The following is a 123,379-nucleotide window of genomic DNA, read 5'->3' as shown; positions in this document are numbered from 1 at the left end:
ATTGGCAAGGTTCTCCCGAGCCTCGGTGGTTCCTCCTCCAGATCTGTCTCCTGTCGGGTTGAAATGTGATTAAATAGAAAACTTGCTGTATAAAAGACTTAAGAATGTTGCCAGGCCACGAGAGAAATATTTAAAACAATTCCAAGAGAAATTTAACCAGCAGAGGATTTTTATTTTTATTTTTTTTTGGGGGTGGGATGGGATGGGATGGGAGGAGTTGGTTGTGAGGAGTTTCCTCTGCATGCTCGAGCCCTGCAATAGCAAAATACCCACTTGTACCTTCCCCAAATACTATTTATATTGTAAAAACACAACTGTGTTCCCTCTCCCCATATTCAGACACTGAGTTATGTTGAAACATGAACCTGGAACTGTGGGATGCCCTTCCTCCTCTTTTTGTTGGTTTTTAGATCCCTCCTTTTGGTTCAGGAGTGGCTCTGTGCAGGTTCAGGGTGGTGATGCCCCCTGGGCATCAGCCCATTGAAAAGGAAATAGGAAATGCACATTCCTGCCCCTCCCTCCAGTGAAATATATTTGTAAGTGTCTGATTATGTGTTATAAAAATAATGATTTTTTTTTCTTTCTTTCTTTCCTTCTCCCCCTAGATTAAGGCTGTGATGTATTTTTTGCCTATTTTTTTTTTCTCTGCCTCTAGGTTCAAAATGAATTAAAGGCTGTTGAGCATTTCAGAATGACACTTTCTGGGGGGTTGAAGTCTCTTCATTTCTAAGTTTAAAAGTTTTGTGCAGGGGGAGGTCAAACAGCATCTCCCAGAAACTTCATTTAAACCCCTTAAATTTCCCATCTTGAGCTTTTTGATAAATTCCTCTGCAGTTACTGCAGGATGAGCTGGACCTGGAGCTGCAGGAACAGAGAGGAGAAATTTCCAGGGGGAAGATTCTGAGCAGCCCCTGTGGGTCCCTGATTTCCAGGTCATCTCTTGTTCCTTGTCCCATGAACGACTGTCCTGGCACAGGCACCAAAAAAAGGCAGTTTTGGCTCAATCCTGACCTCAAACGAGCTGGAGCTGTTGACACAGAATTATTTGGCAGCTTTGACAGCAGGAGAAGAGAAGTCCTTGGGTTACTCACTCACCGACAGAAAAATCACTGGGAGTTATTTATTCTGCATGAGAGGAGCAAAACAATTAAATTTTTGGTTTTCCAAGAGGGGAAACGTAAAGGTCGCCGTGCAAACAGCGTTTGGAATTGCACGGTGAGCACAGCTCAGCCACTTTTCCTGTGGAACAAACAGGATTTGGGCTCCGATTCAGCCCAGTCCCCTTTGGCTCCCCTCTCCAGCCCAGCTTTGCCATCTCAGTGCCAGCTGCTGCTGTCCCCTGGCAAAGGAGCTGCCGCCAGCCTGTCCCTGAACACGGGAGCCAGGCCCTCCCCTGCGCCCCAGATCAGGGTTTAAAAATAAAGAAGTGGCCAGATCCACTGCTCATCTGCTCCATTTAACAGAGACATCTCTGGGAAACGCAGCAAATTGTCTTTGACTTGGAGTGAAGGGTCAGTCAGCCCCGAGCCAGGCCAAGATGCTGCTGCAGGGAGGAGCAGGGGTTCATCTGCCCGGATGGAGAGATGGGTTTGGGTTCATGGGAGGTGCAGGAGGATGGAGAGATGGGTTTGGGTTCATGGGAGGTGCAGGAGGATGGAGAGATGGGTTTGGGTTCATGGGAGGTGCAGGAGGGGCTCTGGGCAGTTTTCTCTGTGGAGGAGCCGCGAGGTGGGAGAAGGACTCTGGTGGCTCTGCTGAGGTTCCCCTCCCTTTGTTACCTGAGCCCTCAGAGCCACCTGGAGCTGTGGGGATTAATCTGGCCTTGAGCTGTGACAAGGAATTAACTCTGCAATCCGGGGGCTTTGTGGCCTGGCTTGGGTGATTAGGGCGAGGGGTTTTTGTCAGCACCAAGTGAAAAATCTGCCTGGGCAGGACCGTGTGAGGTCCCTGTGCTGGGGATGGGGCTGGTTACAGCAGCGATTCAATTCATCATCACACTCTGCACTAATTCAGCTCAGAGACAATTGGCTGCTTGTTAAATGCTGCCATTTCTCTCCTTTTCTGTGATAGTCCCAAATCAAGGGCTTGGTCCATTTTGCCCAAATAAATTTCCCTGCAGTTTTTCTCAGCAGTGAAAGGTGTCCTTGTGGGGTTTGTCCTGGCTGGGTTCAGGTGTTTGTGCTCAGACCTGAGTGGTGAAACACCTGCAGGTGCCTGATGGAGCTGATGAGCAGCAGCTGTGACAGGCCCTGGATCCCTGAATTGTCCTGGGAGCACCTGGGACAGGGGGAGGTGTCCCTGCTATGGCAGGGCTGGAGTGGGAGGAGAGACAAATCTACTGAAATTACACAATTGCCTTAATTTTTTATTAAATCTATCTCTTAAAATTTACCAAAAAAAGAGTGAACTTCATTTTTCACAGGGATTGAACTGGGAGGAAAAGAAAAGAAAATAAAACAGGGAAGGTTTTGGTGCTGGGATCCACCCCGGGTGAGGTGAGTAAATCCACCTTTGGCACAGCCAAAGGAGGAAAAGGGAACAGGGAAGAGGCACAGACAGGGCGGGGAGGATGCTCAGGATGCTCCGAGAGGGAGGAACCATCCCAGGGAGGTTTAACCCCACCAAAAACTCTGTTTTATCTCTGGGGCAGCTCCAGGGGAGGGATGAACCAGCCCAGGGCCTCCCCAGAGTCCCAGTTGTGCCTCCCCAAATGGCAGGACCAGCCCAGCCCTGAGAGCGGATCTGCTGGGAGCAGCTGTCTGCTGACAACTCCAATAAACTGTATTAATGGGCTCGTTATTATTCCCTAATTAAAAGCTAATAACTAAGAGTTAATTGCCTTTAAAAGATGAAGCGGCGCCGTGGCGGGGATTTATCTCTGTTTTCCTTTGCTCGCCTGGCTGTGCTGATATTTTCAGGCTAATTAATTGAATCAAAATCTCGCTGAAAACTAATAATCTCTCCGTTGTCGATGCAGGGAATTGAATTAAAAGGTGTTTGCCTGTGCTGGGATTCAAGGAGACCTCACCTGTTTATAAATATATAAAGAATTGTGTATAAATGTGTAAATATCTGTCTCTTGTGGGTTTTCTTGGCAGGTTGTCGCCTCAGGTCACAGGGTCATATATATATTTATTTATATATATATATATATATATTTATAAATAATATATACCCAAAAATTTATATAATTATATATAAATACAATATATATATTGTATATGTATTGTACAATATATATAAATACCCAAAACAGCCAAAAATACACCAAAACCAGCCAGAAATATATACATATATATAAAATATTATATATCTATAAATTATATATAATTACATATAAATATAAAATATATATGTATAAATTATAATTATATAAAATATTAAAATATTTGGGTGTATATAATAATTAAATATATTATATATAAAAATATAGATTTATAAAAATAACAAATATATAATTTATATAATAAATCATCATATATAATATAATTATAAATATAGATTATATTCAATAATAATATATTATATGTATAAATTATATATAATTATATAAAAATATAATATATATGTATAAATTATAAAAATATAAAAATATTTAGGTGCATATAATAATTAAATATATTATATACAAAATTATATAAATTTATAAAAATAACAAATATATAATTTATATAATAATATATAATATATAATATAATTATAAATATAGATTATATATAATAATATATTATATACATTTAATAATAATTATAAAATAGAATTATAAATATATATATATATATATAAAATATTATACTATATATATATATTTTTTTTTTCTCTGTGAGCTCCTGGCACTGGTGTGACGCCAACTGGAAGGAACCAAATGTTCTCTTTGGAAGTTCACTTTATCACTCTTCATCTTTGTGGAGTAAATTTTATTAAAGTTCCCCAAAGAGCAAACTGTAAATTCATTAGTGCCCGTTTTTGGCCCGCACCTTCCCTCATTTTGGGGGAAAAAAGGAGATTAGGAGTCAGCTGGGCTCGGTGATAATTAAAAAGAAGATGCTCAAACATAATTCTTAATTAAACAGTAATGAGATAAGAACTTGTGTAGTCTGCTCTTGGTCTGTGGGAGAGATGCCGAGGTTCCCATTGTAATTATGTGATTTATGATCTTCCACACAAAGATGTAATTAGTTTTCTTTTCTCCCCCCCTTTTTTAAAAAATTTAAACATTATTTAGATTAAAAAAAAAAAATGCGCAGCAATTTGGATCCGCTTTTCCTGAGGGAAGAGTAATTTGGTTTGATTTATCTTCAGGTTTCAACCTAAAAAATAATCTTTGTAGCTAAAAGGGGACACCCTAAAATACCACCCCTCCTGCAGCCCAAGAGCTCTGAGGGGAGGGAGGTGCATTTCTGGCTGCTTTTGGTGTATTTTTTTGCTGGTTTTGGTGTATTTTTGGCTATTTTTGGTGTTGTATTTCTGGCTAATTTTGGTGTATTTCTGGCTGGTTTTGGTGTATTTCTGGCTGGTTTTGGCATTGTATTTTTGGCTGATTTTGGTGTCATATTTCTGGTTGTTTTTGGTGTATTTCTGGCTGGTTTTGGTGTATTTCTGGCTGGTTTTGGTGTATTTCTGGCTGTTTTGGTGCATTTTTGGCCGGTTTTGGTGCATTTTTGGCTGGTTTTGGTGTATTTCTGCCTGGTTTTGGTGTATTTCTGGCTGTGTGTCTCAGCCGCCGCCCCTGGGGAAGGGTTTAGGGCTTTGTCCCTCTCCCCGAGGCAAAGGGACTCCCTGGTTGTGCAGAATTCCAGCTCTGGGGATGGAGGTGTTTGTGTTTAATCCAGCACTGCCCCATCCCTCCCCTGAGCCCAGAACCCACAGAACCCACAGTGGGATTGGGATTGGGATTGGGCTGGACAGAGCCCAAAGCTCACCCCATTCCCACCCACCTTCCCCTGTCCCAGGAGCCCCATCCAGGTGTTTGCTGTCCCAGCAAACACAAAAATCCATCCCTGGGTGGGGTTTGGGCTGTTGTTTGCTCTCAGGGGTGTCCAGGTCCATCCCCACTTCCCATCCTGCTGTTTATTCCCCCTGGGAATTGCTGAGACCTCCCAGCCCTGGGATGGGAGAGGAGGAACCTGGTCCTGATGTTCAGCAATTTCCTGGACACCTTACACGGCTCAGGGACAACTGTTGTATATTTAAAGAGGTTTTTATTTATTATTTTTTTTTTAATCATTTGGACAGGATTCTTTTCCCCAGGGGTTTCTTATCCTGGGTAAGGCCGGGATAAAGCCCTTGTGTAACCCGTTAATCCGGGGTCGCCATCTGCCCCCTGAGTGTGCCCTGAGTGTGCCCCGGGTGTGCCCTGAGTGTGCCCCGAGTGTGCCCCGAGTGTGCCCTGTGTGTGCCCTGGGTGTGCCCTGAGTGTGCCCCGAGCGTGCAGGGCTGGGCACGGCACGGATGGAGACAAACCTCTCATGGGGATTTCTCCCTCCGAGGAGCCGGGCCTGGGGTTTGGGGTTTGGGGGATAAAGGGACAGCGGCGTCAGGACCTGGGGCTTTGGTCCCTGGGCAGGTCAAAGCCCAGATTTTGCTGCAGCAGACTTAGAAATTGGGGCAACTTTCACACAAATAAGTAAAATCTTGAAGAAGCCTTTTAGTCAGTTTTCCTTTTCCTTTTCCTTTCTCGGGACAGGAAATGGGGACAGGGATGGGGACAGGGACAGCAACACAGGGAGAGGGATGGGGACAAGGGCAGGGGCAGGGATGGGGACAGGGGTGGGACAGAGATGGGACAGGAATGGGATAGGGAATGGGACAGAGACAGGGACAGAGACAGGGACAGAGACAGGGACAGGGACAGGGATGGGACAGGACAGGGATGGGACAGGACAGGGACAAGGGCAGGGACAGGGACGGGACAGGGACAGAGAATGGGACAAGGGCAGGGACACTTTCCCCTATCCCAGGCTGTTCCCAGCCCTGTCCATCCCAGCCTTGGGCACTCCAGGGCTCCAGGGGCAGCCCCAGCTGCTCGGGGCACCCTGTGCTGGGGTTGTCCCACCCTCCCGGGCAGGAACTGTCCCTTTCCCTCACTGTCCCCCTGGGGCATCTCAGGAGCCCGAGGTGATGCTGCAGTGACCAAACTGTGGTTTCCTCCCTGGGAAATCTGGGAGCAGGTTCCCTGTGCCCCCTTCCCAGAGGATGAACTTGTCAGACAATTTCCTCGGCACCTCTGAGGGTATTTACTTTTTCCATTTCACTTCCACATCTGTTCGCTCGCCGAACTTGGAATTTGCAACCATCTTATTTAGGGGAAGGAATTGATTTCTCGCTCTGTTACTGCTGCTCTCGGTGTAATTAAAGCACTTTGCAACGTGAGGAGTTTCTGCTGGCCTGGGAACTGCTTTGCCACTCGGGTAATTCTGGAAACCAAGAAAAGATTTTTCCTCTTCCTCTGGAATGTAAGTTACAGTTTTGGAGCTCCTTTAAGGCCTTTGTTCTGCTGCAGGGGATGGGGGGCTTTGGTTTGGGGTCTGGGGGCTTTTGGAAGTCAATTCCTCTGGGATTTGGGATCCAGGACACTCCAAATTCCACCTGAGGCACCAACTGGTTCTGCCCAGGTTGTGTAAATGGGAACTGGGACCAGCCTGGGGAGGGTTTTGGTGCCCTGAGCTCCCCTGGGCAGAGCTGGGGGCTCTGGGTGAGCCTGGGGCAGAGCTGGGGGTCACAGACATCAATAAAACTGAGGGGAATCCCTTCAGGGGGGCTCCAGCCTCACCCTGGGGCTCCTGGGGGTGGCACCAGCCTGGGACAGGACTGGGGGCAGCTCTGGGTCCTGCCTGGATCTGCTGCTCTGAGCCCTGGACCCTCCACAGGGACAGACAGACAGGGCAGGGACAGACAGACAGGACAGGGACACACAGACAGGACCAGGACACACAGACACGGGCAGGGACAGACAGACAGGGCCAGGGACACACAGACAGGGCCAGGGACACACAGACAGGGCCACACAGACAGGGCAAGGACAGACAGACAGGACCAGGACACACAGACAGGGCCAGGACACACAGACAGGGCAGGGACAGACAGACAGGAACAAGGACACACAGACAGGACCAGGACACACAGACACAGGCAGGGACACACAGACAGGAACAGGGACACACAGACAGGACCAGGACACACAGACAGGAACAGGGACAGACAGACAGGGCCAGGACACACAGACAGGGCCACACAGACAGGGCAAGGACAGACAGACAGGACCAGGACACACAGACAGGGCCAGGACACACAGACAGGGCCAGGGACACACAGACAGGGCAGGGACACACAGACAGGCCAGGGACAGACAGACAGGAACAAGGACACACAGACAGGAACAAGGACACACAGACAGGACCAGGGACACACAGACAGGGCCAGGGACACACAGACAGGGCAGGGACACACAGACAGGGCAGGGACACACAGACAGGACCAGGACACACAGACAGGACCAGGGACACACAGACAGGGCAGGGACACACAGACAGGAACAGGACACACAGACAGGACCAGGACACACAGACAGGAGCAGAACCCTCCTGCCGGGTCCAGCTGAGCTCATCCTCGGCTGCACCAGCCTGGTGCCTGAGCTGCACTTTGCCCCAGAGCTGCAGGATGGGCTCTGCAGCCCCGTTTGGTCCTGCAGGTGCCTGTTTCTGGCAGGGGCAGAGGGACAGACACTGTTCCCCAGCCCTGGATGGATTTGGGGGGTCCCTGCCCCTCCCACACACACAGGGGCTGCAGCACGTTCAGACAATCTTCCTTTAATACAAAGTCAATATATCTACATACACCGTGGTATGAAAACCACTTACTGTTTCAGTTTGAAATAACAGTGTGAAAGCAACAGCACTTTGCTCTCATACAAAGAAAAAAAAAAAAACCTCCTCCCCCCTCCCCGCCCCCCCCGACTTGTCCAGTAAGATTTTGCTGCAACAGACTTAGAAATTTGGGCAACTTTCACACAAAGAAGTAAAACCTCGAAGAAGCCTTTCAGTCGATTCTTTTTTTTTTTTCTTTTTCTTTTTTTTTTTTTTTTTTTCAGTTAAAGACAGGAAATGGGTTGTGTGGGCAGCACTTGATGGCCATGGTTACCCCTTCTAGAAAAATAATAATAAAAAAAAAAATAAAAAGGAGAGGGTAAGAGGTGACAGAGGTTGGGGCAGGTGGCTTTTCTCAGGAACAGCCCTGGAGGCACAACCAGCACAGGGACAGCCAGGGCTGGTCCCTGCTTTACCCTGGGATGGTGAAAGGCTCCAAAATCTCTGTTTCCAGCCAGCAAAAGCCACTGGTGGTGTTGGATGTCCCAGTTCAGGCCTGGCCCTGCCTGGCCAGAGCTGAAGGGAATTGGCACTGCCACCAGCCCTCCCCTTGCTGCTCCCCCTCCCTTCTCCAGGGATATGTCTGTGGTTTCAAACCAGAGAACACCAAAAAAAAAAAAAAAAAAAAAAAATTAAAATAATAATAATAATTAAAAAAAAAAAAAACAGAAAGGACATTTTGTTCTTACATGAGCAAGTTAAACCTTTTTAAATGGTAGAAAAAGCAATATGTAGAAGTAGCAATTTGCACTGCATTTTTATATATCACAGCCATTACACGTAACATTTCTACAGTGAAAAAATAGACTGTCTTTGAACATAATATGAACAAATAAGCAAAATTTTTTTTCTTTTTAAATTCATTGACTGATATTCTTTGTCTTCTTTTTTTTTAAAAAAAAAAAAAGGAAAAAATACACTATTTAAAAAAAAAAAAAAAAAAAGTAATGTCACTTGTTACAGTTACATCGATACTTTAAAGAAAGCCACTCACAGTATTTGTCATTTGGATGCACCTTCCTGGATCTTTCCCAGTTCTTTTACAGCTGGGGGGGAAAAGTGGGATGTGGGAGATGTGCAAGGAGAGTCCTGAGATCCCGAGAGCTGCTGAGCCCCGAGGAGAGGGGCTGGCACCAGGAACCAGCTGCTGGATTTTCTTTTGGGAATCGATTTCTGCCGGGTGTTTTCTGGGGCTCCTGGCTGGGAGATGCTGCTGGGGGTCACAGCAAAGGGGGTGTGGGGTGCACAGGGCCTGGGGAAGGGGCTGCCTTTCCTCCCGGGGGTCCCACCTGCCCCAAGGAAAGCCACAAGTGCTGGGGAGGGGCCCAGACCCAGCAAGGCAGAGACCCCCAGAGGGGTCACCCCCCACAGCCAGCTCTGGGGGTTGGTAACTCTCGCTCTTCTCTCTCTCTCTCTGTCCTTTTAAATACCCTAAAAAATAAATTTTGGAATTAGAAGAAATGAGGAATGTTCCAAGTATTCAAAATGTGAGCTATAAAACCTCTGGCGTGGCAGGGGCCTCCCGTGAGTGCTGTTTGCAAGGTGCCTGCGAGCCCAGGACCATCCCAATGCTGACACTGAGGTTATTAAGACTCCAGCTAGAAGAACTCCTGACCCTACGTTTGCCTAAGTGTGGAGATTTTAGTTCCTTTTCCTTCCACAGAACACCTTTCAATCCTGCAAGTGACTTCCTTTAAAGACTGCCAACTATATTAGTAAATAAACTGAACTCTAATGATGTAACCAAAGTCGGTTTGTTTTTTTTTTTTCCTTCCCTTCTCCAGCAGAAACGGTTCCCAAGGTGTGTTGGAGCTTTTTTTTTTTTTTGGATCAGTCCCCGTGTCCGTCTGTCCTCCCCAGCAAACACCTCCTGAGGTTCCAGGGCAGTCCTGAGCAGCCTCCCGAGCTGCCCCTGCCAGGGCCAGGTGACACCGTGGACGTCCCCAAGGGGTGTTCCTTCCAATCCTCCCCCCTGTCCAGATGAAAAGGTTCTTCTTCTGAGTCAGTTTTGTAAGTTCAAGCGCTCCTCCTGGGTCAGAAGAGGCCCTCCAGGACTGAAGTGGTTGGTAGAGTCTGCACAACGATGGCTTTTTATGTTGCATAGTGATCAAAACTTCCCAGATACTCCAGAGCTGCCTGGTAACAGAACTGGTATTCGTCCTGCCAACAGCAAACAGAGCAGGGTCAGGGCTGGGAAGGGCTCCTCAGGGTAATATATAAATATATATAAAAATATTTTATATATATATATATATAAATATAAATATACTTATATAGAAAATATATATAAATATATATAAATATATATTTATATATAAATATATAAATATATATTTATATATATTTATATATAAAATATAAATATATAAAATATATATAATATAATATAATATTACATTATATTACATTATATTACATTATATTACATTATATTACATTATATTACATTATATTACATTATATTACATTATATTACATTATATTACATTATAGTATATTATAGTACATTACATTATATTACACAATACAATATATAACATAACATAATATAATATATAAAATCAAAATATATTATATATAACACAATACAATATATAACATAATATATAAAATTTAAATATATTATATATATTGTATTGTATCATATTATAATATATTATATAACATACTATAAAATATATATAATATAAAATATAATACATATATTTATAAACATATAAATAGATAAAATTAATACATTATATTGTAACTTATATTATATTATATTATATTATATTATATTATATTATATTATATTATATTATATTATATTATATTATATTATATTATATTATATTATATTATATTATATTATATTATATTATATTATATCAACCTGGGCCAGTGAAGGGAGTGAAACGAGAGAGGCTTGAGGTACCTCCCAACCCAACTCAACCAAATCCAACCTATCCCAACCCAGCCCAGCCCAATCCAATCCAATCCAAACTAACCCAGCCCAGCCCAACCCAGCCCAGCCCATTTTATGATTCCTGGGCCAGGCCAGGCGCCCTCACCTCTGTTTGCACCATTGCAGGTCGTTGTGTTCGCAGCATCTTCACTGTCTGGAAAATATCTACAACCCCCTCGTAGCGCATCCGCTCCAGGACGATGCTCAGGGTGATGAACACCCCGGTCCTGCCCACGCCAGCACTGCAGGGAGGGGAGGAAACAACATTGTTTAATGTCCAAATGCTCCTGAAAATCCTGCCCGGGGTGGGGCAGAGCCCTGGGAGCATGTTGGAAGTGGAGAGCCTGGGTCAGCCCTCCAGAAATAGTAATAATACCCAGAAATAGCCCAAGTGCCACAGCCTGACCCAAAAAAGTATTTGAAAAAGGGAAATAATAATAATAAAAAAAGCTTTGGGTAGTGGTAAATAGCATTCAGTGGGAAAATTATTCCTAATATGTAATATTGGGGTTTTAAATAAAATATTAATATTAAATAATTTTAATATTAAATAATTTTAATATTAAATAATTTTAATCAGAATGGACCATCCTGTCCTGCCTGGGGTAAGGAGGTGCAATCCCTGCTGGCAGCAAACACAGCCCAGCACTGCTGGAGGTGTAAATTGGGCTGAGACTGGTAAAAAATACTTCTAATTCTGCAGGTCCAATATTACAGATATTCTATAGACCTGCAATACACATAACACTGTGGTTCCCATCTCCAGAGGTATTTCACACCTCTCCTCTAAATATAAAAGGTCAAAAGCCTTGTGGGCAGTGCCAGGGCTGAAGGGAGACGAGTTTGGCTGGCAGAGAATTCTCCCTGCAGGGACGGGGTGGGAAAAGGGGGAATATCTGGATTTTAATTCCTCCTGCCCTCCTGCCCCCCACCTGGATGGGGTGTGTCCTGTGCCTACCTGCAGTGGACAGAGATGGGGCCGTCCTGGCCAAACTGCTCCTTGGTCTTGTGCACCTGCCCGATGAAGTCGATGAAACCTTCTCCCGATTTTGGCACGCCTTGTTCCGGCCAGTCAGTGAACTGGAACTGACGAACAGTCCGTGACTGACCGTCCTGGGGGACAGAGCAGGAACAGTTAAACACCTGGATTTGTGACCACAGACAGCAAAGGCAAAAAAAAAAAACAAAAAAACCCCAAAAAAACCCCAAAAAAACCCCCCCAAAAAAACCCCCAAAAAAACCCAACAAAAAAACCTGCCCTATTTTTGTGGCTGGTTTGTTAAAGGGCACGAAAAGTTGAGGTGACTCAGTGCTGCAAGTGGAGTGCACACGTATTTATTTATTCTCCAGCCCCACCAGGATGGAGCTGCTTGTGCTGCAGTTGACGTTCCTGGAGTCGGGCTGTCAGCACAGATCCATATCCTGGCAGGTGCTGAAAGCTCTGACCAGGGCAGACAGCACAGATGGAGTCTTCAGCAAAGGAACGTTCAAGGTGAGGGGTTGGCCTCTAATCAATCTTCACAAAGAATTGCCACAGTGTCAGAATTACAGCTGACAGGGAGATAAATCTTGTTCTACGAGGACTGATGAGGCATCCTCCTCCTCAACCTTGCAAATTGAATTATCAGGTTCTGGGATACTTTGGCAACCTCAAAAGCTGTGCTGTGAGAGGGAGGGTTATGTTTGCCACAGGAATTTGAGAAGGTATTGAAATGTTCCCTCGGATGAGGAGGCTGACATTGAATCGAAGATTGCTGGAGTGAATTTGTCCCTTTGAGCATGAGTGACAGTGGCTCCTCTCCCAGCCACAGAAATGCTCATTTTCTGAAGGGTGCAGAGAAACCTTTGCAAGATTTTTTATCAGCTTTTGGGGGGAAATATTTTCTGCTTTCACCTCAAATAATCTGCAGCTAAACCCCAAAGCCAGGCACATCTCTGACAAAGCAACTCGAGGCAGTGAGAGAGGTTTGAAACTAATTCCAATTTGTAAGAATAAACATTCCAGTACAATCTGTGTGTGTGTGTTGTGTTCCTCATCACAGCTGAGCTCTTGGGCACACGGACTCCAAACCTCCCTGGGCAGCTCCTTCCACTACTTGGCCACATTTTCCATTTAGAAATTCCCGCTGATGCCCAACCTGAGCCTCCCCTGGCCCAGCCTGAGGCTGTTTTGTCTTGTCCTGGGAGCAAAGCCTGACCCCACCTTGTTCTGTGCAGGGGCTGAACCCGATGATCCTGGTGGGTCCAGCCAGGATATTCTGTGAACTCTCCTCCTCTGATAATCCCAAACCTCAGCCAAGCCCCCCAGAGCCCCTTCCCTGCAGCGTGAGCTGCCCCAGCCCAGCCCGGAGCAGCACCTACCCTGGCATCCGTGACCTTGAACTCCCTCAGGATGTACTGGGGCATGTTGTACTCGGCCATGGGATCCACCACAAAGTACTGGTACCGCGCCGAGCGCTCCGCGGGCCAGTACTGATGGCACTTCTCCTGCCCGGGCCAGACAGGTCCTGGTTAGTGCCTGTGCTGCAGGATCCCCCTCCAGCCCTGCAGGATCCTTATCCCAGCCCCTCCTGCCCTGCAGGATCCCCCCTCCAGCCCTCCTGTCCTGCAGGACCCCCCTCCAGCCCCTCCTCAGCCCCACTCACCCGCCCCATCTCCCGGAGCTTGGTCAGCATCACCACGATGGTGGAGTTGTTTTCCCAGAGCATCCTCCAGAAGTCCTCGGTGGTCTCTGCCAGGGGCCCCTGGGTGGCTATGTAGGCCTTCTGGTGCCTGGGGAGGTGAGGAGGGGTCAGGGGGGGACCCTGCAGGGGCAGCAGCTTTGGGAAATGCCAGGCTGGGGAGTGGGAGAGCAAATGGAAACGCTGGGCAAGGGCTGGAGCTGCACAAGGGCTGGAGGGGTTGGGATGTCTTTGGTGCCAGTGGTCAAAACAAACAAACCCTGAGCCAGTGGTGAAGCTCTGCTTAAATGTCACTTCCAAGGGGTAAATCCAACCTCCAGGCACAGAGCTGTCCCAATCCCTGTGCCACAGCCTGGCCAGCACTGCTGGCCCTGGACAGGAGGAAAACCTGTTTGTTCCCTCCAAACCCACCCATGGAGGGGCTGCAGCTCCCAGGGCTGGAGTTTCCTGGGAAAAGCTTTGGGGATTGCAATGCCCCCCAACCACAAAGGTAATAAAAAGGCCAGTCCATATTTAGAAACTTCCCAACAGCAAAATCCACCCCTGGCTGACCCTCTGTGCTCAGGAGCTGCAGCTGAGGAAGGGCTGAGCTGCTTTAGGAGATCAGGAATTTGAGACCAAAGGGGAAAAATCTTCTCAGCAGGCTGGGCTTGGTGGAGGTGGGATTTACCTCTGGCACCTGTGTGCAGGTGACAGGTTCCTGTGGCAGCCCCAGGGCACAGAGGGGGCACAGAGGGGGCCCAGGGGTGGCCCAGGAGTGGCTCAGAAGTGGCCCAGAGGTGGTGGCCCAGAGGCAGCCCAAAGGTGGTCCAGAAATTGCACACAGGTGGCCCTGAGGTGGCCCTGAGGTGGCCCAGGGGTGGCACACAGGTAGCCCAGGGGTGGCCCAGGTGTGGCGCAGGTGTCCCCGAGGTGGCCTAGGTGTCCCTGAGGTGGCCCAGGGGTGGCCCAGGTGGCCCTGAGTGACCCAGGTAGCCCAAGTGGCCATACCTGTAGCCGTCGATGAAGCTGGCGTTGATGTAGTCGGAGCCCTCGACGCCGCGGATGGGCTGCAGGCACACGCGCGTGGTCTCGTAGGGCATGATGTTCACCAGGCGGTTCTTGAACTTGTTGCAGGGCAGGTTGGCGCTGATGAAGCGTGAGGTGTGGGCCTTGGAGTTGGCGAGGCGCTGCAGGGGGGACACCATGAGGGACACCCTTCCCTCAGCTGGGGGATTCTGTGCCAGCCCCTCCACCTGTCCCACCCCTCTGTGCCCTCCCGGGTTTGGTTTTGGGGCTGGGGAACAGAGACCGAGGCTTTTTCCCTAAGCAAAACTTTCAGAAAATAGTACTACTGCTAAAAAAAGTTTAAAACTCCTCCAGTTAAGAGGGAGCAAATTCAGTCTGGGTGTGGAATGGCCACAGGAGCTGCCTGTGGTGCCAGGCAGGGAACTGCAGAGCTCAGCAGTGTCATCACCTCCCTGATGGAAGCAGCGAGGTGCCAGCAGCCTGACAAAGGCTCTGTGTGTTCACCAAGCCCTGCTGCCCCATCCCAGCCCCAGGGCTCACCTTGAACTCCAGCTCCATGCCCGTGACGTGCTCCCTGGCCTCGATCTGGGCCAGTTTCTGGATGTAGCTGTAGAGGTTCCGCGCCGGGACCTCGGTGTTGCCGCAGGCCACGGCCTCCAGCAAGGCATCGTGGATGAAGCTGTACTGGTCCTCGGTCTGCACCATGTAATTGCGCTGGGACCTCATGAGGGTGACGTGCCCGTAGATGTCCACGGTCTTCTCGTGCTTGATCCGCTCCAGCATCGCGTCGATGACGATGAAGCAGCCGGTGCGTCCCACGCCCGCGCTGGGGACGGGGACAGGGACAGGGAGTGAGGGGGTGTCCTTCCATGGGGCAGTGACCAGTGCCTGTCCACCAGTGTGTCCTGTGTCCCCTCCACATGCTCTGTTCCCCCTCCACTCTGCTGTGTCCACACTGTTCTATCCTGTGTCCCCTCCACATTGCTGTGTCCCCTCCACACTGCTGTGTCCCCTCCACACTGCCCTGTCCCCTCCACACTGCTCTGTCCCCCCTCCACACTGCTCTGTCCCCTCCACACTGCTGTGTCCCCTCTCCACACTGCTGTGTCCCCACTCCACACTGCTCTGTCCCCCCTCCACACTGCTCTGTCCCCTCCACACTGCCCTGTCCCCACTCCACACTGCCCTGTCCCCACTCCACACTGCTCTGTCCCCTCTCCACACTGCCCTGTCCCCCCTCCACACTGCCCTGTCCCCCCTCCACACTGCCCTGTCCCCCCTCCACACTGCTGTGTCCCCCCTCCACACTGCCCTGTCCCCCCTCCACACTGCTGTGTCCCCCCTCCACACTGCCCTGTCCCCCCTCCACACTGCTGTGTCCCCCCTCCACACTGCCCTGTCCCCACTCCACACTGCCCTGTCCCCTCCACACTGCCCTGTCCCCCCTCCACACTGCTGTGTCCCCTCTCCACACTGCTGTGTCCCCACTCCACACTGCCCTGTCCCCACTCCACACTGCTGTGTCCCCTCCACACTGCTCTGTCCCCCCTCCACACTGCTGTGTCCCCTCCACACTGCTCTGTCCCCACTCCACACTGCCCTGTCCCCACTCCACACTGCCCTGTCCCCACTCCACACTGCCCTGTCCCCTCGCCACACTGCTCTGTCCTCTGTCCCCCCCATACTGTTCTGTCCCCCCCATACTGTTCAATCCTTTGTCCCCACTCCACACTGCCCTGTCCCCTCTCCACCTGCTCTATCCTGTGTCCCCCCTACACTGTTCTGTCCCCCCCCCCCCCACTGCTCTATCCTGTGTCCCCTCCACCTGCTCTGCCCCACATCCCCTGCACTGTGACCCCCCTGGCCAGGCACAGCTGTGGCAGCCCGAGGCTCCAGCGAGGAGGGGCTGGCAGGATCTGAGGGCTGTTTAAATCTCTCAGATCTCAGCAGCTGAAAAGCCGCTGATGTTGTAAGGAGTAACATGCGTCACCTCTCTCTGCCCCGATGTTTTTGTGCGTGGAGGCAACAGCAGACCTGTGTGTAATGGCATTTGTGCCTCAGCAGGGCTCTGTGCTCTCTGTGCCACTGCTAATAAAGGCTTTCCTCTCACCATCCCAGTGCTGCCCCTTTTTTCACCGAGCCCCCTTGATCTCTGTTAATTAGACTGCCTAACACCTGAACCAGGCAGGTGAGTGCAGCTTTGGCGAGGATTTAGCAGCTGATCTGGGAGCGGGTTGTGAGCTGACAGCTCTTTATTCATTTTCTGAGGTGCACAATAATTGCCATCTGCAAGGGCAGCGATAAGTTGCCCACTCACAAGGACTGTGTAAATGGCATCCTGCAGCAGAGGCAGGATTAGCCTCCCCAGCAGCCTGAACAATCCAGAGCTTCCCCCAGAGCCCAGGAACCCGCAGGCTCCTCCACAGCCTCCTGAGGAACACGGGGGTTTATCTGCATTGAGGGCTCCTCACTGGGCTGTAAATTGAATTAGGGGATGTTACCTGCCTTCAGCCTGGCGTTATCAGGAGGGTGCAGCACTCGGGAACCCTCTGTCAGTCACTGTCAGCTCTGCCTCCCAAACTCCTCCAGGTCACCCCTGATCCTCCTCCTCCCTCACTGTGACCAGAGACAGCCCCACCACACAGAGCCAGACACTGCTGCAGCACCAGGCACTTCCCATTGCTTGACAAATCATCAAATCCCAGAATGGTTTGGTTTTAAAGGGCCCCTAACCCTCATCCAGCCCCACCCCTGCCATGGGCAGGGACACCTCCCACTGCCCCAGGCTGCTCCAAGCCCTGTCCAGCCTGGCCTGGAACACTCAATCCAAATGATCTGGCACCAATTACACCCCTCATCACCCCAGGAAATGCTGTGGTCAGTGGAATCCCCAGCTCTCCTTCTCAGACGCTGCCTGGGAAATCCACCTGTGCCTGAGAGCCACCCCTGTCCCCAGGTAGATCCACACCCTCCTGAGCTCCTGCCTCCCTCCCAGGCGCCAGGGGAAGGGCAGCAGTACCTGCAGTGCACCACGATGGGCCCGGCATCGGGGGGGTTGCAGGTTTTGACCCTCCTGAGGAAGGCCAGGAAGGGCGTGGGGTACTCGGGCACGCCGTGGTCGGGCCACGCCGTGAACTGGAACTGCCGCACCTCGCGCTTCTCGCTGGAGCCGTTCTGCAGGGCAGAGCTGGGGGTCAGGGGCAGCAGCAGCACCAAACTGGGCCGTGCTGGGCCGGGCTGGGCCGTGCTGGGCCGTGCTGGGCCGTGCTGGGAGTGCACACTGCCCACAGCCCATCCCCAGAGAGAACAGCAGCCACCAGAACGAGCCGGCTCACCTTGTGCAGGGAGAAGGTCCGGACGCAGAACGTGGCCAGCTCGATGGTGTCCAGCAGGATCACCTGGATCATCCCGTAGGTGTCCGAGCCTCGGCCTGGCCAGTACTGGTCACACTTGATCTGCAAGGCAGGAGGGGGGGCTCAGTGCTGGGACAGACCCTTCCCAAATGGGACAGACCCTTCCCTGCTGGGACAGACCCTTCCCTGCTGGGACAGACCCTTCCCTGCTGGGGATGCTCGTTCCCAAATTGCCTTGTTGCCTTGTTCCAGGTGAAGCTGGGCTGCTGGCAAAGGCAGGGGAGGTGCAGAAATGTCTCTGCAGAGCACCAGGACAGGGACAGACCCAGCAGAAAAAGCTCCTACTGACTAAGCACAGACTTGGATGCTCCCATCAATCCCACAGACAACAGACTGGAATGATCCTGAAGATTAGAGGGAATGTACTGGGGCTTGTTAAACGAGAGAACCGAATGTGAAACTTGCCACACGATTAACTCCAAGACAGACATGGCAGTGGGAGCCAGCAGCCTCTTCTCCTGGAGCTGCCAAGGAGGCTGCAGCTTCCCAGGGCGAACGGTTGGGTTTTTCACAAGCAATGAATGAATCGCTGAACTTTCAGGGTGCTGGCAGAGCAGGCAGAAATCCCCCCCCTGGCTGCACATCAAAGGGATTCGCTGCTCCCCCAGCTCTCCCCTCCAATCCCCCCCGGATTATGACTAACACCAGTCACGCCTCTCGTGCGTCTTACCCGTGATTTCTCCTCCAGCTTAGTCATCATGACAATGGTGGCCGAGCGCTGCTCCCACACCATCCTCCAGAAGTCCCCGAAGGTCTCGGGCAGGGGGCCCTGCGTGGCGATGTAGGCGTTCTGCTTCCGGTACCCGTCGATGTAGTTGGCATTGATGTAATCACTGCCCACAATCCCTGTGTCAAACCAGAAAAAAAAAAAAAAAAAAAAAAAAAAAAAAAAAAAAAAAAAAAAAAAAAAAAAAAAAATCAGGGGGTTGCACGGGGGTTCACGCAGCTGGGAGAACACCAGGAGGGTTTTGGAGGGATGGTGTTAGAGAAAAGCCCCCTGCAGAAACACCAAAGCCTTTGTGGTTTGGTGGGTCAGAGTCATTCAGGCTCTTGGCAAGGTTTGCCCAGCTCCAGCTCCTGCATTGCAGAGAGACAGTAACTCCTTGCTAAAGGCATTAAAGAGATTGAAAATCAGGCCTTGAAGCCGTGGTGGTTTTATTTTTTACTCATGTGCTCAACAGGAGCCAAGTCCTGGCCCAGGGCTCCTGGAGCATCCGTGTCCAGCAGGACAAACCCGAGTCCTTGTCCCAGCCCGCCCCAAGCCCAGGCAGCAAATGCACCTGGTCAATGACTGTGTGGTCCAGAGGCATCGAGCTACAGCTGGACAGAGTCAAGAATAAAGCCAGGCTTGATTTAGCCAATGAAATTACAGGCTGTGACTGGCTGTAAATTGCCCGCTGTCATTTTTTAGGAGTGTTTTTTTTCCCTACCCGCATGAGTTACAGGCTATTGAGCTCCAGCTGCTCGCCTGGGTCCCCGCACGAGGGTTTGGGATGAGCAGGAGGCGCTGCCAGAGTGAAGAGGTTGATTGGGACATGGCAGGAGGAAGCTGCTCTGGAGTTCAAACGGCTCTGGCAGGAGGAGCTGCCCAGGTTGGGCTCTGGCACACTCAGGGCTGCCTTGGCTGCTCCAGAGCACAGCGAGCGCCTGGCAGGGCTGGCAGGAGCTGAAAACCCTTGATTAGCTCAGTGCAGAGCCCTTCACTCCCGTCTGCAGGGGAGCCAGGGGTGGGCAGCAGCACCAGGGGGGTCCTGGGCTGCAGAAATCGGGGCTGGTGGTCCTGCTGGTGGTGGTGAGGGGTGAGCCCAGAGCAGCCTGCCCGTCCTCAAGGGCACTCGGGAGCTTCAGCTCCTGCAGAAATGGCTTTGGATTCCATTTCTGGAGGGTTCCCTACCCTTTCTCCCTCCCAGTCTGAAGTTTCAGGAGGGAGAGGAGGTGGCTGCAATGGCAGGAGTGTGTTCAAGGCTGAGCTCCTGGAATTAATCTCCTCTCCAGCCCCCTGGGGTCCCCTCTGTCACTTGGAACGGCGGCCACGAGCCCCTGCAAGGTTTGACTGTGTGACAGGCCCAGCTTCAGACAAGTCATAGAATTAAAGGCACTACCTTTTCCTGACCGAGCAGCCAGGGACAATCTGCAGCCTTGGCAAATCCAGATTTAAAACAAAGAGAAAGCAACTAAACCAATTCCTCCAGCTCCTTTCATCTTCCAGCCTTGAGCATGAAATAGAGCTCGGTGGGAAGGAGCACACCAGCCAAGACATGCCAGAACCTCTCAGATGATTGAAAATTCAGCCTTGGCCCATCATCCCTGCACTGCTGGTCCCTCACGGAGCCCTGGGCAGAGCTGGGAGTGCTGCCTGCACCCAGCCCCAGCTCCAAGAGCAGCCCAAGTGTCCTTCACTCCCCCACTTGTGCTCCTCTCCCTTCCCTTGGATGACAAAGCAACTTTTTAAAGCCTCTGCTTTCCTTGGCTCATCCAATATTAATCTCGGAATTAAACCAAGGCAGAACACAGCCAGCCTCACAAGGAGAAACGTTTAAAGCCCTCTAATAGCAGACCAGAGCAATCCAGATTTGTGCAGTTTTTTGGCAAATCACCGTGTTCTGCTGCTGCCTCAGCTCCCCCCCCTTCCCCGCGCCCCTCGGAGCTGCCGTGGCACAGGGAGATTATTTTAGCAATTCCCTGGTCTCAAAGGCTTTGGAATTAACCTCTCCATTCACCAGGCAGTTACCAGGACATCCCACATCCTCTCTGCTCTGATGATCAGCTCTTGGCAACGCAAGACTGGCCTTGGATGGTTTTATCCACCCGGCACAGCCACATCCTGAGCCCGTGAACCTCCAATATTATCTCGGCAGCAGCAAAGCCAAGCAGGTGCCCTGCTCAGCTCCATCTCAAGCCCCTCTTATCCTGGCGTGCACTGGAGCAGCTCCGTCAAGAGCCACGAGTTGTGAAATTTAATGTAAATTTTCTGACGGCGCCATTGCTCACATAGAGCAGCTCAGGAAACAATTTATGACCCGCCAGGCTCTCACTAACCCCTTCTTACCCCGAGCCTTTGAGGGGCCAGGGCTGCACCAGGGGCTGCATATCGAGTGATCTTGGTGCCTGTAGAACTCAGCAGCCACATCTCTGCTGCTGCTGCTGCTGCCTCTCACATTGGTACCATCAGCCCTGGGCTTCCTTCCCACCCCTCCCTGTTCTGTGTTCCCTGTTCTGCTCCCTCTAAAGCTCAGCGTGGTCTGAATTCCTCCTGTTAGTCAGGGATGCATCAAACAGGCATCTCCCAGCAAAGGGAAGGCAGTTTCTTGATGAACCAGCCCTTGATTTGAGGGATTGCAGCTCTGGTGGAACATGCCAGTCACCAGAATTTAACAAACGCCTGGTCGACAGAGGCATCTCCTGCCTGCCAAACTCCCGGGGAGACGTTCAGAGAAGGAACATCAATAGAGATGAGAGAAGTGCCTGTGGGATGTGCTCCCTGCAGGGACTGCATCCCAGCCCTGCTGGGCGAGTGGGGATTGTCCAGGGGATGTCCAGGGGATGGTCCAGGGGATGTCCAGGGGATGTCCAGGGGATGTCCAGGGGATGGTCCAGGGGATGTCCAGGGGATGTCCAGGGGATGTCCAGGGGATGGTCCAGGGGATGTCAAGGGGATGTCCAGGGGATGTCCAGGGGAAGTCCAGGGGAAGTCCAGGGGATGTCCAGGGGAGGCTCCAGGGGAAGGTCCAGGGGATGGTCCAGGGGAGGGTCCAGGGGATGGTCCAGGGGAGGGTCCAGGGGATGGTCCAGGGGATGGTCCAGGGGAAGGTCCAGGGGATGTCCAGGGGATGGTCCAGGGGATGTCCAGGGGATGTCCAGGGGATGTCCAGGGGATGTCAAGCGGATGGTCCAGGGGATGGTCCAGGGGATGGTCCAGGGGAGGATCCAGGGGAAGTCCAGGGGATGGTCCAGGGGATGTCCAGGGGATGGTCCAGGGGATGTCCAGGGGATGTCCAGGGGATGTCCAGGGGAAGGTCCAGGGGATGTCCAGGGGATGGTCCAGGGGATGTCCAGGGGATGTCCAGGGGATGTCAAGCGGATGGTCCAGGGGATGGTCCAGGGGATGGTCCAGGGGAGGGTCCAGGGGATGGTCCAGGGGAGGATCCAGGGGAAGTCCAGGGGATGGTCCAGGGGATGTCCAGGGGATGTCCAGGGGATGTCCAGGGGACGTCCAGGGGAGACTCCAGGTGATGCTCCAGGGGATGGTCCAGGATGCTCCAGGGGATGGTCCCTACCTTCGATGGGCAGCAGGATGACCCGCGAGTGGTCGTAGGCGATGACGTTGGCATAGCGGTTCTTGGGCTTGTTCACCTCCAGGTTGGAGTGTTCCCAGGTGAACTGCTGCCCCGGGTCGATGGACTGCAGGGGTTGGGACAGGAAACGGGACAGTCAGTGAGGAGAAAAGCAGCAAAAGCAGCTCTGAGCACTTGTTCCCCACAGCTGTGGGGTCTCTCTGAGGAGAGCAGCGATCACCGTCTGTATCCTGCAGGAGCCCAGCTTTGCTCCCCATGGGACAGCTGATGTCCCACCTCCCCTGGCCCCAAAGCTGTGGGGAAGGTCCAGCCCATGGGAGAGGTGATGTCCCACCTCCCCTGGCCCCAAAGCTGTGGGGAAGGTCCAGCCCATGGGACAGATGATGTCCCATCTCCCTGGCCCCAAAGCTGTGGCCCATCCCCATGGGACAGCTGATGTCCCACCTCCCTTGGTCCCAAAGCTGTGGGGAAGGTCCAGCCCCATGGGACATGTGATGTCCCACCTCCCTCAGCCCCAGGTGGAATATCTGAGCTCATTCCCCCCTGCACTCAGCACTGAGGGTTTCCCAGTGCAGATGGGGAGGAAGCCCCAGGGGAGCCTGGCAGGGACAGGAGTGAATCCCCCAGCACAAAACAGGGGAAGGACCCCGGCCCTGGGACACTCAATCCACATGGATTTTTCCTAGAAGGGATGAAGGAATAAACAATGAAATGCACTGGAGAGAAAAATCCCTTCTGCCCGTCCTGGTGATTTATGCCAGGTTTGGTGGGCAGGGTTTTTTTTTTTTGTTTTTTTTTTTTTTTTTTTTTTTTTTTTTTTTTTTTTTTTTTGTTTTTTTTTTTTTTTTTTTTTTTTTTCCCTCTTTAAAGTCCAGCTGTCCCAGATATGGAAATTAGGTTAATTACGTTTACCTCTAAATCCTCAGCCAGAGAATTAAATAAAACAAGGGCTTAATTCCTTCATCATTCTGCAGAGCCCTTGGGGTTTGCCTCAATTGGAGGCTTGGCAGGAACGTGCCCAGCTGTGTTTGGGGCTGTTCCCTCTCCCTGTGCCCGCCACCCTTTGGGGACAGGGCTGGGCTCGGGGTTATCCCAAATCCATCCCCCCGAGCCGCCCCCTGCCCCTGCCCAGCCCGGAGCTCCCCGGGCACAGCTGGCACCAAAAAAACCACCCGCCGACAGATCCGCGGCGCTCGGGCTGCGGAGAATTCCTAAACTAATGGGTATTTATACAATTGTGATGTGTCTGTTTGCTCTCCAGCCCTCTAATCACGCCTCGCCTTCACTTCATTAGCGGTGTTTGTTCAGCTCTGGCTCTCCCCCCGGAGGGGGCCGGGCTGGCGGGGGGCCAGGGGCGCTCGGGATGTGGCGTTTGATGCAGATGAGCCTCTGGAATGGGGATGGAGCGGGGAAGGAGCTGATGCTGCTGCTGCTGCCCAGACCCGGCGTGGGAGGGGAGGGACAAGGCGGGACCCCCCACCCGGGGCGAGGAGCTGCTCCCGGGGGTCTCCGGGGGTCTCCGGGGGTCTCTGGGGGTCCGGGGCAGGGGAAAAGCGTCCCCTGGTTTGGAAAACATCCCTCGCTCCCCGCCTGCAGTCTGGGCTCGTTATTGGGCTAAAAACACCGGGGCATTTGATGGCTTTGAAGGACAAAAGCAAAGAGGGGAGAGAGGCTTTTTACAGGGGCGTGGAGTGATAGGGGAAGGGGGTTTAGAGTGGAAGAGGCTTTAGATTGGATATTGGGAGGAAATTCCTGCCTGGGAGGGTGGGCAGGGCTGGCACTGGTGCCCAGAGCAGCCCCTGGACCCCTGGCAGTGCCCAAGGCCAGGCTGGACATTGGGGCTGGAGCAGCCTGGGACAGTGGGAATGTCCTGGGACAGTGGGAATGTCCCTGGGACACTGAGAGATGTCCTGGGACAGGGGGAATGTCCCTGGGCCGGTGGGAGGTGACCCTGGGGCAGTGGGAGGTGTCCCTGGGACAGTGGGGGTGTCCCTGGGGCAGTGGGGGTGTCCCTGGGGCAGTGGGAATGTCCCTGCCAGGGCAGGGCTGGCCCTGGGTGGGATTTAAGGCATCTCCAGCCCAGACCAGTCTGAGCTCGGGTAACCAAACACTACCAGGAACAGGGGAAATGTGCACAAACCCCTCAGACGTGACGAGGAAGCACAAAAACCATCCCATTTCCCATCTTTAGCCCCATGGCATCAGCTGTGGAGGGCTCCCTGCCCATCTCACCCAAGCCCAGCTGGACAAACTGGGGGTCACAGCCCTCCCCTGGGTCTCCTCTGTGTCCAGCAGCAGGAATGTCCTTGGGGCACCCTGGGGACACCCCCAGCCCCTCCAGCAGTGACCCCCATCCCCTTCTCTGGGGGAGCTCAGCCCCTGCTCTCACCACAGGAGCAGCTCATGGACCCACCTCATCTTTATGACCTAGAACTGAACCCAGCAAAGTGCTCAGCAAATTTCCAATACACAAATAGCTTTTAAATTTCAGCTAACCAGATCTTTTTTTTTTTTTTTTTTTTTTTTTAAAGAAAAAAGCTGTTCATTTGGATGAAGGGCTTGTCTGAATTCCCTAATTCCTGGCTCTGCAAACCCATGCACAGCACTCACTCTTGCTCATACCTCGTACTCTTGGGATAATTTCAGGTTATCATTAGCTTTGAGATGCTCTGTGTGTTCAGCCAGCTCGGAAACGGGGATGGGTGGGTGGCTGAGCATACCTAAAAGACAAGACAAGCAGGAAAAAGGATCTCATTTAATAACAAACTAAAATTCGCAACCGTTGCGCATTTTATAAGAAAGAGGGAACAAGAAAAAAGAAAATAAATTACAATGTAAGATCTGCAATGAAAGTAGGGAGGTTAGAAGAGAAGAATTCAGGGCTCGAAATTGTGTCCTTGGAAGTAAAAAAAAAAAAAAAAAAAATCAAGGAAATAAAATAATAAAAAAATAACAGTAAAATGAGAGTGTTCCCGTGATGGCCCCGTTTTCGATGGAAATCAGAGCAAAACAAAAAGGAAAATCCAAAGAGCAGATGCGTGTTAGCGATTCCAAAGTGGACTTGGAATGAGCAAACACTGCCAGAGGAACCCACGCAGCAAATGGCACAGCACCCGCCGGGCCCAGGACCAGCTCCAACAGAAAGGGAGGCAGGGGCAGGATCCAGCCAACCGTGGGGATGTGGGCAGGAGATGGGGATATGCAGATGGGGGGAAGCAGGGGAGGCTTTTCAGGATGGTTTTTGGGGTCTTTTCTGTTGTGTTTTGCGCAACTTCGGCTCTGGAAGTTGTCGGTGTGTTCAGGACACTGAGCTGTGAGCTGCCCCATCCCCAGGGTGCAGCCAGGCCTGGGAGCACCCGGCTGGCCCCTGTCCCCACTCCTGGCTGTGAGTGATGTTCCCTCTGCAGCACAGCCCCCCTTTCCTCCCTCCCTCCCCTGTGGGTCGGGCTGTACCAGCCCCATCCAGGCTGTGCTGGGAACTCTGTCCCCTTTTGGGATGGGCAGGGAGCAGATCCCCCTCAGGAGGGGGATTGGAACAATTTTCCCCTGAGCTGGTTCAGCTGCTGGCCCTGCAATCCCCCCCAGCACTTTGGGGAGGCAGCCAGAGCTCCAGGGAACTCACTGGAGCCACACTGGGAGATCCCACTGGGTCAGACTGGGAGATCCCGCTGGGTCACACTGGGAGATCCCCCTGGGTCAGACTGGGAGATCCCCCTGGCTCAGACTGGGAGATCCCCCTGGCTCAGACTGGGAGATCCCACTGGGTCACACTGGGAAATCCTGCTGGGTCAGACTGGGAGATCCCCTGGGTCAGACTGGGAGATCCCACTGGGTCACACTGGGAAATCCTGCTGGGTCAGACTGGGAGATCCCCTGGGTCAGACTGGGAGATCCCACTGGGTCAGACTGGGAGATCCCACTGGGTCACACTGGGAGATCCCACTGGGTCACACTGGTCCAACTGGGGCACCAACCTCAGCCACCACCACCCAGACTCAGTTCTCAGCCTGGGGTTGGCACATCCTGCTCTGGAAGGGGCAGCTGGAGCTCTGGGAAGAGCAGAGACCCTGCCCTGCCCTCAGTGGCCACACTACAACCCCCCCAGGGGGAAAAGCTCTCCGTGCTTTGCTCATCTGCATCGGATCATGTCTTTGCAGAGGCTTCCCAGTGCTGTCTGCCAGCCCCTGCAGAGGCTGCAGAGCAGCATCGCGGGAAGGCCTGGGCAGTGCCCCCGATGACAAGGACAGGAGTGGAGAGGAGATGGAAGCCAGGGAGAATTTCGAGCCCCGTGGGGTGTTGGTGGGTGACAAAGCAGCGGCGTGGCAGCAGCATGGTCAGAGTACTCTGAGAACTCAGCACAGAGATGGCAAAGCAAGCATGACATCCTCAGTTTTACAGTGGTTTGGGAGAGGGGCTGCTTCCCCCAGGCTGGGCACGGGATGACTCTGCCACACCTGGACAGGTTTCTCCTAAGCTCACCACCACACATCTATTTTCAGCCCAAGGAAATGTGGCTGAGAATAGAAGGAGAGGGGAAATACACCAAAAAAAAAAAACCCTCACAAAAATAACCCTGAACTATCCTGGGGGCTGTGCTGGCTCCATTCCAGCCTGCTGGGATCAGGGCAGGAAACCTCTCCCAGCTCGTGGAGGAAAAACTCTCATTCAGTCTCTTGTTGTCCTGGCCCGTCACAGGACAGGAGGATTATTTCTCCACCTGGATGGAGGATTATTTCTCCAGCACCTCACTGGGGTGTTGGGAGGAGCTGCTCCTCCTCAGTGTGGGATGGGGAGGCTGAGATGCTCCAGATCAGACCAAACCAGTTTAACACCACCAACACTCGATGGACATGTGGGTTAAAAGGAGAAAATAAAAGAATCTGAAACCCCAGGAATAACAAGCCAGAGAAACCTCAGATCTTCCTCGGCTCAGAAGTCTTGGAGCAACCTCTGAGCCCGTGGGCTGCCAGGGAAAGGCCCCCTGTGCCAACCTGGAGTGAGGAGACACCTTCCCCTTGAAGGAATTTCACCAGTTTCCTTCATTAAAGCTCCAGGAAAAGCCCAGAGTGTGACCAGCAGCTCTGCCCTTTCCTGGGGGTCAATCCTGCTTCCCCTCCCACCCTCCCTGCACAGAACACGGCTGGGAGCACAGGGGAACTTGTTCTGCTGCTGTTAAGGACAGAAACTCCTCCTGGCATTGATTTCTAGGGCTCTTTGGAATAAAAGAAACCTCTGCAGCAATAAACACTCCCCTGGTCAAAGTGCCAAGTGCTTGGGGTTTCCAATAGGATCCAGAGTTTGGTGTGGAACGAGGCAGGAGTGGCGCTGCCTGGGCTCAGCTGCAGCTGCTCCTCTCTCCTTTCATCCAGGAACTCATTCTGGGGCATGGAGGGCTGAGCTCAGCCAGGAAAACACCCACAACCCCTCTGGTACAAATTGTGACATATTCCACACCAAAGAGACCAGCCTTGGCATGGAACTGTCCCAGCCCTCACGTCCCCAAGCAGGAGCAGCATCTGTGACTCTTCACATTTGTCAGCTGGAGCCTCACATCCTTCCCTGCCCAGCATTAGGAAAAAAAAATAAAAAATAAAATAAAATCCGAGCCCAAACCACCCAGCAAGGCTGGGATCTTGGCTCCTAATGGGATGAAATCTTTCCGAGGCAGTCTCATCTAACATTTCAATCACTCCAATCTCTCTAATCTTATCACAAAAGACTTGATTCTCTGTGCAGCAGCCAAGTCTCCAAGGAACGTCACCCTGACATCTGCTCCGTGGGCCAGAGCCTCGTTTATTCTGCAAAACCACCGTGGCTGGAGGAGCATTTCCCCCTCCTGTGAGACCCTGGGGTGGTCTCTGTGCTCCTGGGACAACTCGGTGCCAACTGGGGCAACTTCCCCACCTGGATGATAAAAAGAGGTGCCTGGGAGGCTCTTGCAGCTGCAGTTTCTCAAACACCAAAACACAAAATCCCCCCCAGTGACAGCAGGGCACGAGCACAGGGGACACTGAGGACACTGAGCCAAACATCAGCGATGGAACATCGTCCCCAGCCCTGGGGACACCGAGGGGACACAGGGAGCTGCCCCCGGCTCCTCCTGGGGCCTCCGGAGGGAAAAAACTGTAAAACTGGAAGCGGCAATTCGGACAGACAGATGGCACAGAGGAGGGATGGGATGGGCAAACACCGCAGGAACACGGAGAGGCAGGAAAACCAAAATATAGTAACAGGAACGGAACGAGAATCGGAAAGGAAAAGTGACAGAAGAGGAAAATAATAATGGGGGGAAGGGGGAAAAATGAAACCAACAGGAACAAAAACACACAGGAACTAACTTTCCAAGTCAAACTCAGGGTCACTGAGAGGGCTGCTCAGACCAGAATCTGCAGAAAACAGTAAAAAATAAATAAATAAAAGGTACACTTTTGTAAAAAATTTCATGCTAATTAAAAAAAAAAACCAAAACAAACAAAACAAAAAACCAACATAAATCTAAAGAGGAAAAGAAAGGTATTTTTTTTTATTTTTGTGCTGATTAGGACAGGATATCTAAGGTGTGCTTTGCTTTCCCCTCTCTGAGCTGCACATTCCCAGTCCCATGTCCCTCTTGTCTCACTGCTGGGGACACGATGGAGAATCTACCTGGGGTCACCTGTCTGCAGCAGAGCCCACAGACCCTTCTGAGCCATGAGATATTGAATTTAAACATCTGTAACTCAGAGAACATCTGTGGACTCTTCCCCTGCAAACTGCACCACCACCTCTCCATCACTGCCAGCACACTCCATTTTCCATTTTCCATTTTCCATTTTCCATTTTCCACTTTCCATTTTCCATTTTCACCCAACGTCTCCCAAAATTTCTGTGGGGGGCGGGTGATCGACTCCCCCAAATCCTTTAAAAGCTTTTAGTGCCTCACAAATTATGGAGCAGAGTAACCCCAGGTAGGTCAACTCTGGCCAGGTGAACCTGGAAAGGAAAGGGCAGCACCTCCCACAGCCAGGCAGTGTCCTTTGGGATCTGCAGAGCCTTTTGGTGTCTCTGCCCTTCAGAAACCTCCCAGAGCCAGAATTCAGGGGTCCAGCATGGCCAAAGCTCTGGGGCCAACAGGAGACTGACTCCCCCTCTGTGGATCCCATTAGCTGATGGAAACACCCCCAGCTGACTCTGTGTCCTGTGGGACACTCAGGGAAACACATCAACCAGCACTTCCAGCTGTTTCATGGCACCACCACCAAGCTGGGAGGCCACAACCTTTTATTTTTAATCTCAGCACATTCCTTTCACCAGAGGGAGTGCAGCTCCTTCTCCTGGGTCTCCCACCTCCCTCCACTTGAGCACCCACAGAACCTTCCAAAGGCTCCCAGAGAGGGGAAAACTGGGTGAGCTGCAGCTGGGAGCACCCAAAGCATCTCAAACACCTTCAGGTTCTCCTGCAGGAGCAGCACCAAGAGCTGATTGAGGGACCTCCCTGTGCTGGACTGCTGTCCCTGCAGTGAACCCTGAGCTGAGCATCCTCCCTGAGCTCGGGCTGATCCCAGCAGGTGTTTCCTGACTCGTTTTGGTGAAGGCCCTCAGCTCAGCTCAGCTCAGCTCAGCTCAGCTCAGCTCAGCTCAGCTCAGCTCTGCCTTCCCCACAAACCCCTCTGGGACCCCCTGCCCGCCCCACCCTGAGGAAACTGGACAAGGCTAAGGACAGGACTGGGATGGGGAAAACAGGAGCTACAGAAACATCACCAACGAGCACAAAACAGCAAAAATAAAAAATAAAAAATACAAACAAACTGAAAACAACAGCCAGCCCCCAAAAAAAGCACAATAAATTCCCTTCCAAATCCTCAAGCACCAGGAAGTTGGAGGCGTGGACAGGCAGGGGGTCAGTGTGTGTGAGGCCGTGGTGGCTGCAGAGGTGCCATGCAGCAGCTGGGACATGCATGGACAACACGGGGACACTTGTGTGTGCAGCAGGGAGAGTGCACAGAGCCTCTGCCCCGAGCTCAGAGCTGCAGGGACAGGCTGGCCCAGCCCTGGCAGTGCCCAAAGCCAGGCTGGACAAAGCTTGGAGCAGCCTGGGCTGGTGGAAGGTGGAGCTGGGTGGGCTTTAGGGTGATCCCAACCCAATCCCAGCCTGGGATTCCATGGATTCCATGGCAGCATCAGGAGGCACGCAGCTCTTTCTGCCTGCAGGGCCCAGCAGGGCTGTTTTTTGGCAGCAGAAATCAGCAGCCCCGGGTGTGGCTGGAGCACTGGGAGCTGGGCAGGATGTCCAGGAGCTCCCAGCTGGGGGCACAGGGTGCAGCCCCTGCTGCTCTGGTGTGTCTGGCACAGCCCATAACGCACCAATCGATGTGGGAATCCAGGAAAACCCTCCTGCTGCCTTTGCCAGCGCTGGGCACAGCCTGTGCAAGGCCCTTGAGGAGCCCAGCAGAGGCTCCTCTCAGCATTCCCACTTGGCAGAGAGCAGGCTGGGGCTCCTGGGCTGTGCCCCAGGGCAGCCCAGGCTCTCCAGGCAGGGCTCAGGGAAGGGCCAGGTGCTCCACTCCTGCCCTCCCAGCTGGGACAGGCCGGCCAGCAGCTGTTACCTGGGGTCTGGAAGTTGATTCTCCTCATCTCCACGGGGTCCTTGGGGTGGTGGGGGGCGATCTCTGCGTTGTTCAGGAGGCACTTGGTCCGTGGCTCTGAGTCTTTCCTTTTGCTTCGCAGCAAACCCAGAACGACACGGAAGGGACCAGAAAGAAAAAGCAGTTTAGTTTCTTCTTGTGGTCTCAACTACTCATGTTCAGGCAGGAGCAAAGCTCCCGCAGAAAATCAAAGGTGCAGCCAAGGGTTTAAGTGCAAAAAACACATCAGAAAAAGGATGAGGTCTGGAAGGTTTGTGTTTTAGGGGTTGACAATGGCCTGGGAGCCCCTGAGCAGATTTCAGGTAAGGCTGGAAGTTCCCCCTTTCTCCATGAACAGCCCAGAGTGGCAGCCAGGAGCAGCTAAGGTGCTGTGAACTCACAGCTTGGAGCAGCCTCCACTGAACTCTGCAGAGCAAAAATGTTCCAACTCTGGCCAAGCCATTTCCAGCCCGGGAGAAGCAGAGCCAGCAGCATCGTTTGGAAAAGTACAGAACCTCCTGGCTGTGACCTTGGGTGTCAAGCTCTGATATTGCTCTTGGCTGGTCCAGGAGCTCTCAGAGCTGCCCTGCTGCAGACAGAGGAGTCAGAACTGCAGTTTTCAATCTTTTTTGAGCTGCAGAACCCTAAAAACTTGGGTTCAACAAACAGGGCAGACACTTCCTCTCCCAGCACAGCTGTGCCTGCTGAGATCCACCTCTCCCTGCCAGCAGCCAGAGCTCCAACCCGCCAGCTGAGCTGCACATGGAAGTGCTTCCTGATGGATTTTCCTCCAAATGGCTTGGGTTAGCTCAGGCAGCTGAAAAAGTCTTTGCTGACCTGGCTCGTTCTCCCCTTGATGAGAATTTAGAAGAATTTAAAAGAATTTAGAAGATTTTCCCCTTGAAGAGAATTGAGAAGCAAAGCCCTGTGCTGACCTAAAGGTGTGACAACTCCTTGCAAAGGAACAGTGATGGGAGCTGAATTCTCCAGGGAGCAGAGGACGTGGCCCCCACCCCGAGGCTGGAAAGGGGTCCCAGCCCTGCCAGAGAGGGGCTGGGGGCTCCTCACCTCTCCTGCTTTGGCTGCACAGAAACCTCCAATAATCTGCCTGCAGCAGCAATGGCAATTACTCAGGCAGAGGGGAGGTTACTCAGGACATTTTTAGCTGTCTCTTGATGTCACTAACAGCCAGGAGAAGTGGTCTGAGCCCTGCCAGCACCGCATGGGGCACGTTTTGGAATGACACCACTTTGCAGTTTGGGAGATGTTTATTTCCTGCCGCAGTTCTGAAACTGCTGTGAGCAGTTCATGGACTGAACCCAACGAGTGAAAGCTCTTCCAGTCTTGGGAATGGCTGGGAAAAGTCTCATTTCTGCAGCCATAAACACTCTGTCAGAAGCCCTTGGCTGAGGGGGCAGGAGCAGCTTCTGCCACGGGACAAGGACAGCTCAGAACCTGCCAGTGGCTCAGGGACAGCCAGATGTGAGAACCTCCAGTGGCTCAGGGACAGCCAGACGTGAGAAACCCCCTCTCACCTCTGCCTGCCACACAAATGAGCCCCTCTGCTCCATTAACCCAGCACTCTGTGAGCATTTACTGCCGCTGCTGCCCAACCTGAGAAACGGCCCTTTGGTTTAGGAAACTGGCCTTGCTTTGCTTTTCCTGCCCCAATTCAAACATAGCCTGGCATGGGGTTTCTGTGAGGACAGAGCTGGAGGTGGGAACTGCACCAAAAAAAAAAAAAATCCCAACACCACACAGCAAGCACTGGTTAGCACACTACAAGCAAGAAGCTGAATAAATGGCAAATCTGGTGCTCTTACCTGTCTGGTTTGCTGTCCAGGAGAGCGGTGGAAAGGGGAGAGAAGACAAGACAAATGTTCACGTTAGAAAGGACTTGCAGAGGGGGAAGGGGAAGCATTTGCTCAGCCCTAACCCTGGCAGGAGAGGTGGGAGCAGCAGAGATCACCCAGCCAGGGGAACACCCAGCAGAGCCCTGAGCCCCTGCCCAGAGCAGAGGCCACACTCCTGTGCAGAGGGAACACACCTGGGCAGGTCAGAGGTGGAGCAGGGCTGGGAGAGCTCCCCCCACCCTGGGATTGAGCTGTCCCAGCTAAGGACCCTCTGCCACCTTTATTTTCTTTGCTCAGCCCCTGTTTCCCCTCCCGTGCCCTTCCCTTGCCCTGTGTGTGCTCAGGGGACCCCCAGCTCTCATCCCCACACTCAGACAAAGGGAAAGGGAGACACTTCCAGGGGTTTTCCCTTCTCTCTCCTGAAGACTCACACCCTGCTCCCGTCCCCAGCTCCAGCAGAAGAGCAGCCTGAGAGCAGAGGGGGGGCCTCTGCTGCCCCAGAGCCCAGAGGGGCCTTCCCTGCCCACAGGGAGCGTGGCCAGGGGTGCCTGGGGCTGTGAGCTGGAGTCCTGACACACTCACTGCACACAGGGAGTGTCTGTAGGACGAGCACAGCTTTTCTGGGGCAGAACTTGCAGCAGCAAATCCCCCCAAGCCCCTGCTGATCCCCCTGTGCTGGGCAGACTCTCCCATCCCATTTGTCCTCTCTCCAGGGCCCGAGGAAGGATTTCCCCTCAGCTGAGCAGGACAGAAATTCCCTTTAGGGAGCCCTGGGGACACTCAGGCCCAGCCCAGGTGTGGGCAGGGAGCAGCTCTTACTTTTTGTAGAGCAGGATGGCGATGACGATGCAGATGATGAAGACCACGGCCAGCACGGGCCCGATGACCCAGATGAGCCCCTCCTCGCCATCAATGATGGGCTGGGGGTCAGGGTTGTCCAGCTGGATGGGGTCAGAGAAGGGGCTGGCAGCGTAGGTCTGCAGGACAGGGAACAGGGGGGACACGGCTCAGAGAGGGGATGAAGGATGGGAGAGCACAGGATGTTCCACAGGAGGAGCTGCTGGGCAGGAGGGGAGCCCAGATGGCAACAGGGAAAATGCCCTTTTCAGCCTAGAGAGAACCCCCTGTTCTCCCCTTCAGCCTAGAGAGAATGTCCTGTTCTCCTCTTCAGCCGAGAGAAAATTCCCTGTTCTCCCCTTCAGCCTGGAGAGAATGTCCTGTTCTCCTCCCCTTCAGCCTAGAGAGAATGTCCTGTTCTCCTCCTCCTCAGCCTAGAGAGAACCCCCTGTTCCTGAGCACCCGCATGAGGGGTATATTCCACTTCCAACACTCCAGAGAGACAGAGCATGGACAGATCACCCCCATGGGAAGCTGCAGCCTCCCCTGTGCCTCTGCCTCACCCCTTCTCATGGCCAGGAAGGAGCTTTTAGAGGTCCAGCTGCTTCTGTTCCACCCCAGCCCTGAGCCCTCAACAAACACACCAACACTTTCCCCGAGCTCTCATCTGGATTTTGATACTCAGATGGGATTACAGAGCAAGAGGGAAGGGATTAAAACAAGAATTAACACTTGGTCTGGTGAGTGAAAAAAACCCAACCCTGACAAATAAATATAAAGCAGTAAAACAATGTGTGTGTGTGTCCTCTGCTGCCTCTGCACTGAGCTGGGCTCTGGAGGAGGATCAGACCCTTCAGAGTCCTGACTAAGGATCAATTCCCATCCTACAAACTCCAGACACTGAACAGCACAGAGAACTGGCACGGCCTGGTCTGGGAGAGCAAACAGGACAAAAACAGGGGCTCTGGGTGCTTGAACTCCATCAGCTCTGGGCAGGCTGGAGAGCTGCTCCACACCCAGGAGCTGCTGTGGATCCACCGGGAGCGAGTCTGCAGCACCTTGTTCTGCAGCAGAAATTACCTCGAGCTGCAGTAATCCGATTGAGAAACCCATTCAGGAGCGTGTCAGCCTAATCCTTTAATATCAAATACACAACTAAATATTTATTGGGGGAGGGAAAAAAAAAATCCCTCTGAAAACCCTTAATTTCCAATAGCTCCCTGCTACAATTCCACAGGGGGATTTAAAAACAACAAAGTATTAGGGCTGTTTTCTCATTGTGTGTGAGGGAGGAGGCAGGTAAATATTAAAATAGTTGTTTTCACAAAGCCGAGTCCGGCCCCAGTGAAAACAGCAGAGGTGCTGAATTGGTAGAGAGAACTTGTAGTTTTCCATTAAAAAAAGGATCCCCTCTGTGCTTGGAGGGGAACTCAGCAATGCCCAGAGAGTGACCTGCCCTTGGAGCAGAATGTCTGCCGTCATCGCTCTGAGGAGTCAAAGAACAGCCTTTAAAGGGAATTATTGTTCAAAAAGGGGTTTGACCCGGGGCTCTCTGAACTCCTGTGCACTCCTGAGGGGATAATTCAGTGTTCTCCCCACTCTGGGCCCCATCCTGGAGCCACAAGTTCTGCCCACAGAGATGGGACAAGCTGCTGCTGTCCTTGGTGCTCGGAAGAGACAGATCCGGGCACAAGCACGAGGAGCTCACCAAGCACAAGAGGCACATCCAGAAGCTCCACAGGTGGAAGGAAAAACCCCCCAAAGATGCCAGGAGGGCAGTGGAAGGGATGGAAAGGGCTGGGGGCAGCCGGCAGCACTCACAGCCTCGGGCTCCTGCAGCACGGCCAGGATGAAGAGCACGTATCTCTGCCCCGGCTCCAGGGCTCTGTTCTCGAAGTTGTCGTAGTGTTTCATGTCCCCCAGGACGAAGTGTGAGGGCAGCGAGCGGAATCGGGCAGCGATGTAGGGACGGGGGAACTCCAGCTGCCGGGAGTGCCGCAGGCTCCGCCGCCGCAGCCGCGCGATGTCCTGCACCAGCTTGGGGGACAGAGGGACAGCCCTGAGAGCCTGGAGAGCCACACCTGCCCTCCCAGACTAGCCCTGAATGAGGAGCACAGCAACCCCAAATCCCCATCCCATCCCATCCCATTCCATCCCATCCCATCCCATCCCATCCCATCCCATCCCATCCCACCCCATCCCATCCCATCCATCCCATCCCATCCCATCCCATCCCATCCCATCCCATCCCATCCCATCCATCCCACCCCATCCCATCCCATCCCATCCCACCCCATCCCATCCCACCCCATCCCATCCCATCCCATCCCATCCCATCCCATCCCATCCCATCCCATCCCAGCTGTTCTCTGCCCTGAATGAGGAGCACAGCACCCCCAAATCCCGCTCCCAGCCCTCAGGTCCCCATCCCATCCCAGCTGTTCTCTCCCCCCTAAGCTGAGTCCAGTGTCAGGCACACTCACCTCCTCCAGGTCCATCTCCTCAGGGCTGCCCAGGGGGTTGAGGAATTGTCCTCCCCGGGATTTCCTCAGAGGCACCACCACAATGTAGAAAGCTCTGAGTGTTGGGGATGATAAGAGGGAACAGAAGGAATCAGACACGGAAGAGGGGAGCACACGCTGAGGTGAGTTTGCCCAAACTGCCCCACTGGCTCAAGCCCCTTATTTTTCACTCAGCACAGTTGTTGTTGCTGGAAGGAGCTGAGTTCAGTGGCAGCCCCATTTCTCCTTCACACTTTGGCTTTCCCTGTTAGTTGTGGAAGTGCCTCCAAAAGGCAACAGTCAGGAAATGCAGGGCTCACTCTCCTGGCACTGCCCCTGAGGGTCTGTGGTGGTCTCCAGCCATCAGGACTGACCCCCAAAACACAAACTGAGCCCCCCCAACCCCAGTCAAACAGGAACCTACTGGACAGGCACGGAGCTCTTCACGTCGGGGAGAATCACCACCACGTTGCCATCAGCATCGGGCTTGTGGGTCACCTCTGGCTTCTTGGACAGCAGGTCAGCAGCAGTCCAGGCTGCCACGTTCTGCTGCAGCCCTCCCATGCTGTTGCCCTGGTTCATCAGCACGAAGTTGTAGAAGGTTCGGGGCCTCAGGTGGGTGATGAGTTTCTTGGTGGTTCGTCCGTCCACGTCCACGTGCAGCCCGTTGTACTGGATCTGTGGGAGGGAGGAGGTTGGTCCCTCAGCGAGGCTGGTGCTGCTCCAGCCCCTTCCTCCCCATCCCTTTGGTTTGCAGGGAAAACCCAGCCCTGCAGAGCTGGGGCAAATACGGGAAAAAACTCCTGCACTTGCCTTGTATGGGGTAGGAGAGTTGTAATTCTCAGGGAACTCCCAGCTCAGGAGGACAGACGTCTTGGTCACCATCTTCACCTTGAAGTTTTTGGGTAAAACTGCAGAGAAAAAAGTGAGGAGGAAGGGGAGAAAGGAGAAGAAAAGGCAGCAGAGGGAAGGAAGAGCAGGAAAGAGAAGGAAGAGAATGTCAAGTGCTGGAAGAGGGGCCTGCCAGGCTGGCTCTGGCTGCGGCTGCAGGAACAGAAGGGATCTCTCCCTCCTCCACTGTGCTGGAGTTTTGCCAAGGTCCATCTCCCAGTGCTCCCTGTCCCCGTGCCTAACCCCAGCTTTGCCCCCACGCTCTGGGCCTGGGTGGCTGCTGCAGGAACGAGGTGCTGCCCTGGCTGAGCATGCTCAGGTGAGGAAAAAAAAAAAACAACCCATCCCCAGCTCACGGCTTGAGGGTTTCCTTTTTTTTTAATTATTTTTAATTTTTTTTCTCTTTTCTTTTGGCTGCTTGCAAAAAGCTGAAGGAAAAGCTCTTCCCACCTGTGCAACGACTGGCCCCCCCTTTGGGCGCCAGCGACAAGAAGGTGTCCGGACTTAACGTAGAAAAAAGCGGTAAAAGGGACTTACCTGGCCCAAGGCAGAGAGGAGCGGAGGGACTGAGTGTGACACCAGAGTGCTTTGCATTTACTCACGAGCCCGGCTGAGCCTGGCCTGACCTCTCCAGCTCTCTTGCCTCCCGGCACCAGCCCCGGACACAAGTGGGGGACAGAGAAGGAGGAGAAACCGGTAAGTCCTACCTTGGTCCAGCTGGAACGTCCGATACTGGACGGTCGGGCTGTAGGGCCCGGGCCCTTTACTGGTGTGAGCACGGATTTTAACATCATAGGCGGTGTTGGGTTTGAGCCCGTTGAGGGTGTAGGAGTTCTCTGGGGAGGGGGGCAGCTCTTTTTCCAGCAGGTTCCCGGGAGAACCGGCCTCCCGGTAGGCCACGGTGTACTTGACGATGTTCCCGTTGCGCTCGGCCAGCACGGGGGGCAGCCACCCGAACTGCACCGACACGGCCGTGACGTTGGTGGCCTCCAGGATCTGCGGGTAACCCTTGGGGATGTCCTCGGGGGTGGTGAGTTCCTGCACGGCTTCCTCTCCGAAGCCGGCCCGGCTCTTCACGGCCAGCTTGAAGACGTACGTGGCGCCCTTGTGGATGCTGGGGGCCACGTACTGCTCGTCCAGCGCCGAGAACTCCAGCGTGGCCAGAGGGTCCACGTCCTTGCGGCCAAACTGCAGCCGGTAGCCCAAGACCTGGCCCTCGGCGCCCAGAGGGGGCTCCCACTTCACCAGCAGGGTGTTCTCCTCTGTCTGGTGCACAGACAGGATGGGCTTGCCTGGGACTGGGAGAGAAGAGAGGCAGCTTCAGCCAGGGCTGGGGCAGGGGAGAGGAGGTGCAGTGTCCCAATTATGGACACAAAAAGACCACATTCACCCATTCGGTTGAAGTGAGGGAAAAGAGAGTTTATTATGGTTTAGGGTTTAAGTAGGATTGGGAACCTGGTTGAGGATTGGTAGGTGAAAGGAACACCTTTCTGACCTCAATGGTTAATTCAGAAGCGCATCACAGAGAGGAATGAAAACAATCTCCATTGTTTTGAGAGACTGCAAGGGCAGGTATGTAAACAATCATCAGAAGGCTGAGGATTAAGACAACAGTGCAGGGACTCCCCAGATGCAGCAACAGGTTCCCCAAGTCCAGCTTGGCTCCATATAACCCAAACTGCTGCCACTCTGTAGGTGGATGGGCCCTGAACAGTTTGGGGAACGAGGAGCGCTGCCAGCGTGTCAGCTGTGAGGTGCTGACACACTCATAAATTTATTTTCTTCCCTTGGTTCAGGATGGAAGGATGTGCACAGCTCCTCCTCTATCCCTGGGCCACTCACCCTCCCAGTGCTGGGAAGAGCAGACTCAGAGTCCTGACTCCAGCCTCCTGTCCCAGTTACTTCCCAGGGCAGGGAGAAACAAACCTGGAGCCCACGAAGTCCCAGCCTCCCTCCCTCTCTCCATTACACAGCCCAGCTCATGCAGAAAGAGACTGGAACAGATTGGGCCAGGCTGGGAAGTGCAGAGCAGCTGAGGGTGAAGCAGTGGAGGATGGAAGGGAGGCTGGGCAGCCCCAGGTCCTGAGCAGCAGGCACGGGGCCAGCTCCCAGGGCTGAGGAACCAGAGCCCAAAGTGTGTGTGTGAGGCAGAGGGCAGGGAGAGCTGTGCTGGCTCTGTGCTGCTCCTCTCCTCTGGAGGGAAGGAACTCCCAGGGCTGGGGCACCTCCAGCGAGCTCCTCCTCAGCTGTCAGTGAGCTCCCCCACACTGGGGGCTCTGGGGGGCTCAGCAGGGCCATGTCTGTGCCTAATGAGCCCTGGCAGTGCCTGGCTGCCAGACCAGCCCACAGCCACAGTGAACTGACACGTGCAGGCCCAGAGGCTGCACCAAGCCAGGAGAGCAGAGCATTAATTCCAGCAGCTCACGCGCCATTGACGCTCCGCTCCGCTATTACAGACCCAATTTCCTCCTCTCCGCCTCGGTGTTTCTCCTGCTTGGGCAGGAGGGGAGAAAGTGGGGCTGGGAGGGATCCCAGCCCACTCCCACAGCACCAGCCTGGCCAAGGGGTGAGGGCTGGAGGGAGCAGGGCAGGATCTGCTGTGCCAGGGAACCTGGAATTGTCACTCTGGGAAACCTCTGCCTGACACCTCACTGGGGACCAGGGGCTGCCTCTGAAATAAATTCTGAATTCCTTCCAAACTGCCAAAGAACGGCAGGGACTGTGCTGGGAGAGCCAGACTCCTCCCTTGGGAATGCCTGGGGAACACATTAAAGAGAAAAAAGAGCGCCATTACCTTTACGCCTCAGTTTTTATCACAAATGTTACTGTAATCAGCTGATCTTGAAAGTATTACATCTGCACAACAAATATTGTTTGGAATGAAGGTGAGAAGAGAGTGCAGAGAGGGGGGAAATGTTTTATTTTGTAATTGGTTTGGACAGTAAAGGAGAAAATCAGATGTATTGCTGAATTTAAATTCAGCCCCCAGCCCTGAATGATAGAGAAAGAAATCTCTCCCCTCAGAAGGTGCATTGACTCAACGCTGCAAAGAAGGTAAGAATGTTACAGAGCCATTTGAAAGAGGTTTTTTTTTAAAAAAAAACCTAGCTATTTCAAGTTGGGGGAAATTGAGTTTTGGGTAATAGCTGCTGTGCTGGAGAAAACATCCCTCTGTGACTGATCACCTGCACTGCAAATCCTAATGGGAAGAGATGAGGGAGGGTGACAAGGGAGAGTGACAACAGAGCCAGGCAGAGAGAAAGGCCAGGAGGGGAAAACAGAAAGGGTGGAGAGCCTTGGGAAGGAGGAAAGCAGAGAACCAGGGAGTCAGTGAGGAGAAACACGGCCAGAACTGGAGGGGAAGGGAAGGAAAAGGCTTTGGCTGGTGTGGGCAGGCAGAGCCCAGGGCCCAGAAATGGGAGCAGGAAAGGTCAACACTGTCAGAGTTTCTCTCTCCACCAGTCCTGGACGCAGGGGATGTGCATCCAGAGGTGGCACCAGGAGAGAGGAGTGGGCAGGACAGGCAGCACTGTCTGCCTGCAGCTCTGCAGGTCTCTGCCAGTCACCCCCCTGAGGGCAGAGCCCCTGTCCCCAGTGTGTCCCCACCCGAGTGGGGTCAGAGCAGGGAGAGCCACTTTCCTTCTGTTACACTGGGATTCACAGCCCAAGAGATCACGAGTGATAACAAATCCATCCTCTGCTGTGTCTCTGGGTGTGCCTGGGCTCTCTGGAGCACTGGACAGAGAACTGTGACATTTGGTGAGGGCTCCATGTGAGGAATGAAGGGGTTTCTGCCTTAATAAACCTAATTCTGCCTTTGGGGCAGCCTGGCTCTTGCTGCAAGTCCGTCCCTCCAGAAGGGAATGGGATGAAAGGAGGTGAGTCTGGAGCAGCCCCTTGGCTTTAGGAAAGGGGGGAAGAAAAGGCTCTCACCTGCACCCTTGGTAGTGACCACCTTGGGTTTGCTGCGAGCTCCATCCCCCTTCATGGTGTAGGCGGCCACGGTGATGGAATAGGCAGTCTCGGGCTGGAGCCCAGCAATGATCATTTCCTGTTTGCCACATCCAAAGGGAAATCGTGTCAGTGCTCAGCCCCACACCCCAGGGCAGCTCTCTCCTCCCTGCAGGAGCCTCAGCCCCTTTCCAGCATGCAGGAACCCCGAATCCAAGGGCACCAGACACTCTGGGGCTCCTGTGGGATTGCTGAGGGGGGAGAGCCCCGTTCCCCTGGCGAGGCTCCCCCAGCTCTGCAAACACAGCCTGGCTCTGCAGGGCCCCGTGCAAGGCATCCTCCTCCAGATCTGCCTCTCACACATTCCCTTTTTTTTTTGTGTCTTCACACAAACCACTTCAGCATCCAAATGCCGTCGCTCCCTTCAAAGCTTTCCTCTCCACTGTGCAGCCTCAGAGGAGCCTCAGAGGTTTCAGGGAGATTACATTTTTTTTTTTTTTTTTTTTTTTCAACATTACCCCCTTCTCTTCTCTCCTCAGAGATATTTTTAATGCCTTCACAATATTAAAGGGATTGCTTGAATGCAAAGTGCAGGGCGACGCATTCCGCTCACGCTGGTAAATCCCACTCCCTCCTTCCCCATCCTCTATCAGCCTCCCCACACCTGGCTCCCAGGAGCTTTTGTTGGAACGCTGGCCTCGAGAACAGCCCTTCCCCAGGAGGGATCCAGCCTTTCAAAGGGCTGTGTTGGCACAGGAACACCCCGTGCTCAATCAAACAGGATGACAGCACATGCAGCAGGGTTTTCCCCAAGGCTCCAGGAAAGGAGGGAGATGGGAATGTTGTGCATGTTTTATGGCTTTCCCCCCCTCTCTCCTCATCCCTTTGTGCTTTCAATATTAAAAATCTCAGGGCAGCGCTTGGGAAGAATTTGTGAGTCCTGAAGAAGCTGTTTCCCATTGATAGTGAGCTGGGAGTGGAGCAGCAGAACTCTGGAGCAGTGGGATTGTGCCCAGTGACTCTGCAGAGCTGCAGGGACAGGCCTGGCTTCTGGAAGTCAAGAAACCCGTCCTGCTCTCACACCTGCCAGAACTTTATGAAGATTTTAGGCAAGGGGCTTTGCCTCCCATGAGACTCATTCTCCATCCCCCAAAGGGAGGCCCCTCACTTGTGCAGAGCTCTTGGCAGTCCCCAGGAGACACAAACACAACCAGTTCAGCCCTGTGTTGTCTTAGGACCCCATCATTCCACGGGGAAAACGCTTTCTCCTGCTGCTGGGCAGCTGTGGGATTGTGGAGAACATTCATCATTTTAGCAGAAACAGCAAATGCCAAACAGCCAAGCTGGTTTTAAGGTACTTCAAAGGTAAAAAAGCACCAATAATGATTCAGTGCTTTGCATGAATGAGTTTCTAAGAGTCTTGGCCCTTTGAGAGCACAAAGCTTTTGCTCGTGCTCTGATAGCTCAGGACTCATGGATTCTGCATTCCCAGAGCTCCCCAGGTGTCTTTTCCAGACACAGAGGTGCTGCAAAGGAGCTCCTGGTCTGGTGGAAGGTGTCCCTGCCCGTGGCTGGGAGTGGAACAATGTGGCCTTTAAGGTCCCTTCCAATCCTATTTTGGGATTCTCATCTGTTCAAAGCAGCCCCAAATGCAATATTCCACCTGCCTCCCCACGGAGGAGCAGCAGAGCCATCCTTCCTTCGGAGCCAGAGGGAAAACCCTGTGGGGTTGCTGCGTGCTGAGGAACGACACGGTCACAGAGGGTCCCAGAGCAGTGACAGGGAGGGGACAGTGCATGGGGACACCCAAAACAGGCTCTAAAACAGGCACATGGCACCGCAAAAAAACAACAACAACAAAAAAAAGAAAAATAAAGGAAAAAGGAAAATATCACACCACAACAAGGAAGTAGGAGAAGGGAAGAGGCAGAACCAGCACGGGATGGGAGGATTTTTCATGTTTTTACTTACGTATTCAGCAGTGTCATCTGTTTCCCACTGGGCAGAGAACAAGAGAGGTTTGGCGCGTGAGAATACAAGAGGGGAAAGAAGGGAAAGACAGAGACACAGCGTGAGGAAGGAGCCCCTGAGCAAGCAGCCACACAAGGTTCAGAAGTTACCAGGCAAGCATGAGGGAAGAAGTAGAGTGGGAGGAATTAGTAGATTCCACTGCGGCCTTGGCCTGAATTAAAAGATTTCCCAGACACAGCGAGGAGGGATGGACAGGTGTTTATCTCAGTGCTGGGACTGAGTGGCAGCAGCAGCTCCTGCTCCTCCACAGATTATCTGGGAGCACAAAGGAACTGCAGAGACACATCCACATCTCCCCTTGAGCTCCTGCACAGCAACACTGCCCGGGCTGTGCCAGGACCCCCCAAAAACCCCTCCCAGCCCCTCTTGGGGGGCTCAGCCAGGTGAGGCTTTACCTGTGCATCGGCCAGCATGATGTCCTTGATGTGGGGCAGCCCCCTGGCCTCGCCGTTCTCCATGCGCACGTAGTGCACCTGGTAGCCGCGGATCTGCCCGTGCTGCCGGCTGGGCACCGGCGAGCGCCAGAACACCTGGATGGCCGTTGAGTTGAGCACCTCCACCTCCACCTTCCGGGGCGGGGCGCTGGGCACTGCGGGCACCAAGGGTTGTGTCATTGGGGGTGTCATTGGGGACAGGCACACACTGATCTGAGCCCTGGGGGGACCTGAGTGTCCCATCTTTTGTCACTGTGGGCACTGCAGGCACCAAGGGCTCTGTCATTGGGGGTGTCCTCAGGGGATGTCACACACTGATCTGAGCACCTGAGTGTCCCACCTCTTGTCATTGGGGTTGTCCTCAGTGGATGTCATACCCTGATCTGAGCCCTGGGGGAACCTGAGTGTCCCACCTCTTGTCACTGTGGGCATCAAGGGCTCTGTCACTGGGGGTGTGATTGGGGACAGGCACACACTGATCTGAGCCCTGGGGGAACCTGAGTGTCCCACCTCTTGTCACTGGGGGTGTCATCGGGGGGTGTCACACACTGATCTGAGCCCTGGGGGAACCTGAGGGTCCCATCTCTTGTCACTGGGGGTGTCCTCAGGGGATGTCACACGCTGATCTGAGCCCTGGGGACACCTGAGCATCTGAGTGTCCCATCTCCTGTCACTGTGGGCACCAAGGGTTGTGTCATTGGGGGTGTCACTGGGGGGTGTCACACACTGATCTGAGCACCTGAGTGTCCCACCTCTTGGCACTGTGGGCACTGTGGGCACCAAGGGTTGTGTCACTGGGGGTGTCATTGGGGGGTGTCACACATTGATCTGAGCCCTGGGGGGACCTGAGTGTCCCACCTCCTGTCACTGTGGGCACCAAGGGCTCTGTCACTGGGGGTGTCATCGTGGGGTGTCACACACTGGTCTGAGCCCTGGGGGGACCTGAGTGTCCCTGTCACTGCCCCCCAGAGCGCAGGGCTGGGGCTCTGTGGACCTGATCTGCATGGCCTGGGGACAGTGGTGGGAGCAGACACATCCCCTCATCCAGCCAGCCCTGCACAGGCTCCTCCCTGCCCGGTTTGCTCAGATGGAAGGAACCATTGTGGCTCCAGATCTCACTCTGTGGGCAAAGACAATTTCCAACGAGCCAGAAAAGCTCTGGGGCTGCCTGGGGGAGGTCAGGGTGCAGAGGATCAGGACAGGGCTTGTCCTTGGAGTTCCCTCATGTCTCTGCCACGACAGGGGCTGGTGGCCACAACCACTGTGGGATCTCAGGACAGAAAACAAGAGATGGTTTGGATGGAATTTGGGCTGAATCTTTGGGAATACTACTACTACTACTGCTACTACTAATCATAGAGGGAATCTACCAGGAAATCACAGTTCCTGAGCAGGGTATAACTCTGTGTCACATTTGGATGTGGGCAGAGGCTCAGGGGACACTGGAGACAAACCTGTTGCTTTTTTAAAAAATTCTTTTTATTTGGAATAGGTGAAGACCACCTGAAAAAATTTGGGATTTCTGTATGTTATTTACTTGACCTTTATTATCTGAGGTCCTACCCTCACAGTGAGGGTGCTCCTCTCCCTTCGTGCTTTTCCTTGGTTTTATTTCACTGTAGGAATTTTATTTTACTGTAGGAATACCAGGAAAATGAAAGCCTCTGAGTGGGGCCACGGAACTGTCGTCACTCAAGATTTTGAAACTTTAACAGATTCCTCCTTTCTACAACTGACAAAACCTCTGGCTCAAGGAGGAGGCACTAACAAGGAATGCAGTAACAAGGAATGTGTGGGAAGAACTCTTTAATATTTTAAAACATGTGCTCTCAGGGACAGGGTGGGATCCTTGGGGCTGCCCCAAGCAGGACCAGGACCTGGACTTGGCTGATCCATGTGGGTCCCTTCCAACTCAGGATATACAACGATTCCAAGAAACCAAATTCTGGCAGCAAAAGCTTCCTCAGAGCAAAGCTTTGGGTGCCTGGGCCGCTCCTGGCTCAGCGAGAGCATCTTTTCAGGGGGGAGTGACGCAGCTGAGACCCAGAGATATTAAGAAAACCACCATAAATCTGGGAAACGCTCTAAGGCAGGGGCAGAAATGAAATTAGGAAACGCTCTAAGTCAAGGCAGGAGAAAGAACCGCGGAGACCCCAAAGCTCAGAGGGCTCATCCCGCGACAACGACACAACTCAGACCATGGACCATTCCAGAACCACGGGAAAGACCTTAATACATCCTCCCACCCCCCTTTCAGGACCAGAAACCCCCCAGAACCCCCCAAAAGAACCATCCCACTCACCATCCTCATCCGTGCGGACGATGACCGGCGAGCTCTCCGGGCCCGGCCCCACCTCCGTGTGAGCCACCACGGTGACGCGGTACTCGGTCCACTTGTCCAGGGACTCCAGCAGGATCTGACTGGTGGTTGGGGGGATATCATTCACCTCCTTTAGCTCCGTGTCCTCCGAGTCCAGCGCTCGATAGTGGACGCTGTAGCCGGCCAGGACGCCGTTCTGGCTCTCGGCCGGAGGCGGCCGCCAACTTACCAGAATGGCGGTGGAGCGAGTGCTGACACATTTTACATCTTGAGGGGGGGCAGACGGTTCTACGAAGGGGTGGGGGGGAAAATTCAGGAGAGGGAGAAGGAGGGGGGAAAAGAGGGGGGAAAAAAAAACAACAAACAAAAGATGGGAAAGGTAAAATAAAAAAAAAAAAAAAAGGAAAAAAAAATGGTAACGGAAAAATCTAAAATAAAACGTACGAAAGTTTGGTTTAGGAAGATAAAATTAAAAGAGAGGAGAGCTTTTTTTTTTTTTTTGTCGTTGTTTGTTGTCTTTTTTTTTCTTTTTTTTTTTTTTTTTTAATGAAGAGGTTTGTTTTTAAAAAAAAAAAAAAAAAGGCAACAGAAATTAAATGGGGCATCGAAACTGAAATGGTGTAAAGCAAAAGACTAAACCAGCAAAGCGGGCCAGCCAAGAGGGGTCCTGCTGCTTCCACTGAGCTGGCACCAGCTCAACACCCAGCTGCACCCTAGAAAAGCCCTTTCCTTTGGCTCCCTGTTCTACAGCAAATCCTGCTCTGGCTGGGGAGGCACTTCTTCCCAACCTCAGTCTCTGGGATCTCGAATTTCTTTGAAGGGATCTGCGAAAATTAAGTAAGAAAAGCAAATCTTTTGCCAGGAGGCTTAAATTTAAGAGTCTGTACCTCCAGATGGAAGTGATTAGTTGTCCCCAGGCTGGAGGAGGCCAAATCCTACAGTGGGGATGCCCAGGACTCTGCCAGGGAGTGGAGTTTGAAGAGGAGGGAGGCAGGAGGAGGGAGGCAGTGGCTTTGGTGAGGTGTTCAGGTATCCAGGGGATTTTCCAAAGCAGCAGCAGCAGGTCTAAATCCCACTGCACCCTCAGCCTGAACTAGACCAGGAGAAAACCTGGGGAACTGTGGCCTTATCCAGGGACCTTCCCAGGGTGGCAGGTCCAAGGGTGACCAGGGGGTGGGGAAGTGGAACCCACAACTCTCCCTTAAAGCTCCTCTCCTTCCATCCCCTGCTCTGGGCAGGGACAGCTTTCCCCACCCGGGTGCTCCTGCCTGGCCCTGGACCCTGCCAGGGACCAGATCCCACTTCTGCCAGTCACTAGTGACAACTGCTCAGCCCAGGGAGCAGAGGGTGATACGTTTTCAAGGCAAATCGATGAATCCAACATCACCCAACTGCAATAAAGAGCTTTTAACTCTCTGCAGACGGGGCAGGAAACTGGGCTGAGCTCACCAACCCCCCCAGGTATCACCTGCAAGGGGCAGCAGATCAGTGCTGGTCACTGCTCCTCATCCCTCTGATGCTTTTTAATCAACAAAAAGCTCTTTTGGCGAGGAACGATTGTTTTCAAGCCTCTTACTCCCATCCTTGAGTCAAACCCAGATGTTCAGGCCCAGTTTGCCTTGAGGACTCTGCTGAATCCAGTCACACTTGGCCCAGTTGGCGCCAGAGTGGAGCCACACACTTTGCAGGAGCCTCCAGGAGACAGAGGGAAATGGCTTTTCCAAAAGGGCAGAGCTAATCCTTGCACTGCTGTCTGAGCCCCCTGCCCAGTGGGGCATTTTGGGGTGTTCTCCTCCTATTTCTATGCACTATTGCTGCCTTTAACCTGGCAGAGTGACTCCCTTCTCGTCCCCAGCACTCCCAGTGAGGAGGCTGACGAGCCCTGGCCATGGCTGGCCACGCCAAACAAACACAGAAGATGTCAAATGAACCGAACCAAAAAAAAAACCAAACTGGAAAAAATAAAACACAAATGAAGCCGATAATTTGAAACGAACGAAAAGAAAAAAAACAAAACAAAAAAACACCAGAAAGGAAATCATAATAATAAAATAATACTGATATAAAAAGTGACTCCTTCCAGAACATTCCCAGTCTGTTTACCTACCTTCCACGCTTCAACTGCTAAACTTATAAGACTTTCTTACAAAAGGAACAAGAGGAACTGAGCTACTGAGGCCAGACCAAGCTCCTGGTGGGTTTCTGTACATGACTGGCTTTTAAAATGCCACTCTGCTCCTGACGAGCCCCTCCCCGAGTCCTCCCCCACCAGCAGAGCCCCAGCTACTGCAGAAATGGCAATTTTGGACCCCAATCTGTTCTCTTTTGCTGAACTGTCGGCACGGGGAGCAGGACAGCACGTTCCCAGTGACAGATCTCCTTCCCTCCGGCTCTCTCCATCTGCTGTGGTTGCTGCAGCACCTCTCCAGGACAGAGGTGCTCATCCCCTGGCCCAGAACCAGCCCACGGGTGGTTTTCGGGGTGTGGAGGGACACACTCAGCCCTCTCCCATCGCTGCCACGGTGCCCTTCCCTTTTTATTTTTTATCCTCATCGGAGGCTGGGCACGTTAAAATCCACCTTTCCTGCTCAGTTCCAGCCAAAGCCAGCCCAGCTGAGAAACCCACTGCAGAGAGGGTCTGACCTGACCTACCCTTCATTCCTGCACCTCATTCTGAAAGCCCCAGGAGAGGCAGAGCTCAGCTGAGCTGGCCCTGGGCTCACTGTCTGCAGGGCCACGCTCACTCACTCACCCTCTGTGCTCCAGCACAGGGACCTACTGAGAGCCCCTTTGGGGATGGTTTTGCACTTTCTCTGCTCCAAAAGGCAGGGTGGGGGGGTGGGTGAGGAGGGGGAGAAGGTCCAGGTGCTGCCCGGCCCCCTCCCCGTCACCCCTGGAGAGCAGCAGCCGGAGGGGAACAGGCAGAGCTGCTGCCTGGCCACGCTGGACACGCCTCTGGGAGCTCATGGCACTGTTTCCTTCACAATCCAGCCCAACCTGTGTCACCCTGGGGGTGCTGGGGACAGCACCAGGAGCTGTGGCAGGAGCCCAGTGCCACCCACGCCTGGCGGGGCTGTGAGCTCAGCTCTGCTGCCAGCCCTTCCCTGGGCTGGGGGAGGCACAGGCAGAGCCCCCCGGGCAGGGGAACCCTGCCTTGGCCTGCTGGATGTTTGCAGCAGCGTTTTTGGGACCCCTCCCCACCCTCGCAGGGCTCCAGGAGTGTCTGCAGAGCCGCCAGGGGCGAGCCTGCAGCAGCCACAGGGTGGACTGTATTTGTGAAATCTGCTTGAGACCAGCCAGTACTCACCTGAGCTGCACCTTTTACATGCTTTAAAGTTGACTGTCCAAGCCACAAGAATGACCCTTACTGACCTTGCACAATGTCATGTTTTTTAACCCTTTAGGTACCACAGACTTTGGGTGTTTATTTCATTCACTGTGAGGAGGGGGGGGGACAGGAGGGAGAGCAGAGCTACGTGGAGGGGGGAAAATCCTTTCTTGGGCAGGAGCAGGGGGTGAGAAATGCCCACTGCTCCTCTCCACCTGCACATGCAGCCTCAGAGCGCCCACCCTGCCACCCCTGCCTGCTGACCACGCTTTGCCCTCGGGAATTTCCCAGTGGGAGAGTTGCCAGGGAGCCTGGGAAAGGTCCAGACCAGCTCCTCCCAGCCACGGGGGGAGCCTGTCAGATCTCTGAGCTATGTCTCTGGTACTTGAAGAGTTAAAACCCAGCCAACTCCAAGAAGAAAAAGATACTTTACCTTTAGTTTAATGGATTTTACTTTGGTTATGATGCTCAGGAGGAGCCACCCTGGCAGGGGGGTGCAGGGAGGGGCTGCCACATGCTGGGGGGTGCTGGGGAGGGGACAGCAGGAGGGAGGGGAGGACCAGGGACAGGCTCTGTCATTCCAGAGACAAGGTGCCATCAGTGGTGTGACATCGCCCAGGCAGGGACAGGGACAGGGACAGCAGGGGCCCAGCAGGTGCAGGACATGCAGGCAGGCAAGCAGAGAGAGCAGAAGAGAGAAGAAGAAAGAAGAGGCATGGAGGAGGAGCAGGGCGAGGAGGAGCTGAACGGAAAAGGAGCTGAAGGAGGGAAGACACAAAAGCCTGTCCCGAGCCAGAAGGTCTGTGAGCCGCAGGATGTCACCCGGACCAGGGAGAATTGACTCGTTCCTCCAACAGCCAGCCAGGAAAAAAATGTTTCGCCGTGTTACAGGACACTGACAGCTCCCAGCTGATGTTCTTAAGAGCGTTAAATTAATGAGGCTCTCCCTATGAGAGCTGAGCTATGGAGAGAGAAACCCGGCCGTGTTCTGGGCAGGTGCCAAGTTAGAAAAAGCCCCAAAGCCTTCCCTTCTCCCAGATCCCCTTGTCCTCACCCTTTAAGGGACAGATGTTCCCTAAGCCCTGCTGCCACCAGCTCCCACACCCCTCGTCCAGCTTGTCTGAGTGAACCAGAGAGCACAGACCCCAGACCCTCCTTGCCTCCCATCCCCACAGCTCTCAAGGAGAGGAAACCCCTTGGAAAAACAGCAGCAGAGTGTGAGTTTAACACTTTTTTTTTTTTTTTTTTTCAGGTCCTTTCGGTTCATTTCCCCCACCCCACAGAGATGCTCCCTCTGACAGCACCACACTGGGATCAGAACCAGCAGCAGAGTCAGGAAAGGATTTTTCCTATGAAAGGTAGAGAGAGTATGGAGAAAAAAAAAAGAAAAGAAGGGAAAAAAAGGGGGAGAAACATTTGAAGGAAAGAAAAACCAAAAAATAAAATCTTTTGAATGGAGTGGAGGCCTGAGAAAGCCCCAGTAAGGAACTCTGTCTGTGCAGAAACAGACTCCCCTTTCTTCCCACTCCTCAGGGGACAGAAAGAGAAGGAGACGGGGAAAGGGAGAGACAGCAGGATGTGACAATTGAACAGCCCAGCTGAGAGCCTGCTGCTCCCCCTCCTCAGGGACCCTGAGCGATGGGAGCAGGGCTGTCCCTCCTCCCACTGGTGACCAGAGCCACTCCTGAGTTAGTTCTGCTCCCGGCTACTCCAAACTGCAGCGGAGTGATTTAGTAGAGATGAGAGGAGACAGAAAACACAAAGAACAGCTGCCACAGCCACTCATGCAGTGAAAAAACACCTCATTTAAAAGCAAAGATCTGTGAAAAGCCCAGGTTGAAATATTGCCATCCAGGGTTATTGTCCCCAGGGCAACAGCGAAGGGAGACAATCCATTAAACTAAAACCAGCACGTTTTGGTTGCACAGGCTCCATCCTGGTCTCATCAATATCCCCCTCCCAGCCTCCACAGGGCTCCTCTCTCCCGCTCTGTGGAGCCCAAACGGGGCCATTTTCCAGAGCTCCAGGGCCTTCCTCCCCTTGGCTGTGGAGCTGCTCTGGGAAGGATCATGGGGACTTCTTCCCCACAGGCTGGGCTTGTGAACAATCACCTTCCCCTCTCCTCTTCTCCCATTCCCCACCATCTCCCTGCCCCACTCCCCTTCCTGCAGGTCAGTGCAGGAGGGGCTGTGGCTGCCCCCCCTGAGCATGCTCAGCACACGGGCCAGCGTGGCCACCACGGAGCCCCCAGGGCTCCCACCCCATGGGGACAGCGCTCCCCAAAGCCCAGCTCTGCTCCTGGCTCACACCTCAGCTGCCTGCACGGGGGAAAGGAGAGGGGAGCAGCTCCCAAAGGTGTCCCCCCAATTCCCTGGAGGAGGAAAACATCAACCCCCAGGTCCGTTACCCCCCGTGGGCACCATCTCTGGCTCCCTGCCTGGGGTCCCTCAGAGAAGGATGGTGGGAAAGGAGAGACACCTACTAGACTGCAAGGTGCGCTCTCGGACCTCCGGGGTGAAGGCCCCCAGCCCCAGGGCCGAGCGGGCGGCCAGCCTGAAGACATACTCAGTGTTGGGCTTCAGGCCTTCCACCGTGAACGAGGTCGTGGGCTCGAAGTTCTTCAGCACCTGGGATGGGCGAGGGGAGGGGGAAGAAGAGAAAAAATAAACCCAAACAACAGGCAGCAGAGGTGAGGTTTGCTCAGAGACACCGGCCCTGCTCCCCTCGCTCCCATGGCCAGGGAGATCCTCAGCCCCAAGCCTTGCCCTGCTCTGGGCTCACCTCCTTGCTGTGGTCTCCCTCCTTGTAGAGGAGCTCGTATTTCACGATGATCTCCTGGCGTGGGGGGCTCCAGGACAGCACGATGCTGGTCTCAGTCTTGGCTTCTGCTCGGAAGTTCATCGGCTGCCCGGGAACTGGCACGGAGAGGGAACAGACAGGGCAGGGGAGGAGAGGTGAGAAACAGGAGAAACCACGTTAACTTGGCTGATTAAGAGGCTCTCGCCCCATTTTCTTCAAAGCCTGTGTGGGAAGAGCACGTCAGCAGCAAAATGCCACACTGCAGCGTGGGCAGGTCCTGCCTCCAGAGCTGGGGAGTTTTACATCCCACTGCAGGGGTCCAGCGTGTCCTCCAGAGCTGCTGGAGATGGAAGGATCCCAGTGGATCAAATGGCTCTTTCTCAGCAGTGCAGAACACAACCCTTCCCATCAATCCCAGTATTACAAGATTCTGGAGGGAGGAAGCCCATGAGGAGCCCATTGAGGACACAGGGTTTCCTCCCATACCCCACACCAAAAATGTGCTGGTGACAGCCCATGATAAACGTCTTCTGTTTGCAGCTCAACGCATAAGGCCCATTCCCCACTCATCCATCCCAAGGCCCATTCCCCACTCATCCATCCCTGACAAAGCAGTTCCTGGCTGCTTTAGGGAGAGTTAAAGTGTCACCACTGCTTGGGCATTTTATATTGGTTAAAGACATTTAGAATGGTTTGGGTTGGAAGAGACCATAAAGCTCATCCACCTCCATGGGCATGAACATCTTCCACTGTCCCTCCAAGCCCCATCCAGCCTGGCCTTGGGCACTGCCAGGGATCCAGGGGCAGCCACATCTGCTCTGGACACCCTGTCCCAGAGCCTCCCCACCCTCTGAGTAAATAATCCCTTCCCAAAATCCCATTTAAACCTCCAGCTCCAACCAGCACCTCTCCTCCCCACAACCACATGGGTACTCACCTCCCTGCTGCGTCTTAACCTGGATGGGGTCGGACAGGGGCCCGTCCCCCACGGAGGTGAAGGCCAGCACTCTCACGGTGTAGGTCTCATCCTCCAGCAGGCTGCCCACGGTGGTCAGCAGGCTGTCGTCCACGTTGTGCTTCTGCCAGTTGCTGACGGGCTGGTCGGGCTCCATGGTGTAATAGACCCTGTAGCCCCGGATCTGCCCGTTGGGCTCCACCGGTTCCTCCCACTGGATGATCATGGTGGTGCTGCTCAGCATGCGGCCCTGCACGTTGCGGGGGGCGCTGGCAGGGGCTTGCTCCCCAGTCCTGGTCACCACGGACTCGCTGGGAGGGCCCTGCCCGATGCTGTTGACCGCCGAGACCCAGATCTCGTACTCGGAGTTGGGGCTGAGCCCCCCGATGCTGTAGCGGGTGGTGGTGATGTCCTCCTTGATCTGGTAGGGCCCGTCCTGGCTCTTGGACTTGTACTCAATGACATAGTAGGACACGGGGTCTGGGTTTCCAGAGTCCCAGGTGATGGTGATACTGGTCGCTGTTGTCTCTGTCACCACCGGTGTCCCAGGAGCCTTGGGGAGTGCTGAGAATCAGGAAGAACAGGCATTAAAAAAAAAAAAAAAAAAAAAAAAGAAAACCCACAGGTGGTGAAATGGTGCCTAATTGGTCTGTTTAGGGCCGCGGGAGCTGGAGGCACAGCACCAACGCCGGCAGCTCAGGAAAAGTGCTGCTGCAATCTGATGAACCTAGTTATCCACTCTATTATCCTCCTTAAACTGCTCCATCAAAGGCAAAGTGTTCAGCCGAACATCTGGAGTCATTAGCACAGAATTCAGCTGCACATCCGCTGCTCCCCGGGCAGGGAGGGAGAGCAGCTCCTTCCCAGCACTGCTCCCACCTCCTGCTGGGCTTTCCACAGGCAGGGAATGGCACAGGGCGGGCTCTGCTCTCCACAACAAACCCCCTGAAGTGCTGGGAGGGTTTCCCCTCAAGCCACAAGGCCGTGTCCATCCCCATCTCCCCTCGCCCCCAGCCAGGGAGCCCCCAGGAGCCTGGTGGGGACTGCACCTGCAGCTGCTCAACGCTTGAGCTGCATCTGGTACGTGTTCTAACTTCATCTGTTCTCAACCTCCGTGTGCTCCCCTCACCACACACGTCAGACCCTTTCCAACCTCCCTTTCCAACCTCCCTTTTCAGCCTCCCTTTTCAGCCTCTTCTTATCATGGAACCCCAGAATGGTTTGGGTTGAAAGGGGCCTTAAAGCCCATCCAGTGCCACCCCTGCCACGGGCAGGGACACCTTCTACTGGCCCAGGTGGCTCCAAGCCCTGTCCAACCTGGCCTTGAAGCCAAACTTCTCTCGACCTGGTCACGGTAAAGCTCAAACTTCTCCTTTCACCTTCTGCCCGGGAGAGCGGCGGGTGCTCACACCCAGAACAGAGCAGGGAACAGGATCCAAACACAATTACAGAAGACAGAATTCCCCACGTGAGGAGACGGGAGAGCTGGAAGCAGAAGCAATCTGCCCTACCCGGCAGCTGTTCGGATTGACAGGGTAAGACAGGGAAAAAAGGGAAGGCAGGAAATACTCAGGGAAATAAAGAGGACCCGAGTCCAGCCCCAGGCATCCTCCTGCTGGCACGAGAGCCCAGAGCCTGTGCAGGAGCTCAGAACGGGTGTCACGCCAAGATCCTCCAGTCCCTACTCATTTCTCCTGTCAGACCTTCCTCAGACAGATCCTGATACAACAGGACTGGTTTTCCTCATCCCTCCCTTTCTCCCCAGCGTTTCTCCTCTCCCCACCCGCCGATCCTTTCCCACCCCGCCTGTCCCGATCCCTCACGGGCAGCAGCAGCCCTTGGAGCAGCTCACACAGAGCTCTACACTCACCCAACCTCAGGGGTTCCTGCTTGTGTTTAATACTCCCCTGCTGAGGACAGAATAGATTGAAGATGGCACCCGTGCTCCTCTTGGGAGCCACCAGCTGGAAGCTGGGCTTATTCCCCATCTTGCCGAGGCAACAACGGCCACTAAAGATGCTGGAACTAAGCTCTCCTGCAAGGCTGCACATGCCAGAGATCCTCGGGGCCTTGGCTGAATCTCAGGCCTTGGAACAGGATGGCAGCAGGCTCCAAGCCATCCAAGGCTCCTCGCGCAGTGCCCAGCCAGTTGTGTATGCCAGGACAGACACAGCATGCGGGGATTGGAGCCACAGTTCTCTTCAGAACAACCAGCTCGGGTGTCCTAAAGCGAGGGGAGGTCTCCAGCCACCAGCTTCCCCCTCCACTGTGGGTTTCCCTGTGTGTGTGGGATCGCCCAGGACACACGCACAGACCCCAGCACGGGGCACTCATGGTGCACAAGTCTGTCCTGCCATCCGAGCTCACGGAGCTCCACCTGCACACACAGGTAAGGGCAGGGACTGACACTGTGCAGCCAGGTGCCCACCATGCAGGTAAGGGCAGGGACTGACACTGTGCAGCCAGGTGCCCACCATGCAGGTAAGGGCAGGGACTGACACTGTGCAGCCAGGTGCCCACCATGCAGCCACGGCGTCCCTGGCCATGCACACACATAAATCCCAGTCGTGCAGGAGCACCTGGACATGCAGAACTGTGTCCCTATCCATGCACACAGACACCCTACTCGTGCAGGAGCACCTGTACATGCAGAACTGTGTCACCTGCATCCCTATCCATGCACACACATAAATCCCAGTCATGAACAAGCACCAGGACATGCAGAACTGTCCCTGGCCATGCACACATACACATCCCACTCATACACGAGCACCAGGACATGCAGAACTGCGTCCCTGGCCATGCACACACCCCCCAACTCATGCAGGAGCACCTGGAGATGCAGAACTATCCCTGGCCATGCACACACACACATCCAAGTCATGCAGGAGCACCTGCACATGCAGAACTGTGTCCCTGGCCATGCACACACACCCCAGTCATGCAGGACTGTATCCCTGGTTATGCACACACACCCCACTCATGCAGGAGCACCTGGACATGCAGAGTTGTGTCCCCTGTACAGCTCAGACAGCCACAGGCTCTCCCCATGCAGACACACGATGCCACAGGCACAAACCAGGGGCCACATGATGCCACAGACACAAAACCAGGGGCCACACGATGCCACAGGCACAAACCAGGGCTCATTCCCACTCTGTGACGGGTCCCATGCACGAGCAGGACCCGTGCCCAGGCATTCCCCCCCACTCATCTCATGCTGGGACACTCAGCTCCGGCCGTGCCCCCTCCCCACACGTGCAGCCACTCCCCGCTCCCACCCATCCCTTACATTTCACCGTGATCTGGGCCACGGCCTCAATGACCCCCAGGCTGGACATGGCCACGCAGGTGTAGTTGGCCGAGTCCTTGACGTCGGTGAGCTCCAGCACGTTCCTGCCCACGGGCATGTCGTCCTCGGGCGTCAGGTCCTCTGCTCCCTGCATCCACTTCACGTAGGGCATGGGGGACCCCACGGCCACGCAGGTGATGTTGACGTTGCCCCCGGGCATGATTTCATGGCTGACAGGGAGGATGGAGAAGCGAGGGGCCACACGGCGAACTGTGGACGAGACGCACAGAGGTAACAAAAAAAAAAACGAAACGGAAAAAAGAAAAAATAAAAAAAAAGCCAAAAAACAAAAGAAATGACCAAAAAAAAAAAAAAAAAAAAAAAGAAAGAAAAAAAAGGAAAGAAAAAGAAAGGAGAAAAAAGAAAAAAGAGTAAAAGATAATTTAAATACAGATGGGGTTTGTCATCGTTTATTTTCTTCCTTCATTAAAAAACGAAACAAAAAAACCAAAGAAATTTTAAAAAAAAAATCAAAAACCGAAAACCGAAAACAAAAAAAAATAAACTCCAAATAAATTCGTACTTCACAAACAATATATAGAATATAGACATAAAAGCGATAATTCATAGCAACAGGGTTCCATTGATCAAGATTAGACCCATCACAGCACAGATAAATACACAAAAATTTATTAGCAATTTCTCATCTTTGCTGGCAAAGAGCTGGCGTGGCGAGCGCCCAAAACTTCTCCTCGGCGGCCGCTGGGGCCCCCAGCTCCCCCTCCACACCCCGGGCACCTGCTCCTCCCTGTCCCAGTGGGGTCTGAGCCCGGGTCCCCTTCTCCCCAGGGACAGCCACCACCACCTGGGGGGTCCCCTCTGCAGAGGGGTCTCCTCTCCCACCCGGGGGCTGCTGCACAGGTGGGGTGGGGGGCCAGGAGAAGCTTGGGATGGAGATGGAAACTTCTCGGCGTTATTATTATTTTTTTTTGCCTTGTTGGACCCAGAGAATTCAACAAAGAGAGAAGTGTCGCATCCCCCAGACTCCAGACGCTCCACTGGAGGGGTGGAAAGGCCAAAGGATAAACGAGGGAGGAGAGGGAGACCCCGGGAGTGGGACAGAATTTAGTCGGTGTCTGAGTGTGAGAAGCGTCCAGGGGAACGCAGCCCCCCTGGAGCGAGAGAGAGTGTGGAAAAGATGAGAAACTCTAATGAAATTTTTGTGGTTTTCGGGTATAGAAACCCTAACGAAGCCTCTTTAAGATCTGACACGGTTCCATCGATAGATGCAGCTCTCAGAGTCACAAACATCATGCAAAATAGGTAAAAAAGAGAGAGAGAGAGATAGAGAGAGAGAAAGAGAGAGAAGGAGAGAGGAAAATGCAGAGAAATATAATTTCTGGGCGGCAGCAAATGCCCACATGGATACTGGATAGAAAGTGAGCAACAGAGAAAGGAAGGAAGACCAGGAGAAGGAGAACAAGAGGGGAAGGGAGAAAGAAGAGAGAAAGAGAGAGAGAGAGGGAGGGGAGGGGGAAACCCACTTTAATGCTGCATACTTTTTCTAGCTGATGTGACTCAATGTGGTGGCTCACATTGTCACATCTCAGCCCTGGCGGAATAATAAATAGAATAGAGAATTAATAAGAAAAACAAGGTAATGAAACTTTTTTAACGTTGAGAAAACAGTGACATGTTCTGTGCATCTCCTTAGCAGAGAGGTGGATGCAGCTTCCAGACCTTACACAGGAAGAACATGGACGCAAAGGGGAGGCTGTGGTTTCCTTGGCTCCATTTTCTGAGCTCCCTGGGCTGGTCTGGAGGGAGGCTGGGGGCCCTTCCTTAGGGGGGAAAGCAGGGGAATGGACAAAGGAGAATATTTGTGGGGTCAGGGAGGGCCCAGGGAGGGGGCTGAGGGCAGGGGCTCATCCCAAAAGAAAGACAAAAGGGTGGAAAATGCAGGAACTGCAGCAGGATTCCCCCAGCCTCAGGGACAGCCATGCAGGGACTGCCACAGGCAGGGCGGGCCAGGGGGCAGGAGGGGCTGGGGGGGCTGAGAACTCCCTGTTGCTGCTCTCTGTCCCCAGGTAACCTCGGCACAGCCTCTCCACTCCTGCTGGCGTTGCCTCATGCCAAAGCACAGCCGAGCTGAGCTGAGCTGAGCTGGGCCTGCCACTGTCCCCCCCAGGGCCTCCAGATGTCCCCTGGAACTGTCCTGGGGCTGGTTGTATTTACCTTCCAGCTCTGGGGATCTTTTCCAAAGGGAAGGGCACTGCCAGGAGAGAAAGGGGCTCTTTGCTGTTTGGTGGGGCTTTGGCAAACAAAAGCCACCTGCAGCCCCTGACAGGGGACATTGTCACAGCCAGCTCTGCTCCCCCCGTGGGGCTCTCAGACCCTTTTCTGGGGGTGCAGTGGGCAGGAGGCAGCGCTGGGAGACAAGGGAGGGAAGATTTCCAGCTCGGGGGCAGCAGGAGGTGGCAGAGGGGAGTCCCTGCATGCAGGATTTGCAGAGAGAAGGGGGAACATGCCCTCACAGCTGGGACAAGGGCGGGGATGGGCTGCAAACTCACCTGGCCACTGGCACCAGGAGGTGACTTTCTACCTGCAGAAAGGTGTAGGGAGGTACCAGGCAACCTGCTCCTCACTCCCTCCTGCCACTGATGGAGAACCCCCAGCCCTGGACACGAGGGGACACCCCTGTTCCCTACTCCATCCTGCTCCCCACGGCTTCCAGAGGGGCCACACTGCAGAAAATGGAGCCAGGTGGAAACCACACCTGTCACAGTCTGAGACAAGATGGAGAGAACTCGGAAAGAAACGAGTGGGGTCGACATGCAGACAGATCTGGGGTGGGGATGACTCCTCTGAGGAGGGGAGGGGGCTGGTGACCTTCTGGAGAAGGGAGGGAAGGTGGGAAAGGTGAGGAGGAATGGGGAGACACGTCCGGAACAAGATCCGGGCAGCAAACAGCATCAACAGCAACAAACAACGGCAGGTGGGATGCAAACACTGAGTTGTCATGGGAACAGAACAAGACAATTAATCCAAACCGAAGCTAATCGCAAAGAAATGAAACCCAACTGAAAGAGAAAAGGAAAAAAATAAAAGAAAAATAATAATAAAAAAAGAAATCAAAGAAAAAGGAAAAGAAAGAACAAACCAGAATTTAATAACTGAAAAGCATCATCTGATGTAGGGCGGAGTGCTGAGAATCGGAGTCTGAAGGGAACCGACTGTTCCTGGCTCTGGTTTTGGGCGGGGAAGGAGAAATCCACTCACAAAACACAAAAGCTCAGGGGCTGCTCAGAGCACGTTCCCCAAAAAAAAAGTGCAGAGCAGCCCTGCCCTCCTCCTGAGAGCTCCCAGGGGTGCAGCTCAGCCCTGGGTCCCTTTCTCTGGGCTGGTTTAGTGGCATTTGTCACCCTCCAAGGGAAGCACCCAGCACCCCTGGGTGCCAGCCCTCAGCACCACCCATTCCACAAGGAGGGAGAATTTGGATTGGGGCTGACACCAGCCCAAAACAGGCAGCAGCACTTCCTTGCTGCATCCTGGTTTAAAAAAAAAAACAAACTGGACTCTCCTGTGTGCACAGATACACCAACACCCACACACTGACTGAGGATGGGAAAAGAGCTCCAGGTAAACATTGGGGACCTCAGAGAGTCCCCTGGGTACAGCCCCGGGATGGCTCAGGGCTGTGATAACCACAGAGGGCACAGGGTTCACCTCTGAGAGCCACCAGGCTGCCGTTTGTTTTAATTGCTGCAACATTTGCATTTGGCTGGAGACGGGGAATTTGTCAAGCTGAGAATCTCTGGGTCAGCCTTTAGGTCAAGGCCCAGGAGGAGGAGGAGGAGAGCCGTGGTGGAAAGGAGGCTGGAGATGGAACCAAGAGCAATTTCAGCCCTGGGTCCAGCTCCACACAGCAGCTGAAGGAGGAGAATTTTACAAGAAAAAACCATTGGGTGAAGAGATTCCATCCAACACTTCGAAAGGATCGGGAAGAACAAAACCCCCTCTCTGGAAAGGAAACCTTGGCATGGGGGGGCTCTGCTTTACAGACACTTCTTTAATTAACACTTTTCCCATTTTCTGGTCCAAGGAGGACCTTCCCTGAGCTCCGGGGGTGTTTGTTCCCCAGTTCAGCTTTGCCAGGCCCTGCATGCGGACACGGGCCGTGCATGCTCCATGTGCAGCAGCTCCCCACGGACACACACACAGCAGGCACACACAGACAGACATTGTCCACGGCCAGAAAAAACTCTCAGGAGCATTATTTTCTTTTTTTTTTTTTTTTTTTCAAACAAGGATACAGCTCATTAGAGACAGAACCAGATTCCAGGAGTGGAGCCTGGATGTTTGGGATGCAGTTAAATCATTTCAGTGCAGAGAAGCGCAGGGAAGTTTCTTTAGTGCAGTTAGTTACGAGTCTGTTTAATTGTTGGGTGAGCGTTTCACACTGCAGATCTGCACCCCAAATTGTGCTGGTTTTTTTTTTTTAGAAGCAGAACAGATCCATGAATTTTCACACCCTTGGGAAGCCAATTGGTTTTGTTGCTGCTCACGGAGGCAGAGGTTGGCCCAGTTTGTGTTCTGTGAGTGGCATTTTTGGTTTTTTTTTTTTGGTCCCAATCAGCACAGGCTCAGGTTCCCCATCACCACCTGGGGTCCACAAGGTGTTTTTTTTTGCAATATTTACAGACCTGATGGGGAGAGACACTGGGAGATCCAGGGTTGACTTTGCAACACCAGAATCTTTCCTTAAAATGATGCTGCTAATGAGGGAAACCCGAGGACCCGCCAGCCTGTGCTGAGGAACCCCACCAGCTGCTCTTTTAAAGAAGCCCCTTCCAGATTTATCTCAGAGAGAAAAAGAAAGTTGGAGGAGGAGCCAGGTGGGGAAAGGAGAATGTCCTGGACAAGAACATGTCACTTCAAACCCCGATTCACATTTAAACCAAACTCAAAGAGAAACGCGTCTTGTACCTTAAAGAGGAAATCAATCGAGAAAAAAAAAAGGGAAAAAAAACCGAAATAAAGTGAAGTGACTGGTCGAAAGCACCGAACAAAACCAAATGGTATTAAACATTTTGACACTCAGCAAGCTGCTGCTCCAAATGAGGTGAGAAGGCGGACATTATTGGCCATTTTGGGGAGACAGGAGTCATTCCGTCTTGCTCCAAAATGAGGAAGGGAGGGGGGTAGGGGAAAGGGTGCCAAAATAATGTGCAGCCTCTACATTATTAGTGAAGCTTAGATTACACCTGTCCTCCCTCCCAAAGGTGGTGATGTCCCTGCCCCTCTGCAGCCGCCTCTGCCTCCTCCTCCTCCCTGTCCCAATTCCCTGGGCAGGACCTCGGTGGGGGTTTGGATTTCCGACCTCGGCCCCTCCACAGGACGAGAAGCTTCCCCTCCTCCTGCCCAGCTCCTTCCTCATTTCCTTTCGCAGCGTCGATAAAATAAATGAGTCAATCGGTGGATAAATAAAGAACGAGACCAAGGCTCGGATTTGGTCTGCAGGAAATCCATTACCTTCCCAATAATTGTTACTTTTCACTTTTTAAAAAAAACCGCATTAGCTGAGCGACAGGCTGGCTGAACATCTCTGGTCTTTTGCAATTTGCTTTTTTTTTTTTTTTTTTTTACAGAAAATAATCAGAATCCAATTGTTTCTCAAGCAGCTCCGTAATTTTAAACATAGACTGGTTCAGTTTTTGTTTTTTTTTTTTTTTTTTTTTGTTGTTATTTTAATTTGACAAGGTGTAATCTAATTTTTTTTTTTTCCCCTAAAACAAAGAGAACAGCGATGCAAAAGGTGTAAGAGACACAGGCAGGCAGAGATTTCGAGATCAGTACAGCACAGTGTTCCTGCAAAGTGCCCTCTATAGAGAGATAGTCATGTATATACATAGATATATACACACTTTGGATTTTTTTTTAAATTTTTTTTTTTTTTTTTTTTTTTTTGGGAGGGGGTGGCTTTTTGTACCCATTTCCTGATAACCCTTGAGAAATCCTTCTGCAGAAACACAGTGAAGTTTTTGTTTGCTTTGTTCGGTTTGGAACTAGAATTTCAGAGCTGAGGACACCCCAAACGTGGGCAGGGCGCTCCCCCACCCACAGAAGTGCTAAAATAACCCTCAAAAAATCATCCCAGGACTCTCCATCCCTCAATTTCAGCACCTGGGAACTGCAGAGGCAGCTGCACAACCCAGTGGTGGTTCTGCCTCCCTCCTTCTCCATTAAAGAATTTATCAGTCTGCTCTAAAAAGGTATTAAAACTCCTACAGTTTAAAATACCAGTGACTGTTTTGACCTTGTGGCTATTTATTAAATCTCTCGTGCATGTGGAGTTATTTCCTTCAACCTCTAAATGGGGACTGAGAGGGAAAAGCTCAGCAATGGCTCCACCTGGAACCGACCGGCAGCTCTGGTCTGATATGCCAAACTTAAAGGCTAAATTATTGCTTAAATTAGTCACATTTTAATCTATTTTGAAGCTTTATTTCCTGAGGTGCTCGGCACACCATCCCTGCCCTTTCTGTGGGTTTTATTTTAATTGATTTCCACTAGTTCAGCTTCTTACATGTTTTTGCCCTGGCCTGGCCTGGTTTCAACTTTGGTCTCTGAACGAGCTGGGATTTTCCAGAGAGAGCCTTGGGAATGTTCTCAGCAGGACCTGGGCTGCAGGACCTGGCTGGGGGTGACACACAGCAAAGGCAGGCCCTGGGCTGCTTTAAATTCCTGCAGAGCCATTTCCAGCTGCCTGGGCTGGGAAAGAGCAGGAAGGGTTATCCCTGCAGCATCCCAGCTGCTGCCTCTGGAACCTCCCAGCTGGGGAAAATTCTCAATTCTGCTAAATTCAGCCACGACAACGTCTGTGGCAGCAGCAGCAGCTCTGCACACTCAGGGTGTGCACACTCAACTCTGCACACTCAGCTCTGCACAGGCAGGGTGTGCACACTCAGCTCTGCACACTCAGCTCTGCACAGGCAGGGTGTGCACACTCAGCTCTGCACACTCAGCTCTGCACAGGCAGGGTGTGCACACTCAGCTCTGCACACTCAGCTCTGCACAGGCAGGGTGTGCACACTCAGCTCTGCACACTCAGCTCTGCACACTCAGGGGGGTCTGGGGCACAGATCCTCCCTCCCAGTCCCTGGGACAAGGAGGAGCACAGGGACACCAGGTCCTAACACAGCACCAGGGCTCCAGCGCAGCCAGCAGCTGCATTTTGGGATCAAACCTGAGCAATTCTGGGATCAAACCTGAGCAATGCTGGGATCAAACCTGAGCAATGCTGGGATCAAACCTGAGCAATCCAGGTGGCCTGGATTTGGGCAGCCTCCCAAATTAAAGAGAAGAGCTGCAAAGTGCTCCATTTCCAGGGGAAAAACAGCTCTGGCCACAGGTCCTGGCAGAGGGGACACAGGTCCTGGGTGAGGGACACAGGTCCTGGGTGAGGGACACAGGTCCTGGCTGGGGGGACACAGGTCCTGGGTGAAGGGACACAGGTCCTGGGTGAGGGACACAGGTCCTGGCTGGGGGGACACAGGTCCTGGCAGAGGGGACACAGGTCCTGGCTGGGGGGACACAGGTCCTGGGTGAGGGGACACAGGTCCTGGGTGGGGGGACACAGGTCCTGGCAGAGGGGACACAGGTCCTGGCTGGGGGACACAGGTCCTGGGTGAGGGACACAGGTCCTGGCTGGGGGGACACAGGTCCTGGGTGAAGGGACACAGGTCCTGGCTGGGGGACACAGGTCCTGGGTGAGGGACACAGGTCCTGGCAGAGGGGACACAGGTCCTGGGTGAAGGGACACAGGTCCTGGGTGAGGGACACAGGTCCTGGCTGGGGGGACACAGGTCCTGGGTGAGGGGACACAGGTCCTGGCTGGGGGGACACAGGTCCTGGGTGAGGGGACACAGGTCCTGGGTGGGGGGACACAGGTCCTGGGTGAGAGGACACAGGTCCTGGCTGGGGGGACATGTCCCCTCCCTGGGGTAAGGGCTGAGCCCCCAGGTGGTCCCTGGTTACAGACAAAAACACCTCAGAGTGCTTTGGGCTGGAAAGGACCTTAAAGCCCCTCCAGTGCCAGCCCTGCCATGGGCAGGGGACACCTCCCCCTGTCCCCAGGCTGCTCCCAGCCCTGTCCAGCCTGGCCCTGGACACCACCATGGGCAGCCAGCTCTTGGTTTGCAGGGTTTGGAATCCATCCTTTCCTACAATCACTATGGGCCACAATTTTATGGCATTTGTGTCCCCAGGGATACAGAGAAGCACCCAGGGAGGCTTTAGAAAGCCAGGTGAGCTGTGTGATCCCATAAAAACCAGGATTCCCACCGAGGTGCTGACTTGGCCCCAGAGCTGCATCTTTTCACTGGGCACAGGTGAAGCCTGGGCAGGTGGCTCAGCCTGACCTGCCTCACACTGGGCTGGTGCAGAGTCCCCTCACACCTGGGCTGCTGCAGAGTTCCCTCACACCTGGGCTGGTGCAGAGTCCCCTCACACTGGGCTGGTGCAGAAACTGCCTCACACCTGGGCTGGTGCAAAGTCCCCTCACACTGGGCTGCTGCAGAGTCCCCTCACACCTGGGCTGCTGCAGAGCCCCTCACACCTGGGCTGCTGCAGAGTCCCCTCACACCTGGGCTAGTGCAGAGTCCCCTCACACCTGGGCTGGTGCAGAAACTGCCTCACACCTGGGCTGCTGCAGAGTCCCCTCACCTGCCCCTGGCTGCTTTTGTGGCCTCCAGAAAGGTGTTTCTGCCCTGACCTTGGGCACCCCTGTGAGCACCCTGTTATTCTGTTATTCATTATCTGACCTATTAAAAAAACCCTTCACCAATAATTTCAAGGCCATGGTTTGGGCTGGAAGGACCTTAAAGCCCGTCCTGTTCTCACAGGGCACCCTCCACTAGACTCAGAGACAGCAACTTCAGCAAACCACACAACCTCTCAAGTCTCTATTTCCAGTGTCACTCCAGCCTATCAGGATTTCGTCCCATTTAGCTTTAGTTTATTGTTGTCGGTGTTGTTATCATTATTATTATTTTTATTTTTATTGGCTCTTTAAGGAAGAGTTTAATCCTCAAGCCTTCTCAGATCACAAGAGATTCTTAGCAGCAGCAGTGCAGTTGGGCCACGTTAGAAATACTTTATAAAAAGAGAAAACAAACAAATAAAAAATAATGGCGTATAAATCCCTTTTTAATTGCGCCTAAATCCTGAAACTCAAACTCCTAGTCATGAAGGAAAAGCCTGTAATTAGGAGTGATTATTACCTTTTAGTCCTAGGCAGGAGGGAGGTGAGATGGGAAAACCTTGTTTCAAATGCTATTCCTTTTTTTTTTTTTTTAATATAGAACAAGCTTTTTTTTTTTATTTTTTTTTTTTTTTTTTCTTTAAAAAGAGCTTTGGGACTGGGGGATGTTTTTTTTTTTTGGCTGTTGTCAGAAGAGCCAGAGCTGGTCTCTTCCCAGAGAACTCTCGAGAGTGCAGCATTTGGGAGGGGTACCCTGGTTCCTACAGGGACAGGGGAGACTCAGAAGGGGAGGGGAGAATACCAGCACTGAGGGTCCGAGCACTGAAATCTCAGCATTTTAAGAAAAAAAAAGAGAAGGACAGACAGAGAGAAAAAGAGAGAGAGAGAGAGAGAGAGATAAAGAAAGAGAGAGACAGAATAACTGTGTCAATACTGCACTGGATTTCTCAAAAAAAAAAAAAAAAAAAGAAAGAAAATAATAAAATCACACAGCTTTAATACCTGTGCCCTTAGGAAAGCCACTCCTTTGGCAGCTGATCGAGGTGAGAGGACTGAGGGGGGCAGAGGGAAAGGCATTCCCGGGGGAAGGAGGAAGGGACTGACATTCTGTGCACAGGGAAAGCACCAAAGCACCACCAGCACCACTGACACAGCCCTGGGCTCTCTCCCATGTGCCTCACCCGCCCTGGGCACACACATGGGAGGCGACAGGAGCTCCTGGGGGATGGACAGGGACGTGAGAAGAGGGAAAAGAGGCGGTTTTGTTGTTTTTCAGCTCCAATGTCACTGGGCCGGATGGCTGGGGTGGTGTTTTGCAATGGCTGCAGCTGCCAGATGTGCCCCTGCACAGCTGCATTTCCCCTCCCACCGCTGCTTTGGGGAGGAGGGTCTGCCCTGAGCCTGGAGGGGTTTGCGGGTGGGAAAGGGGAAATCTCCGGGAAAGGAGCGGGATAAGGGGGACAGGCAGAGCCCGGAGGGAACTGCCCGCCTGCCCTTCCCTCCCAGAGCACACGGAGGGGGATTCATATCCTCCAGGGGGTTGTGGCTGTTTCTGCCTGGGCTGGGGCTGTGCCTGAACTGGGGCTGTGCCTGGAACTGGGGCTGTGCCTGGGCTGTGCCTGAACTGGGGCTGTGCCTGGGCTGTGCCTGGGCTGGGGCTGTGCCTGGGCTGTGCCTGAACTGGGGCTGTGCCTGGGCTGTGCCTGAACTGGGGCTGAACTGGGGCTGTGCCTGGAACTGGGGCTGAACTGGGGCTGTGCCTGGGCTGTGCCTGAACTGGGGCTGTGCCTGAACTGGGGCTGTGCCTGAACTGGGGCTGTGCCTGGAACTGGGGCTGAACTGGGGCTGTGCCTGGGCTGTGCCTGAACTGGGGCTGTGCCTGGGCTGTGCCTGGGCTGGGGCTGTGCCTGAACTGGGGCTGAACTGGGGCTGTGCCTGGGCTGGGGCTGTGCCTGAACTGGGGCTGTGCCTGGAACTGGGGCTGAACTGGGGCTGTGCCTGAAGTGGGGCTGTGCCTGGCCACGGGCTCTCTGGGCACTGGTGGGATTTGGGAACAGCAGGAGGCTTTGGCAGTGCCACGCTGGGCTGACAGTTCCCACTCCTGGTGTTACTGGGATGGACTGGGCTGACAGTCCCTGGTGTTACTGGGATGGACTGGGCTGACAGTCCCTGGTGTTACTGGGAGGAACTGGGCTGACAGTCCCTGGGGTTACTGGGATGGACTGGGCTGACAGTCCCTGGGGTTACTGGGAGGAACTGGGCTGACAGTCCCCACTCCTGGTGTTACTGGGATGGACTGGGCTGACAGTCCCTGCTCTGGTGTTACTGGGAGGAACTGGGCTGACAGTCCCCACTCCTGGTGTTACTGGGATGGACTGGGCAGTGAGCAGTGACATGGTCACTCCCCATGGCTGGGAACGCTCTCAGAGCAGGGTCAGGGCTTTTCTTTGTGCGCAGGAGGTGGAACAAGAGCTGCACCTCAAGGAATAAAAAAGCACTAAAGGTGACCCAGGGTCTGCTCTGACTCTCGGAATGACCCCCCGGGTTCTCACCGTCTTTTCCACTTCCCAGATCCCTCCCTCCCCCAAAACAAAGGCTTGTCCCCAACAGCAGGGCTTCCATGGCCAGGCGTTAGAGCTGTGTGACTCCTTTCCTCCTGCAGGGATTGAGGAGTTCAGTTACCACCGGGTGGGCAGGAACACTGGCTTCTCACAATGCGTTTGGAATAAACTACAGCACAGCATAACCAACCAGAACGGAAACAGGGAAATCAAGAGAAAGCAAAAAACCCAACGGAACAAAAAACAAATTAAAATAAATTTGGAAAGTAAACAGTAAATCCACTTCAAAGAAAAACCAGAATCGTGTGTAAACGGAAAGAAACGATACATATTTATATATCGAAATGAAATTAATTGATAATTAAAATTTTTTTTAAAAAAAGTGGCATGCAAAGAAGATTGTTACATTCTCCTATCATGCATCAGGCCCAATGTCCAAACGGCAAGGTAACCATGACGACAAAAAAGTGCAAGAACTCAGCAACATTACCAAAGGATGCATAGAGAGGCCCACAATGCAACTCAACTCATCTCCGAGAGACCCGGGAACGCGCGGGTCTCGCTCATCTTAAAGATTTCTTGCTTTTTCTTTTTTTTTTTTTTTTTTTTTTTTTCATTTTTTAAATTTTTTTTTTTTCAATTTTTTAATTTTTTTTTTTTTTTCTCTTACGAATGTAAAAATGTGGGTAAAGAAAGTAAAAAAGAAAAAAACCACACCAACCTTCTCGTAGCTCTGAGGGATGTTAAGGGGGTTTGATGCGGAACACAATGACATGAGGAGAAGAGAAAAATAGGGGAAACACAGAGAGAGTAAAAAAAGGCCTTCTCAAGGCTGTCAGCTGCAAATTGATCGATTTTTTTTTTTTCCTCTTAACCAAAATAAAAAAAAGAAAGGATAAAATAAAAAAAAAAATAAAAATAATGAAGGTAGTAACGACCCTCTTTCCTGCCTTCCTAATTGTCCCCCTCCCATCCCTCTCAGCCCAACCAAACTCCGCAGGGAGGAGCTGGGAGCAATCCTGGCTCAGAATGAGCCTCCCCTGAGCAGGATTCTCCCTCCCTGCAGTCCTGGTGCTCCTGGAGAACGGGGGAGGAGAGATCCCCCCAGCCCCAACCCAGCCCTGCTCACTCTGCCTCCACCATGGCGCTGAATAAAGGGGAAAAACAAAAATAAAAATAAATATAAATAAAGAAATAATTAGAAGAAGGAAAAAAAAAGAAAAGCAAAAAAACCCAAACCAAACCATTTCCTTGCAATGTTCAAAACTTACAACTCCTATCCCAGGTGGTCTATAGAGACAAAGCGTGTTACGGGAGAAACAAGTCAATTGGAAACACAAGAGTGCTCGAGACTCTTTTAAAACAAAAAACAAAACCGGAAAAAAAAAATAAAAATAATAATAAAAAAAATAAAACGGGAAGAAAAATGTGCATGAACTCTCCCTCCCACCAAAAGCAGATCCATTTCAGAAATCCGTTACCTTTCCACCATATTTAAACACACAAGAAACAAGGAATTAAACAGCATGAAAAACACCCGAAAGCACAGGCCGGGCTGGCACAGGCTGCTCCCTGCACCCTGCCCGGGCTGCTTTTTGCTTTTTGCTTTTTGCTTTTTGCTTTTTGCTTTGCTTTTCTTTGCTCTGCTCTGCAGCCCCAGGTGCCCCCGGCCTCCCTGGGCTGCAGGAAAAGCAACGTCACCTCATCCAGGTGTGGAGACAACACCTTTGTGCTACAGCCTTTGTCTCCCGGGCAAAGTTTCCGAGTGGCCAGAAAAGTAGAGGAAATTTATAAACAAAACAATAATGAAAAAATCCCCACTTTTTTTTTTTTTTTTTCTGATTCTTTTCTTGTTAGGTTTTTTTTTTTTTTTTTTTTTTTTTTTTTTAAAGAACCCAAACCATTCCAGCTAATCTGTCTGCAATGGATTCAGCCCTGAATTAACATCCACATCCAGATTTACGTTCCCCCCCCAAAAAAAATCGGGAATTTCGGGGCGAAGAATCCCAAAGGCAATTTTCCAGCTGGCCACAAAAGGCTGTTTAAAAAAATTTTAGCTTGGGAACGTTCAATTATTAAAAAAAAAAGCCTTCTCTCCATGTGCATGTGATTGAGTGAGCGTGAGACACGAGAGAGAGAGAAAGAGAGAGAGAAAGGAGTGCACACAGGAGCATGGCTCTGCATTGGGCTGCAGGTGGGAGGCGCCTCCTCTGTCGATGGGATGGAAATGGGAACGCTTTGCTGGGATGTAACTTTTTTTTTTTTTTTTTTTTTTTTTTTTTTTTTTTTTTTTTTTTTTTTTTTTAATTTTTAATGTTTTTCCTCCCAACGGTATTTTTTTTCCTTTTTTTTTAATCCTTTTTTTAATATTTTTTTTTTAATATATCGAGAAGGACCAGCCCTTGCTGTCTCATTACCAAAAAGGGCTTTTTTTTTTTTTTTTTTTTTTGCTGTGGAAAAGATGTTAAACCAAAGCTACACACACACAAAAAAAATAATCACAGGTCAGAGAGAGATTATTAAAAATAAGAGGAAGTGGAGAGAGGTTGTTGGGCAGGGGGTGGGAGACGAGAGGGGGGAGCCCATCCCTTGTTTGTCCCCTGTTTGTCCCTTGTTTGTCCCCTGTCCCCTGCTGGGGGTGGCGGGGTGTCACTGTCCCTGTCCCTGGGGCAGGGATGGCCCTGGTGTCCCCAAGGGACAAATCCCCTTTGTGCGGGCACAGGGAAAAGGGGCGACTCTCACTCAGCATTTGGGGGGACACGCCGGGGGCTCAGAGGGTCCCCCCTGTTCTCACCCCCAGAGCAGAGGAGGGGACCCCCCCTCGGGCAGAGAGCGGGGACACTTTGGGGACAAAAGGGGAATTGTGGCTTCTCTAAACCACAGGATTCACCCCTGACCCCGGCGGAATTTGGGGTTCACACCCCGGGCCGTGTGCAGGGCAATCCCTGCTGGGGCTGGGGGGCTCTGGGGGGCTCAGGGAGGCTCCAGAAGGCTCTGGGGGCTCCGGGGGGCTCCAGGGGGCTCCGGGGGGCTCTTGGAGGTTCCAGAAGGCTCTGGGGGGCTCCAGGGGGCTCTGGGGGGCTCCAGGGGGGCTCCAGGGGCTCCGAGGGGCTCCAGGGGGCTCTGGAGGGCTCCGGGGGGCTCTTGGAGGTTCCAGAAGGCTCTGGGGGGCTCCGGGAGGCTCTGGGAGGCTCCGATGGGCTCTGGGAGGGCTCCAAAAGGCTCTGGGGGGCTCTGGAGGCTCCGGGGGGCTCCAGGGGCTCCGGGGGGCTCTGGGACGCTCCGGGGGGCTCCAGGGGGGCTGTGGGAGGCTCCAGGGGGGCTCCAGGGGGCTCCAGGGGGGCTCCAGGGGGCTCTGGGGGGCTCTGAGGGGCTCTGGAGGGGCTCCAGGAGAAGGAGGAGGAGGAGGAGGCAGAGTACCATGAGCCGCTGCTGGGAGCTCCCTACCTCTCACGTAAAGGTTTGCGGGGGACGAGTAGCGCACCCCGGCGCTGTTGCTGGCCACGCACTCGTACTTGCCCTGGTCCGTCTCCTCGCTGCTCTCGATCTGCAGCCCACCTGTGAGGGGACAAGAGACGGCGGCACAGGGACACGGTCACGGCTCTGCGGTGGTCTGGGGCTCTGGGGGCCCGCAGATCCCCCCCCAGGTTCAGGGACAGGGGCTGGGGCTGCACAGAATATTTAATTCCCCCCCCAGGTTCAGGGACAGGTGCTCGGGGTTGAGGCTGTACAGTGTATGGTCCTTCTGAGCTTGGCTGTCCGGCCCAAAATGCACATTGCAACACAGGAGAATATTTAATTCCTCCCCTGGGCTCAGGGACAGGGGCTGGGGCTGCACAGGAGAACATTTAATTCCCCACCCTGGGCTCAGGGACAGGTGCTCAGAGCCCCCAGTTGCACTCGGGGCTGGGGCTGCACAGGAGAATATTTAATTGCTCTCCTCAGGTTCAGAGACAGGCACTCGGAGCCCCCAGTTGCGCTCAGGGCTGGGGCTGCACAGGAGAATATTTAATTCCCCCCCCCAGGTTCAGGGACAGGGGTTGGGGCTGTACAGGAGAATATTTAATTCCCCACCCTGGGTTCAGGGACAGGCGCTCAGGGTTGAGGCTGTACAGGAGTGTGGTCCTTCTGAGCTTGGCTGTCCGGCCCAAAATACACATTGCAACACAGGAGAATATTTAATTCCCCTCCCTGGGCTCAGGGACAGGCGCTCAGGGTTGGGGCTGCACAGGAGAATATTTAATTCTTCCCCTCCCTGGGTAACCCGGTGTTGCTCTTTGTCCTGAACTCATCAGCAAAAAGAAAAAACCCCACCGAGTTTAGTGGCTCCTGCAATGCAGGCGTTCTGCACCAGAACTCCCCAAATCAGCCTCGATAATCCACATTGACTGTGAGCCCCAGAAATCCATCAGCGGGCGGTTTGACTTTCCCCCTTTGCTCGATTTGAGCATAAAACAAGTGACAGGCTTTGTCACTCCACTGCCTGGGGAATTTCTGGGGCTGCTGCCTTTGTTTTGAGCCCAGTTCCTGCTCCTGGGGGAGCCCTGCTGGAGATAAGAGCCCCCCTGAAAAGCACCTCAGTGATAGTGAATATTCCCCAGGGGAAAACCCTGTAAATGCTGCATTGGAACTTCAAAAATTGCCTGCACGGTTTACATCATCTGGGCCGAAAGGATTAAGGTTTGTTTTTTTTTTTTTCTTTTTCTTAAACTCGTATATTATTGCAGGCTACAAGAATATACCCAGGGCCCAAAGTAAAGATTCCTGTCAGCAAATATGCAGAGAGATGCAGCATGGAACTACATGGGAGAAAATTGCCTCATTTGCCTCAGAAGGCTCCATCCCTGCAAAACTCCAGTTAAAATACATACTACATAAATAATTCAACAGGCCCTCCAATGTTTTATGTATTAGGAGTACATGATTATACTACAGATATGGACAGAGCTCACATGTGGTAAGATTCTCAACTCACATCTCTGGGAAGAAAAAACAAAAAAAACCTCCACCTAAATACAGAAAACCAAACAATTCCAGCTCAGTGTAATAGTATTGATAAAATCTTAAGTGAGAGGAGTGCAAATGAGATCATTGTTGGTTGCAGACAAGGCCTTTTGAGGGAGGAAAAAGCCTCCTGTGTGTTCACAGAGGACACAGAGCTCACCTTTTTCTGTGTGGGAATGATTCTGGTGGGGCTGGGAGAGGATTTGGGACAGGCCTGGGGTGTCAGTGCAATCCCCCACAGCATCCCCTGTGCCTGGGAGCTCCCAAAGGGAATTAAACCTCAAAAAAAAAAAAAAAAAAAAAAATCCACCCAGGCCAGTAAACCAAAAACCCATTCCAAAAGGATCTGCATCCTTGTTGTATTTTGGCACAACAAGAGTTAAAGCCCAAAGTGGCTGGAGCTCCCCACTGAGCGCCCAGCTGAGCATATTTCATGTGGAATTACAGCTCCAGCTCTGCTGCTGGAGAGCTCCACTTGGGTGGAAAAACTGCCTGCTGAGTTCCCCCAGAAATTCCCGTTAATTCGGACAAATCCGTGGGTTGTTTCCACCCGGTTCCAGACACGTTTTCTGTGCTGCTCACACACTGAGCATCACTGGGCTGAGAGCAGCAGGGGAGGTGAAGCCCCAGTGCAGAGCAGGAGGGAGCCCAGGAGTGCAGGGGGCACTTTCCCTGGGGAAAGGGGACTCATCCCTCCCTCCCTGCCCACCCCTCACCCCGGCTGGTCAAGGCAGGGGCAGAATTGAGGCTGCAGAGAGGGTGAGGAGCGTCCAGACACTTGTCAGACACGACGTAAATCTCACCTACAGCACCTCCTGTTGCTTTTACCAACAGAGCAGAGAGTTTACGGGATTTTAAATGCGCCAGCGGAATTTTAAATGCACCAAAGCAGGGCCTTCCAAAGGGGGTGAACACCCAACTCCTGCTGCCTTTCTGCTCCAGGATAAATTTTTGACTCCATTAAAGAGACAGTGCAGAAGTGACTTACCGTGGGTCTTTCCCAGAGAAACCTGAGGGTAAGAGAGTGGGGAGGAAGCGGAAAGAGGCTCTGGAGCCAAACAAATGAGGTGTGGTAAGAGCTGAAGATCTGCCCGAGCAAAGGACTGCAAAACTCTCATCCCCATCAGCAGCTCGGGAGCACTTTGCACCAATCAAGAGAAAGTCCTAAGTATTTTACCAAGCCTTGATAGCATTTAATGCTGGAGATAAACTTCAGTCCTTCATAGTCCTGGAGAGATTAGCTCTTAAAACTCTGCCATAAATCTGAGGCAGCGCAGCCGGGGACGTTATTACAATAACGGTATCAGTATTACCAAGTGCACCCAGCAAACAAAAAAAAACAACAAAAAAAAAGGACATTATAACCATAGATAAAATAAAGACAGGTATATAAAAAAAGAAATATCCAGAAGGTGAAGCAGGACAAGAAAAACATAACACAACAACACAGATCTGTACTGAGCACGGGGCAATGGGACGGGATCTGTGTGGAGAGAAGTGTTTGGAGAGTGGGTGAGTGAGTGAGTGAGTGAGTGAGTGAGTGAGCTGGGGTGTCTTACCTCGGATCGGTGTACCTTCTGCAAAGGAAACAAAGACAATGAGTGAAATGGCTGCAAAACCCCAAACACCTGCACTGCCCGTGGGAAAAGGACCTGAGTCAAGGAAGACAGCTCCCAGCAGGAAACTTTGTGCTCTGTCTCATCTCAAATTCCAGGACGCTGAAGAGGGTTTGGGGGACTTTAGGTGGGGGGTCCTTTTCAGCAGCCCAGGGCGGTTTGCAGAGCCTCTGTGGCTCCAGACTGGCTCCATTCTGTTGTGGGGGTGTAAAGAAACCCCTCAGGCTCTGAGCTGACTTCACTGTTTGCTGCTCCCTGAGCTCAGGCTGACCCTGCATTTACCTTCCCCACTCCTGGGGACAGGGGTGGCCTCAGGGCTGTGCCAGCCCAGGCAGGGACAGGGACACAGGGGGACATCCTGCACCACGTTAATCTGCAGGTTTGATCCCACCTTGGCCAGAAAATCCCCAGCTCCAAACTTTAACTCTTGGCACAGACGTGTGGGGGGTTCAGTCCTGCTCAGACCTGGGGCTGATCTGCACAGGGGCAGATCTGGGCAGGGAGAGGTGCCAGGGCTGCCTGGACCCTCCTGCAAGGCTCTGGAGCCCCCCTGACAGCAGCCAGGAGGGTGTGGGGAGCAGAGCCCTGCTGCTCTGGCCTCTCCTTGGGCTGTGTTTTATCCCCAGCCCCTCCTGCTGCCCCTCAGTGCCCAGCCTGGGGCAGAGCTCCCAGCTGGGAGGGCAGTGACAGTCTGGGGGGATAAAAACCCCTGTCCCCCCATCTGAACCTCCTGGGGCTGCAACCAAAACCATCTTCCTTTGCAAACACGGCAGGTCCTTTTGCTCACGGGGGCATTCAAAGCTTATCAAAGGAGGGGGTTTTAGTCGGTGGGGTTTTTTTTTACCCCAATCCTGAGAACGGGGCAGGTCCCGCAGTGCCAGGAATTGCCTCTCCCTGGGGAGAGATGCACCAGCTCCTCTGCAGTGGTGACACTGCTGCTGCCACTCTGCAGAGCTCCCAGCCACGTTAAATGACAAATGTCAGCCTCTCACCCTCTCCTCTCCCCCAGGGAGGAACAGCAGAGTTGTGATCCTGCTTTACACACGGGGGGAAACTGAGGCAGAGGTGAAGCAACTCGCCCAAGGTCACGGAGGGAAGACTGTGGCAGAGGCAAGGACAGGAGTCAAAGCCTCCTCCGTGCCAATCTTCTGCCTCAATCACCAAAAAAAAAAAACCCTTCCCTCCTTCTCCTCCAGCCCTGCTCATCCTCCTGCTGCGGTTCAATCCCCCATTCTCAGGACAGAGGGTAAAAATACAGAGATACTAATTAGAGTTCACTTTTCTTTTTTTCAAAGGAGCTAAGGGGAAGAGAGGCATCATAGTGTTAGGGATTAGACTCTAGTTAGACTCAGCTTCTAGTTATGAGGTTAGGTTATTAGCTAGAGAAAAGTTAGCATCTAGTTAGGGTTAGGGACTGGCTAAGGTTAATGAAGCAGGTTGTTAGCTCTCAGGACAAAGGTTGGAGAGACAGCGCTTGGAGGAGGTGGGGGAGCCTGGGCCCCCACTCAGGAGGTGGCAGGAAGGTTTAAAAAGCAAGAGAGAGAAAGAGAGAGGAAGCAGCAAAAGGTTATAGACCAATCCAGTGGAAATAAAAACAGCCTCTGATACGTCCTTCTGTCTCAAAACCGGAGTGAAAATCTGCCATCTGTGGCACCAATCTGGAGCAAGGCTAATGGGGAGAGAGGGGAGAGGAGGGGGAGAGATCCCGACATCACCCGTGGCTCAAAAAGCTCCTCTGGTCTCGGCTAAGCCTGGCAGTTTCCTGCAGAAGTTCACTCTAATTGACAGCAGAAACATGCTGGAAAGTTAGAGCTGTGTGAGCCCAGACACGACACCAGAGTCACCTCCTGTGTCAGGGCAGGGCTGTCACTCCCTGCTCCCCTGAGCCCTGGGAAGGGGCTGCCACAGCCCTGGGGACAGCCTGGCCTGGGGACAGGGCTCTGGGGGGGCAGCAGGGCCCCCCTGGGCTCCCCAGCTCTAACTGGGGCAGGTTTAGGGCCGTGCCCCACACCAGAGTTTGAGTCCAACGAGCCCCAGCAGCGCTTTGGGCGGGGGGCACAGGCACAGATGGGAGATTTTCACTGTTGGAGTTTCACATCTAACCAGCTCCGTGTCCAGCACAGGGGCAGCAGGAGGAAATCCACTCTGTTAATTATCCTGGGGGGCTCTGGCAGGTCCTGGAGGGTTTGATCTGGGGTTGGGGGGTGCAGGGGAGGCACCTGCAGTCAGGACTGGCCTGGTGTCCCACACAGGGAATGAGCACGAGGCTGCACAGGGAGGGCAGCAGCTCTGCAGGATGATTACAGGAGGAAAAGCTCACACTGGCTGCTGACTCTGGGAGTGAAATGCTGCTTTCTGAGATCCTCAGCTGCTATTCTGACAGTGCAGACTTTTCACAGCGCCTTGCACAGCCTCCCTGGATCTCCAGATCTGCCTATTTAGGGCGAATTTTGAGGCTGCCTGAGCCCAGATGGCCAGCCCGGGGTTTAGCAGCAGAGGCAAAATGCAGCTTAAAGTCCTCGCCTCTGGATTATCAAGGGCCAGGATGGTGCCAGGCAGAATTCCCCATGCAGGTGTCCCCATTGTGTCCCCAAGGACGGGCTCTGCTCTCCCACCAGCCCTTCCCCTGCTCCCCCAGGGGTTCCCCCAGCCCGGGGAGGAGGAGGAGAGGGGGACAAGTCACCATGGCCATGGCAAGGGCAGAAAACACATCCCCACCTTCTGTCAGGCCATGTGGGGGGACATGAGTGTGCTGAGCTGCCTCTCCCCGGGGCTGGAGCAGCTCCTGCTGCACAGAGAGACAGACAGACACACAGACAGACAGACAGACAGACAGACACTCCTGGGGTCTGTGCAGGGCTGGGCTCTGCCTGACACCTCACCAAGGGGACCTGGCCCTGCAGGGATGGGGACAGCAGCTCTGGGGACACGTCCTGGGGCTCTTCCCTTCCCCAGCCCTTCCCTGTCACTCCCAGCTTCACTTTGGGAACCCCCAAATTGCTGCACCCCCAATTCTCCCTCCTCAAAACGCCACTAACCCCGTTAGATGTGAAACTCCAAGGGCCTCCTGCAGGTGTGAACACAATTATCACAGTTCCAGGGCACAAGCCTTTGTGTAATTGGGGAATTCCAGGACAACTGTTGCTAAGAGACCGAAAAAAATAAGAAAAATAAAAAAATCTATCCAATGTTAGGAGGTTCGTATTTAGCTGTTATCTCTTTGTACGGATTAATTAATTAGAATTGTTATTACTACTTTTTTAATTTTTCTTTTTTTTTTTTTTTTTTGTAGCCTGCAATACCCCTGCAGAAATTAATTTAGAGGGCAGAACATCCCTACTGAAAGAGTTAGTAGAAGAAATGCAGAGCATGCCTCTCAAGAAGCTGTTACAAAGGAATTAGTTTAGAGGGCAAAGGGTTACAAATCTGCACATTAGCAGGTTTGGGGGTTTTTTGGTTGGATTTTAAAATTTTTTTTTTAATTGAACAAACTTACCAAAGGTCTCTGAATGTTAAATAAAAAGTGAAAAAAAAAAAAGAAAAGAAAAGAAAAAAGCTTGTTATAGGCAGTTATTTAGAAAACAGAAGACACACACAAGACACAAAAGGCTTTAGTGTTGCAGAGCTGAGGACGATGGCTGAAGGCGGCCCGTGTCCCCCCTAGGTGGCAGCTGAGCAGAGGACATTGCCTTTGCCTCCTGCTGTGACTGTCCCAAGATAAACAGAAATATCCATTTCCCAAGGCCACTTTAGCTCCTGTCCAAGCTGGGTCTCTGAGGGAAGCAGGAGCCCAGGCAGAGCTCCTGCCCATTCTCCCCTGGCTGACACTGAGCTCTGCGCTCAGCCCAGAGCCCCAACAGATTTCCAACTGCTTGGAAATTTCATCTGGAGACGGGAAGGGGAAGCAGAAACATCCGACAGGGAGAAAAAAGCCACTGTGGTTAATGATGTATCACCCGTGCCTTGGTTAGAGTGAAGACCCACATTCCAAACGGGTTCCTGGGATGATGGGAATATAATGACCGTGGTCTCCGAGGGCTGTTTGTATTTTTTGTTTGTATTTTTTGTTTGTATTTTTTGTTTGTATTTTTTGTTTGTATTTTTTGTTTGTATTTTTGTTTGTATTTTTGTTTGTATATTTTTTGTTTGTATTTTTTTGTTTGTATTTTTGCATTACCAGTTCAGGTTTTACACAAATGAGAACCAAACCCGAGCCCAGAACCCGATCTCACTGAGCTCCTCGTCTGACATTTCACTTATTCCTTTTAATGAGCTCGTTTGTGTATCTGCCACTAACTCGTGTATTGATAAAAATTCATTTCTTATCACCCCCTGTCCCCCAGCAGCACGGCTGTCACATCCTGATGGCTCCATCCCCAGGGGGATCTGGGTGTCTGTGCTGCCCTGCTGCTCGTCAGCCTGGCCCAGCTCAGAGGGGACAGTCACTAAATCCCAGAATTATTTTGGGTTGGAAGGAGCTTTAAATCCCATCCAGTGCCATGGAAAGGGACATTTCCCACTGTCCCAGGGTGGTCCAGCCTGGCCTTGGGCACTGCCAGGGGTCCAGGGGCTGCTCTGGGCACCCTGAGCCAGGGCCTCCTCACCCTCCCAGGGAGGAATTTCCTCCTGGTATCCAACCCAAACCTGCACTATTTCAGTTTAAAGCCATTTTGGTGCATCTGAAGCACCTCCAAAACAGAATTTTGTATCGTAAATTGGAGCTGTTCTCACACCTCTTGAGCCAGGGCCTGCCCACCCTCCCAGGGGGAATTTCTTTCTCAATCTTGCTAAAGCTGTTGGCACAAAGTGCAGTTGTGACTTGGCTGCAGAAGGTTCCTGTTCCCAGAGGGTCTGTCCAGCCCCCTCCAGCTGGGGGTCACTGGGATCGTGGCCAGAGTCCCACTGGGGGCTGAAAGACCCCAAAGAGCATCAGCAGGGTCCTGCAGCACCCCCAGTGCCCTGATGTGTGCTGGTGCCACCCCTCTGGCAGCAGAGTTTGCTTTCTGGGGAGATGAATAATGGAATTAAATTCTGACTTTAGCAGCTCAGACAGCAGCTCACCTCACCACATCACACTGGGATCTGCCTCAGCCTCGACTCCCTTCCACAGACACAAGTGCTGACACAATAACAGCCCCAATGTTGATATTTTGCACTTTCTCAGACCTTTCCTGTGCAGAACACGGAAGGTTTGGAAGGCCCTGAAAGCAGATGGAACCGGAGAACTGGGAAGCCCTGGCTGCCCCAGGATCTGCTCTCCCTGACACACAGGCAACAGGTTTGTGCCCTGGAGACAACAGGGATGCTGCAGGGTTCCACCAGTTTACTAATTTAAATGAGCTGTAAATGAGATTAAATCTCAGCAGGTATCTCCTGTTTATCGGGAGGGTCAAGGGTTCACTCTGAGGTTAATAAATTCACTGGGATAAAAAAAAAAGGCAGAGCTCAGGTGGCTTCAAGGAAAGCACCAGATCAAACTGAGCTAAAGGCATTCTAGCAAGATGATGAATGTATTAAAAATAATCTGCCTGCGCATTGCTCACACTTCAGATCACGGTCACAGAGCATGATACAATTCTAGTTTACCTCTCATTATTTATGCTGAGTGATTTTTTTTTTTTTTTTTTTTTTTTAAATTTGCATTTGCCTCAGCTGTTATGATAAAACAGGGAGGTCAATCTCATCTGCGTTCGTGGGACTCAACGAGCCGTTCTAATTCAACAAAGCAGTTTAAGGATCTGCTCGTGGCTTTGCTCCACTGAGCAAGGAGGAATTTGTGCAGGTGTGGAAAAGCCACATTGAACTGGAGCTGTGCTGAAGCTTTTCCACCGGCGGCCCACGGAACCAAAATCTTTTGTGCAGAATCTTTGCCAAGCCAAGCAAGAGGAAAGCCAGGTGTTTCCATGCTTTGCTGTCCAGGTCCAGCAGGGCAGAGCCAGAACTGATTTCTCCAGGGCCAGCAGAGAATCTGGGCAGGAGCAGCTGGTTATCACTTCAGTGGAGAACTTGTGAAAGGTCTGACACGAACAAATCAACTCCAGTTGCCTCTGCTTTCCCCCTGCCTACAACGATGCCTTTCCTTTGCCAAAGAATACTTAAAAATGAACCACGGGCACCTTTCCTCGAGGCTGGGTCAAGGCAGTCAGCCCCAGCAGTTTGTGAAAAGGATTATTTCCTGGGTTAATGTTGGTGGTTTTTTTTTTTTTTTTTTTTTTTTTTTTTGTCAGAAGGCAGAACTCACAAAACTCGCTTCGTTTTTTTGCAGCTATCAATGGAAGTGTTCCATCAGTAGTACTCAAAAATAAACCCACCTATGCCCTCCCTGCACACGCTCTCACACAGAGAACTGGCAGATTTAACAAGCGCAGAAACAGCTCCCGAAACGTGAACGTGAAGGGACGTCACGTTGCCACACACACACACACACACAAAAAACAGCAAACAGAAAACAAACAAGAGAGACAGATGGACAAGCAGATGGGGAAAGATGGAAAACTGACAAAGAGCCACGGAGCTGGGGTACATCTGTTGTGGGGCAGAGGCACCCGGGGGTCACTCTGGAACGTTCCCAAGGGCTCTCCGGCGATGGCTGCAGGGACGTGGTGCTGGGGACTCCCTGCCAGAGCTGCTCTTCAGCACCAGCTCTGAGAGGCTCCCTTTGCACCCTCGTGGTGGGCAGCAGGAGGCTGCTGAGCCTGGACCCTACACCAGGTGTGTGTGTGTCTCCAGAGCGGGTCTTTGCTCCTTTTCCTTTGCCAGTTGTTGCTCTGAGGATCAAACCCTCATTCCCCATCTCTGGAGATTCCCCTGAGCTCAGGAGAACCACGATCCAGGGAACTTGTCTCCCCTGTTGTCATTCCCCTCGTGCCAACGGGGCAGCAGAGAAGACCAGGAGGGCTCAAAGTGGAAAAAATTCAACCACTCTTGGTGTAAAAAACCCCAAAACACCCAAATTCCCCAACCTGCAGCATTTCTGACCCCTCTCCTCTCCTTCAGGCCCCTCTGCAGCCCCTATTTGCTCCCTCCAGCCCCGGCCCTTACCTGATCTCAGCTGTTTTATCCTGCCGTTGCTGGCGCTGGGGTCCACGGGCAGGAAATCCTTGAACCAGGTGATCTCGGGGTCGGGGTTGCCGCTGGCGGCGCAGAGCATCGTGGCCGTCCGCGTGCGCTCCACCACCTTCAGCTGCGGCCCCATGTCGATGTTGGGGAAGCCGGGGGGCAGCTGGTCCTCTGGGGGGGGCAGAGCAAAGGGAAAGGGGCTTTCAGCAGCTGCCAGGGCTCGGTGGGACACCCCAAGGGAAGCAGAACCCACCCTGAGCGAGGCGAGTTCAAACACTGGGCGCTCCAAGGTGGGAAAGGTGTGACACACTAAGATTTACCAGCTTGTCCATTTGGGGTGGCCATTTCAATGTCCCACAAGATTCTACATTTATTTACCAGCTTGGGTGGCCATTGCAATGTCCCACAAGGTTCTACATTGAAATGCAAATTTTTAAAACCCTTTGGGGAACAGCAGAATCGAGTCAGAGAATCACTGAGGTAGGAAAAGACTTCCCAGGTCCACCTGCCCCCCTAAACCACGTCCTCAAGTGCCACATCCACTCATTCCCTGAACACATCCAGGGATGGTGGCTCAGGCAGTCTGAGGCAGTCTGGTCCCTGTTTATTCATTCTTTCAGTGAAGAAATTTTTCCTGATATCCAACCTGAACAATGACGCCATATCCTCCTTGTGCTGTCACTTGTTACCTGGGGGCAGAGACCAACCCAGCCCTGGCTGCACCCTCGTGTCAGGGGCTGCAGGGGGTGAGAAAGTCCCTCCTGAGGCCCCTTTTCCTCTGGGCTGAGCCCCCCCAGCTCCTCACAGGGTGTCCGAGTCTCTCCAGCAGGGAAGCTGTGCCAGGTTGGGGCTGGCAGTGGGTGGTTTGCAGAGCAGACGCTGCACAGGGATCTCTGCACTGCACAGAACCCTCTGAGCACTCACAGTCAACAGGATGGGTGTCCTGTGTTGTGGTGTAGGATGTACACACAGTATTTATCCCATCCCCATCCCCATGAGCTGCTGGAACCAGGTGGGGCAGTGTTTTCCCAGGCCCCTCCTTTGGGCTCTTCTGCTCAGGGCCCATCAATGCCTTGCCCAGGACTCACAGGGAACTCCCTCCAGGAGCTCTCTCTGTTTAATGGGCCATCAAGGAGCCACTGCACGACTCCTCATCCCATTGGGAGATGCTCCCAATGCCCAGGGGGAGGAGCCAAGCATTCCCACCTGGAGAGAATCTGGGATTTGGGACAGGACAAGCAGCCCTGAGCCACTGGATTCCCAGAGGAGCAGAGCTCCCAGACCTTTCTGTGGGATCACTGCTTCAGGAAGAGCCCCTCACCTGGACTGCTCCCCCCACCCTGCTCAGGGTGTGTTCTGACTCTGGCAGTGCTCCTTTGTGTTATTGCATTGATTTTATTTTATTTTTACCTTTTTATCTTTCTTCTTATTAAATTATATTTCTGACTTGGAGCCTCTCACTCGTTTTGCTTTCAAACCACAACAATGGGCTCACCTTCCCCCTCCAAACCTGACTGCACAGAGCACAGAGAGAAAAGATGGGAAACCCACGTGGAAAGGGCTGTCAAAGACTCTGGGACTAGGAGAGAAAGGAGAGGGAAATCTCCTCCTTCAGCTGCAGAGACCAGAGGGGACACACACACAACAACAATAACACCACCACGCCAAGTGCTGTCAGCCAGGGGGTGAGTTTGGAGTTTATTAATTCCGAGTGTTGCTGCCCTCCCAGAACGGTGGCACCAGCACCCAGCTGAGCTTCCTGCTCCTCTCAGTGCTGCTTCTGCCTTCACTAATGAGGGTGAGCAGGGCAATCCCAACAAGGCTGAATAATTGGTGGTAACTCCCACAAAACCCCAGATATTATTTCCCCAGTAATATCTGGCACAGCCCCTGACTCCCGTGGGACGGGGAGAGCTGTCTCAGGCTGGCTGCCACGGCTCAGGAACGGGCCATTTCCCCCCCAGAAGGTGTTTGGGGAGGATTCCAGCAGCAGGGAGAGACTGGGAGGGATCCTCTGTCATCCCCAATGAGCCGTGTCAGGGAATCACAGCCCGGGAGGCTGGGCCGTGGAATCCAGCCCAAAAACAGGTGAGGGAACAGAAGGGAAATAATGCAGGGAACTTAAAAACAGGTGGGGTTCTTAAGAAATGAACATCCATCACCAGCAGCCTCCCGCTGACACCGAGGGGAGCTCTCAGAGGGGCACTGGGGTGGGGCTGGCCTTGGCTGGGGACCCCCTGCCAACTGCAAACACAGCCAGAGCTCCTTTCCCCAGGCTGGCACACAGTGGATGAGGAGGAGTGGAGCCAAATACAAATGGCACAACCCAGAGACAGAGGGACAAGGGACAAACCCAGTGGCCTGGCTGGGGTGGGGTGTCTGTTCACAGAATCCCAGAATGGTTTGGGACAGAAGGGACCTTAAATCCCACCCAGTCCCACCCCTGGGTGCCATGGCAGGGACACTTCTCACTGTCCCAGGGACACCCCCCACTGTCCCAGGGACACCCCCCACTGCCCCAGGGTCACCTCCCACTGTCCCAGGCTGCTCCAGCCTGGCCTTGGGCACTGCCAGGGATCCAGGGGCTGCTCTGGGCACTTGTGCCAGGCCTCCTCACCCTCCCAGGGAGGAATTTCCTCCTGGTATCCAACCCAAACCTGCACTATTTCAGTTTAAAGCCATTTTGGTGCATCTGAAGCACCTCCAAACCAGAATTTTGTATCGTAAATTGGAGCTGTTCTCACACATCTTTAACCAGGGACTGACCCAGCCCCTCTGAGCTCCCTGGGCTGAGCTGGGGCACTGCAGGACCCCCCAAACCGTGTGTTCCTGCAGCCCCCCAGCCCCTCCAGCAGTGATGCCAGGCCAGCACGGGGACTCTGGGAATGGCTGTGCCTGTGCACAGCTCCCAGCCAGGCTCTAATGGCCCTCCCTCCCCTTCTTTCCTCTCTCTCGGCAGCCGTGGGAGGGCGAGGGCTGGAGCCGCATTGGCTGTGGATGACATCACTATTGATCCCCGCTTTTCTCCTCTCCCCGGTGATGCTGCTGCACCTGCCTGCAGCCCCTGGCCCTTCCCTCCAGCCCCTGGCCCTTCCCTCCATCAGCCGGTGAATGCACAGGGGGATAAATAACCCCTGGAATAACACAGGGTGTGTGTGTGTGTGGTGTGCACACGAGTGTGTGTGTGTGAGCCTGAGCTGGGGGAGCAGCTACAACCGTCATTACCCAGCGTTTCTAATTAAACAGAAATGTTCATCTCGCAGCACAACGTGCAGAATTCCTCTGAGTTTAATTAAAACGACTGCGACGAGAGGCAGCGCTCGGGCTCGAGGAGCGGAGGAAGCGGCTCTGGAGCATCACAGGCTGCTCAGGCTCAAGTGCTCACATTTCCTTCCTGCCAGGGAAGTGAGACTCCTCCAGGCCCTGCAGCTGGGCTCCCTGGGACTGCAATCACAACCTCCCTGCAACCCCCACGGGACAGGCCCTGCCACCCTCCCCATCCATCCCCGACACCCCCAGACCTGCCCCTGAATAAACAAGGGATGGTTCTGGTGGTGAATTCTCCTTCTGAAAGCAGCTCAGGCAACTGCAGGGACAAAAGAACCAGGCACGAGCTGGAGATGCTCCAAGGGCACATCTGGGATGGTGCAGGCAAAGCTTTTCCTGAGGTGCAGCTGCCACATGAAAGGAACATCCCCAACACCTTGTGCATCCCTGACTCAGCCCCAGCTCTTCACAGCCCCCCCAAAGCTGGTGAATCACCCCAAGGCCTCGCTGAGCACGGGAGGGATGCAGAGAGAGGAGAAATCGAGCTGTCATTGATCATAAATCCCACCCAGGGACACGTTCTGAGCCTGGGCCCAGCTCAGGCTGCCACACACAGTGAGGGGTCCCAGCCCCAGGCAGGGGACAGGGCTGCTCTGTCCCCCCTGTCACTCTGGAAGGGAAGGTGGCAGCCCTGGGTTCAGCTAATTAGCCGAGCTGGAAATGAGGGTGATTAAGGAAGATAAAGCGGGTGTTGCTGCTGCTCTTTCCCCCGCAGGGTGTACACAGTTGTTTAATAATTTACAGGAGGAGGGTGTGAGCCTGAGCAGACGTGCCATGGAGCCGGTGCAGAAAGGCAAGAGGATGCTCTGGAGGGAAGAGGAGGAGGGATTTTTCACTCTCCTCTGGAGATCTGGATGCTGCCTGGCCTGACTGTCCTCGTTCAATTACAGAGCTGGAGCAGCTCGAGTGATGCAAGTTTTAATCAGGATGAAAAATCAAAATTCCAGCACTCCTGGAGCCCCATCCCTGTTCCTTCCATGGTGTTTAGGAACCCTTGGGCTGCCCAGGTGTCCTTGTGGAATTCCATCATTCCGAGCCCTGTGTCTGTCCCTGAGTCTCAGTTCTCTGTCCCTGCCCAGCCCAAAGAGAATTTCAGTGCAGGGAGGAGCCTCACTGATGTTCTCTGTCTGTTGATTCCATTTCTTTGGAGCTGAAAGTCTCACCATGGGAACAGTAACAGCCTCACGATGTTATTGAGATTTGGCAATAAATGCACCCCCAGACAGGTGTGCTGCCCCCCCAAACAGGGCAGGTAATGCCTGTGTTCCCTCCCCTGACGTGTCCCCACGCACCCCCTGTCTTCAGGCATCTCAGCTAAAATGACTTTGATGTTATTCAGGAGCTACAGAATTAATCTGCCTGTCAATGTCACCCCATTTTCAGGTCACCACAAGAAGAGCAAAACAAGTGGAGTTTGAAGACAAGACTGCCAGGGATTCTCCAAATGGCAAAGTAACATTTCAGAGGGGGCACCTTTCTTTTCCCACGTGCTCCCCTGGGACTCTGCTGAGCATCCAGAGCTGCTTCTTGTTTACCTTTTGTGATTTAAAGCCAAGAATTGAAAAAAAAAACCAAAACCCCCCCCCCCAAAAAACAACCACCCCCCCCCCCCAAAAAAAAACAAACCAAAAACAAACAAAACACACACACACACACACACACACACACACACACACACAAAAACAAAACAAAACAAAACAAAACAAAAACCAAAAAAAAAAACAACAACAAAACACACACACACACACACACACAAAAAACAAACAACAACAACAAAAAAAAAAAACCAAAAAACCCCCCAACAAACCAGAGGGATCTTGCTAGAACTTCACACATTCCCACACCAGATGTGCTCCTGAAGCAGGAAATGTGTGAGGGAGATTTCAGGCTGGAATTGCTAAAGAAATGTCTGAATCCTTGATGAAAGGAGCCCCAGAGGGAATCACCAGAAGGTGTGAAAGTGTCCCAGGGACAGTCCTGGCGGTGTCCCCCAGCCCCGAGGTGTCCCCCAGCCCCGGGGTGTCCCCCAGCCCCGAGGTGTCCCCCAGCCCCGGGGTGTCCCCAGCCCCTTGTCCCCTGCCCTGCAGAGCAGCAGCCTCAAGGACAGTCCTGGGGGTGTCCCCCAGCCCCGGGGTGTCCCCCAGCCCTGGGGTGTCCCCAGCCCCTTGTCCCCTGCCCTGCAGAGCAGCAGCCTCAAGGACAGTCCTGGGGGTGTCCCCCAGCCCCGGGGTGTCCCCCAGCCCTGGGGTGTCCCCAGCCCCTTGTCCCCTGCCCTGCAGAGCAGCAGCCCCAGGGACAGAGAGAACTCTGTCCAGGGTGGGCAGGACACTCCAGATCCTGCTCCTTACACTGAACTGCGCCAGTCATTGCTTTTTTGTGCAGCATTTACCAACAGAGCTGCCCCCATCAGCTTCCACAGAGCAGAGAGTGGACCCAGCCTGGTCCTGGTGGGAGACCCAGCCCTGCCTCCCTCAGCTGGGGGTCCCTGAGCCCACCCAGCTCTGCCAGCACAGAAAACCCTTCACCAGAGTCTCCCCCAGGGCAATAAAGGCGTGGAGGGAAAGGATAATTCTGCATACAGGATGTAATAATCATCATCATCACGTAGATAGGGATGATGGAGATATAAATGTAGACACAGACAGAACCCCAGGGTGGTTTTTGGGACTGAAGGGACCTCAAAGCCCATCCAGCCCCCTCCTGCCATGGACAGGGACCTCCCACTGTCCCAGGGGGCTCCAAGCCCTGTCCAGCCTGGCCTGGGACACTCCCAGGGATGAGGAGTCCACAACCTCCCTGTAAATACCCCAAGAGATACAGACAGGGACATAAATCCCGTTTTTGGGAGTGGGGCAGCCTAGAGAATCTTCACCAGCACAGACCTGACGAGCCTGTGCCAACTACCCTCCTTCCTGCCCAAGTTACAGCAAAAAAACAACAGCAGCTGGAGTCAGAAACAACTGGAAAACGCTTCCCAAATCTGCTTTTTCCTCCAGCTCTGCAGAAATCAGGTCTGCAGGGCTCTGTCCAGCCAGCTGTGAGGAGAACAGCCAGTCCCCACAGCCCCACCAAAGCGGGATCCCTGGAGGGGCAGAGCAGGGAGGACAAACAAGGCAGCAGAGCTGCTCTGGAGGGACCCTGTGGGTTGAACAGTGTCCACCACAGCTCTGCCTCCCAGCAGCTCCCTGAGGTTTTCCCTCCTGCACTTTCCTGTTTCCAAGTGAAGCCTTTGGGTTCCTACCAGGGTCTGATCCAGGAGGAACCAGGTGCAGGAGCCAGAGGGGTTTGTGCTCAGTCCCTTCAGCAGCTGCATTTGGCAGGGAGGGATGGATTGTTTTCTCCTCTGAAAAGAAGAAATTTGTTTTCTCCTCTGCAAAGAGGGAATTGTTTTCTCTTCTGCAAAGAGGAAACCTTTTCTGTGCTGTTTGCTGGGAGGGGACTGCACTGGTGCAGGAAGGTCTGGGGTCACAGCAGAGGCTGCACAGCCACCCCAGAGCCCCCCAGGGCAGTCTGCAGCAGCTGGGGCAGGTCAGGCCAGAGCCCCCCAGGGCAGTTGGCAGCAGCTGGGGCAGGTTTGCACTGCCCAGAGTGTGCCCAGGTAACGGGTTCTGTCTGCAGTGACACCTCCCTCCATCCCCAGGCCGGGCAGAGCAGCCCCCCAGAGCAGCCCCCTCCCCCTGCTCAGCATCAGCTCTGCGAGGGAGAGCAGAGCCACAGAGGAGGAGGAGGCTGAGCAGGGAGAGAAGAGACAAACAGGAGAGTGGGTGAGTGCAGGAGAGGGGAGGAACAGGAGGGGAGTGGATGCCAACACTGCTCACTCTGTCATTGTGCAGATCAGCTTGGCTCGGTGCTTTTAACTTTCCCCAGCACTTAAAAAGGCAGATAAAGAGGAGACAAACTGTGCTGTGTGAGAGATGAGGAGTGGTGAAGGATGGAGCAACTCCAGCTGAGCAGGGAAAGGGGAGGATTTGCTACAAAATCTGCCTCCTTGATGCTCTCCAACACCACCCTGGCCCAGCCTGCAGGTAACTCCTGCTCCCTCAGGTTCAGGGGACCCCCAGTGCTCCAGGAGAGCCCAAAGCAGAGCAGGGGAGCTGGGGGAGCACAGCCAGAATGTTCTGGTGGGATCAGCAGAGGCTGGGAGCAGTCAGGCAGTGGGAGGATGCAGCCCCTGAGCTGTCAGCTGTCTCCGGCTGACGTGGATGAGGCTGATCCCAGGAGGAAGAGCTGCACAAGGATGTGCAGAGAGCCCTGGTCCCTCAGGACAGCCCCTGAGCTCGGTTCATTCCTGTCCCAGGCTCTGCAGCTCCCTGACAGGAGGCTGTGCCCAGCTGGGGTCGGGCTCTGCTCCCAGGCAGACACAGGGAGGAGCAGGGAACGGCCTCAGGCTGGGCCAGGGGAGGCTCAGGGGGGACATCAGCAGGAATTTCCCCATGGAAAGGGTGGTCAGGCCTTGGGAGGGGCTGCCCAGGGATCCCCATCCCTGAAAGAGCCCAAGGAACACTGGACACCTCAGTGCTCTGGGTGGGGACAAGGTGGGGATGGGTCAAGGTTGGGCTTGGTGACCTTGGGGGTCTTTCCAGCCTTGGTGATTCCATCAGTGATCCCTCAGGGTGCAGCTCCCTGCTGGGGACACCGAAACCACTGCGGGCAGCTGGAGCAGGACCTGCTGAATTCAAGGGGTGCAGACTCAGAATGTGACTGCAGGGCCCCCTCTCCCAGCCTGTCACAGCTCCAAAGGAACTCATGGGGATAAGTGTGAAGGATGAGGCTCCCACCCTCTGGGATTAGCACACTCCTGTCACACCGAGCCTTTCCCAGCTCCTGACAGCTCCATCCCACCACCTCCCTCCACCAGAAGGTTAAATGCCACGCCAGGCGCAGGAGCTGCACACACATCCAAGGCACCCACACAAATCTGTCAGGCATGACTGGACCACGGGCCCCCACACGCTCCCAGGCAGCCAAAATCCTGCCAGCCCCGAGCCCACAGCAGGGATATTCCCAGCCAGGAAGGGGGCTCTGTGCCCTTCGTGTCTGGTGTTGGTTCCTGCTGCACGTTGGGGACTCACAGCCAGTTTTGCACAAAGGACGTGCTCGGTGCCTGCCCAAACAAAAGGGTTTCAGCTGCTCCAGGAGGGAATGTTGGAATTGCTGGAGGAAAAACAACTGGCCCATAGGTAAAGCTACCCCTTGGCCCTGTGAGGCTCCTGCCTGGAGCTCCTGGAATTGTTTTTAGTCTTGTTCCTTGCAGAGAGAAGGGTTTTTACTGCCGGTGCTGCCCAAACACCCCTGGCTTCACCCACAGCCAAGCTGAATTCCCCACGGGAGCTCCCAGGCTTATCCACCACCCCACTCCTGCCAGGATCACCGGCACTGCCCTGAGCTTTGAACAGAGGACATCACTGGAGGGTGTTCCAACCCCAAAACGGGTCAGCCTGAGCCCCCGGCCCCGCTCAGCTCTGCCCACAGTGAGTTTAGGGATCTCCAGGGCAATAACAGAAAACATCCAGAGGCATCCAGAGCTGCAGCATATTGTTCCCTCCCCCACAGCCAGTTCAGGGAGCAGATTTCCAACAGATGACACGAGGGAGGCATCCATGTAAACATCCTCTGCAACGGGGACGAGTGGGAAAAGGAACCAGAACAAAATGGAGAATGGGATTGTTTTCCTGGAGAGTGCACAGAGCCAGGGACCTCTGGGGAGAGGGGAGAAGCCCAGAAAGGCACGAGAGGAATCCTGCACGAGGAAAAACGTTTGCATTGCTACCAAATGGGTGAAAGCCCATGCAGATCCATAATCATCTGAACCCCGACTCATTCAGGGGTTCCTCAGTGAGGATTTTCCTGGAGCCACATTTCTGGGTATCACAGGGAGCTCCTGGGTATAATCTCTGCGTGTGTGTAATGGGGAGCTCCTGGTGCTGTTCATAAACCTGGGGAAGGAGTTTTTTGGAGGGGAGGAAGATCAGGTTGGGAGGAACCCCAGCACATCACCAGTCAAACCTCCTGGAGTGGCCCAGTTCCCACCACAGCAGTTTTGTGTCTCTCTGGGGTGAGAACAGCCAACAGATCTGGGGTCAGAACAAACCACACCAAACCAAACCCAGGAGGGCTTTGTGCCTCAGCCAGGGACTTTGAGCAGCCTCCCCACCCACCTGAGGGCCCTTCCCGTGGCACTGGGCAGGTTCTTTACCTCTCAGGACGGTGAGCTTGGCGTGGACTGTGACCTCCCCATGGGGGTTCTGGGCAACGCACTCATAAATGTTCTCGTCGCGCGGCGTGCGCAGGGGCTGGATCCTCAGCACAGCCCCTGCACTCTCGTCAAACTCGATGGTCTGGGGACAAAGAGACACGTCAGAGACAGCAGAGAGCAGCACACACCCACTGCAACCCCCCAGCAGCTTCTCCTCAGCCCCCAGTGTCCCCCAGCCCTGGCTCTGCACCGAGCTCAGGGTGACAGAGCTGTCACCAAACCCTGCCAGTGAACACTGAGCCACCAAAGTCTGGGGACAAAGAGACAGAGATATCATGAGAGAGAGCAGCAAACACCCACTGCAACCCCTCAGCAGCTGCCCCTGAGCCCCCAGTGTCCCCCAACCCAGGCTCAGGGTGACAGAGCTGTCCCCAAACCCTGCCAGTGGCCCCTGAGCCACCAAACCCCCAACCTGCATCTCAGGGGCTCTGAAAGAACCATCCACAGGGAGGGGTGTGGGGTGGGAGTTCAGGGCACGACTGGAGCGAAGGAGGACGAAAGGGACCAAAGGAAAACATAATAAAAAGGAGCCCCCGCCTGACTCCTCCATCTGCAGGGGCAGCTGACAGCACAGAGCTGCTCTCAGCTCGCAGCTGCCTGGCAGGGCTCAGTCCCACAGCAAATTCCACAGGATGACCTCCCCAGCCCTTGTTCCCCCGCTCTCATTTCTATCTAAACAATGCCAATTGCTCGGGGCTGGCTGCCAACGGCTGCGATTTAAAAAAAAAAACTGCAGCTTTTGCTCCAGCCTGTCCCAGGATTAAGGTGCTGAGCCGTGGAGGGATGTGAAAGGTGCATTTACACAGCTGAAAGTGCCACCAGCTTAGCTGGGGTTCCTTAAGAAAGCAGGAAGTTATCCAGGAAAGGGAAAAAAACCCCCGCAACGACACAAAATAAAAAACTTCAATAACATAATTGAGCCAAGTTCTCTCTTGCTTTGGAACAGGCCCAGCTGTTGACATGGCCAAGAGCTTGCATTTCACTCCTCCTGCTGTTAAAACTCCTCCCCCTTCCAAATTTCCCTTTATTATCAGCCCTGAGAGTGGCTGCAGAGGAGCAGGGGCTGCTTCGTGTCAGTCCCTCCCTCTTCACAGAGACACCAGATTTTTCAGGGACGTCTCTCACCTCGAACCTCTGAGAGTTCACCTTCTTCCCTTTCTTGTTCCAGGTGACCCTTGGCTTTGGGTCGCCAGTGGCTTGGCACACGAAGGAGGCCACCCCTCCTGACACACCAATTTGGTCCACGGGCTTCTTGATGAACACAGGGGGACCTGGAGGGCACAAAAAAATAAAAAAGGAAATATCATCAGTGGCAGGCACAAAGACAAACCCCAATAAACGCGGTTTGTGATTAATAGTGGTGTTGTTGCTGATATTCCTAATGATCCCAGTTGAAATTAAACCTCTTGGCCTTTTTCAGAACAGCCTTTTACCTCCATTTTTTACATATGAAGCAGCTCCAGCAGAAAAATGATTGAAGGCCTGATCCTACTGAGACATTTCAACGTTGCAAAGCCTCTTTTACTCCTGAAAAGTGGAGTTTTAAATTGTTCCGTACAGGGGAAATCGCCCTTGCAAAACCCACCTAATGAGCATCACCAGAAGCTGGTAGAGCTGAAAACAACACTTAGAAACGGTGAATTTCACTCTCCATCTCCTTGGAGGTGACCAAAACACCAGGGAACAGGGGGAGATGTACAGGAATGTTGCCAGGGAAGGGGAGAAGGACCATGAAGGAGATGGGGCAGCACTGGGCACACACATCTCGGAGTGTGGAAGAGGCTGATGCCAGTGGCTCTGGGGTGTGAAATCCCCTTGGCTGTGACACCTCTGCTTCCACCTGCCCGTCCCTCCTCACAGGTGCATTGACACAGAGCAGCTCAGTGACCCCTCAGAGCGGGGAATCTGATGGGCCACAACCCACAAACCAGAGCTGTGCTCAGGTCAGAACCACCCCGAGCAGAGCCCAGCCTGCTCCTGCAGCTCCCCTTCCCCTCGGAGCCTCCCAGGGAAGAGATGGGATCCCACAGCCCCAGGAGGAAGCCACAATCTCCTCCCAGAGCAGCAGCAGGAGCGGGGCAGAGATGGTGAGCACACACACACAGGGGGTCTGGGGCCGTGCTTGAGCCAGCCCAGGCACAAAGAACAACACCTGAGCCCCTCCAGTGACCTCCACCAGCATCCCACTGCCCCCAGAGCAGCTCTGCAGGCTGGCAGGGGGCTGAGCTGGGCTCTGACCACCCCAAGGGGTGTCAAGGGGCTGCTCATGGCAGGAAACCGTGCCCAGCAGTGTTTGTGCAGAGCCCACACTGGGAATCCTCCTTCCCTTTCTCTAACCTGCTTTCCTTCCCCTGTTTCCTCTCATCTAGTTAGCTGGAAATTTATTGAAATATTGAAATCACGAGGCCGCAGCTGTGTTCAAATAAAATCACTCAGATCATAAAGTCGCCGTCTGTTTTCTCGAGAAAAGCGTCGCACGTGACCGCGGGAAGTGTCTATTTATCTGCTCATCCCCAAGAGTCTGTAAAATAAGATGCAAACAGCCTCCCACAGAGCCCGACAGGAGGACAAATGGCAGCTGGGGAGAAGTCTCCAGGGTCTTTTAGGGGTCGAAAGACAAAAGGAAGCCTTCTCCCCTTCCCTGCCTGGCGTGGCCAGCAGTATATAAATAAAAGCTCATGTGATGCAATCAAGCATTTGTTTCCACGCTGGAGGTAAATACAATTTGCTGGAGCTGTTTACGTCCCCACCGAAGGCCGTGTGTACAAAGCACCGCGTTTATAAATACCCAAATCTATATTTAGAGGTCGCAGAGCCTCCTTTGCAATGTTACAGCTAAAGGTTATCGAGCAGGTCCCCACTGGAGGAACTGGCAGCGCTGGGGGGATCTGCCTTCCATCTGAGAAAGGTAAAACCCGAACTCTGCTCCAGGCTAAAATATAAATGCTCACTCTGCCCCTGACTTCCTTCCTGCCCTCACCTCCGCTCGATATCTGAGGAGTTTGCAGAAGTCAATTCTGAAGGTACAGCTAAAAAACATCCAGGGCTTTTAAGAACACTTTATTGATGAGAGTTCATTTCCTAAAAATAAAAGCCCCTAATAAACCTTAATGTCACGTATACATTTAAATGGGTGCGGGCTGCATGATGAGGGCTCAGCCAAGGAGAAAAACAAGGTTCTATTTCTGTCCTGGAGGAAGGGATGGTGCTCCAAACCCCGCTGAACGTGGAGTCACTGCTCAGCATCTCCTCCTGGGGTCCTGTGCTGGTTGGTGTGGGGTGATGGGGGAGCTGAGCTCTCTGTGCAGGGGCTTTTCCTGAGCTCCTGCAATGCCCAGCTGCCCACAGGGGACTCACTGTTAGACACAAAATCCCTACCACCAAACCTATGAGATTTTACTGCTCACTTGGACAACGGGTGAGAATCGGAGCTAAACTGTTGATTTGAAAATTGTCCAAGCCCCTGAGCTGCAGGTTTGATTCCTCCCCCCTCGTGCTCTCCAGGCACTGCAGCTCCTGTCTGCAGCCCACGGCCAGCCCTGAGCAGCCCCTTCCCCTTTGGGGAGGAGAGAGACCCCCACTGCTCCCACAGGCACAGGGCTGATCCAGGGTGATCCACAGTGATGGAGATCCACAGTGATGGTGATCCAAGGTGCTGGTGATCCAGGGTTGGTGATCCAGGTTCTGGTGATCCGAGGTTCTTCTGACCCAAGGTTCTGGTGATCCAGGTTCTGGTGATCCAAGGCACTGGAGATCCAGGCTGTTGGTGATCCAGGGTTCTGGTGACCCAAGTTCTGGTGATCCAAGATTCTGGTGATCCAAGGCTCCAGTGATCCAGGTTCTGGTGATCCAAAGTACTGGTGATCCAGGGTTCTGGTGATCCAGGGTTCTGCTGACCCAAGGTTCTGCTGACCCAAGGTTCTGGTGATCCAGGTTCTGGTGATCCAGGTTCTGGTGATCCAAGGTTCTAGTGATCCAGGTTCTGGTGATCCAAGGCACTGGAGATCCAGGCTGTTGGTGATCCAGGGTTCTGGTGACCCAAGGCTCCGGTGATCCAAGGCTCTGGTGATCCGGGTTCTGGTGATCCAAGGTGCTGAGAAGGACTGTGGAGGAGACACTCCACAAGACTGAGGACACCCCTTGGAGAGACCCTGCAGAGACTCTGGGCCCCGTGAAATCCAGTCTTTTACTGACAGATTTTTGCACTTTTTTCCTTCCTGAGGGCCGTTTCCCAGCGCCTCACAAAATAAAACCAAAACGAGGGTTTTCTGACAGAACAAACAAACAGGGAGTGAATTACGTTCCATTTCCCCGTCAATAACTTCTCCCCAACCCAGTCGTCTTATCATCATAAAAAGTGCATTAGCAGTAATTGGGGAGGCAGGAACAGGCAGGGCTGGGCCCGGGAACAGGAGCACACTCGCTCCCCAACTGGCCTTTTCTGGGAAGGCAGACAGGATAATTATAGGCCTTCAGATGGAGACTTCCTCTCACTGTCAGCAGCTCTTGGCTGCCTTCGGGGAGACGGGACTGGCAAGGTTGGGCAGAGGAGGGTAAAAAAAGATCAAGGATGGTTTTTTTTAGGAGTGAAATGCTTCCACCTGGCCGTTCCCCCGCTGCTGAGCCACCAAAGGCTGCAGGCTGAGTCAGAAGAGCTGGGCTGGCACAGGCTGTTCCCCTGGGGGTGTGGGGAATGTCACTGGGAGCATCACCCCTCTCCTTTCCTTTCCTTTCCTTTCCTGCAGGGGAGGAAGGGCAGCACTGAAGGATGGATGGCTGTCCATGGAAATTTCTACAGATGGCACCAGCACGGGAAGGGGTGAAAAGAGGTGAGGAAGATGAAGAACTCCTTTACTACACCTTTACTACACCTTAACTACACCTTTACTACACTGGAAGTCTGTGATGGGGGGCCCTGTTCTCCCACAGCTGGAGTCACCAGATGTGACCCAGACACAAAAGGGTCACCAGGTGTTACCCCTGCCCTTAGAGGGGTGACAGGTTGTGACGTGGTGTGGACCCTCACAGGGGACAGCAGGCACAGCAGGCACAGCAGGTCAGACATGGAAGGCTCTTTATTATCTGACTCCAATAACTTATATACACTTTGTACAGAGGGCCAGGATTGGCCCAAGGAGGTCACAACCTCCTGACTCCATTGGTCACTGTGACCATCAGTCAAATTCTCCTCTCAGAGAACAACTATGCAAAACACACAGATAAATTCTGAGAATACAATATTGTTTACGTGAAGCAGCCTGAGAACGGCGCTGCAAAGACTCAAACACTCCAAAGCAAGAAAGTCAGCGGTGACAGAAGCCCAACAACCCCCAGCCCTGGGCCAGCTGCCCCCTCTCCCCTCTCTGGGATGAGGCATCAGACCCTTCCTGCCCAGGACACGCCAAGCTGCTCTCCCCAGTCCCCACGAGGATGGGAATTTGGGGATCTGGCACACCCACAGAGCCTCCAGGCTCTTGTCTGAGTGCACTGGGATCCCTTTGCAAGGGAGGCACAAACCTGCAGCACTGAGACTGAGGCTACCAAAAATCTGTTCCTATTTCTGACATCCGAGGTGAGAAGAGCCACGTTATGCTGCCTGCTGGAGGGGAGGCATAAATCCTCCCTCCTGGTCTATTTAAACTGCTGCTTTCCAGGGCTGGGGCTGTTCCTTATCACACGGGAGCAGCCAGCTGGGGTGAAGTCACCGTGTCCCCACAGGACCCCTCCAGGCCACCACTGCACGTCCCTGTGCGTGGAAAGGATCCACCTCCCTCCATGGCAAAGAGGATGAGCCCCGGGTCCAGTGACTGGCACCTTGGAAAAGATTCTTCCAGCTGTGATTTCACCACTGCACATCCCTGTGCGTGGAAAGGATCCACCTCCCTCTGTGGCCAACAGGATGAGCCCCATCCTCAGTGACTGGCACCCTGGTACAGCCCAGGAAAAGATTCCTCCAGCTGTGGTTTGTGCACAGGGACAGGTAGTGACACACACACACCTGGGATGGAAACTGCTCAAAAGGACGGGACAGGGGTGGTGTGGCCGTTCCACAAAGATCCTCCTCAGGCCTCAGCTTCTTCCCCACCTCCCTTCTCTCACCCATCACAGGGGGCACAGCAGGGCCCCAGTGCTGCTCTCTGTGGTCCCCACCAGCCCGAGGGACAAGGAGGGACTTGGTGGGAAGGCAGGGGGACCTCAGGCCAGGATCTTTCAGCACTACAAGGAGAAAGCAGCAGGAGCTGGGGGAGATGAGCCCTGCTGGGATGGAGGAGGGCAGCCCAGGGTCGGGCAGGGGGCTCCAGGCAGCCCAGGGTTGGGCAGGGGGCTCCAGGCAGCCCAGGGTCACACAGGGGGCTCCAGGCAGCCCAGGGTGGGGTAGGGGGCTCCAGGTAGCCCAGGGTCAGGCAGGACCATGGCCAGGCAGGACCCTGAGGGTACCCGAGTGCCCCCCACCCATCAGCTGTGACAGCAGCTCATCCCACATCAGTCCACGAGCCCCATAACGAGGCACAACCCCGAAACACACGGAGCTCTCCTGGCAGCTTAATGAGGGCCCCTGGTCCATCACTGACAGCAGTCCCAGGCTGTTTGCAGGCAGAGGCTCGAGGCAGGGAGCTCTTCCTGCCCCTGCCACATCGCTGTGACAGCCTCTCCTCCAGCCCTGTCAGGGCTATTGGCCCCCTGGAGCAGCCTGACCCCCCACCTGCCCAGACAGGACCCAGTTAAAAAGGGTTTGGCTCTTTGCTCAACTTCCACTGCTCTGTTTGAGCCGCTAAAGGACCAGAGGGGACACCAGAACATGAACAAACATTTTCTATGGGACAAACCTGTGAGAAGCAAAGGCTTGAGGAACCCAGGCCCAGCTCCCAGGGGACAATCCCATCCCTGTGGCACCACAAAGTGACAGCAGAGTCAGCAGCAGGGGGAAAACAAACTGCCCCGAGGATGTGATGGGGGAGAGGAGCTCCAGGCCCTGCCCGGTGACACCAACAGGGAAATCCTGTATCCCTGCATCCCCAGCCCTGCATCCCCAGCTCTGCAGGAAAAGCCCTGCATCCCCAGCCCTGCATCCCCAGCCCTGCATCCCCAGCCCTGCATCCCCAGCCCTGCATCCCCAGCTCTGCATCCCCAGCCCTGCATCCCCAGCTCTGCATCCCCAGCTCTGCATCCCCAGCCCTGCATCCCCAGCTCTGCATCCCCAGCCCTGCAGGCACAGCCCAGCCCAGCCCAGCCCTGCATCCCCAGCCCTGCATCCCCAGCCCTGCATCCCCAGCCCTGCATCCCCAGCCCTGCATCCCCAGCCCTGCAGGCACAGCCCAGCCCAGCCCAGCCCAGTTCACACGGGCATGGGGGGATCTCTGGGGCATGAAAGGAAAATAAAATATGTCTGATAAAGCTCTGCTCTCCTGCTCTGTAAATAAAAACTGTATTTCTTCCACCCTGTGCTTCTTTCCTTCAGGCACGAGGAGGGGGCTCTTGGTCTGCAGGAAGGGGGTGAGGGGCAATTCCTGGAGCCCAGAATTTGGGGTGTTTTCAGAAGATCATTTCACCATTCCTGTCCAGCCTCTGGTGAGAGACTTCAGCCCACACTTTCCATGGAACAAAAGGAGATTCTGGATGTACAAGCTTGAAACACCTGGGACTAAACCCTATATTATTATATATAATATTTTATATATATATATATATATATATATGTGTACACACACACATATATATACATATAATATTATATTATATAAATATATAATTTATAATATATATTAAATACAATATAAAAATATATAATATATAATTTATATATATTGTATATATAATATAATATAATATAATATATAATATATATAATTTATATATATTATTATATAATATATAATATGTATATTATATATATTAGTGTATATGAGCCTGCAGTGCTTATTGAAACTGGGACGTCGAGGGAGCTCCAGAGTGCAGATCTTGAAAAGGAGAAACCAAGACAGAAAAAAGCCACGACTAATGGATGAGCACAACCTCTAACAGTGATGAACTTCGACTCCTACCACACGAGTCATTACAATTTCTGTCTCTGAACCACACCGCTCATCATTCAGATTTGTAGTGGGAACATCAACACAAAAGAATCAAAAAAAAAAAACCCACGAGGCTTCGACAACAGCGCTGAGAACTGACAGCAGGGGAATGTGATGGATTCAGAGCTTTGGGACAACCAGAGAGTCAGTGAGGCAGGAAAACAGTGAGAGATGTGAATGAGAGAGAAATGGAGAGGTGGAAAAGCAGCAGCAACACCCCAAATTCTTCTGTCAAAGGCGGTAACTGAGGAAGGTGAGTAGGACAGAGGGAAGGTGAGTTTTTCTGGACTAGGACAGTTCCTGTTTATGTCTGACACCTCTCCAGGGATGGTTTCTCACCAGGGGCTGTCCTGCAGCCCCTCCAGGCAGCAGGAAAAAGATCTTTCTCCCTTTTCATTGCCTCAGCTACTGGGATTAATCACAATTAGCAGATCTTGGAAGGAAAGGGGTGTATCACAGAACTCATCCAGAAAAAAACACACAAACCCTCTCGGTATCAAACAGATCCTCCCCAGACAGACAGACAGACAGACAGACAAAGGAAAATGAGAGCTGGAGGATCTTCCTGGCTCCCTGGGAGATCACTGGAGCCAGTCTCAAGGTGATCTTTAAGAGCTGAACTGACAAAAAAAATAAAACCACCTCACAGCATCTTTTCAGAAATTCATCCAAACAAATCAAAGTCCAGGCTAAAGGTTTGTAAGTGTTGGCACTCCTGGCAGCACTCTCAGACTGATTTATGAATAAATCCATGGATTCCAACGGAGGTGAGGGAGGATGAGGACACAGCCAAATTAATTTGACTTTATTAATTAAAAAAACCACCAAGTTTCATCACCCCACCACTCTTTGGAGGTTGTGTGAGAGTGGGGGGGGGGAGCTGTGCTCATTAATTATGCAGAAAATGCAAAACTATCATCCTCTGAATGAGTTTAAAATAAGGAGAAACCCTTTCAGAATGGGGAGAAATTACTCCCCAAGGCAGCTGAAATTTCTCTCACAACTTCAAAGGACAATAAATTATTCAAATCACTCGCGCCACTCGCGCGCTCTCTTCCCTTCTCTCCCCTTCTCAATTTTATGCTCCTGAGTCAATTAAAGATTTGGAGGACTCGGAGAAACTTTGTAGAATGCTAAACCAGCCGCAGCTCCTTCTATTTATTTTTTATTTTTTATTTTTTTTCCATCCCCTCTTTAAAGCTTTGCTTTTCCTCTCGGCCTCAAAAGGAAACAGAAATGAGCGCGGATGAAACGAGCAGCGCCGGTTTGCGCTGGCGTGGAGCGTTTCATGTCTGGCAGCACCAGGACACGCTCAGGGCTCTCTGTGCAAAACAGGTCAGCCCAGAGTCCCTCCTGTCAACGCCTTGAATCATTCATCCCAATATCCCCTTTCAGACATCCAAAATGTATTTATACTGTTCTCTCCTGGCACTGCCTGGGTTTGCTGCGCCCTCCTGCTGCTCTGGGCTGGCCCTGGGACGGGGCTGGAGGCTCCCAGACCCAAATCTGTGTGCAGGGGGACCCCAGGCTGGTTTCCAAATGTCCTCATTTCTGTTCAGGGTGTGCAGGGGGAACCCCAGGCTGGATCCAAACCTTCCTGTCTGCTCAGTTGTGAGCTCAGGCTGGTTCTAAGCCCTTGTGTCTGCTCAGGGTGTGAACCCAGGTTGGTTCCAGGCTCTCCTGTCTGTTCAGGGTGTGCAGGGGTCAACTCAGGCTGGATCCCAAACCCTTGTGTCTGCTCAGGGTGGGCAGAGGAAAATCCAGGTTGGTTCTAAGCCCTTGTGTCTGCTCAGGGTGTGAACTCAGGCTGGATCCCAAAGTCCTCATTTCTGCTCAGGGTGTGCAGGGGAGAACCCAGGTTGGTTCCAAGCTCCTGTGTCTGCTCAGGCTGGTTCCAAGCCCTCATGTCTGCTCAGGGTGTGCAGGGGAGAACCTGGGCTGGATCCCAAAGTCCTCATTTCTGCTCAAGGTGTGCAGGGGAGAACCTCAGCTAGTTCCAAACCCCTCTTGTCTGCTCAGGGTGTGAGCCCAGGCTGGATCCAAAGCCCTCCTGTCTGCTCAGGGTGTGAGCCCAGGCTGGTTCCAAACCCCTCTTGTCTGCTCAGGGTGTGAGCCCAGGCTGGATCCAAAGCCCTCGTCTGCTCAGGGTGTGCAGAGAAGAACCCAGGTTGGTTCCAAGCTCCTGTGTCTGCTCAGGGTGATTCCAAGCCCCTCTTGTCTGCCCAGGGTGTGACCCCAGGCTGGATCCCAAACCCCTCCTGTCTGCCCAGGGTGTCACCCCAGGCTGGTTCCAGACCCCTGTGTCTGCACAGGGTGTACAAAGAGAACCTGGGCTGGTGTAACCAAACCACACCCGGGGCTGATCAGACCAGACAACAGCACGGCAAGAGAAGTCCTTGCTGAGAAAAGCAAATCCAGGCAAGGGAAAGGAGGGTTGGGGAGGTGCAGTCACAGCGTGAGGATGCTCCCGGCTCCCTGGCCTGCAGCCCACACCCTGGTTACCACCTTGCACACAGCAGATGGTGTAAAACGTGACTATTTTCATGAACTTTAACAATCCCCCCCAAAAAATTAAAGGCAGCTGCAGCGCACAGAACATCACAGCTCTCTAAGGTGGGAACTGGGACCAATTATTCTGCAAGAGAACATCCTTGACTGGAGGGGAAGAGTGGCAGAGAGTAAATAAAACTGTTCTTGGGAGACTGTGTCTCGCAGGGCAGCTCGAGCCCAGATTCCATCCCACGCACGGAGGAACGACATTCCTCTGGTCGGGCGTCCTTGACAAACACTCTGCTTTGCCTTCTAAGAATAACACTGGGCTTGCCAGGCCACAGCAGGGAGGAGGAATCCCTCACCGAGTCCCTTTAGTGACCCAGGAGAGTCATAGTGAGCTGGTCTTGAAAAGACACAACACAGAGAGAGAAGAGAAGCCGGTGTGACCCAGGGCTTGGGAGAGATTTTAGGAAAATCTCATCCTTCAGTGCAAGAATTGTTGGTGTGGAAAGGACAACCAAGGGGAAAAGTCATAAAGAAAGAAGTCTTTGGCTTCTTGGCAAAGGAACAGCCCCAGTTTTGGCACCCAGGTATGAAGACAGACCTTCCCTCCATCCCAGTCCTCCGCAGGTGACGTTTTCACACAAGCCGCTTGTTTACACAACAAACAGATGCTCTTTTCCCCCAACTTAACCATCTAATGGAGCTGAGCAGAAAGAGCCTGTGGTTGGGAAAAGATCCTCCAGCAGGAGACACCCATGGCTGGGTCCCAGCCACCGTGGCTGCTGCTGCTGTCCCCAGGTGCTCCTCAGCAGAGATTAATTTAACGAGCACTGGCGGCGTGGGGCACAGCTGGGACCTGGGAAGTGACAGCCCCCTCTGCCCCCAAGGAAGCTCCTTCAACAGATGATTTATTTCCTCTCCGGGTCCTACAGAACACACAAACTTCCCAATTTGAGTTATCTTAAGAAAAAAAAAAAGAAATAAAAAAAAAGATACATCACTTGATCCAGCCAGGCAAGGTTTAATTTAATCAGGCACTTAAACAAGGTGACACAGGAGCTTAATTCAGTGTCCTTGAGTGAGACAACAGCCAGCCCAGAACCCTGAGGAGGATCCCAGCTGGCAGATGGGGGAGGCTCGGAGGGAAAGGGCAGCACCAAGGACAGGGAGGTGTCCCCTGCCCACGAAGGGAACTGGGGCAGGGAACAGGAGCAGCAGGTGGGTCTGGGCAGGATCTCTGCCTCTGCAGGGTCCAGCTGTTGTCTCCTCTCTCACTGCACTCACTGCAGGGACAACGTGCAGCTCCAAACACTCCACCCTCCTCCAGTCCACCACAGAACCTCCTCTGTGCTCCCACCTCAAATTCATGACAATTCTGCTCCCCACTCCAGCCCACCCACCAAGGGGGAAAAGCCTTTCTGCAGCCTCTCCCTGCCTCCTCAGCCCCTGCAGGCTCCCTGTCCCTCTGGGGGTGCACAGACAGTCAGGGTGTGTGACCCAGATGTGGGACAGAATCATCACAGAATGACAGAATCACAGAATGACAGAATGACAGAGTCACAGAATCACAGAATGACACAATCACACAATCACAGAATCACAGAATCACACAATCACAGAATCATCACAGAATCACAGAATCACAGAATGTGCAGGTTGGAAGAGACCTTCAAGATCATCGAGTCCAACCCAGCCCTGACACCTCAACTATGTCATGGCATCGAGTGCCACATCCAGTTTCCTTTTAAACACACCCAGGGATGGTGACTCCACCACCTCCCCGGGCAGACTATTCCAATATTTGGACAGCTCAGGCTCAGCACAGTGCCACACCTCCCCTCCCCTTCCCTTCCCTGGGGCAGCTCTGGGTCCATCCCAAACACCCCAAACTGGAGCAGCTTTTCCCTCCCACAGAGAGATTTCCTTCCCACTGACATCGACTGAACGTGCCTATCAAGCCCTAAGATTTTCCTCCTTGATTTTCCTACCTGACAGCTGCCTGTCTTGGCCAAGTGTCGCCCTGAATTTTCCTGCCTGTGAGTTTTTGCACCTTTGCAGCAGCTTTCCCACGCTGCTTCACATAAACAATATTGTATCCTCAGAATTTATCTATGTGTGTTTACTCAGAACTTATCTCTGTGTTCACATATTTCTTCTCTAGGAGGAGGAATGTGATTGATGGTCAAGCCCACCAATGGTGTTCGTAAGGTGGTGACCCTTTTGGCCAATCTTTGGCCTTTCTGTACAAAGTGTATATAAGGATGGAGTCAGAAATTAAATTAGAATTTTGCTGCTTTCATGGCTCACACCTTTCACAGGGCACCAGTTCCCCAAAACACGGACCTGGAGCAGCTCCACTCCCATCCCATCACACATTTTCTGTGAGTCCCACACGGTTTGCGCCGTGCCTGGTACCTCTGCCAGCCCCAGGGATGCTCACAGACCTCGATTCCCCCTCCTCCCATGCACCTCCCATGAATTACTGCATAATTCTCCAAATTAATGACGGAGCAAGGGCAATTAAAAGGGAAGAAAGCCAGGGTAATGCATCATAAAAGGAGGCTTTATTCTTTTATTTTGTCAATTGCAATTTGGATTTAATTATTTATGGTAATACTTCAGAGCGTGCTGGTAAAGGGCTCTATACTGTGATTTATAAAAGGAAGGAAACACGAGTAATAGGTAATGTTCCCTGCCCTTAAATCTTTGCTGGGGTGGAGAGAGCCACGCACCAGCCCTCCGTGGATGCAAAGTGCCAATTAGCAAAGTGCCATTGTAAAACACAAAGGTTTAATCAATGAGGAAAAAAAAAAATCCACTTGAAAACAGCGAGCCTGCTGATTCCAGTCAGGAAAAAACGGCCACATTTCCATGCAGTAAATGGGTTTTTATGTGCAGCTGAGGAGCACTCGGAGCAGGCCCGTTGCTCCTCGAGGAGGGCAGGGGGAGCTGAGCTCTGCCCTTGGCCCAAAAGCAGAAAATCAGCACAGGAGCAGCCCCTGCCCAGCCACGCCAGGCCAGTTCTGTGCACTCACATTAGGAGATGTTTTGGGTGCTCTCCACAGAGGTTTTGTGGCTGGGGCTGGGTGTGTGAACAGGGAGCAGAGAGGTTTGGGGCTGTGCCCACTCCATCAGCAATTTGGGGACTGTTCCCCTCCCTGGACTATCTGCCTGTGCTGTTTTTTTCCCTGCTCCAAGGGGCACATTTGGCTGTGCAGCTCCAAAGGGGCCTCCCCTGAACTTCCTGCAGCAATTCGTGCTGCTCACACAAACAGCACAGTCCCCCCCCAAAAAAGGATAATACTTTCCATTTATTGACAGCACTGAAAATAATCACGGAATTAGTAATTTCCAGCTCCGCGGCCGCCTTTGACCAGATGGGAGAAACAAAGAAAAAACGTCCGTGTGCAACCAAAGGAAAAGAGGAAGAACATTGTCTGTGTCACACCTTTCAATTATTGTTCTCCTCGGCTTCCCAAGGAGGAGCAGCAGGCAGAAAGTGGTCTGGAGCTTTTGGGTTTTTAATTTAAATGGCACTTTCCTTTAAATAGAAAAGCTCCTGCCACAGAAAGATTTAAATCACTGGCTGAGATCAATTAGCCCTGGAAACAAGGGAAGTATTTTAATGGTCCTTTGATTGCAGAGGGCACAGCTCCTCCAGAGCTGCTCTGGGAGAGGAGAAAAGTCCCAGCCCGGGCTCTGCTCACTGGGATCTGCTCCCTGGGGAGCTGGGAGGGTGATGCCCTGTGGAGCTGGGAGGGTGATGCCCTCCAAAATCCCAAATCCCAAGGGTTTCCCATCTCCAGCCTGGGTTTCCCACCCCAGGAGGGGCAGCAGCTCCGAGGGCTGGGGGGCTGCAGGGCCTGGGGGAATCAGGGCAGGAAATGGGGTCAGTGCTGTGGCCAAGTGGAATCTGGCCAAGGGATTAGGGGAATGTGACAGAGCCCGGGGCCATCTGATGGCAGAGGACACGGCCAGAGCAGTGACAGCTCCTCACAGCCCCTGCAGCTGGGGCACAGAGCTATTCCCTGTTTGCAGGGCTCGCTGGGGACCAGCTTGGGGGCTGGGCTGGGATTTCCCAGCACTCAGTTTCCCTCCAAAGCCAGAAATTATCAACCCACTGCCCAGTGACCCTCCCCAGGCACAGAGAACAGCCCAGAGCAGCAGCTCAGGAGCATCCCAAGGGCACAGGGCAGGGAGGTGCTGCCTCCAGGGACAGACAACACCTGGCCCAACATCTGCACCACAAGCAGGCCCTGTCTGAGCAACCTGCAAAGCTCCTGCACGGACAGCTGGGAGCAGCCAGAGGGAAAAACCAGCACAAACCCTCCCAGTTCAGGATCCAAGGACACTGCAGAGCTACAGGAGAGGGAAACTTGGCTGCCAGCAGCTGCAGAGCAGTGATGGATTTCAGCAGGGCTCAGGACACACCAGTGTGGGTCTGACCAGCACCAGCCCCTCCCCAGGGCACAGTTCCCCCAAAAAGGGGAAGAAAAAAGCCCCAAAAGGGCTCTGTGGCAGTCAGGGAGCAGGTGGGATCTCCCAGCTCTGCTGGAATCCCTGAGCAAACCTCACCCCAAAGAACGAGGGACAGACAAGAGGTTTGTTCCTTCCCAGGACAGGGAAAACCACGAGAGGCCTGAGGTCACAGAGCCGTGATTTGGAGAGGCTTTGACTGTGCTGTGCCCACTCCCAGCACTGAGCACAGGCCCCCCTGTACACCCAAAACTCCAGTGGAGCCCAGTTTTCACTGGGTGTCACTGGGGTGAATCTGCAGAGCTGCAGAACCCCTGGACCCTCCATCCTCTCATCCTGCAGAGCTGCACTTTGCTTTGCAAACTCAGTGATTTTACCAGGCGTTGTTACAGTAAAACCAGAGTCAAGAACAAGACCCTGCACTCCAGATTCCCACTGACTGATTCCCCACCCCTGACTCCCCTGCACAATGAAGATTCCCAGTGCCAACAAACTCTCACAAGCCACCAAAGCCCCCCTGAGCCCACAGAGCAGCACCCAGAGTCTCATAAGGACCCTGCAATAACAAAAGCATCAGTTCCACCACCAGAGCAGGACCCTGGACACATCCCTGGGCAAAAGGCTGGTGGCATTTCCCTGCCAGACCCTGCACTCTGCTGCCAGCCCAGACCAAACCCCTGGGTCTGTCCCTCTGGACACCCTCTGGTCAGTTCAGACTGACCCACAGCCAACACTTCACCCTGCAGTGAACCACCTCCCCCAAGCCCAGCTCACCCCCCAGGCTTAGGAAACAAAAAAAAAAGGAATAAAAGAAAACATTATTTTTCTGCACACGAGTGTTTTTTCTCTGCAAAGAGGGATTAAGGCCGAACCTGGCAGAAGACAGGAAGGAGGCTGGGGCAAACACATCCCACCTGCTTAGAGGAGGAAAGCCCCACTCCAAAAACATCTCCCAGCAAGGAGAGGTGGCAGATCCACCCAATGCCCTGGGCCAGCACAATAAACCCTGATAACGAAGTGATTACATTTAAATCTGTCCAGGGCTACGCTGACCAGAGCAGCCTTTCTCCAGCCTCAAGCAGCTTTGCTGGGGAGGAAAAAAAAAAAAAAAAAAAAAAAAAAAAAAAAAAAAAAAAAAAAAAAAAAAAAAAAAAAAAAAAAAAAAAGTCATAATTCAATCAGCTTGGAGAAGTCTGTTCTGCACTGATCCCAAGCCATCAGCCCTCATGTCCAAGGAACATTACATTCAAGTCGCTGAAGATTTTCACTTTTTTTTTTTTTCTCCCTTCCCCTTTTCATTTTTTAAAGCAGGAATTGAAAGTCAGCGAAGATAAAAAAACTGTGTTGAACTGGAGCTGGTTCACTCAGGGGAAGGAGAAAAAACATAATTCTCCTTCTTGAAACGCTGTTTGGAATCTCAGAAAGCGACACGACAACGGTGACCAGGGTCTGACAGATCCTGGGGGGCAGGAGGGGACAACAGGGGTGGGGATGGGGCTGGGGGGAGGTGGGGGAAGGCTCTGGGAGCCCCCTCCCTTCTCTCCAGCCCTTTGGCAGCCTCAAAACTCAAAGCAGGCTGTGAGGACCCACAGGCTGCTTGTGCCCCTCCAAGGTGGGGCTGAGAACAAAAGGAAACAGTGGAAAGTTCAGGATGTTGGAAAATGAAACACTTTATCAGGTATTGAGCTTCACTTCTTCAACAACGAAAGGAGAAGGATGGAAAAAGGAGCAGGGGGACAGCAGAGGGACTCACTCTCAGCCAGGCAGTCCATCAGCAGCACGGAGAGCACGTTCACCAGGGAGAGCAGCGAAGACATTCCAGGGCTGGGAAGGATCCTCATCCTCTGCAAAGGCCTTCGGCCCTGGCCGGAGAGGCTCCGGCTCAGCGGGAATTCAGCGTCTCCCCAGCCTTGTCAGCACCTGTGGGGCACAAAGGGACAGCTCAGAGGGCAGGCAGGGGGACAGGGGACGAGCAGAGCCCCGGCGGTGACAGCAGCGCGCGGTCCCTGTGCAGGGGACATGGAGGACACGGGGGACATGGGGGACACGGGGGACACGGGGGATATGGGGCACCTGCTCCAGGTGTCTGTCACCCCCAGCACCTGCCCTGCTCCAGGGGCCAGGGGGAGAGCCCAGCTCCGTGATGGGGACCCAGCCCCATGTGAGGAACACAGTTCCATGGGCCACCTCCATGGGGTGAGCCCAGCTCCACAGGGGGAGCCCAGCTCCATGATGGGGGCCCAGTTCCATGTGAGGAGCACAACTCCATGGGCCAGCTCCACAGGGGGAGCCCAGCTCCATGGGAGACCCCAGCTCCATGATGGGAGCCCAGCTCCATGTGAGGAACACAGTTCCATGGGCCAGCTCCATGGGGTGAGCCCAGCTCCATGACAAGAGCCCAGTTCCATATGAGGAACACAGTCCCATGGGCCAGCTCCATGGGGAGTGCATCCACAACCTCCTGTGGCAGACCCTGAGCACAGGGATAACGGGACAGGGCTGGGGAGAACAGGGATGACAGGGCAGGGCTGTGGGGCACAGGGATAACGGGGCAGAGAACAGGGATAACAGGGCAGGGCTGTGGAAGGACACGCTCAGATCTGACAGATTCCTTCCCGCTATCGTCGCTCCAATTAGAAATCAAACCCCGGGTTTATCACCTTTTGGAGGAGAGCCAGGTAGGAGATATTGTACCATGATCAAAGGCTTTGGGAGGACTAAGGGGATCGTGAGGCTGTTTAAGGCTCCTGACACACATCGGGGCGGGAGAGCGTCGGGACAGGCGGCGTGAAAGGGGCATTTTAATCTTTTTCTGTCCCATTAACTCTCCAAGGCTGAACTGCGCAGAATTAAAAGAAAAGCCAGGATAAACAAGAAGTCCCCATATGTACTCAGCCCCGAAGAACAACTTTTCAGAGAGAGGAGCTTTGGACTCGCACTTTGAGGATTACAAAGCCTCTGCTGTGTGCTCTGTGCCAGCCCAGATCACGAAAAACCAGCGTAAATACTGAGACAAAAAAGAGGAAAAAAACCAAAATCTGAATCCTATCACTGGGAATCTCTTCAAATGTTTGTTCTAGACACACTCAGAGAAAAACAAAGAGGCTCCAGCCCAGCCCTGGCACGGGGTTCTGTGGGTTCCAGGGCACAGAACGACACGTTGGGGTTTCTTTTGTCACCGTCAGGGGAGAGCAGGGAGAGGGAACACGGTGTGATGGGAGCTGTTAATTAAACTGGGGATGTGGCACAGCAAATGGAGCCAGGCTGCAGCTCCCTGGCTCTCCCTCCCTCCTCCCTCAGCTCCAGTTCCCACCAGCGAGGCTGGAGCTGGGCAGAGCAAGAACCCACCCGACTATTTTAGGTATTAAAATAAAACCCAACAGACCACGCTGGCTCAGCCACCATTTCAGAAAACGCTTATTTTTCTTCATCAGAGCAATATATCCACCCCCAACCCGTGCCAAAAATGCCACCAAACGTCTCCTGGAGCCTCGTGTGCTCCCCAAACACGACACCAAAGAGCTGAGAGACACTTCCAGAGCTGAGAGCAGCCCAGAGCCTGCTCTGCTCCCTGCAGCACGTCCCCAAAGTGTCCCCAGGATGGAGCTGAAGGCAGGGAACTGAGTCCCAGGGGAATTTTCTGTCTTCTGCAGAGATAGAAGCCTGGGCAGAGCCGCCCTCCCACCCCCAGCAGGGCTTTTCATGGCAATAATGGGCTCGGATGGAGAAGGTCTGGAAAAGGGGATGCAGCAACAGCTCCAAGATTAGAGCAGGAGATGCCAGAGGGTGACACTTCCACTCCGGTGCTGATGTGCTCCCCGAGCCCTCGACAGAGACACAAAGTGCTGGCAGAGATATCAGGCTGTGTCAGCTCCAATCCAGCCACTCATCCCTCAGAGCTGGTCCAGCAGTGCCTGCCCCCCAATCTGAGGGTTTGAGACAGGATGTGGATCCACCTGGGGCTGGGGAGGGCAGCCTGGGGCAGGGGATAGGATGTGGATCCACCTGGGGCTGGGGAGGGCAGCCTGGGGCAGGGGCTGCTCTGCTCTGCTCCCCTGGCAATGGGAACAGCCCCCTGCCCTGCACATCCCTGCAGTTCCCTGCTGGAGCCCAAACAACAGGCCTGGAACCCAGGGGGGGATTGTTCTGGTGAAAGATCAAACCCCAAAGGCTCTGTCACCCATCCTGTCCCCTCTCAGGGCACAGCTTACCTGTCTCTGCTCCCTGGAGCAGGTTTGCCCAGCCCGGCCTGGCTCAGAGCTCCCAGCCAAGCTCCTGGCACCAGCCAAGCCAACATAATGGCCCTTTTCCTGTCCACAGCCCTGCAAAACCCTCACTGAACTCCCCTGGCACAGCATCCCCCCGCAACACAGGCAAACCACCTAATAGAGCTCAATCCTGGCTAAAGAATGCAATTAAGTGAAGGCAGGGCCCCCCCGGCGGGGTCAGATTTGTGCGAGATACGGTCACATTTCAGGAATAAGATTAATTCTTACAGTAAAAGAGCTCCTGTAAGACATTCATTCCCGTGTGCTGCCTAATCTGCAGCTCTGAGCGAGGCCGTGTGTAAGCACTGAAGGGCTTGCAGGGCATTATTTAAAAATAATAAAACTGAGAATGCAAGAAGCAGCTCCCAGGACTCGGGGGAGAGGCACAGAGGGTGAAAGGCTCTGGAGCACCCACATTTCTTAAGAGCTTTAAGCTCCCCTGGGAGTCAAAGGGACTTAACCTAAGCCAATAAGATGCTTTTTGAAGATTTTGCCCCCCAGCAAAGTCCCATTTCAGAGGGTGCTGGACACCAAACTCCCCTTAAGCTGCTTTGGGCATCAGGGGATACAGGAGGAGGGGTTTGGTCCTGGGTGAGAAAGAGGGAAATGCTGCTGGAGGGCAGAGCCTGCACAGTGACAGGCACTGGGGTGGGCCAGAGCTGTGCAAGGCTTTCAATAAAACACAGAATGTTTTTTGGGGAGCCTAAAAATCCTGCTGCTCCAACCTGTCAGTGGCAGGGACACCTTCCTCCCCCAGCCCAGGCTGCCCAGAGCCCAGAACAGCCTCGAACACTCGCAGGGATGGGGAGTCCACGACCTCCCTGGGCAGCATTTTGCCATATGTCGCTTGTCCTCAGCCCCCACCGAGCTGGTAATTGAAACATTTGCTCTGCGTTTGGAAAAAAATCCAGGAGGGAGGGACCGTGAATTCATTTCAGGTTTGTTATGATGTGACAAGTTGGAAGAGGAAAAAAATCGCAAAAAAAATCGGCAAAAAAAAAATCGGCAAAAAAAAAAAAAAAAAAAAAAATCACACAAAAAAATCACCCCCCCAAAAAATCACCCAAAAGATCACCAAAAAAAAAAAAAAAAAAATCACCCCCCCAAAAAAAAAATCACCCAAAAAAATCACAAAAAAAAAAAAAAAAAAATCACCCCCCAAAAAATTACCCCCCCAAAAAAAATCACACACAAAAAAATCACCAAAAATAAATTAAAAAAAAAAAAGCACTTGGGCTTCTTTTCTGTTCCACCTGCCCGTGGAAAGGAGAAGGGCGATTTTAAAGGAATTCTCTGGAAAAAAAAATAAAAATAAATTCCACTCGGATCTAGGAGATGATTAAATATCTTCATTTCCAGCAGCTGCTGTGGGAGAATTGCTCCCATTAGACACATCAATGGGAGCAAACACCTCGCAGGCAGAGGGTGCACTCAGGGCTCTTCCTTCCAGCAGCACCGGCTCCGTTTGTGCTCAGTATTAACAGAGGTCAGTGGGTCACTTCATTTCCTCCCAGCAACCTCTTTAAAGAGAGAAAGGAAAGCTTTTAGCACAACCACCAGCTCATTTGTCACCTCCCCTGGGGAGGGCAGAGATGAAATTTGAATTCACTGCCCCACGATTCCAGTTTGCTGCTCTCCCTGTCCTTGGCAAGGCCAGCCTGGGCAGGGCTGGGACAGGGACCTGGCCCAGGAGCCCCCCAGGGACCCCCCAGTTGGGGCTGGGGGATGAGGAGGGGCCAAAGGGCAGAGCTGGAGCTCTGGGGCCCTGCACAGCCCCTGCCATGGGTCCACCACAGGGGGGTTTGGGCTCAGGGATGGAGCTCAGGGGTCACTTTGTCCATCAGGACTGACCCTCCCTGGGCACCAGGGCTCTGTCCAGCCCGGCCTGGGGCACTGCCAGGGCTGGGGCAGCCACACCAAGCTCCACCAGACCTCAAAAGATGCCCCCAAAAACAGCAATGAAGTGATGGAGCATTTCCATGTCAGTGCCTCCCTCCCCAGAGCTGCTGGACACAGTTTCTCTCTCCCCTGGGCTGGGATGCAGCTCCCCCAGGGCAGGCCGGGGGTCTGGCAAACACAGTCAGAGCACAGACCCCTCAGACTGGAGCGTGGCTGTTTATTCATCACCCACTCTCTTAGATCTTAAAAAAATATTTACAAGAAAGAGGCAGAGCATTATCTTCCGTGGGGAAACAAACGCAGATGGAGGGGGAAAAAAAAAAAAAGAGCTTTGATCAGGCCTGTCTCGGTCCTACTCGCTGCTTTTCATCCCCAGATCTCCAATTGCTTTAATATGACAGAATTATCCCTTTTTTACAACGTGGGGAACCAGAGGAAACGGCACACAGAGACAGATCCTTGATTGCACGAACACACTCAGAGCTTCTCTCTCTTCTCTTTTATTTTCCTCTGTGGCATTTCTGATCCTCCCAGGTGCGTGAAGTGCCCAGCAACAGGCACAAGGGGCATTTTGGGGCACATTTTGGGGCACATTTTGAGACACATTTTGGGGTTCCAAAAGCTGCTGCTCCGTGCCTTGGGGGTGATGGCACAGCAAGGGTTAAGCCGTTGGTCACTGCAGGAGAAAAGAGCCCGGAGAGGATGAGGAGGAGGAGGAGGAGGAAGAAGAGGGGGAGGAAGAAGAGGAGGAAGAGGAAGAAGAGGAAGAAGAGGAAGAAGAGGAAGAAGAGGAAGAAGAGGAAGAAGAGGAGGAAGAAGAGGAGGAAGAAGAGGAGGAAGAAGAAGAGGAGGAAGAAGAGGAAGAGGAGGAAGAGGAGGAAGAGGAGGAGGAAGAGGAAGAGGAGGAAGAGGAGGAAGAGGAGGAAGAGGAGGAAGAGGAGGAAGAGGAGGAAGAGGAAGAGAGGAGGAAGAGGAGGAAGAGGAGGAGGAAGAGGAAGAGGAGGAAGAAGAGGAAGAGGAGGAAGAGGAGGAAGAAGAGGAAGAAGAAGAGGAAGAAGAGGCACAGCTCCCCTGGCCCTGCTGAGCCCATCCACGCCCTGGGGGGCTGCAGCCACAGCCCAGAGAGGACCCCAAAGGACCTGGAGGGACCCTGCTGAAAGTCCAGATGGAGCAGAAATCCCAGGAGCCTCCTCCTGGAGCAGGGCTGGGCTGGGCTGGGCTGGGCTGGGCTGGGCTGGGCTCCCCTCCAGGGTGCCCAAAGGGAAGGATGTGCCCCAGGCCCTCAGTCCCCATCCCCTTCCCCTGTTTGTGTGGCCCCCACACCAGCACAGCCCCTCCCTCAGCCCTCCCCAGCAAACCCCAGGCACCTCAGTCAGCCAAATTGCCTTGTGGTTCAGGGCAACGCTTCACGTTTCTCTCTCCCTGCCTCTGAGCTTTATTTATTTATTTAGGAAGTCATTCATCATTAGCCCCGGTTTAGCTGCCTGACGGGCCGGAGCTCCTCGGGGCTCGGGCTGCAGTGCTGGCCACGGGCGGGTGGAGAATCATCCCTGAGCCACAGCCCAGGGCTCATCCCCAGCCCAGGCAGAGAACCAGCACCAGCTCCTGACAGAAATCACTGCCTGAACTACCAACATCCCCTCCCAGAGCATCACCACCAGCTCCTGACAGAAATCACTGCTCAAACCACCACCATCTCCTCCCAAAGAACCACCACCAGCAGCTCCTGACAGAGTGCACTGCCCAAACCACCAGCATCCCCTCCCAAAGAACCACCAACATCAGCTCCTGACAGAAATCACTGCTCAATCCACCACCATCTCCTCCCAAAGAACCACCACCAGCTCCTGACAGAGAGCACTGCCCAAACCACCACCACCAGCTCCTGACAGAGAGAATTACCCAAACCACCACCACCAGCTCCTGACAGAATCACTGCCAGAACCATGATCGCCAGCTTCTGACAGAAATCAAAAGCAAAAAAAAAAAACAAATGTCAGGAAATAAAAGTAGCTGAGCAAACACGCAAAGTTTCTCCTAATGGCTGTTTGATGGTAAATGGAAATCGTTGTGGAGAAGCTGATGATGAGCTGTTTGCTCTCCTCAGAGCCCCTGGAAGAGGCTGGGCTGAGCCCCAGCGAGGGGCTGCAGGGGCTGGAGGGCCTGGAGGGGCTGCAGGGCCTGGAGGGGCTGGAAGGGCTGCAGGGGCTGGAAGGGCTGAAGGGGCTGCAGGGGCTGGAGGGGCTGCAGGGCCTGGAGGGGCTGGAAGGCCTGGAGGGGCTGGAGGGGCTGCAGGGGCTGCAGAGGCTGGAGGGGCAGCAGGGCCTGGAGGGGCTGCAGGGGCTGCAGGGGCTGGAGGGGCTGGAAGGCCTGGAGGGGCTGGAGGGGCTGCAGGGGCTGGAGGGGCAGCAGGGCCTGGAGGGGCTGCAGGGGCTGGAGGGGCTGGAAGGGCTGCAGGGGCTGCAGGGGATGCAGGGGATGCAGGGGCTGCAGGGCCTGGAGGGGCTGCAGGGGCTGCAGGGGCTGCAGGCAAATCCCGCAGGCGAGGCCGGGCTGCTGAGCCGCGCTAAGAAGGATCAAGAGGCTTGTCTTGCTTTTGTCCCCGGCGCGGAGCTGGATCCATCCCTGCGGCTCGCGGCTCGCTGATTAGTGACCAGCCAGGAGAGCTAATCAAGGTCATTAGGGGACTCTGTGTCCCCCCTGCTGCCTGTGGGGCTCAGGGCAGTGGGGCTCCCACAGGACCAGCACTGCTGACTCCTGTCCACTCCAGGATCCCAGTGCCAGCTCAGGGGGAGCCCCTGGGATGTCATTCCTGGGCCTCCCCTTTGGGGCTCACCCCGCCTTCCCTTCCAGCATCCATCCCTTCCCCTCCAGCATCCATCCTGCCTTCAGCTCTTCCTGCCTTCCCCTCCAGCATCCATCCCTCCCCTTCAGCTCATCCATCCCCTCCTCTCCAGCATCCATCCCTTCCCCCTCACATCCATCCCTTTCCCTTCACATCCATCCCCTCCTCTCCAGCATCCATCCCCATCCCCTCCCCATGAGCTCCAGCCCTGCCAGCCCAACCCAGGGGGTTAAATTCCACAAAGAGGATTTGGTTTTGAGCTTGCAAGACAGAAGATGAGCAAATCCCTTCCCCTGCTCTGGCAGGAATCCCGTGTCTCAGACCCACCAGCCAGGGGAGATTAGGAAAGGAGGAGAGAAAGCAAAAGCCCCCATCCATCACTTGCTGTCGTGATCTCATCTGAGTTTCAGAGCTAAGCTGGGAGGATGCTGGGTCAGTGCTCGGGCTGGTGGAGCCCTGCAGACCAGCAGACACCAGGACAGACTGGGCAGGGCCTGCCCAAGGTCAGCACTGGGGTCAGGGAGCCACGTCCACACTCTCTTCTTGCTTTTCCCTCCGATTTAATTCCGGGCTGTCGGTCTGGGGAAGCCTCTGGCTCTTGTCACATCCTTGCAGAGAGCCCCAGCTGCAGCAGGTGCCTCCAGGAATTCACCCTCACACATCCACTGCAGCCCCACAAACCCCACTGAGGTGCAGCAGCCCCCAGAGGGGACAGGCCAGGGGCTTTCAGGGCGAGCAGCTCGGCCAGGGCAGGGCTCTGCTGCCATTTCCATCTTCTGTACAAGGTGCAAAACCAAGAGGCAGAAAACTGGGAGTAACACCATCCTCACAGAGCTCCAGCCCCTGCCTGGCAGCCTGCTCTCATCTCACCCAGCCAGTTTGCTCCTGCTGGATCTGGGATTCCTCCTTTTCTGCTCTGAGCAGCTGCAGGTCCAGATATCCCAGCCCAGAGGTGGCTGCTCCCAGTGACTGGGACACAGCAGCCCCTGCACAGCCCAGGAACAGCCCAGGAACAGCCCAGGAACACCAGGCACAGCCCAGGCACAGCCCAGGAACACCAGGAACAGCCCAGGCACAGCCCAGGAACACCAGGAACAGCCCAGGAACAGCCCAGGAACACCAGGAACAGCCCAGGCAGAGCCCAAGAACACCAGGCACAGCCCTGGAACACCAGGCACAGCCCAGGCACAGCCCAGGCACAGCCCAGGAACACCAGGCACAGCCCAGGAACACCAGGCACAGCCCCGGCACAGCCCAGGAACACCAGGCACGCAGCAGAGGCGCCTTAAAACATTTATAAGCATTTGGAGGTTGATCCCATCCCTGCTGGAGCCAGGCTGCAGGAAAAGGAGCTCGTGGGAGCACCACGGGAGAACCTTCCCATTACCCACCATCCAGAGAGCCTCCACCTGCTTTGGCACGTCGTTTTCTGTTTTACTTTAAACCACCATAAGGGCTTTTTCTGACAAGCTGCTGAGATCATCTCGGTGTCTTTGCAGCAGTCAATCACCAGAAGGATCAGGCAGGGAGATTTTTCTGAGGCTGGCGGAGCGTTCCCGGCGATGTTTTTTTTGCAGTGCCATGAATTAAACATGCAATAATATTTCCTGGGCAGGTGAGGAGGATGCACAGGCTGTGCCTGGCCAGGGAGGAGGGTGCTGGGTGCCCTCCATGTCCAGCAGGGCAGGGCAGGGCAGAGAATTTCCTCACTGCAGCAGATTCTTCTCCTCTTGTTCACCAGGAGCTCCCCTGAGCCAGACCTGAGCCAGACCTCAACCAGACCCTGAACCAGACCTGAGCCAGACCTGAGCCAGACCCTGAGCCAAACCTGAGCCAATCCTGAGCCAGACCTGAGCCAGACCCTGAACCAGACCTGAGCCAGACCTGAGCCAGACCCTGAACCAGACCTGAAACAAACCTGAGCCAGACCTGAGCCAGACCCTGAGCCAAATCCTGAGCCAGACCTGAGCCAAACTCTGAACCAGACCCTGAGCCAGACCTGAGCCAGACCTGAGCCAAACTCTGAGCCAGACCTGAGCCAGACCTGAGCCAGACCTGAGCCAGACCTGAGCCAAACTCTGAGCCAGACCTGAGCCAGACCTGAGCCAGACCTGAGCCAGACCCTGAGCCAGACCTGAGCCAGACCCTGAACCAGACCTGAGCCAGACCCTGAACCAGACCCTGAACCAGACCCTGAACCAGACCTGAGCCAGACCTGAGCCTGACCTGAGCCAGACCCTGAACCAGACCCTGAACCAGACCTGAGCCAGACCTGAGCCTGACCTGAGCCAGACCTGAACCAGACCCTGAACCAGACCCTGAACCAGACCTGAGCCAGACCCTGAGCCAGACTCTTAACCAGACCTGAGCCAGACCTGAGCCAGACCTGAGCCAGACCCTGAGCCAGACCCTGATCCAGCTCTCAGGAGTGACTGGCCCATCCTCAGGGCTCTGAGCCAAGCAGGAACAGCTCCAACAACAAATCTCTCCCTCGGACACGCAGAAACCTCCATATTGCAGAAAATGCCTTTATTGTCACTGCACCATCTGGAGCCGCCAGGAAATGCAACTTTTTTTTTTTGTCCCCATCAATTAGCAAAGGGAGAAATCTGCTGTGCCCTGAAAGGCAAAACTTCCAGGGGAGAAGATTTGGGTGAGTGGGAGCTGAGCCACCCAAACACCTTTGGGATTTACAACACCCCGAACCCAACTCTGCTTTTGGGGGCTGGCCCAGAGTGCCCCCCTCAGAATCCCAGAGTGGTTTGGGTTGGAAGGGACCTCAAAGATCCTCTTGTTCCCATCCCAACACCTTCGTCTGGAAGGTGGAACCAGCTCAGACCTGCTGGCAGCTCTTGGGGGTTCCCACCTTGAGGGGGAACAAGAGTTTTCTGTGGTTAAATTTCCTCAGACCAGAAGAGATGAAAAGCCTCCATTCCATCCCTTTCCAGCAGGACCTGGGCAGGCTGTGCCTGGTCCAGAGGGGGGCTCAGAGCATCCCCCAGAGGGACAGGACATTGCTGCTGCCCCTGGGAGGGGCTGAGGCAGCAGAGGGGCCAAGGCAGGGAGCAGGGAGCAGCCCAGGGATGGGGACACCACCACTGCAGGATTTTGGGAGGGCCAGGCACGGATCTGCCTCCAAACACACGGCGCTGCCTCGGGCCGGAGAGAGGCACTGATTGACCTCCCACCCTCCCTTCTGTCGGTGCTTTCTGCGCTTTTACAACCTCCCTAAACGGTTCATTTATCCTGAGTGAATTCCTGCTGCATCCTGCCCGTCAGGCAGCTCTGAGCCCCTCGCTGGGGTGGGGGCAAAGCTGCTGCAGGTTCAGGGACTGACCCAGCACGGGGAGGAAAACAGGGGGTGGGGGGAGCCCCAAACTACTCCTGCTGAAAGAATATTATTGAGAAACATCTTAAATCCCTCAACTCCAGGGCTGTTTATTGGGCTGAGTTAAGCCCAGGCCCTGCAGGTGACACCTCAGCCAGGGCCTGGCAGGGGTCAGTGATTCCAGCAACAAGGACACCAATTAAAGCTTTTAACGATGCCAGGCCAGGACCTTGCAGAGCCCTGAGCAGCCTCTGCCCAGAGCTCTCTCTCTCTCTGCTCATAACCCTGTGCTGTGCCCAGCCGGGGCTGCTGGGCTGCCTGAAATATTTATGGCAATGCTGGATTGCTGCTTTCCCCCCTTCCATAACACAGCCCAGTCTCCTCCCAGGGCCTCCCAGAGCATCAGCACGTCCCTGGAGCAGCGAGGCAGGGTGCCAGGGAGGGATTTTATTTTGTTTTTAAAGCCTTTCCCCCACACACACACACAGCCCTTTCCCACTACAGCCTCGGCTCGAGCTCTCTCGTTAATCTAATTGTTCTCCTAATGAAGATCTGCGATTCCTCAAACATTAATTACCAACGGCAGCAGCGGCAGCAGCAGCAGCTGTGGAACAAGAGCTCCCTGTTCCTAATAATACGCTTCACACTTTCTCCTGCCACAGCTCAATTTAGCTTTGCGTGATTTGGCTGGGGGCAGATAAATAATATTCCAGCTCCGGGGGCTCAGCAGACAAACCCAGGAGGAGGCAAAGCTCTCCCCCGCGCCCTGGAGCGTGGCAGGTCCTCAGCTGGGGCTAAAATTCCCTGTTCAATCCCACCTGCAGCTCTGTCCCCACCATCCCCACCCTGCAGCTCTGGGCAGGAGCAGCCTGGACCCTGCCAGGGAGGAGGGAGAGGTGCTCCATCCCCATCCTTATCCCATCCCCATCCTATCCCCATCCTCATCCCATTATCCCCATCTCATCCCCATCCCATCCCCATCCCATCCCATCCTCATCCTCATCCCCATCCCATTCCATCCCATCCCCATCCTTATCCTCATCCTCATCCTCATCCCCATCCCATCCCATCCCCATCCTTATCCTCATCCCCATCATCCCCATTCCCATTATCCCCATCCTCATCCCATTATCCCCATCCCATCCCCATCCCCATTATCCTCATCCCCATTCCATTATCCCCATCCCCATCCCCATCCCCATCCCATCCTCATCCTCATCCCCATCCCCATCATCCCCATCCTCATCCCATTATCCCCATCCCATCCCCATCTCCATTATCCTCATCCCACCCCATCTTATCCCCATCCCCATCCCCATCCCATCCCCATCCCATCCTCATCCTCATCCTCATCCCCATCATCCCCACCCCCATTCCCATTATCCCATCCCATCCCTGCCCATGCTGAGCACCAGCAGCACAAATAAACCACTGAGGAGGGGCAGAGAAGGAGCAAAGAGCAGAGGACGGACACCAGGAGTGAGCCAGGGGATGGAGGAGGAGGAGGAGAGAGGAGGGAGATGCTCCAGCCGTGGTTTTGTTTCCCTGGCAGTAAAATGGAAAAGAAACAAAAGGGAAGGTTGGTGGGCACGGTGAGAGCCAGGCAGGACCAAAGCTGGGGCTGCCCCAGCCATGGCAGTGCCCAAGGAAGCAAAAGGGAAGGTTGGTGGGCACAGTGAGAGTCAGGCAGGACCAAAGCTGTGCCTGCCCCAGCCCTGGCCAGGCTTTTGGGACACCCTGGGCCAGCAGGAATTGTCCCTGCCCATGGCAGGGGATGGAATGGGACAGGCTCTGATGTCCTGCCAACACAAACCACTCTGTGATCTCAGGATTTTGGGGGGTGGCTGATCCCTTCCCCAGCCCTGCTCCGCCGTGATCCACAACACAGGAATGGAAAAACACCTCTCACGTTCACTGAGGTCAAACCCTCCCCAGCCCAAGGGTGTGCGGGGGAGCCGTGCCCAGGCAGGGAGGGCAGAGCTGCCAGGCAGGTCCCACCTCACTAAAAAAGAGGCTCAGAACGGGCTGGGAGAAGCAGCTGGAAGGGCTGGAGGAGCCAGGAAAGGCTGTGGCTGCCCCCCCTCTGTGCCAGCACTGAGCAGCCAAAAATACACAAGGGGAACAAAACAATGCGCACACAACACACAGAGAGAGAAAAAAAAAAGCCCACAAGAGTTTTCAATGACAAAAGCAAACAAATAGATTTGTGAATAAATATTGATTTGACAGGAAGTGAGACGAACCCTTCCAAAAACACTGGCTGGCAGCGGGTCCCCCTCTCTCCCAGCACAATGAACAGTCATCATTTCCTGGGTGCCTTTTGCAGCTTCAGCTGCTTTGGGTGGTTTGGGTTTGTGGGGGTTTCTGCTCTCCCCCGTGCCTGGAACACCTTGAGAGATCTCAAGTGATAAATGCACAGCCTAAGGAGCCTGTGCTGGGCAAAGTGAGCAAAAAAACCCCCACTAATTCACCCTAAAACCTCTGCAGAGGTGGCCACAATTCCCTCCAGCCCTGCAGGCTCAGCTTGGTCTAAAGGAGTTACCCCAAAGCTCGGGGCTGAGTCAGAGCCAGAGGGCAGTGGGATGGTGCTTCACCCCCTTCCCCCTGACCACAAACACACCCTGATCCTCCCCAGACACACTCACGGGCCTTTCATCCCGGGAAAACCCCCACAGCTCTGCTGCTTTGCAAAAATTAATTAATTCCCCTGCCCGTGCGGGGAATTTCGGGACTCGGTTCCCACTACAAAGGAGGTGAGGCCAGGGGAGATGATGGGGGGGAGAGATGGGTGAAAGAAAGAGTTGGGTGGGAGAGTTGGGTGGGAGAAATGGGCTCTGGGTCCTCCATTGCAGCCCTGGGATGGTTTGGGGAATCCCAAACTCGGGGCTCAGCCCTTCCCCTGCCGTGCAGAACCCTCTGTACCCCACCAGTGAATGTCCTGCTGAGCCCACCTTGCCCCCTGCAGCCCCCCCAGAGCCACAGTGGGGCAGGACAAAGCCCCAAGAGCAGCACTGCTCGTGTTTGGGGATTTCTCTACTCAATTCCCAGCCTGGCTCTGCTTATGGAACCCAACTGGGGGATCAGGGGGGGCAGATTTCACCTGATTCACCCCAAAACCACCTCAGAGGATTTGAGAGAATCCAACTGGGGGATCAAGGAGGGCAGATTTCACCTGATTCATCCCTAGAACATCATGTCGGGGGGATGTCAGGGAATCCAACTGGAGGATCAAGGTGGTAAATTTCCCCTGATTCACCCCCAGAACCACCTCAGGGGGATTTCAGGGAATCCAACTGGAGGGATCAGGGTGCCAATTTTCCCCTGATTCACCCCAAAACCAGCATCTCAAAGGGATTTCAGGTCACTGCACACCTCTGGAGGTTCACCCTGGCCAAGGTAAGGAGATGCTGCACCCCAGAGCTCCCCAGGCAGACACATGAACACCTCAGCATGGATCCTGCACGCCTCCAAAATAATAAAATAAAACTAAAAAAAAAAGGTTTTTCTTTGTTCAGCTCCCTCCCAGAGCACAGAAACCCCAGCGCCGTGAGGGGCCGGTGACGCCGCTCGCTCTCGCGGATTTTTCCTGCTCATTTCGTTTTCAATGAGTGAATTAGCAGGCAGCCAGCTGACTCTGAACATCCCCTTATCTCCTGCGCCGAGCTCGCTGCCGAGGATTTGCATAATTTTAATCTTTCCCACCAATGAGCGTGAAAAAATTAGTTGGTTTTTTTTTTTTTTTTTCCCCACTATTTTATCTCCTGTTTGTGTTCAATAAACAGAGCTGGCGGCTTTGCTCCGTGTGTTTGTGCTGGGGAGGGTGAGGAGGAGGAGGAAAGAGGAGGAAGGAGGAGGAGGAAACCCCCATCTCCAGCTCCCAGATGTGTGGAGGGTTAAACAGGAGGAGGGAGGTTTGGGGAAAGCTCTGAAAAAAAAAATAAAAAACTGCTCCACAAAGTGCAGCTGGAGATGGGTTTGAAGCCCAAATTTCTTCATCCAACCCCAGTTGTTTTCTCCAGGGTCCCTCTCCCATCTCCCAGCTCCAGATGTTGGGTTTCCTCCCATCATCCAGAGCTTGGATTTCCCTCTCGAGCAAAGAGTTTTCTGGACTCACCCCAAGCTCAGGCTGCAGATCCCGGGAATTTCAGGGCTCCAGGGATGGGGTGGGAAGGGCTGGAACTGTGAAAGTCCCACCTGGAGGAGGCTCCTTGTGCAATCACAGGGAACCATCAAATGTGGGGACAGAGGGAACTGCCAACGCAGAGCTCTGGGGTTTTTTTGTGTTTTTTTTTTTTTTTTTTTTTTTTTTTTTAATTTATTTATTTATTTATTTATTTATTTTAATTAAATGCTTTTAAAAGAAAAGCACACCCCCAATGTTAAGCTTGTCTTGCATTAAAATAAGGCGCTGAAAAGGAAATGGTTCAGCCTCACTCTTTGTGCTGCAGAGCAGGAACAGCATTTTGGGCAGCACAGAGAGGCAAGAAATGGACACTGAGGAAACACATCCTACACCGTGCACCTCTGGATTGCAGCTGGAAATCGAGGAAAAGGAAACGCAGAGACAACTGGGGCTCTCCTTGCAGGTTCCCCACTCCTGAGCAGGGCGGAAGGCACGAAGGTGGAAACACTTTTTAAATGTCTTTCCCCCCTGAGGAGCCGAGGGCAGGTCAGGGCACAGCCCAGCCAAAGGCACATCCCCACATTCCCCACAAAACCTGGACTGCTGTGCCCAGGTGCTGCAGAATGTGGAATATGTAAAATTTTCATAAATAACAATCTTCTTTGATGTTTGGTCTTTGTAGACCTCCAAGCCTAATCAACAAAAAAGGAAGATTTAATCCACGAAAGAGAGCAGCAAACAAGCTCTAAGTGATATCCAGGTGTCAGAAAAGCAAATTACTTGTTGGTAGAATTGTTAAAGTTTAGGGCTGGACATGCTCCTGATGATCTCAGACCTAGAGGGAGGTTAACAAAGCTGGGAGAGAAGGATGCGCCAGTGATAATGGAGGCAAAGAATGCAGAATTTACAGGCCACAAGGACACCTGGCAGGACTCCAAAGATAAGGAAGGAACTAATAAAGCCAAGTCAGCAATTGTGCTGAAATCAGCTCCGAGTCAGGCAATTCCAGCAGGGGCAGATCCACCACCACCATTTTTGTGGACGGCACAGGGAGGGCCCAAGGGTGGGTTTGCCCCCAAAAACAAGGGGTTAATGGCAGTGGGGTGAGCCACAGGGCTGGTCCCCACCTTTGCAGGGCTGTGGGTCCCCCATGGAGGGAGAGGAGGGGGTGTCAGGAGCCCTGGGGTGCAATATTGGGGTGATATTGGGGCAATTTCCCCTGTCCCTGCACCTCTCCCCTGTCCCTGCACCTCTCCCCCTGTCCCTGCACCTCTCCCCTGTCCC

At 53.5% G+C, this 123,379-nt stretch overlaps 1 protein-coding gene across 1 annotated transcript; it reads right to left on the bottom strand.

Moving 5' to 3' along the window:
* Nucleotides 1–8,089: 8,089 nt before the first annotated feature.
* On the bottom strand, nt 8,090–122,577 carry PTPRS (protein tyrosine phosphatase receptor type S). Its single transcript, XM_083879766.1, has 35 exons — nt 122,087–122,577; nt 107,386–107,552; nt 91,714–91,859; nt 90,529–90,670; nt 80,988–81,176; nt 73,890–73,907; nt 70,774–70,884; nt 56,005–56,274; nt 52,695–53,276; nt 51,740–51,873; nt 51,441–51,585; nt 45,613–45,918; nt 43,272–43,465; nt 40,828–40,945; nt 37,602–38,192; nt 36,817–36,914; nt 36,428–36,681; nt 35,986–36,079; nt 35,324–35,539; nt 33,485–33,642; nt 32,636–32,647; nt 30,795–30,907; nt 28,548–28,595; nt 24,832–24,929; nt 22,192–22,315; nt 18,585–18,760; nt 17,837–17,956; nt 17,521–17,675; nt 15,042–15,327; nt 14,484–14,662; nt 13,458–13,584; nt 13,174–13,299; nt 11,771–11,925; nt 10,919–11,054; nt 8,090–10,025 (listed from the first exon to the last, which is right to left on the bottom strand). Exons 2-35 carry the CDS (start codon nt 107,471–107,473, stop codon nt 9,957–9,959), a joined length of 5,778 nt encoding a protein of 1,925 aa, XP_083735892.1. The 5' UTR covers nt 107,474–107,552; nt 122,087–122,577; the 3' UTR covers nt 8,090–9,956.
* Between the last annotated feature and the right edge of the window lie 802 nt (nt 122,578–123,379).

The sequence above is a fragment of the Zosterops lateralis genome, assembly GCF_965231275.1.
Source record: "Zosterops lateralis genome assembly, chromosome: 29".
In the NCBI taxonomy this organism is placed as follows: domain Eukaryota; kingdom Metazoa; phylum Chordata; class Aves; order Passeriformes; family Zosteropidae; genus Zosterops; species Zosterops lateralis.
The sequence above is the reverse complement of the archived record's forward strand: the minus strand, read 5'-3'. Positions and strand labels throughout refer to the sequence as shown.

Coding starts and splice junctions, on each gene's coding strand:
- PTPRS (XM_083879766.1), bottom strand. CDS start 107,473: ATGAGGATCCTTCCCAGCCCTGGAATGTCTTCGCTGCTCTCCCTGGTG. Junction 22,316..24,831: donor AATTATCCCAAGAGTACGAG/GTATGAGCAAGA, acceptor CAACCCCTGCAG/TCCATCGACCCGGGGCAGCA. Junction 14,663..15,041: donor GCATGGAGCTGGAGTTCAAG/GTGAGCCCTGGG, acceptor TCCCCCCTGCAG/CGCCTCGCCAACTCCAAGGC.